We start from the raw sequence: 116,385 nt of genomic DNA on the forward strand, positions 1-116,385 counted from the left end.
ACTACAGGCGCCCGCCACCACGCCCAGCTAGGGTTTTTTTTTTTTTTTTTTTTTTTTTTTTTTTTTTTTTTTTTTTTTTTTTTGTATTTTTAGTAGAGACGGGGTTTCACCATGTTAGCCAGGATGGTCTCGATCTCCTGACCTCGTGATCTGCCCGTCTCGGCCTCCCAAAGTGCTGGGATTACAGGCCTGAGCCACCGCGCCCGGCCCTCTCCAGCAATATCCTATTTTCCTTTTCTGTTTTAGATTGAGGGGGTACATGTGGAGGTTTGTTACATGAATATATTATGTGATGCTGAAGTTTGGACTTCAATTGAACCTGTCACCCAAATAATGAACATAGTACCCAATAGGTAGGTTTTCAACCTTTCCCTCTTTCCTCCCCTTTTGGAGTCTCCAGTGTCTATTTTTCCCATCTTTATGTCCATATGTACCCAATGTTTCAGCTATATCTTATTCTGTACATACATTTAAGGGTGCAGAGTTCATGAAAATTTGCCCACATTCCTAGGAAAGCTGGTCATGTGGGATAAATATTGAACTACAGTTATCTCCTTTCAATCTTTTGGAAGCAGAAGATTTCCATTTTCACAATTCCAATTAATCACTTACAATGAATTGAAGCTCCTTTTCTTAACAGATACATCATTTTTCTTTGCTAAAGTTGGTATTTTCTTAGGCATGCCGTGGAAAGACAAATCAGTTGATCTCTTAAGGAAGCAACAGTCACAACTGGTTATTTAAGATTGAGAAGGAAACAACTGAGCAGCCCAGGACCTAAAGCCATCTGGAAAATTGGCAGAGTAAAGATCTTCAAAAATCCTTTCCTCCATAAAGGCAATAAAAATAGCAGCAAAACTGACAGAATCAAATTTTTCAGAATGCTGAAAATTAGCCAAAGACTTGCAGCAATCCAAAGAATGTTTAGTCAAGAGAAATGTCTGAAACCTGGTAAGAAGAGCAAGCTTTGTAGCATGTTAAGATGCCAATACTTTTCAAATTTATCTACACATTCAATGCAATCTTTATCAAAATCCCAGCTGGCTTTTTGTGGAAATTGACAAGCTGATCCTAAATTTCATATGTAAATACAAGGGACACTAAATAGCCAAAACAATCTTGGCAAGAACAAAAAAGAAACAAAGTCAGAGGACTCACACTTTCAGATTTCAAAACTCTCTATAAATCTACTGTAATCAAGACTGTGTTGTACTTGTATAAAGATAGACATATAAAACAATGGAATAGAATTGATGGTCTAGAAGTAAACTCATACATTTACAATTAATTTTTGACAAATATCAAGATTATTCATGCTGAAAGGGTCATCTTTTCAACAAATGGTTCTGAAACAAATGGATAAGCACATGCAAAAGAAGGATGTTGGACCCTATCACACACTACATACAAAATTAACTAAAAATTCATCAATAACTTAAGAGCTGAAACTATACAACTCTTAGGGAAAAAAGTAGGCATAAACCTTTGTGATTTTGGATTTGACAATTATTTCTTGGTTATGACACCAAAAACACAGGCAACAAAAGGAAAAATAGGACTTCAAAATAAAAAAATACATAAATTGGACTTCACCTAAATGAGTAACTTCCGTGCTTCAAAAGACACCTTCAAGAAAGTGAAAAGACAGCCCACAGAATGGGAGATAATTTTTGCAAGTCGTATATATGATAAGGAACTTGCAAAAGAGGCAAATAGCTCCATTAAAGTGGACAAATAATATGAATAGACATTTCTCCAAAGAAGATAAACAAATGTACCATAAACACATGAAAAGGTGCTGAACATTATTAGTCATCAGGCAAATACAAAGCAAAACCACAACATAATACTTTACCCCACACTCACTAGCCTGGCTATAATAGACAGACAATAAGTGTTGGTGAGGATGTGGAGAAATTGGAACCCTCATACACTGCTGGTGAGAATGTAATATGATATAATCACTTTGGAAAATAGTCTAACTATAGAATTACCATATGACCCAGAAATTTCACTCCTAGCTATATACCAAGAGAAATGAAAAGTTATATTCTTACAAAAACTTGTAAATGATTGCTCATAAAAGCATTATCTGTAATAGCCAAAAAGTGGAAACAACCCAAATGGCTGACTCATGACAACTGATGGATGGATAAACAAATTGTGGTATATCCATACAATGGAATTTTATTTAGCCATAAAAAGGAATAAAGTACTGATTCATGCTACAACATGGATGAACCTTGCAATTATGGTAAGTGAAAGAAGTCAGACACAAAAGGCTACATATTGGATGATTGCATTCATATGAAATATACAGAATGGGCAAATGCATAGAGACAGAAAGTCAATTAGTGACTTTCAGCAGCTGGTGGGAGAAGAGAACAAGGAGAGGCTACTAATTCATATGGAGTTTCTTTTTGTAGTGATGAAAATGGTATAGATGTTTAGGACCTTCCAGTTGTTAGAATACAACATTAGATACCAGAATTAGGAAATCCAGATGCCTTTCATTGTAAGTCGTTTGATTCTACACCAAGGTTGATCTGCCATATTGTAAGAATAATTGCTGTATATCTCTCATGTTTCATGGAGAATATTTACAAAGTATATTGGTCACTGATGCTTCTTTTCCCAAACTCATGCCAAAATCTCAACTGTGTCAGGCATGTAGGAGGTGGTCAATAAACATTATTTACTTTCCCGTCACTATATCAATTTATGTCTGAGCCTCTAAGCCTTTAGAAATTGCTAGTGTTCCCTAACAGTAGCCATGGAATATGTAAAAAATAAAAAGAATTTAAGGATTAATATTGGGTAATCTGAAAGGAAATGTGAATTCTAGTGAAAATCAGAAATCTTCTTAATCACTCAATAGCATTATGTAACTCTCTTGCTCACAACCTCAGTCTTGGCAAGTATTAGGACACGAACTCTCCAGAGTTGTCCCAGGAACAGTAGGTCCCAGAAAAAGAAGAATGACTTGTGACAAGAACCGTGAGGAGTGCCTCAATCTGTTTCCATGATTTATGATCTTCTTACCTCAGTAATGACTCCCACCATTTGGTTCAGACTTACAAGAGGCCATGTCTGACATTTTAGCAGAGAGACGGGTATATACCAACCTGGATCTGTCTTGGGCTCACGAATCACACTGAGCTCACAAATCACCTTTCTTTCCTGCGAAGTTATCAGCTGTTTAATTATAGATAAGTTTGCATCTGTGGCCAAGAACCCAGGCCAGGTTTTATAAAACCTGAACTGTCTCTCAGTTTCCAAGGACAATCAACATCAAGGAATATCGCTGCATGACTATAGGGTTGATGAAAAATTCCATTTTTCACAAGTAAAACATTTTCTTAGATTCGTGAATAGCTACTGACAATGTCTAATGAAACAACTGACAATACATCTGGGTTTGGGTGAGATAGGAAGAAAACCAAAGCCAAAGGCGTCCTATAAAAATCACTTCCTGGCTGGGTGCGGTGGCTCATGCCTGTAATCCTGGCACTTCGGGAGGCCAAGGTGAGCAGATCCGTTGAAACCAGGAGTCCAAGACCAGCCTGGGCAATGTGGTGAAACGCTGTCTCTACTAAAAATACAAAAAAATTAGCTGGGCCTGGTGGCACATGCCCGTAGTCCCAGCTACGTGGAAGGCTGAGGCAGGATAATTGCTTGAACTGGGAGGTGGAGGTTGCAGTGAGCCAAGACCCCACCACTGCACTCCAGCCTGGGTTGCAGAGTGAGACTTTTTTGGTATGGCCCTGTAAGAGGTAGAGAAGAGGACTGAATGACTCTCAAGATTCTTCAACTTCCCATATTGTAAAATCCAATGTTTGAGGAATTGTGTGTAATTATTATTTTTATAGCTAATATGTACAAGCTGTACAAAACATAAAAGATTCAAAGGGGTCCTATAGAAAAAAAAAATCTCTATCCATCCATTCTCTTTAATCATCAATATTTTTTTTTTTCCTGAGATGGAATTTCGCTCTTGTTGCCCAGGCTGGAGTGCAATGGTGTGATCTCAGCTCACTGCAATCTCCACCTCCCAGGTTTAAGTGATTCTTCTCCCTCGGCCTCCCAAGTAGCTGGGATTACAGGCATGCGCCACCACCACTGGCTAATTTTGAATTTTTAGTAGAGACGGGGTTTCTCCATGTTGGTTAGGCTGGTCTTGAACTCCCAACCTCAGGTGATCTACCCGTCTCGGCCTCCTAAAGTGCTGGGATTGTAGATGTGAGCCACTTGTGCCCAGCCTCGTCATCAAATTTCTTATCCCGGGGCAATGTTGCCAGGCACTGTTCTAGGTCCTGAGGATAAAGTCATGAACAAAATAGAGTCCCTGTCCTCAGTGAGCTTATATTCTAGTGTGAAGAGAAACAAAACAGCTTTGGGTATGACAAAAATAAAATAGCCTGAGGAGGAGCAGCTTTGAGGTGGGAGAAAAACCAGATGAGTATGGTTTCATAAAACTTAGAAAAGACAAGTATTTCAAGAATTAGGGAGTCGTCAGCCATGTCAAATGCTGTAGAAAGGTCAAGTAAGAGAGCAACAAAGTGTTGACTATTGGCCTTCGCCAAGTAATGGTGATTGGTGACCTTGACAATTGTTTCAGTGGACTGGTACAATCAAAAGCTCAACTGAAATGGATTGAGGAGGGGATATAAAAATTACAATGAATCTGCTAGAGGAATATTGATTTAAAAATATGTGAGAGAAGCAGCAGAGTCCAGGTAATGGGAAATGTGCATTGGGGGGAGTTTTTCTTAAAATGTATTATATTAAGGCATGTTTATATGCACATGAAATAATCTAAAATAAAAAGCAATGAATTCAGGAAAGAAAGCAGATCATTTCAAAAATAAAGTCCTCGAGAAGGTAAGAGGAGATTGGAACAGGGCACAAGAGGAGGGCTTGGCCTTAGGTAGAAGCAGGGATACTCCTTCCATTTTAACATCTTTCCAGAGGATCTACACACACACACACACACACACACACACACACACACACACACACACACACACACACACCATACACAGATATGAATGGGTATATATCTTTCCTTTTTAACTTTTTTGTTTTTTTTGAGTCAGAGTCTCACTCTGTCACCCAGGCTGGAGTGCAGTGGCGCGATCTCATCTCACTGCAATCTCCACCTCCTGGGTTCAAGCAATTCTCCTGCCTCAGCCTCCTGAGTAGCTGAGATTACAGGCGTGTGCCACAATGCCCGCTAATTTTTGTATTTTTAGTAGAGATGGGGTTTCACCGTGTTGTACAGGCTGGTCTTGAATTCCTGACCTCAAGCAATCCGTCCGCCTCAGCCTCCCAAAGTGCTAAGATTACAGGCGTGAGGCATCACATCTGGCATAGATATAGATAGATAGATAGATAGATAGATAGATAGATAGATAGATAGATAGATAGATATAGAGATAGATATATAGAGAGAGATTTTGAGATGGAATCTTGCTCTGCCACCAGACTGGCATGCAGTGGCACAATCTCAGCTCACTGCAACCTCTGCCTCCTGGGTTCAAGTGATTTCCCTGCCTCAGCCTCCCGAGTAGCTGAGACTATAGGCGTGTGCCACCACCCCTGACTAATTTTTTGTATTTTAGTAGAGATGGGGTTTCACCATGTTGGCCAGCATGGTCTCGATCTCCTGACCTCATGATCTGCCCACCTCGGCCTCTGAAAGTGCTGGGATTACAGGCATGAGCTACTGCGTCCAGCCCTATTTATACATTTTTAAACTCAAATAGCAAATAACAACATGCTTTATGTTGTATTTTGCATCTTGTTTAAAAAAACTTAACAGTATGTCTAAGTATATACTTACAGGCTTTCTCATTCATTTTGACTGTTGCATAGTGTTGTCTTTTATTGCCACACCATAATTTACTTCTAATCCTCTACTAGTAAACATTGTCTGTTTCCAGTGTTTTTCTATTGCAAACAATGCTTTAATGAACATCTTTGTACAGAGGTATTAGTGTGTCTACAGAATAAATTACTAGAAATGGACTTGTTAGCTCAAATAGTATAAACATTTTTAATTTTGAAGGCTATTATCAAATTGTGCCTAATTTATACCAATTTATAACCCCAAACACATATTAGAGTCCCTGTTTCTGCCTCATCCACTCAGTGTTAGGCAGACTTTAATATTTATCAGTCTGACAGGTGAAAAATTGTGTCTCAGGGCCTTAATTTGCATTTATCTTGTTACAAATGAGGTTTGGCATTATTTCATGTTTAAAATTCATTTGTTTCCTTTTCTGCGTACTTTCTGTACATCTGCCTATTTTTCTATTGTTATTGGTCTTTTTTCATTAATATTTAGGAACTCCATACATTAAGAATTTAGAGTTTTGTCATATATGTTGTAAATATTTTCCTAATTTATTGCATGTGTTTGTACTTTTACATGTATCAAATTTTATAAACTTATGTAGCTTATGTAGTTTTGTTGTCTATTGTGTGGTTTGTATATTTTTGGAGTCTATTATGTGAGTCCACATAGTCTATTGACCTCTTCCTGTATGGCTTCTGAGTTTGGTGTTATGCTTAAAAGTACTACTGCACTCTAAAATTATAAGAAAAAGATTATTTTTATGTCTAAATCTTTGATCTATGTGAGATTTATTCTTACTAAGAAATAAGTTAGGAATCCAACTTTTTCTTTTTTGAGATGGAGTTTCACTTTTGTTGACCAGGCTGGAGAGCAATGGCCCTATCTTGGCTCACTACAGCCTCCATCTCCCAGGTTCAAGCAGTTCTCCTGCTTTAGCCTCCCAGGTAGCTGGGATTACAGGCATGCATCACCATACCTGACTAATTTTGTATTTTTAGTAGAGACAGGATTTCACCATGTTGGCCAGGCTGCCCTCAAACTCCTGACCTCAGGTGGTCCGCCTACCTGAGCCTCCCAAAGTGCTGGAATCACAGGCGTGAGCCACTGCATGCAGCCCCAACTTAATATTTTTTGTGACTATCCAGATTCCCAATGCCATTTATATAATGCCATCTTAATCGTTGGCTAAGTTCCTGACCATGCCAAGGGAGAAGTGGTTAAAGAAAAATAGTATGCATTCAAATATTTGTTAAATGAGAATAGAAAAATTCATGAGCAATGGAACATTGGGAATGGGAAATTTGTAAAAAATTAGTTGGCAAAGACTTTGCTCCTGACTTGCAGTCTTTCTTTCTGACCCAGTTTACACTATTGTGTGGGATGACTAAACTGTTCATGTTGAAGACCCATCCGGTGACTTAGCCTTGCAGTGTCTTCACCTTGATTCCAGTGATTTTCATCTTCACTCTATCGCCTCGTGCCCCTGGCTACATTCTGGTTTTCATTGCCATCAGGAGCTATTCAATTTCTGAAATATGAAACTCAAACATCCTGCTTTCTAACGACAGCCTCCCATTCTTCTGGCTCTTTAGCTCCCTAATCACTACCACACGTCTTCACCCATCCATACGTGGGTCCTTTCACCTCTCTGACTTCTCTCAGCAGCTTTTCCTGCCTTTCCCTTCATTCTCTCTCCAGTCATTCTAACCACTCTGGTCAGCTCTGAATTCCTTATTCTTTTTGTCTTTTTCTCTACTTGTGGGTCGAAACATAATCCTGGATTGATGTGAATCTGCCTTCGCCATTCATACAGGCAATATACCACATACTATTGGGGGAAAATCATACTCTATGCAAACTGGTGCCACTACAAATTAATGATTCCATTGCTTTCAAGAGTAAGTTCAAGTTCCTCTGCAAAATATACAAGGAAGGGCCTTCACAATCCAGCTCCAAGTCCCATTTGTTCTACTTCTCTTTCCACTCACCCTCACAACCTATCCGCTGAGAACATCCCCCTTGCTCTTGAATAAGCTGCTCCCTTTGCCTAAAGTGACTTTCTTCTTCCCCTCCTCTGGTTAATTCAGCTCAGGGAATCATCTCCAGGAAACTGCTACCAGCTCTACCTCATCTGTCTGGATTGTGTGTTCTTTTTGATTCTATCAGATTCCATGCTAACCTTTTTGAAAACTGATCATGCTTTATTGGAGAAGGCTGTTTAAATGACTGCTTCTCTAGAGAGGAGTGGATCTCAAAGCTCAGGATGCATAAGCATCAGGCAGAAAGCTGATTTTTATTAGGCTTTAGGTTGAATCCAGGAATCTGAATTTCAGCAAGCACACCAAGTGGTACTGATGCTGGTGGTTCTGGGACTCCTCTGAGAAACAGCAAATATGAGCTCTTGGATGCCAGGGGAATATTCTCAAACAGATTTTTCTCTCCTGTGCTAAGCAGAGTGCCTGATAAGTGTCAATAAATGTTTTCTACAATAAATAATTGTTAAAAGGGCTATCATGTGCCAGGAACACACCCAGGATCAAGGGTACAGACACAGTATTCACTTTCATGGAGCCTACAGGGGCCAAGTTTGTTGACTGAATGAAGGAGATTCAGATTTCAAACAGATAATATCACAAACCTTAAAAGTCACTTCTGTCAAACCTTCTAAAACCCCACAAAATAAAGAAATGTGATTTTTTTTCCTCTGAAGCTGTAACTAAGTTCTAGTAGCAAGATTGCTATGGAACACTGTTACATAGTGGTTTTAAGAGTGTGGACTCTGAAAACTTGGGATTGAATCTTAGCTCAAAAACCTAGAAATGTACAATCTCTGAACCTCAACTTTCTCAGTGTAACATGGGGTTAAAGTAACATGCATTCATTTAACTCGTAATTACTGAACTCCTTCTATGTGCTAACTCACTATTAGGCACTGGAGACATGCGATAAATCTAGACAAACTCCCATGGCTATGCAGCTTACAGCCTAGTAAGGGAGACAGGCAAACAAACAGGTGGCGCAGATATTTAAAGTTAATAGGCTGGGCGCGGTGGTTCAAGCCTGTAATCCCAGCACTTTGGGAGGCCGAGACGGGCGGATCACGAGGTCAGGAGATCGAGGCCATCCTGGCTAACACGGTGAAACCCCGTCTCCACTAAAAAATATAAAAAACTAGCTGGGCGTGGTGGCAGGCGTCTGTAGTCCCAGCTACACGGGAGGCTGAGGCAGGAGAATGGCGTAAACCTGGGAGGCGGAGCTTGCAGTGAGCTGAGATCCGGCCACTGCACTCCAGCCCGGGCCACAGAGCAAGACTCCACCTCAAAAACAAAAACAAAAACAAAAAGTTAATAAGTGCTCTGAAAGAAACATGCAGGTGGAGAGTGTAACTGTAGGTAGAGGTGGTAAGGGGACACTTTGGGTGGTGTGGTCAAGAAAGGTCACTCTAAGGAAGTGACATTAACTTGAAGTCTGAAGAGTAAGAAGAACCCAATCCACGTGGGTGGCATGGAAGAAGAGCTTTCCAGGCAGTGTGAACTGCAGGTGCAAAGGTCCTGAGATTGGATTATCTGAGGAACAGAAAGGAGGCTTACATGGCCACCATGAAGTGATGAACAGAGATCAACGAGAAGGTGGTGGTAGCAGACAGAAGTTACATCACATCAGGCTTCTAGGTCACAGCAGGGAGTTAAGATATTATTCTAGAAGCACCATGAGACCACTGACATAATCTTGAACTGATCAACAGTGTGGTGTTTTGGAAGCACAGAGAAGAGAAGTTCCCAAGAAAAACATGGTGAGTGCTATCAAACACTGACAAAATATTAAGGATGGAGTGAGATGTAGGGAAGTGTCTACTATTAATAGATTTGCCAACATAAGAAAGTTGGTGATTTTGAGAATGGAGGGTAGAGATAGGAGCTTGATTATAATGGGTGGAATAATCAATGGGAAATGAGATGATGTTAGACAACTCCAGGGATTTTGCTGTAAGTGGGCAGAAAAAGGACACAGTAGCTGGAATATTATTGCACGGGTTAAATGAAATAGCACCACAGATATGCTGAGCCCAGTGCCCGTCACATAGTAAGCACATCCCTATTCTTAATATTATGTTTCCTATTCTTAGTCCCTTGTTCAAAGTTCATTTTTTCCTAAAAATGTTTTCAAACTGTGATTATCTTGAGTCTTGGGAATGTACATGGTGACTCAGAGGGTCATCCACAGTTATGAATGACTGTATCTTTGGCCACTACAGACAAAAGTTACTTTTTCAGGAATTGTAAATGGAAGGGCTTTGTGTTTTAAGTGGCCTGTCGGAGTGCATTTGGTGTTGGCAGGACGCGGTGAGATGACAGCTCATTTCAGCCTGAAAGAGTGCTTTGTGGGTGCTGCCAGGCACATGACATCAGGCAGTAAGTGATCTTTCTCCTTTTTCTCTCTGACACTTCTGTCCCAGCTTCATTTTGATCATAGCACAGATGTAAGAGCACCCAGTGAATTCGTGGTCTCCAGATGGGTTTTCTGGCACCTCCATATCTCCCTGTGATAATCTGGGAGGGTTGATGTTTGTGGGTTTGTGATTTGTTTGTTTGTAGTCTTTTGTTTGCTCAGTGTCTGCCAAATAGACACATTTTCCCAGTTTTCACTATTTAGGAGCACTTAAATGGCCAAAGATTAGCCACAGTGGCAAAATAATAAAGCTACTGGGATAATCTACAACCAAGGTAAACTAGCTACCCTAGCGGAAGGCAAAGAGGACTAAATGGTTTTTGTCCTGAAGTCACTGTAGTGCCTTTCCTCAGAGTGCCAGCTCACTCCCCAAGACATCAATACATGTTTGTGTCAAGACCTCGGCATATGTACAGCATATAAGTCCTGTGAAAGCATCAGTTAACCCCAGCTTCTCAGTACATACATCTGTTTGTAGCTGGTTGATTAGCTATTGGTCTGGAAAGACATTTCTCTCATCTTCAAGGACACAGGATCAGAATGGACCCTTTTGTTTTACTTCCTGCCAGCTGAAAGGCAGCATCCTGAGGCTTCTCTTCTTGGACTTCTTGCTTCTCAAAGTCCTCCTTTGTTGTTTCTCTAGAATAGTCTCTCTTTCCAAAGAAACTTGGTGTATATTGATAATATATCCCATGTATTTGTGACTTCAACCAGTCATTGCCTTGCATTGCCATATAGGTGTTCTATGTATGTGTTTTATTTTGCCAACTATAATTGTGAGCCCCTTAAACTTAGTTGAATTCCCTTCAGTTAGGTACATAATATAGACACTCTGTAAATATTTTTGAATTAGTTTTAATATATTGTTCTACCCTCAAGGATCTTAAGAGTTTCACTGGGGAAGCAAGGGATATCCAGGTGAAACAGTTCAATAACAGAGCAAAGCAATAATAATTCAGTGCCAAATGTGGAAATGTAGACCCAAGAGGTACAAAGCTAAGGATGTCAGAGGAAAACCACCAAGCTGGGCCATTCTGAGAAGGCTCCTAGTTGCCTGTAACAGTTGTTACTTTTTCTAAGAGAATAAGTAGCTGCTTTCAGAGTTGGTCTGGTTTTACAAATGAATCTAGCTATCAGAGTAGCATTACTGCAATTGTCATTTTGTCCTTTGCATACTGATATCTCTGCTTCCTCAAAAGGGTTTATTGTACAGACAAGCTCAGCTCCTGGCCCCTAGAAATACCACAGTAAAGTTTACTTCTGTCCTCTTTTCCCACTCTCCAAAGCCCTTTCATCATTCGTATTTTTTTAAAAAAACTTCTGTTTCTATGAAAAGATTTATCTTTATGGTTCAGCTCTCTAAAAGAAAGAGCTGATAGCATGAGAATGGGCATAGCAAGGATTCATATGCCTTCCTGCACTGCTTTCTGGGTGCTGCACTTGTGCTTTTAATCCTGCTGCTGTCAAGCTCCATTAGGAGATTTGAGCATCAGCCTCCTACCTTTGGGGCCTGGCCTTCCATCAGCCCTGACAGAAATGAGGACGGTGTTTGAGATGGGTAATCAAAAAGAAAGACAGGTTAGATCACAAAGAGCCCCACCCTAATTCACTATCCTGATGGCTGAGTCACCTTACACATCACACAGGGGCATTTATCCTCCTATTTGCAAGCACTGAGTCCCATTAGGGGAAGCCATCTGAATGCCATGTGCTGGCAATCCATACAGTGATTTCAAACAGTAGAAGATGAAGGCTAAGAAATGATTTCCTCTTTCTGGGAACGTAGACCAGTGCAGAAGGAGAACCCCCGACCCCTGTCCAAGGAAGCAAAGTCATTCAGATCAATCTTGGTGGTCATGGGGTGACAGGTGGTACAGCCTTCACACCTGGCCTCTTTCGTAGCTTTGGTGAGTCAGAAGCAACACTTAGACTCTTGCCTTAGAGGACTGGCGGTAAGTTTCTTGGAAAGAAAAGGCCCCCTAAGTGATACCCCCTTTCTCTGCATTTGATATAAAGTAGAAATCAGTGCCATGGGAAGACTCAGAAGGAGGTATTTGTGTCTCTAGCTGAAATTAGTGCCTTTGTTGTCATCTGTAGAAAATACCAAGTGCTCAGCTATGCAAGTTATTGCGCTGGATCTAAAACCAGAATCTATATATTTTTTGTGAGCTCTTAAAGCTCTTTTCTTAAAACTATTTTTTATGTGCAAAAAAGCACTCTTTTATGTACAAAATAGCTTTTTTCTTAAGGTTCTTTTTGTGGAAAAAGGCACTAATTTGCATTCAGCAAATCTTGAAAACTACATGAGCAACAACAATAAATAGATGGCACATAAAGCTCAGAATCAGTGTTGGTAGGAAAACAACTGGAACGATTATGAGTGCCCATTCTATCTGGCTCCCACAGCTAATTGTTAGAGTCAATGCTTTTTCTTTTAGGAAAGTCTGAGGTTTGCACAAAGGTTTCTTTGCTGAGCCAGGTACTTACTTTGGAATTTTTTTTTATTTTTTATTTAATAATTGTTAATTTGGAATTTAAATGAATTTGCAAAAGAGAAAGTTATATATCAGCACCTACAATTAATTTTTGGTGATACAAACCTGACACATTTTTTGAAAAGGTTAATTGTGCTTTCTTTGTTAGGTTAAAGCAAAGATTTTTCTAGGATTGTGCATACAGTCAGGGGACAAATATATTTTATATTGGAGGGTTAAAACAAATTGAGACAGGATGACCTGGGAAGAGAGAAGGTATATAGATTTATGAGGTAATATACCATGAAAAGCTACAAATGTGAGTTTGGATGTGGAGTAGCAGAGGAGGAAGTGAAATAGCTGTAAATGGCCAGATGACAGCCAACAAACCATTTCTGATGTGAGAGCCTCAGAGAGCAATACTGAATTCAGTACAAGGATTTCGGGTTCTTCTCTAGATAGCGATCATAACAGTACTGAAAGCAACTGGAATGAAATTTCCACAGGAAATAGAGCAGTTTGCTCTACAAGGCATGAAATATGAATCAACAAGTAAATTTATGTGGTAGATTTTTAACTATAACTTCTGGTATAGGAAGAAAATATTGACTTGTGATGCCCACCTTGAGCTAAATAAACAATGCTTGGGACTGAGGCCATCCTGGCAAAACTAAGGAGTGCCAAACTGCAGGGTTTGGAACAGCCGCTCATGACTCCCTTGTGTCTTCATGTAGTCTGTTTATCACTAGAATACCATTTTTCTCCCTTGTGCCCATTTACCTGTTTATAAATATACTACATAAAATCATATTTACAAAGGGCAAATGTTACATCACTATAAAAGGCAAATATTACATCATTGTAGAGGGCAAATAATACATGCTTGAAAGCAAAGTGAGACCACAGTGCCAACAACCAAGTTCTAGGTCTACTCAGACCTTTCTGCGTAATATTGAGTCAGCCACCTATACACTCCACCCCCATGTGCAAAATGGGCTAATAATCCCAGTTCTCATAAGCCCACCGAAGGTCCCAAGCATGTGATTTAATTGTCGAATATGGTATTGTGTTGAGAAAGGTAAGTATGTGAAGCTTGCCTATTTCTGGTAGCTAAAAACAGACCAAAGGCCAACAAGTTCTATTTTGTTAAATCATTCTTCTTTGATTTAAGGTTTTAACAGCAATTGCAGGAATCACTTACAGAGGTTTCAAATCTGAGTAAGAAATTGCTCCTTACTCATTTACTAAATTACCTCATAGCTATTTTGTGACTTTTTGTTCCAAAACAGATTCATCCTTAAGTATCTTCTGGTGACCCATGTCAAAACGGAAATTGGATGTGAACTTCGTTTTATATGGAAACGTAGATGGTCTAAAGCTCTATGGTGCTGGGTGAAACTCCTCAGTGTGGGTACTGTTACTATGTCCCCACAGAACCACATGTTTTTGACCCTCAGTTTGCTGTACCAATTACTTTAACTCAGTTATGACGGAGTACTTCATCATGGTTATAATACTTTTCAGCGCATTGGTTTTGTTTGTTTTTTGTTTTGTTTTATTTTGGAGATGGAGTCTCGCTCTGTCACCCAGGCTGGAGTGCACTGGCACAAATCTCGGCTCACTGCAACCTCTGCCTCCCGGGTTCAAGTGATTCTCCTGTCTCAGCCTCCCGAGTAGCTGGGACTACAGGCGCCTGCCACCACGCCTGGCTAATTTTGTATTTTTAGTAAAGATGGGGTTTTACCATGTTGGGCAGGTTGGTCTCGAACTCCTGACCTTGTGATCCTCCCACCTCGGCCTCCCAAAGTGCTGGGATTACAGGTGTGAGCCACAAGGCCCGGCCAGCACACTGCTTTTGAATGAGTAATATTCATACCCTCCCAAGATAAGGGACTGAACACGTTGGATCTTGAGAGCAGCTGTGCTGGTTATAAATGATTGTTTAGGTGGGGTGCAGTGGCTCACACCTGCAATCCCAGCGCTTTGGGATGCTGAGGTGGGTGAATCACTTGAGCTCAAGAGTCAGGACAAACCTGGGCAGCATGGCGAAACCTTGTCCTACTAAAAATACAAAAATTAGCTAGGCATAGTGGTACGTGCCTGTAATACCAGCTACACAGGAGGATTGAGGCAGGAGAATCGCTTGAACCCAAGAGGTGGAGGTTGCAGTGAGCTGAGATTGCACCACTGCACTCCAGCCTGGGCAAGAGAGTGAGACTCTGTCTCAAAAAAAAAAAAAAAAGAGATTTTTACATGATTGTTAATCTCATGCATCAGCAGTTCTGGAGATGAGGACAGGTGACAGGAGCCATAAGAGAGAATGTGGACAGAGACCTGCTCAGAAAGGCCACCTACAGAGTGAAAGTAAAAAGGGATTCTTGGCTGGTAATGTGAATATGAAGCACATACCAAGGAGGCAGGGACCAGGACAACTCTCAATATTTTTTAAAGCTATCATGTATTGCATTCTCACTATGCTTATGGCATGGGGCCTAGCATCCTCCACATGTACAACCTTAATAGGTAGGGAGTATTTATTTCCCATTTTGCAACTGAGGGACTAAGGCTTAGAAAGATTAAATAACTTTCCTGAGAAAGGATCTAAACCCAGTTTGTCTGATTATCAGGTTCAAGCTGTTAATCATTTGCCTATTGACCATATTATCTGTTTTTGCAGTATGATTATTTGAAATGCAAATTAAATAATTCCTGGTTCCCAAGAAATGACTATAAAACACAAAATCTTGTCTCAAGAGAGGATAGATGCTTCACTTGTATTAGGGAGACCAGGAAAGGGAGGAAATTGTGAAAAACATGTAAAGCTAAATAAACTTAAATATAAGATAAAATTGAGACCTTCACAGAGGTAGCATGCTCTGTTCATTATAAAATTGATGAGACCTTACCAGAATCCTAATTCCAAGGCCTTGTCAGACAGTGATGCTCCCCTTATCCCCCATAATTTACAGGAGTTCTCAGAACTCAGCCCTCAAATTTCTGTCTCTGTGCGCCTGTATCCACACGTGCTACCTCTCTTCTGACCCACTTCAAAACAAGCACAAAGACAACTCTCTTCACCTGGTCCCACACCTCCACAAATTCACTCACCACAATGCGTGCTGTTAGTAGAGAAACTCTGCTGAAGGCTTGGGGGAAGGTCACGGGAAGGGGTGACGTGATAATGCTCAAAGTCTTCTCCCCATATCCCTGTATCCACTGTCGTTTTCTCTTCCTCCTTGTTCCTCCTATCCCAGGAATAACAAAATCTTCCTCTTGCCTCACGGAGAACAATTTTTTGAAAATCAATTTACCCCTAATTTTAGAAAGGTAAATTGGTGCATTCCTGTTTATTAGCACAACACACCCCAATAGTGTCTGGAGCAGCAAACACATCAATGTTTTTGCAGCAAAATGAATAAATATTGACACCAAGTGAGATGAATAAAGGCTTAGCTAGCCTCGCTGTAGTTTCAGATTGGCCACCAAATCAGATCAACTCAGCTCAAATGTTGCACTCAACAGATCTTTTTTAAACTTTGACTGTCAGAGATTTTTGAAATTCAAGTTGTAAATACGAGATTGTAGACCTGTATAGGAGAACACCACTGAGCCAGGCTTAACAATCTGGCTCCTGACTAGAGAAAGCTGTCATCTTAATCATTGACTAAACAAAACTTGACATCTTTAAAAGAAAAACTTGAATGCCGGATGGCAGACTTGGCCAAATGGAAGAAATTTAATACTCCTTTTTTATATCTGTCTTAGTCTGTTCAGGCTGCCATAACAATACCATAAATTGGGTGGCTTATAAACAATAGAAATTCATTTCTCACCGTTCTGTAAGCTGGGAAGTCCTAAATCAAGGTAGCAGCAGGTTCCATTTCTGGTGGAGGCCCACTTCCTGATTCGTGGACGATTCCTTCTTGCTGTGTCCTCACATGCTGGATGGGACTAATGAGCTCCTCAGGGGTCTCTATTTTAAGGGCGCTAATCCCATTCACCGAATCACCTGCCAAAGGCCCCACCTCCAAATACCATCACCTTGGGGGTTAGAATTTCAACACAGAATTTAGGTAGGGGGCACATAAACATAAACATTCAGTCCATTGCAGTATTTCAGGAAGCTTCCACCAGATGAACCTGTCTTCAAGTAAAAATAATCTCACGCCAACCAATTATACTGCCAACATAAAAATACATTGGAAGAAAGCACTGGCCTCATCAGGTAAGAGAGTAAAAGCTGTTTCACTTGGCCAGTGAGACTAGGTTGACATTTGAGTTTTAGCCCATTCCTGTTATGTGATGTGGTCTCTGTCTGAATGGTCCTTTGAGTTTATATTAAAAGTTAAAAAAAGTTTACATTATAACTTACTTTGCAGAATGCACCTGACAAAGCAAGGAGTGGGTAATTATGTTTTTCCTTGATGTAACTCTGTAAATCTTTAGCAAAAAGGCAGTTTTCACTCAAAATAAGTCCCTCCAGATTAAACAACAACAATAACAACAGACAAGCAACTGATTTTGTTTCTGAAAAAGGCAGGTTAAATAATTCAAACCCATACTCCCGAAGGGCAAGCTAAAGATAACTAAAAATGTTGGATAAAATATGTTTAAAATCTTCCTAAAAGCATCAAAGAGCGAATACGTTAATAAGAAGTGACCAGCTTTAAGCCCCAAGAAAGGACAGAAACCAGAAGATATGAGCCTTGTATTCAGTGTCCGTGGGGTTATTTGGTAATCATGGTTAGAGGTCAAAAGTTGGAGTTCATGACTCACCAAAGGTATGGATGTTGCTAAACCACCTCCTGCTTTGAGTTGAAACCATAAAGGAGCTACATTCTAAGACAGGGTGGATGGGAAGCAGAGCAGCACTCGCACTTAGGTGTGGGCTGGATTTGGTGACTCGCTTTCAAAAGCAGGACACCTGCACTCCCATGTTGATTGCAGCATTATTCACAATAGTGAAAGTACCAAGTCTACACAATGGGAAAAGGAGAGTCTCTTCAATAACGGTGCTAGGGGCCGGGCGCGGTGGCTCAAGCCTGTAATCCCAGCACTTCGGGAGGCCGAGACGGGCGGATCACGAGGTCAGGAGATCGAGACCATCCTGGCTAACACGGTGAAACCCCGTCTCTACTAAAAAATACAAAAAAAAAATTAGCCGGGCGAGGTGGCGGGCGCCCGTAGTCCCAGCTACTCGGGAGGCTGAGGCAGGAGAATGGCGTGAACCCGGGAGGCGGAGCTTGCAGTGAGCTGAGATCCGGCCACTGCACTCCAGCCTGGGCGGCAGAGCGATAATGGTGCTAGGAAAACTGGATAGCCACATGGAAAAGAATGAAATTGAACCCTTATCTTACACCATACACAAAATGTTAACTCAAAATGAATTAAAGGCTGAAGTATAAGACCTGAAACTATAAAACTCCTAGAAGAAAACACAGGGAAAAATCTTCTTGATACTGGTCTTGGCAATGATTTCTTGGATGTGACACTAAAAGCAAAGGTCACAAAAGCAAAAACAGACAAGTAGGACTACATTAAACTAAAAAGCTTCTACACGGCAAAGGAAACAATCAGTGGCATGAAAAGGTAACCTTGGAAAGAGAAAATATTTACAAACCATGTATTTGATAAGGGTTAATATCTAAACTATATAAGAAATTAATACAACTCAGTGACAAAAAAAAAAAAACAATAAAAAATAGACAAAGAACCTGAATAAACATTTCTCCAAAGAAGGCATACAAATGGCCAAATGGTATATAAAAAAGTGTTCAACACACTAATCATCAGAGAAATGCAAATCAGAACTACATTGAGATATCACCTCAAACCTGTTAGGATGGCTGTACTCAAAAAGTCAAAAGGTGGGCTGGGCGTGGTGGCTCACACCTGTAATCCCAGCACTTTGGGAGGCCACGGCGGGTAGATCACGAGGTCAGGAGTTTGAGACCAGCCTGGCCAAGATGGTGAAACCCCGCCTCTACTAAAAATACAAAAAAAAATTTAGCTGGGCACAGTGGCAGGTGCCTGTAATCCCAGCTACTCAGGAGGCTGATGCAGGAAAATTGCTTGAACCCAAACCCAGGAGGCAGAGGTTGCAGTGAGCTGAGATTGTGCCACTGCACTCTAGCTTGGGTGACAGAGCAAGACTCAGTCTCAAAAAAAAAAAAAAAAAAAGTCAAAAGGTAACAAGTATCAGCAATGCTGTGGAGAAATTGGAACCCTTATACACTGTTGGTTGGAATGTAAAATGGTATAGCTGCTGTGGTAATAGTATGAAATTTGCTCATACTATTTTTTGAGGAAAAAATTTAAAATTGAAAACCATATGATCCAGTAATCCCACTTCTGATATATATCTAAAAAATCAGTATCTCAAAGAGACATCTGCACCCCCATGTTCATTGCAGCATTATTCACAATAGCCAAGGTATGGAAACAACCCAAATGTCCACTGACATGTATGGAGAAAAATGTGTGGTATATAAATACAATGAAATATTATTCACCTTTATAAAAGAAGGAAATCCTGCTATTTGTGACAACATGGATGAACCTGAAGGAGATGATGCTAAGTGAATATAAGCCTGTTAGAAGAGGAAAAATATTGCATAATTCCACTTACATAAGGTATCTAAAATAGTCATTCACAGAAGTAGAGAATAAATAGTGGTTTCCAAGTAGCTGGGAGAAAGGAGGAAATGAAGATTTGTTGTTCAACGGCTGTACAGTTTTAGTTATATAAGATGAATAAATTGCAGAGATCTGCCATACAACATAATGCCTGTAGTTAACAATGCTGGACTGTGCACTTAGAAGTTTGTTCAGAGGGTAGATCTCATGTTAAGTGTTCTTACAACAACAAACACCTCATCGAAAAAGACCAAAAAGCAAAGAGATACTAGGAAACTTTTAGAGGTGATGACTATGTGTATCACCTTGATTTGTAGTGAGGGTTTTGCAGTATGTACATATGTCCAAACTCATTAGATTGAATACTTTAAATAGGTGCAGTTTACATGGATGAGCTTGGAGGACATTAGGTTAAGTTAAATAAGCCAGGCACAGAGTGATAAATCTGCAAGTTCTCAGCACATGTGGAATCTATAAAAGTTGGTATCATAGAAGTGAAGAGGAAGGGAAGGGGAATAGGGAGAGGGGTGACCAAAGGCTGATTAACAGATACAAAAGTACAGCTAAATAGAAGGCATAAATTCCAGTGCTCTGTAGCACTGGATGAGTGCTATTTAGGGTGAGAATTAATTGTATATTTTCAAATAGCTAGAGGAGTAGATTTTGAATGTTCCCAACACAAAGAAATTTAAATGTGTGAGGTGATGTATTTGCTAATTACCCTGATTTGATCATTGCAGATTATATACTTGTATCAAAATATCACATTGTACTCCATGAATATGTACAATTATTACATGTCAATTTAAAATAATAATAAAAGCAAAAAGATCATAAACATATGTAGTTTTTATATATCAATTATACCTCAATAAAGATGTGTTTTAAAAATCTAAAAACCAAGAATTTAGCACTATGTGAAAAGATTTATACACTTTGACCAAGTAGGCTTTATTCCAGGAATGCAAGGCTGGTTCAACTTTCAAAAATCAATGCAATTCACCATATTAAAAGGCTAAAAAAAGAAAAAAAATCATATGATTATATAAACTAATGTAAAACATTTGACAAAATTCAACACCCATTTATGACAAAATTCTCAGAAAAAAACAGAAAGAGAAGGCAAACTAGACACCTATAGCTAATCTATAATTAATCATGAAAGACTGAATGCTTTCTTCCTAATTTGTATCAAAATATCAGTGAGAATTTTTGTATTAATAGATATAGAGGAGATGATTCTAATATTTAAACAGAAAGGCAAAGGAACTAGAAGAGCTGAAACAACATTGAATAGAAAGAATAAAGTGGGCAGAATCAGTCTATCTGATTTCAAGATTTATTATATGGCTTCAGTAATCAAGACTGTATGGTATTGGTGGAAAGACAGACACATAGATCAATGGAATGGAATAGAGAATCCAAAAATAGACCCACACAAATATGCCCAGCTGGTTCTTGACAAAGGTGCAAGAGCAGTTAAATGGCAGACAAATAGCCTTATTAACAAATGGTGCCAGAGCGATTGGACCTTCTTGGGCAAGAAATAAAGAAAAAGGAGAAGAAGGAGAAGAAACAGAAACAGAAGCAGAAGCAGAAGCAGAAGCAGCAGCTCAACCTAGACCTCACACCTTATACAAAAATTAACTTATGATGGATTACCAACAGAATGTGAAACAGAAAAAAAAAAAAGGAGAAAACCTTTGGAATTTAGGGCTAGCCAGAAAGTTCTTAGTCTTGACAACAACAGCATGCTCCATAATAGAAAAAATAGTAAAATTAGACCTTATCAAAATTTAAAAATTTCTCTACAAAGTACATGTAAAGAGGATGAAAAGACTGGGGGGGAAATATTTGCAAGCCACAGATCTGAAAAAGGACCAGGATCTAGACCAAGCTTGTCCAACTCATGGTGCACTGGCCATAAGCCTCCCAGGATGGTTTTGAATGCGGCCCAACACAAATTTGTAAACTTTCTTAAAACATCATAAGAACTGTTTTGTGATTTTTCAAGCTCATCAGCTATTGTTAGTGTTTTTTTATTTTATATTTTATATGTGGCCCAAGACAGTTCTTCTTCCAATGTGGCCCAGAGAAGCCAAAAGACTGGACACCCCTTATCTAGACTATAGAGAACTCTGAAAACTCAACAACCAGTAAAACAAAACAATCCAATTAGCAAATGGCCAAAAGACATAAACAGAGATTTCACCAAAGATAGCATATAGATGGAAATAAAGATGGCAAGTAAGCACAAGCACCTGAAAAGACATCTGACATCGGTAGCCATTAGAGGAATGGAATTTGAAACCACAATGACACATCAATATACATGTATAAGAATGGGTTAAAATTTTAAAATATCGACAACACCAAATCCTGCCAAGGATGTGGAGAAGCTGGATCATTCATACGTTCCTCGTTGGGATGTAAAATGGTACAACTACTCTGGGAAACAGGATGGCAGTCCCTTTAACAACTAAGCATGTGATTACCATACGATCTAGCCATAGTTGTCCTGGGCATTCACCTTACAAACTAGCAATAGTTCTCCCAGAGAGAACTATTTCATATCTCCCAGAGATATGAAAATGTATGCTCACTTGAAAACCTGTATACAAATGTTATGCCAACTTTATTTGGTTGTTGTTGTTGTTGTTGTTGAGACAAGGTCTTGCTCTGTTCTCCCAAGCTGAAGTGCAGTGGCTCAATCATAGTTTACTGCAGCCTCCAACTCCTGGGCTCAAGGGATCCTCCCCCTTTAGCCTCCTGTGTACCTGGGACTACAGGTGTGTGCAGCCACACCCAGCTAATTTTTAAAATTTTTATGTAGAGACAGGGTCTCACTATGTTGCCTAGCCAGTCTGGAACTACTGGGCTCAAGCGATCCTCCCACCTGAGCCAACTTAATTTGTGATACCCCCAAAACTGTCCTTCATTAGGTGAATGGTTAAACAAGCTGGTAATACATTCATACAACGAAATACTACTAAGAAAAGGGAACAAAATATTGCTACAAGAAAAGGGAACAAAATATTGCTACAACAACCTGCAACTTGGGTTGCTGAGTGGGAAAAAATTCAAAAGGTTACATATTGATTCAAAAGGTTACAAATGATTTCATTTATATAACATTCTTGAAATCACAAAATTTTGGAAGTGGGAAACAGATAAGTGGCTTCAAGAGGTTAGAGATGGGGAGGGGTGCACAGGGGAAGCAGGTGTGGCTACAAAAGGACAATATGAGGGATCTTGTGGTGGTGGAAATGTTCTGTATCTTGACTGTGTCAATGTCAATATCCTAATTACGATATTTCACTATAGTTTTCGCAAGACATTACCAATGAGGGAAACTGGGTAAAGGGTACTTGGAATCTCTCTGTATTATTTCTTAAAATTGCCTGCAAATCTACAATTATCTGAAAATGAAAATTCTTATTTAAAAAGTGACTCTTGATCAAAAGACACCATTAAATGAGTAGAAGATACTTGCAGTCTCTAACTGACCAAGACATGCAGCAGCTAGAATTTATAAACAGCTTTTTATGAATCAATAAGAAAAAGCCATCTCAAAAAAATAGGCAAACATTTGAACAGGCACTCAGAAAACAGAAAATTCATATAGCCTATAAACACATGGAGAAGTGCCCAATTTCACTGGTAATTAGGGATATGAAATGAAGATCACAATGAGACACCATTACATCTCCGCCAGACTGACAAAAAATAAGAAGTCTAATACTATTACATTTTGGCAAGGATGCAGAGCAGTGGGAACTACCATACATCTCTGATGGGAGTGTAAATTTTGTGGCCACTTTGGAAAACAATTTGGCACGATCTAATAAAACTAAATATATGCATACCCTATAGTCCAGTAATTCCACTCCAAGGTATACATCCTAAAGATTACACTTGCATACCAGGAGATATATACAAAAATATTATTAGCAATAAAATTTGTAATAGCCCCAACTGGAAAAATCCAAATGTCTAAAGTGCCAGAATGGACAAAGAAATTGTGATATGTTCATACAAGGGAATATTAAGTAGCAATGAAAATGAATGAACTACAACTACATGCCACAAAAGTAGATAACTCTTACAACCAAATAGAAGAAGAGGCCAGAAACACACTAAAATATGCATGCAATATTATTCAATTTATAGAAAGTTCAAAACCAAGCAAAACTAAACTGTAGTGGTTAGGGATACATTATAAATTGGTAGAAACTATAAGATATATAAGCAAGTAATTACCATAAAGTCAGGATAGTTGCTTTAGGGGAAGGGAAGGACTTGTGGAAGGGAATTGGTGGGGCAGGAGAACCTCCCGGGTGATAGCAATGACCTGGGTGGTGTTTGGTTTATGATTCATTAGGCTATGAAGGTACGTTGTCTTCACTTTTCTGTGTTACAGTTTATAGCAAAATCACACGCCCTATTCATATTTCATTGTTTTGCCTTTGAGATGACAAATGAATGTGGCATGAGCCTTAACTGTGTGAGAAAAGAGGGCACATGAAAATCTGAGCTCAAAATGTAAAACCTGTGAGAAGAGTTAAGAGTACAAAGTGGAGTGTGCTGCAACAACAGCAGACTTGCTGGAATGATGAGGTGGTGGCTTGCCTTGGGATTTTTGTTTTTTAATAGTGCATTAGGAAAAATAACGTTGCTCCAGGGGCTAAATTTCTTACTCCCCTTCTTTAGAAGTTGGACCTAGGCTGACGGTCCCCAGTTTTTAAATGTTTTGGAGTTTTCTGTTTTTGTTTTTCAAATTGATTCCCTGATCAGCTTTGCCTTGAATTCCCCTGCCTAAGAAGAGAGGAAAACTGTTGATGTCGTGGGAACGCTCCCTCCTCGAACATTAACCGGGTTGACCCCACCCCTCTCTCGTCGCTGTCTTCAGTCCAATCAAGATCGGAAAGCAGGATCAAGAGAAAGATGATCAGACCGGAACAGGTAAACGTTCCATATAGAGATGCTTCGGAAGTGCGGAGAAGTGAACAGCTTATCCCCTCCCAGGCATCATGTTGTCTCAGCAGACCCTCTGAATTACTGATGTCAGAACTTATTGACTGGGGTACCGCACACAAGCAACTCGTAGAGTTTTAAGACATTAAAAGAAGGTGATTTCAGACAAGAAATCTAGCGCATTATTCAGGTTTCTCCTCGTGTCGAATTGCTTCTATCCCTTCCTGCCTCTTCCTGCCAGACCTCACCGTCACAGCTCTAATCACACCCTGACTGATCTGATCCCGCCCTGCCACGAGGCCCGGGTACCCCTCAGCGGCGGGGACATCCAGGTGTCCCTGGATTTCCAGGACACAGTGCGGGCCGGAAATAGGAACACAGAGGAGCCCTTCGGGAGGCTCGAGGCAGTCTCTTTCCAGTGGATAGCGACACACCCTGGTCCCTAAGATTCTCCCGTTCTCCGAATTTTCCGTGCTGAACCCGATCTGTAGCGCGCAAAGTCTCCTGTACTGAGGCGTTCCCAGGGCGCCCGCCTCCCGAGTTTACATTTCTTAGGCAAAAAGGCGGCGGAGCTGAGGAGGGGTGTTTGGAAGGCGTCGGTTGCGCTGTTCCACTGCGTGGCTTCACTTGGCCCGCGTGCATCAGCCTCTCTGGCGGGGATTCTCCGCGGACTCCGGCCAGCGCCAATCAGGTCGCGCGGTACCTGCCCCCAGCCCTGGCCACCTGGAAGGGCGATGAGGCTCCACGCCCGGAGCAGGGCAGTCCTCGGAGCGCCGGGGAGACCGCGGAGCCTCACGTGTGCCGCCCCAGCCGCAGGCGCCCGGAAGGACGCGCGCCGACCCCGTGGGAGCCAACGCGGGAGTCGCAGCCGGAGCGGAGCTGCTCAGCCGCGGTAACGGATCGGGGCCTCCATCGCGCAGGGGAGCGAGCGGAGGGGCGGGGCGCGGGAGGGTGGAGGAGCCGCGGGGCTTGGGCTCCGCGCGGGGATGTGTCGACCACCGCGTACTTCCGAGGGCGCCGCAACACCCGGGTAAGCGCGCCCCGGCTGCCTCCCTCTGCCCACCCCGCCGCCTTCAGCATAGCAGTTCCCGACTGGGTCTGGGTCTGCGCCTGGCTCTCCCTCTCCGAGGGGCGCGGCGGCTCGGGGGCATCTCCGGCCTCGTAGCCAGACCGCGGGTGGCGGTGCCGCGCCTCCGGGCCAGACTCGCCGGGTCCCTGCCCCCGGGCCGTGCCGAAGGCGCTCTACTCAGCGTTTCTGCATCGACTGGCTTCTCTGCGCCTTCAGCCCGGCCGGACCTCAACGCGGACCCCGCCGCTGCTGCTGCGCCTCGCGCCCGCTGCCACCCGGGGAGCATGAGGCCGGGGCAGAGGACCCGGGGAGGGTGGGGGCCGGGCCGGCGGGGTCTGCCGGGCCAATGCGCCGCAGTCGGTCTGTGCGTCCGGATTCGTGCGGGCAACTCTGGGCAGCCTTGCGACCGCTGCTCGGTTTGCTGGTGATTTTTCCGAAGTTTTACAAAATAAAGACGGTGAAGTGCTTCGCGGCGCGGCGTGGGCATGCAGGCGGCAGGGCCTGTGGGAGCCGGCGTCTCGGCCAGCGAGTCTGGGGCCAGGACGGCGGGGGTGAGACGTAGAAGCCTAACTTGCCCGTGGGGCCGCGGTGCGCTTGCTCCCGAGGCCCCAGAGCGGGCGACCGCACCCCGATCCCGGAGAGTCCTGCGCGCTCGAGGCGCCGGCCACGCCGAAGCCTCTGCTCAGCGGCCCAGAGGAGGGCCTGGCCAAGCCGAGAGCAGAGCGGGCAAGCTGAAGGCAGTGTGGGGACGAGGCCCGCATTGGGCTGCTGGGGCCCTGCCGTCCTGCCTGGCCGGGGTGGGGCGGGTAGAGGCCGAGAGCCGGCGCGCCGCGGCCCTGAGTGGGTGGCATCCTGGTTCTCTGCGGCTCCAAAAGGCCGCCAGGGACGGCAGGGGTACAGATCTGTTCCCTCGGTCAGCGCCCTTGGCCGACACACACCAGCCGTGTTTTCCTGTCACACTGGGGGTTCCTTTCCTCTGAGTGGAACTGTGGGGCCCTGGAAGTTTGCTCGTCCTGGCAAGTTTGACGTGACGGGGATGCAGTCATCCAACTTGCAGGCGGAGGCCCGCAGGCACTTCCTCCTGTCCTTTCGCCCACCTGGACCCTCCCCCAGGGGGCCCCATCCTGAGATTCTGAGGGGGCCCGCAGCGTGGCTGGCAGGGCCGACGTCTGCGCAGTTGCATCTGTGCCCTGCTTGGTCCTCCAGCAGCCGAGCCAGACACATGTTTTATGTCGTGTGGGAGACAAACAATGACTGCGGACTTCAATCCCGCATGTTCGCTTTGCCTAAGATTCGCTGGGGTCTGTGTCCTGAGGGGAAAGGCAGCTTTCCTTCTGTCCTAATGAAACACTTGCATGTAACGGACGTTCAGACCCTGAAAGAGGTGGACCCAGGGGAAGGAACAGTTAAGGTACATGCTCTGAAAACCGATTTTTTCCGCCTTCTCTAGGGAGGTTCCAGCTCCCGTGCCTAAGAGCATCTAAACCAGCAGGTACAGACAGGGTCATCTTGGCGTCCAGAGGGGAAGTAATGCGTGGTTCTAGGAGGGTCCTGCTGGGGCATCAGGCAGATCGGCAGCGGCCCCTCCTCACAGTCCCCCGCTCTCCGGAGGAGCACGGCTGTCATTTCCACTATCCCGGGGATGCATGTGATAGGGCCGTGCCTGATTGGGAAAAGCCTGTGAAGTTCTTTTGAGGTGGGAGTGGGAGGGCCACAGGCCTGGTTAGAAACTTGAGTTGGTATCGCTAGTATTCCTGCCAGGGCTAGTGATCTGCATTCAGTAACCTCATCAGGCATACTGTTCTGTAAAGGCAAGGCGAGATGGGCTTGTGTAGATGAGAGCAGGTCCCTCTGTTTGGCCCAAGAATCTCTGTTTTTTTTCTCTAGCTTGCCGTCTGTAACTGGAAATGACCCTAGCTTAGTTCAGGGAGTACCTCAGTCTGAGTGCAAACACCAGCTGGTTACAGGGGAGCCTGGCCCCAGCACAGTCCAGTCCTCACCCAGAGGCCCACGCTGGGATTTTCCTGGTCTGCAAATTTTAGAAGGCTGAGGTGGGTGAGAGGAGGAGCTGGGAATCTTCTGGATGGCCACTTAACAAAAAAGTCATTTGGCTCTGGTAGGGCCATTCCAGGGTCTGTCCATTGTGAAAAGTGCCCTGGGGTTTAGAATCTGGCCTGGTGATTATTAACATTAATGAAAGTTGCTGCCATTTATTAGGTACCTGCTATGTGCCAGACACGAGGTTTTGCAAAATTACTATTATTTCCCCATTTTTCATTTGAGGAAACTGAGTTTGGGGGTAGGGTAAATGATTTGCCAAGATCATAAAGCTAGTTAATGGCAGAGCAGAGCTTGAAGCCCAGGTCTCTCTGGTTCCAAAGTCACTACTTCTTCCTCAGGGCCACTTTCTTCCAATTAAGAACAGACACACATGTGGTAGCTGGAAATCCAGAACTGTCGTGAATAAAGACTCTTACTTGTAGATCCAAGAGATATTTATAACCCCTTTAGACTCTAGACTTCAGAAAATGCTGGTCTGGCAAACAGGATATTCTTCCTTCTCTCTGGCACTCAAGGGTTTAACTCCTACACAAAGGACTAATTTCTTATTAAGTACAAATCTTTCAACTAGCAAACATCAAAGAGAGAAACCATTGATGAGGTTGTAGAAAAACAGGTACTGCTGTTATGTTGCTGCTGGGAGAGTAAACTGCTACAACTTTGGAGGGCATTTTTGGAAACACTTGTCAAAATTATAAATGCCCGTGCCATCTGACCTAGTGATTCCATTTTTAGGGAATTGAACTTGCTGTTATACTTGCTGTTATACTTGCATATGGGCACAAAGATATACGTACATTATAGCACTGTTCAACTGTTCAACCATTGAAGAACAACTTAGTTCGAACTGTGAAAGAACAACTTACATGCTTATCAGAGGGGACTTGTTAAGTGTCTTATGGTACTTCCAGAGAGTCAAATAGTGGCCTATTCATTCATAGAAAAAGAATTAGTAAGTTTACGATATAACTGATATGGAATGATTTCCAAGATATATGGCTAAGTGGAAAAAAAGCATGCCTAGAGTGTTTATAATACGCTGCTGCTCATGTTATACAAGAGGAAGAAGGAGAGTTGTAGGGTATTTGCTTTTCTATGTATAACTATAGACACAAAACCTAATCATACCTGTTGCCTCCAGGAAAAGTGGCCTGTAAACCCTTTTGTACCTTTTGAATTCTGAACCATGGGAATACATTAACTATTTCAAAATTCTCTTTATCTGTCCTGTGCCTGATATGTTCCCTCAAACACTTCTCCAGCTTAACAGTGTGGGGTGACATACCCCACCCCCTTCAGGTTGCTTGAGAGGTTCCCTTTGGATTAAAAGCCAAAGGGCTGTGAGACTGCACAGTGCCCATAGTATCTGGGCCATCCAGTATTCCTTTGAAATATGCAGAGTTGTACTGGAAAGCTGGGGAGAGTTGTCTTTGGACAGCAGGCTCTCTGAGCTGGGTAGGCAACTTATCATCATACAACCTTGAAAACAATCTGCAGAAATAGAAACCACCCCTCTCTCTATTGCCCTAATGTTCTCTTGTACAGGATAAAGTGTCAGCGACTGTATAGCATTGGGTAAAGGAGGAAGAGGAACACTGTGACTGGACATCAGAGAGGGCAAAAGATATGTAGGAGGGCTATTTCTGGTGTTGCATTTGGACCTCAAAAAGGAGAAGAGAGAGATGCTTGAAAAAAAAAAAGGTTTGACATTATTCTAGGGTCTAGGGCTGTATTGCCCCAGAGAAAGAAGGAAGATTTTATTGGCGCAGTTGGCACTGCATCAATCAGTGTGTTCTACATGCCCCTTTGAGCAATTCGTATCAGCATAGATGCCAGGCTCAGTTCCTCCTACTTCCAAGCGCCCATTTCTGCTGATCCCTCAGCCTGGAAGCCAATGGATACACAAAGGGGATGGGGGAGGTGTTAGATACTGCCTTTCTTTTGGGGATGGGTGATGGGACAGGCTGTTGAATAGCAGAAGCAATGGAAGAAGGACTTGCTTCCAGCCACAAAAGATGGGTCCTCCAATGCCATTAGGTGGAAAGCCTTCATTGAGAGCTTTCTATGTTTCAGTCACTCTGCTAAGCCTACACTATTTCACTGAATCTCTTTATCTCAGGTATATGTGAGAGCCCAGGCTGTTTGGTATCAAGCAGCATGTCTTTCTGCTCTCCCTTCACTGACTTTTCCATTCTCTACACAGTAAGCTGCAACACAGGCACAACTGCATCACATGGGTGCTTACAGACCTGGTTTCGGGTTATAACAGCATGTGGCTGAGCATTGCATGCTTTGATGGAAGTTTAAATTTCTGCAGTATGGATAGATTTGTGCAAGGCACAGTTCAGAAACAAAGCAGCCAGTGTTCTGGGTTTGGATTTCCATTTCTCTTATTTCTGTTTCTGTGTGTGCATTAGGGCTGGGGCTGAGTAGACTGTGCATGTGATGTTCCTAGGGAAAGGAGGAGGAGGAGGAGGAGGAGGAAGGGGAGGAGGATCAAGGAGAGGGGGAGGGGTAAGGGGAGGGGGAGGAGGAGGGGGAGGAAGGGGAGGGGATAAAGGAGACGGGGAGGGGTAAGGGGAGGGGGAGGAGGAGGAGTTGAGGGGGCGGGGCTTGTCATTGCTTTGGTCCAGACACCAGTGGTGTGGAAGGCTGTGAAGATGAGCTTGTGAGGCCCTGTGTCTGTACCCAAGGAGAAAGGTCAGCAAGGTGGCCACTAAGCCCTAAGTCTGTGCTGCGAGTCTGTCTGTTGTTTGGAAAAAAAACAGCCTGAGAACTGAGAGTCTCTCTCATTGCAAACCTCCTCCCTCTCATTAGCTAGGGCTCACCTCTGACTCCGTTTCCACTTCAATAGGAAACAGCTCTAATTTTCCCCAAATACATTCTGGAACTCTAAAGGCAGCTGCTTTTTCTTGTGCTGTGGTTGCCCACAGTGGTGGGAGCAAGAAGCTGGGTTGGGCTCTCAGGTAGGGCTGCCAGAACCCAGCAAGGAGAGGTAAAGTCAGGGAGTCCTACTAGTTAAAAAAAAAAAAAAAATTCACCTTAGGCCAAAAAAAAAAAAGATGTTTAGATAGTATACGAGTAGCTGAGGACCAGTTTAACCACATCAGATTCAGAAAATGTCTGTTGTCAAAGCCCTGAGAACACAGAAGGATGAGCAAGGCATGGCCCCCAGGCTCAGGTTGCCCATGGGCAGTGCGGGAGAGCAACGTTCACATCACCAGCAGGACTCTGCAGACTAAAGAAGCAGACACTAAATAGAGGAGCAAGTGACATGCTGTCAGGTGCACAGGGCTAAAGTGAAGCAGCACTGGCCCAAGGAACTCTGATAAATTAAGTCAGTCTTGGAGAAGGTGATTTTTGAACTAGGCCTTAAAGATAAAGTAGTGATTTTGGTATATAAGCAGGGTGGAACTCAGACAACAGGTTGGGCAAAGACACGGGGTTACAGTAGAATACAGAGTGTTTTAAAAAGCCTTAGTAATTCATCATTTACCCAATTTCTGCCACAGACATAATACATGTCATTTTTAATTACTTGTAGCATTAAACGTTTACATCCCCATAAAATAGTCAACTATGATTTTTCATGTGTGTGGTAAAATCAACAGGTATTGACAACAGACATGTGAAATCAACATTTCTGTTGTATTTCAATATCCAGCTACTGTGTCACTATGACTATTTCAGTGGGAAAGTAGCAGAGCACTGGAGTAAGAGTGCTGGTGATAAGGATTTGAGTTCTGCCTCAGCATTTTATTTGTTTATTCACTCATTCATCTACTCCTGCATTCCACAAATATGATCTTTGTGCCTGGACCAAGTGGAGGGCTGGATTACGGAGAGAGAGAGAAAAGGAAAAGCATGGTCTCTATACCCTCCCGGGACTTACAATACATGGAAGAGATCACAGAAGAAGGTGGTAACCATCATAAAAGCAGGGATAAGGGGCTGTGGGAAAACCTAGTATGTGCTCAATAAATAGTGGTGGCTAAAATGAATAAACAGCGTAATAAGCAGTAGCACATACCACCAAGAAAATGAAGCAGAAGACAAAAAAAAAATTCTCTGGATTTGGCCAGTGGGTCTCAAAAACTTGTTTATGTCATAAAACCCATGGAAACCATGGACTCTTTGGAGAATACCATGAATTATTCATATATTAAAATAACTAAAAATAGGCCAAGCACGGTGGCCTATGCCTGTAATCCCAGCACTTTGGGAGGCCGAGGCAGGCGGATTGCCTGAGGTCAGGAGTTCGAGACCAGTTTGGCCAACATGGTGAAACCCCATCTCTACTAAAACTACAAAAAAATTAGCTGGGCGTGGTGGCAGGCATCTGTAATCCCAGCTACTCGGGAGGCTGAGGCAGGAGAATGGCGTGAACCCGGGAGGTGGAGCTTGCAGTGAGTAGAGATCATGCCACCGCACTCCAGCCTGGGCAACAGAGTGAGACACCATCAAAAATAAATAAATAAATAAATAAATAAATAAATAAATAAATAAATATAACTGAAAATAAAATTTTGAGTTAAATCGAAGAACGCAGGTACCAAGTGTTAAGAAAACTTTATGAAACAAAAGCTTTACATTGAGAATATTCTATCAGCTTATTTATTGTCTATGAATTGGGGAAAGACTACCAGGATTCTATTTTAATGCAAGAAACCCTCAGTCCAGCTGGTAGAACACCAGGGCTCCACAGAAGCACAGTTTGGGCAGTCAGAAGGTTGTTGATGACTTATCAAGGACAATGTCAGTGGAGTAGTGAGGCCAGAAGCTAGAGAGAGCTGGGGCTGAAAAGTGAGGATTTCATTGTTAAGATGTCAGCAAGTGTTTACTGAATGTCACTGGAGATACAATGTTGGAGGCAGGGGGATAGGAGGAGAGACAGTCAAAATCCCTACCCTCATAAAGCTTAAAGTCATTCAGGGGAAACAAATTCGTCACAAAACAAATATAAAGTAACACTGTGATAAAAGCTATAAAGTAGGGGTGCATGGTATTATAAGAGTGTTTATTAGAAGGCCTGGGGCCATTCAGGAAGGAGCTGAAAGTCATCCTGAGAAAGTGATGATTGAGCTAAAACCTGAAGAATAAGTAGGAGCTAAGGAGGTGAGGTGAGTTTGGGAGATGGGAGAGGATATTCCTGGAATGGGCAGAGAACATGGCTAGAGAGAATATGGCATTTTGAGGCCAGTAGAATTAGGGTTCAGAGAATGAGAGGGGAAATCATAAAACATGAGTGGAAGAGGTAGGAAAGGGTTAAACATACCTCATCTCATCAGCCACATTAAGGATTTTGAAGTTGATTCTAAAACAAGGGGTAGTCACTGAAGTACCTGAGCAGTAGGATGACAGTCAGATTTTCTAGTTCAAAAAGGCCACTTTGGCTGTATAATTGAACAGTTTATCTGAGGTGGCCACAAGAAGATCCAGGGAAACCTGTTCGGAGACTCCTGATGTAGTCCAGGCAAAAAGTGACAGTTGTTTAGACTGGAAAGTTTGTAGTGGAGATGGAGAGACATAGATGTGAGAAGTTTGAGATGGTAAAATGGAGAGGAAGTGAGGGTTTGGATGTGAGAGTTGGGAGAGAGAAGGGTGTGGAGGATGAGTACCGGACTTCCAGCTTTGTACCAGTGGATGGTGATGCCATTTCCTAAGACAGGAAACAGTGGTAAAGAACCAGGCTTTGGGGCAAACATCGTGAGTGAGTCTCGGTCAGGAGACTTTGAACCATCTGAGTGGATGGGTCAGGGGGACAGGTGGATATACAGGCAGGAGTTTAGAGGAGAGGTCCAGGCAGGAGTTATGCCTCTGTTAGTCATCAACATCTAGGGGTAATTGAAACCATGGCATGGATGAGACTGCCTAGGGAGAGAGGGTAGGCTTAGAAGAGAAGGCTTGGAATTAAACCTCAAGTAGAAGAGGATGGTCCTGAAAAGGAGACAGAGAAGGATGAGCCAGAGAGATCAAAGAAAAACCAAGAGGGAGAAATGTCATGAAAGCCAAGGGCAGAGCATTTCCTGAAGAAGAGAAGAGAAAGCATAGGTGCTGCTGAGGAGCCAATTAAGATGAGGACCTAAAAAGGTCCACTGGCTGTAGGAAAAGAGATCGTAGGTGGTTTAAGCAAGAGGTCAGTGATGTGGAGATCAAAAGCCAGATGTAATTGGTGGAGGAGAAAATGGAAGGTGAGAAATGGAGACTGCACATATAAATAAGTCTTTCCAGAGGTTTGCTGTGAAAGTCAGAGAGAAAGAGGGTGATTTTGTTCTGTTTTAATGACAGAATTGAGGACCTTTAAAAGCCAGTGTATTCTCTAGCAAGCAGACTCAAAAAAGAAGGGGGGAAAAAAAGCCAGTGTAGAGACCATAGCTAACATCATACTCAATGATGAAAAACTGAAAGCTTTTCCTCTAAGATCAATAACAAGACCTGGAAGAAATTAAAGAAGACATAAACAAATGGAAAAACATCCTGTGTTTATAGATTGGAAGATTTAGTATTCTTATAATGTCCATACTATCCAAAGTAATCTACAGATACAATGCCATCCCTATCAAAATCCCAATGGCATTTTTAATAGAAATAAAAAGCCCTCAAATTCATATGGAACCACAAAAGACCCCAAACAGTCAAAATCTTGAAAAAGAAGGAAAAGCTAGAGGCATCACACTGCCTGATTTCAAAATATATTATAAAACTACAGTAATTAAAATAGTATGGTACTGGTATAAAGACAGACATATAGATTAATGGAACAGAATAAAGAGTTCACAAATAAATCCACATATAATACAGTCAACTGATCTTTGACAAGAGTGCCAAGAGTACACAAAGTGGAAAGGATAGTCTCTTCAACAAATAGTGTTAGCAAAAGTGGATATCCCCATACAAAAGAATAAAATTGGACCCCTATCTTACATCATACACAAAAAATCAATTCAAAATGGATTAAAAACTTAAACATAAGAACTGAAATTGTAAAACTTCCAGAAGAAAACATGGGGGAAAGCTTCATGACATTAGCCTTGGTAATGATTTCATGGCTGTGAAAAGCACAGGCCACAAAAGCAAAAATGGACATGTGGGATTACATCAACTATAAAAGCTTTTGTACAGAAAAAAAAAAAATCAATAGAGTGAAAAGGCAACCTATGGAATGGGAGAAAATATTTGCAAAGTGTACATCTGATGAGGGGTTAATTTCCAAAATATATAAGGAACTCATAAAATGTAATAGCAAAACACAAGCCATTTTTTAAATGGGCTGAAGACTTTGATAGATATTTCTTCAAAGAAGACATACAAATGGCCAACAGCATATGAAAAGATTCCCCAAATCACTAATTTTCAGAGAAAGGTAAATCAAAACCACAGTGAGATATTATCTTACACCTGTTGGGATGGCAATTATCAAAGTATAAAACAATAAGAATTGGTGAGGATGTGGAGAAACTGAAACTCTTGTGCACTGTTGGTAGGGGGCAGGGGTGTAAAATGGTGCAGCCACTATGGACAGCAATATGGAGGTTCCTCAAAAAATTAAATAATATTATACTAAGTGAAATAAGCCAGTCACAGAAAGACAAATACTGTATCATTCCGCTTACATGAGGTAGCTAAAATAGTCACTCACAGAAACAGAGAGTAGACTGGTGATTGCCCAGGGCTAGGGAGAAGGGGGAGTTGGTAATCAATGGGTATAAAATTCCAGTTATGTGAGGGATCTGCTGTACAACATTGTGCTTATGGATAATACTGTATTGTGCACTTCAAAATCTGTTAAGAGGGTAGATCTCATGTTAAGTATTCTTACCATAACTTTTTGAAAAGCCAATGGAAAGGGCACAGTATAATGGAAAAGTTATTATAGATGAAAGGAAGGTTAATTCATAGTGTAAGGTTCCTGAGAAACTGGGTGGACAGCATCAAACTGCAGTGGAGGGACTGATTTTAGGAGGAAGAGGGACCACTCTCCTGGGGTAACTGGAGAGAAGGATAGGATAACGGCAGGTGTCAATAGGTGTGTATATGGTGGGGGGGAAGGCAAGAGTGTTACCATCTGATGTAAAGAAGGAAGTTGAAAGGTGAATATAAGGGAAGGCAGGATGGAGGAAGAAGTTTATTTTAGAGTGCATATGATGAGCACTAGGAGAAAGATTTGGTGAAGAGAGAAAGGGTGAGGACAGCAGACAAAGATGATAATATTGGAGCACTTATTAATTGTGTGATGTTGAGCCCATTTTCTTACCTGAAAAACAGGAATAAGCATGATACCTAACCCACAAAGTTGTAGATGGTACATAGAAAGTGATTAACAAAGGTATGCTGTTGTTTTAACTTTTATCTTCACTGTCAGTGACTAGCACAGTGCTGACCACATGATTGATGTTAATATAAAATATTCACCAATTCTCCCAGGTGGGTGATCCCTCAGAAGCGGAAGGACATCTCTGTATCTACCACCTGTCTTACTTCCCATCTCTGAAGCACCAGTCTCTTTTTTCTCTAAGCACCTGGGAGCCTTTCCACAACTCAGTGCTGAAGGATTTGTATGTGGTGCTAAGCCAGGGTAGATTCTATTAGGGGATTTAATCATATAGGCAGGGCACTAAGCCAGGGCAAAAGGAGAAGAGGTTTAGGTAATTTAAGAGCTCAGTCTCTTCTGACCTTGCTTATATACAGAAGACTTTGGAACTCATTCCTCCAATCCTTTCATAATGTCTACAGAAGCCAGCTTTGCACCAGGCCTGCACCCGGAACCGAGACACACAGATGAAGAGGAATGGTTCCAGCCCTCATGATATTAATCTGATAAGATAAATGTTGCCATGACTGTATTAGAAAGTGCTGGGAGTACAGGAGAAAGCACGTAGCTGTGCCCAGACCAAGCAGGGAAGGCTCCTCAGAGAAGGTAGTGTTTGAGCTGGAACATGAAATAAACATCTTTACAGAGAAGCAGGAAAATGACCTTTCCGGGCAGAGGGAGAGCCAAGAGGCTTCAAGAGATGGCAAGGGGAACTGGGAGCTGTCCATGTTCAGTGATGTCAGAACATGAAATGGCAGGTTATGGTGATGAGAGGCTAAACAGCAGCCTGGTGTACTGCCTGCTGGGCTAAGGACCCTGACTTGACCTTGTAGATATGGAACCACTGTAGACTTTGTAACAGGCATAACACCTGGTTTACATGTTAGAAAGATCACTCTAGGCTGGGCGCCGTGGCTCATGCCTGTAATCCGAATTCTTTGGAAGGCCAAGGCAGGCAGATCACTTGAGCCCAGGAGTTTGAGACTGGCCTGGCCAACATGGTAAAACCCCATCTCTACTAAAAATACAAAAATTAGCTGGGTGTGGTGGTGGGCGCCTATAATCCCAGCTGCTCGGGAGGCTGAGGCAAAAGAATTGCTTGAAATCAGGAGACGGAGGTTGCAATGAGTGGAGATCGTGCCACTGCACTCCAGCCTGGGCTACAGAGCAAGACTCTGTCTCAAAAAAAAAAAAAAAAAAAAAAAAGAAAGTCACTCTAAAGAATTCTTCCACTCGAGTGGTCAGTGAAGAATAGTTTGAGTGTAGAAGTGGGGTAGAATGGGGATAGAGGATGGGTTTATAACCAAGATTCACTATAATTGGGGGCAGAATGATGGTCAGGAGACTGTGAGGGTGGTCCAGGTGAGGGTTGACCAGAAACAGTTTCAGTGATAAGGGTCCAAGGTGGGGCCACGGTAGTGGGTGAGTGAAATGAAAGGAAACACCACTGGCATTAAGGAGATTTTTAAAAATTCTCAGTGAGTGGAGAAGAGTCAGCAGTGGGATCGGAGTTAGAGTGAACAATAATCACATGGTACGGGCCTCAAAGGAATGAGGATTTTTGCAAGATAATGGAAATAGAATACTCTAATTCAGGAAATCAGAATTGATTCATGAAAACTTTGAACTGTTGCTTCTTTTTTTTTTTTTTTTTTTTTTTTTTTGAGGCGAAGTCTCGCTCTGTCGCCCGGACTGGAGTGCAGTGGCCGGATCTCAGCTCACTGCAAGCTCCGCCTCCCGGGTTTGCGCCATTCTCCCGCCTCAGCCTCCCGAGTAGCTGGGACTACAGGCGCCCGCCACCTCGCCCGGCTAGTTTTTTTTTGTATTTTTAGTAGAGACGGGGTTTCACTGTGTTAGTCAGGATGGTCTCGATCTCCTGACCTCGTGATCCGCCCGTCTCGGCCTCCCAAAGTGCTGGGATTACAGGCTTGAGCCACCGCGCCCGGCCTGAACTGTTGCTTCTTATTTCCCAGGTGAAGCAACCACCACAAAACAGGTAGGGCATATTTCCAAGATGCCAGGCCACTGAGAACTGCTCGAGGACCACATACAACCTTACAGAGGGGTGCCCATGGATTCAAGGTCTCCGAACTTAGCTGAGTCCTCATGGTGACTCCACAATCCATGATGATGTCTTTGGTGGGGTCCCTTTCCCAGGCCCCTCAGAGGACCATTCCCCACTGCTTTGCTGAAGTCTTGCTGACACTGAGGATAGGCTCTCACTGTAGCAAAGGAATTAGGCGAGCAGCACCCTTTATCCCAGGTACTGATGGTTCACCACCAACGCAGCACCCTTTATCCCAGGTGCTGATGGTTCACCACCAGCGCAGCACCCTTTATCCCAGGTGCTGATGGTTCACCACCAGCGCAGCACCCTTTATCCCAGGTGCTGATGGTTCACCACCAGCGCAGCACCCTTTATCCCAGGTGCTGATGGTTCACCACCAGCGCAGCACCCTTTATCCCAGGTGCTGATGGTTCACCACCAGCGCAGCACCCTTTATCCCAGGTGCTGATAGTTCACCACCAGCCTTCTCTTAGCAGATGTGTCTCATTGTTGCCTCATTTTCCTTTTGGGCATCTACTCTAGGCCCAATACTGTGCTGAGCACACTGGAGGATTCAGCAAAATACTAGACGTGATCCATGCCCTCAAAGATCTCAGTGTTACCAGAAAAGCCAGACTGTCCATCTGGAACAGCAGAATGCAGTAATGCCTTGTGTAGTTTAAGGGTTAGGATTGAGTACAGTCAGGAAAGAAGGTAAATGTATCGTAACTATCTAGTCAAGAGGTAATGAGGAGCCAAATTGAGACGATGGTATTTTTGTCTAAACATAGAAAATGTCTATAGAAGAAAACACAAGCTCTAGAAACACTTAAGAGAGAAAATGTGTAGGACCTGGAGATTGGTTGGATGTGAGGGGAGAGAAAGAGGGGCTAGTCTAGGACTTGTAACTCACAAGTTACGGGGCTTGAGGACGGGATGGATGGTGGTGCCATTAATTAAACAGTAGAAATACAGGAGGAAAAGCCCTCTGGGGGAAAGAGCAGATAAATGCTAGGATCTGTTTTAGACCATTTGAATTGGAGGTTCCTTTGGGATATCTTAAGAATACAACGTCTAGGAGTCGATTGGCAGTGCAGTTCTGAAATTCAAGGAAGGTTGAACCCAGATATCTAGCTTTGGGAATCATCCATAAGCAGGTGAGTGCCTAAGGCAGGAATGATGAGGCAAGGACAGAAATCTGGGGAAGCTAATGGTTATGGGGGAAGTGTGGAGTCAGGAGTCAGGGAGGGAACAGGCAGTAACGCATAAATTAAACTAGGAGAAGTAGTGTCATGAATGGTTGAAGAGGAGAAAAGTTAGGGATAACAAGTTTCCAATAGGAGTGTCTAGTCAGCAGAAGAGTATTTGGGAGGTCACTGAAGACCTTTTTCAGAAGCAGTTTCAGAATAGTGAGTAGGAGGAGTTGGAAGCCAGATTTTTGTGAGTTTAGAATAAACAAATTGCAAGGAAGTAGAGACAGCAAGTTTACGCAAACATTAGAGAAATTTTGCTGTGATTAGGACAGAGAACTGCAGCAAAAGCTGTATAATTGCTGTGAAGGTGTGGACACAGCAAGTATAGACTTTTATTCCTAGTAGCTTTTTGGGAAGGAAGAGAGAGATAGTTGGGATAGTAGCTATGGGTGGGATGTGAGGAGAAGCAATGGGTTGTTTTTTAAGAGTAGAAGAAGCGTGACCATGTCCTTGGAATGAAAGGTAGAGTGGAGACGGGGAGAGGGGAGAACACAGACAGAGGGAGCACTAAGTGGAGCATGGCCTGAAAGGAGGAGGAGAAGCAGGATTAGATCACAAATGGGAGGCTGCACTGAGCAGCAGGAGGAATCTTTCGGCCTTTAGACATGGAGTGGAGAGAATGAGTTGGGGTAATCCTGGATATTTCAGATTAGGCTGGAGATGGGGGTAGGAAGCTTAAATCATTTACCCCTGATGGCATCAGTGCCCTCCATGATGTAGACAAGGTTGTTTGCTAAGAGTGAAGAGGATTGGCTGGGTTCGGTGACTCAAGCCTAAAACCCCAGCACTTTAGGAGGCCCAGGTGGGTGGATCTCTTGAGCCCAGGAGTTCGAGACCAGCCTGGCCAACATGGTGAAACCCTGTCTCTACTAAAAATACAAAAATTAGCCAGGCGTGATGGCACATGCCTGTAATTCCAGCTACTTGGGAGGCTGAGGCAGGAGAATTACTTGAGCCAAGGAGGTGGAGGTTGCATTGAGCCGAGATTGTGCAACTGCACTCCAGTCTGAGTGACAAAGCGAGACTCTGTCTCAAAACAAAACAAAAAAACAGTGAAGAGGATGGGGATCAGGTAGAGGTGCGAAAAGAACAAAGGTTTAGAATAGTCCCTAAGGGAAATGGAAGTATTGTGAACTAAAGGATTCAAGTGTTTGAGCGTAGGCAACTGAACAATGATGATTGCATTGACAGAAATGGGAATTGTTTGGGGGAAGATGCTAAGGATGTTTTTGAAGCTGTTAAGTTCAGGCAATGGCAGAAAATCCATAGGAACAAGTCCTACACATGTTGAGAATATCTCAAGGGTATATTAAAAGCCAGCATCCTCTCCAGCTTCCAGATTCTGCTAACAGAACTGCGTAGCTGGCTGCTAGGCAGAATCTGGTGGTGACTTCCTCATACAGAGGAGGCGGTAAAACCAATGAGATGTTTAGGAACATGCTGTGGGAGAGTCTCTAAGCACAAAGTCATATAGGCTTATCAATGTTGATATTATTATTGGATTCCTGATGCCTTGTTAGTTGAAAAGGTCATATGGGGTAAAGTAGGCTGGACAAGAACTCTTCTGGTACCTTTTATTTTTCTTTCTGTCTCTTAGCAAAGCCCTGCTCAGAGAACATGCTGAGAAAAACAACAGAAAGAAGAAAAGAGCGAGTGCCCCACCCCTCCTCCATCACCCTTTCTCTCTGCCCCAGCTTTATGTCTGCTCATACTTCTAGCATACTTCATACCTTCTCTTAGTTGGCAAATTTGAGTAGAGGTGAAGGGCACAGAGCTTCCTTGTCCACACATACACAAAAAGCAGGTCCTTCCTAGACCATTTCCTTCCTCCACTCACTAGCTGCTTCATTAGTGTTCCTATCCTTCTGTTCCTCCGTCCAGGACTGACTTTTAGCAGGTATGCACTGGTAGGGTCGTGCAGATTGTTAAAATTTTTATGGGCTGTCTCATCAGATGGTAAATAACTACTTCCTGGAGTTCCTTGAATCCTCCACCCCTAGGGCTGCCTCAGTCCCTTCCTTAGGACCCCCAGACTTCCCCACAGTCCAGCAACCAAAGAGAGAATGGCTAGCACAGCACGGCATCCTCGCCCCAGCTCCAGGACTATGTTGGCATTTCTGATTGATCATGATATGCCCTACTAGTTGTTAAATAGTTTTAATAGCACCCCTGCATCCATCCATCGATTTTTCCATTCAGCTACATATCAAGCACTTACTGTGTCTCAGATGCTGGGCCAGGTGCTAGAGATACACTGGTGAACAAGTGTTCTCCTGCCTTTGCAGAATGTAGCGTGTAGAATAGGGTTTCTCAATCTTGTCGATGTTGACATTTTGGGCCAACAGTTCTTTGTCATGAGGAGTTTTCTCGTGGACTGTAGAATGTTCAGGAGCATCCCTGGCCTCTGCCCCTAGAGGCAAATAGTTTACCTCCCAGTTTTAACAACCAAAAATGTATTCAGATGTTGCCAATTGTGCCCTTGTGGGAGCAAAATCACCCCCCCCACCCCCACCGCATTGAGAGGATAAACAGTATTATCAAACAAATGATCACAAAAATAAAAATACTGTTAAACAATATAAAGATGCTCTGGAGAAAACAAGCAGGCTACCATGAGCGAGAATGAAGGGAGACTGACTTTGGGTTCAACTATGAAGCAAGGCCACATGGATGAAGTGACACTTAAGCCAAGACCTAAGGGACAAGAAGGAGCCAGTGACATGAGGGACAAGGGACCAAGCATTCCTGGCAAGAGACCATCCCAAGACCAGGAAGAGCTTTGACTGCTTGAAGAACAGAGACAGGTGAGAGAGGAGACTGGAGCGGGTGACAAGGGCCAGATCATGACAGCAAATACAACCCAGCAAAGATCCAGAGGATCCCAACAGCATGGCAGGGCAGAAGCATCAAACCCAGAGACAGGTGAGAAAGGAGACTGGAGCGGGTGACAAGGGCCAGATCATGACAGTAAATACAGCCGGAGGCTCCAGGAACAGCTGATGAGGTGGCGAAGGCAGGAGCAGAGGGGAAGTGTGGGGCCTCCAGCACTGTCTGGTCTTCTCTGACACATCCACCCTTGCTACAAGGGGGCACTTTCTAAAGTCTGCAACCGCTCAAGACCTCTCAAGGTCCGTCTCTTCTTGTATGTCCCACAAGGCCCCCCACAATCTGGCTCTGGAATGTCCTCTTCCCACCCCACTCCTGGCACACCAAGCGACTTTTACTTTTGCAAACCCACCACTCTCTTCTACACCATGTGCCCACACTCATGCTGCTCCCTAACTCCTAAAAGGAGAAAGCACAAGATTATTCATGCAATTAAAATAATTCATATCAACTGAAATGTTGCATAATAGGGGATTTGTTTAGCAAACCAGCAGCCATTTAAATGATATAGAAACATATTTTGCATGAAAAAATAGTCATGATCTATTAATTATAAAACAGTACATACACGGTATAATCCTGGTAAGGGTATGTGCATTTTGTGTGTATGAGGGTATAACAAAATGTTAGCTATGGTTATCTCCAAGTGGACAGAGTTATAGCAAATTTTAGTTTTTATCTTTTATGTAATTTAACATTTTTCTAATACACAAGTATTACTTTTAAGATAAGAAGCAAACAACAAACAGAGCTGCTCTAGGGATCCGGTTGGCAATGTTCACAGAGCGATTGACCTCTGGCTGGTGACCGTGACTGCACATTGTAGACACAGCAGTGTTTCTCCAGGAGGACTGCAAGCAAGACTAATTCATTAAGTGCTTTCAGTCCCGAAGATGACAGGAGCCAGGAAAGCATAAAGTCTTGTTACTACGACAGCCGGTAGCCTTGATGTCTGTGTGTTTATTTATTAACTGGACTTTATGTATCCATCCTCCCAGAAGCTCCAGGAGCTTCCCAGCTGACTTTGATACAGATCACATTCTCAAAATAGTACAGTCCATCAGTCAGAATAAAGACAGGGCTGGCTCAACGCAGGATTGAAACTCCAAGAACACTGTCCTAAGAGGCAGAATGAATGTGGGAGAGAATATTGACTGGGGTTTGTGAGGTGTTAGGATAATCGAGTGTTGAGCAGCAAACTGGATTTTTGGGTCACTTCCTTTAAGCGAATAATGATTGAATGCCTTTTTTATCATCAGCTATTGAGTATAGCTCTAAACACATTCTTCCCTTTTACCTCACAGCAGTTTTGGGAGGAATTATTCCCATTTTAGAGCTGTTGAAACGGAGACTCAGAGAGAAGGAATTGCTGGTGAATCACAGAGCTTGTGTTTTAACATCGTTTCTGCACTGAACATCCCCCACTCCTCCACTTCCCTACTGAAAGGGTGCTGCTTAACGGCCAGGAATTTTAAAGCTTAGAAAATGTCCTATTGATTTTGGCAGGAAGCAGATACCACGTGCTCTTGTTGAATGGATGGATGGATGAATGAACAAAAGAAAGAATGGTTTTAAAAGGTCATATAATCCTATCAAGGCAGGGAGAGAGAATCACGTTAGAAACCTATCTCACAGATAGTTGCTACAAATGAATGTGACAAGGATTCAGTGGTTCTTTCTGTTTCCTACCCAAGATTTATAAGTAGATGCCTGTGATGGGAGTAAACATCAGGAGAGTCTTTTTTTCCAGGGCTGCAGAGAATTGGGATCATGCTGGGTATGCGGGTCAGTCAGTCCTGTCAACGGTCTGGGGGAGGAGAGGTGCTCACCTGGTTGAGCTGCCATGCACAAGGCTGGATGTGTGCTGTTTTCATTTGCAGATTGCTTACAAGGTCCTTCCCTGTCCTGGCGGTTTGCCGGCCTCACCCATGGTCTAGGGACACAGAGGAGGAGGAGGCCCAAACGGCACAGCTTCTTGGGGCACGTGTGAGGGAAATGCTTTCTTTTTTTATTCAAGATTGTATCAAGTGAAGAGCTGGTTTTCACCAACTTCAGGAATGCTCGGGATTGGTTATTGGGTCAGCAAGTAGACAGTGAGGGAGGCTTTGGTTCACATCTCTTAGCTCCTTAGTCATCCTCCTTGCTGTGCAAGAAAAGGCTTGAATATAACTTCTTCCAGTTCTGCATTAGCCAGCAAGGGGAATGAGGCCATTGTGAACACACACTGTGGCGGCCTAGGAGAGAAATACTTCAGGCGACATGATGATGGTCCTTATCTTGCAGGAGTTCCCAGGGTAGGGGAGGAAAAAATACTTTTCCTTCTGCCTTTCAGAGTTCATAGCTGGGACTGTCTGTAACAAAAGACAGATCAACAGGAGAAAAACAAACAGAAATTTGTTAATGTGTATACTTCATCTCTACATGGGAGATACTTAGGGAAAAAATAAGTAAATCTCAAAGAGATGGCTTAGAATTCAGGCTTAAACATCATCTTCAGCTAAAGGCAAAAGAGAGAAGGGTGTGGGGGAGGCCAGTTATGGGGAGATGACCAGGCAGATTATCAGAATAAAGTCTGTTATGCAGATGTAAGCCTGCTCCAGTTAATAAGACTTTCTCGTGATTTAGTCGTGCTTCTCTTCCTGCTACAGACACCCTTACAAATGGTGATTTCCTTTATAGATGTAAATTTCCCTTACAAAAGAGTCACTTCTACTCTGTTTTCAGAACTTCTCCTGTATCTGTTGTTTCTCAAAATAATCAGCTCAAAATCATCCTTATGCCAAAGAGGCATGTTTTGGCATGGCACATTCTGGTCTCCTACAACAGCTTCCTTGGACAGAGAATATGCACTGACTTGAGCATTACAGAGCAGTGCCATTGAAATAATTGTAAAAAACTTGTGAGCGAGGGGGATGCAAAACACCAGACTGGCTAGTTTCTTCTTTTGAAAAATGAAGGCAGCTGGGATGCACTCTACTTTTTCCTACTTTCCTGCTCTAAGAATTTGTAATTCTTTGATCACAAGTCTAATAAGGTTAATCAGAAAAGACCTGAAGATTTAGCTGATTTCTGAGAAAGGGCATGGGAGACTTTGGAGGACTATAAGCTCATCCTGAGAGGAAAGGGTTTCTGGTGGTAGGTTGTAGCAAGTCCCATTTTACAGATGCAGAAAATGAAGACCAGACCTCCTCCCCAAAATGGCAGAGAAATCCTAATGCTTGGACTTGTGCAATGGGTACAAGACAGCTGCCTTCCCTTGGCTGAAGGAGAGTTTCTCTCCTGGAGGACTTAGCTGGGTGTATGGAGGGGTCTGAATTCCTCCCCTTGAATTCCTCCCACTGCTTCTTTGCCAGTTCCATCCAACTCAGATGGGGAACTGCTTTTAAACATTATTTCTGAAAGACTACACACACACAAAGAGGAGAGAGACAGCACACGCTCTTTGTATTTTATTTGGGGAATCATAACGACTCTCAGGTGAAACAGAGAGCTGAACCAATCAAGCACTCTTCCCAGGGCTCAAAAGAAACAAGTGTCACAAAACTGGCTGGCAGTACTGCAGAAAATAGATGATGGGAACACCCGTGTGGGTGTGGGTGACCTTGACGAGGGAAACACTAGCCAGTATTTTTATATGCCCACTTTGTCTCAGGACATTGGTGATGTTGCATCCTCTAACAACAAGCTCTGGTTTATTCTCATGACATCTGGGCAGAAGAGGTGGGGACGACGAGGCAGATAAGAATATACCTATTTTGAGGAGCAGAGAAACTGAGCCATAACTGGGGAGTGAAGCTTGTTTAAAGTCTTGTGGATAGGCTTTGGGGTTCTTCAAATGGAAACAGGTTGCTCAACCTCTCATTCCATGCTCCAGCAGCTCAAATTCTGTACTCTCAAAGATTTCCTATTAAATTTGATTTATTTTCCTTCTGTTACCCTTTCATGGTAGACGAGGTATTGATAGAGTAACCAACTTGTCAAGGACTCTCCCAGTTTTAGGACTAAAGGTTTGAAATCCAGAGAATCCCCTCAGTCCTTGGCAAACCAGGATGGTTGTTCACCCTCGAGGTGTGTAACTGCTTCAGAGAAACAGCTGTCGGGGGAGAGCGTTTCTGGAGGTGGTCTTACATGGTCGTTAAGAGCGTGGGCTCTGGGCACATGCTAGGGTACAAGTCCCAGCTCTGGCACACATCCCTGTGACCTGGGGCAAATCACTTGACCTCTCTGTGCCTCAGTTGCCTCATCTGTAAAATGGGGATAGTGACAATCTGTACCTCAAGAGGTTGCTGTGTGAATTATATAAATCCATACGTGAAATGCTCTTTTATTTAAAATAGTGCCTGTCTCATAAGAAGAGCTCAGTAATTGTTAGCCGTGATTGCTTTGTCAGCATCTGCCTGTTGAGGAATCACAAAGATCAAAGGATCTCAGAACTGATGGGCTGCCTCCTTAATTTCATCTCAGTGCCCCCAAATTTAAATGCACTCCACACGTCGTAGCAACCCCCTTCCTTGTCCACCTCTTCCCTTTCTTCCTCACCCTATGGCTGCCGCTGGTGGAGGCTGGTTTGCTCTGTGTCAAAGTGGATGTCATCCCACTTCACTTGTTGGCAGGATTGGGGGATGGCAGGCGTGTGGGATGTGATCTCCGAGTGCAGTACTCTCAGACTTGAACATGCACGCACAGCACCTGGGCATCTTGTTAAATTTTGTTAGATGTGGATTCTGATTCGGCAGGTCTGGGGTGGGGCCCACAATTTTGCATTTCTAATAAGCTCCCAAAGATACTGCTGGTTTGGGCCCACTCTGTGCGTGCCAGGCCACATCATGTGTCAGCCTGTGGAAGTCTAAGTAAAAGACGGTAATATTCTTGCCCAGCTGAGGACCCTAAAATAGAATGAGTGATGGGGACGGGGATGGGAGTTGCTTAAATATGCTTAGAGTGTTTGAGGGGAGCAGCTCAGAGAGTGGTGAAGCCATCAGGGCATGAAAGGTCTGTGGGGCCAATGCTGAGATCTGTGGTGAGTATTGTAGGTAAAGTTAATAACAGTGGTTAAGGACTTGAGCTTTGGGAATTTTTTTGCTGATTTTAAATATCAGAGCTGGTTCAAGACTATTGCTTAAATAGTCTCTCTCTCTGTCTCTCTCTCTCACATCCATGGATTTGCTACCTTGAATGGTGGACAAAGGGTGTAGTGCCCCCCAGTGCCTGGGAATGACACATGGTGAGTGTGACTACAGGAGGTTCAGAATGGCTGGCCTGACATGAGAGAAGTCTCCAAAGCTGGACGTCCAGGCTCCCTACCCAAAAACTCCCTCACAGAGAGTGACCTTGCCTAGGATGGGATCTGATACTTTCTCAGCCATCTTGGAAGGGCTCTATAGCTCCATGATGGAAGAATGGACAGAACTGTCCCAAACAATCTGGGTTCCAGAAATAAGCCTTGTTCGGGCTCAGAAAACAATACCCCAAGATGAAGGCCTCAGAAGCAAAAGTTTTTCTCTGACTTTCCTGTGCCCTCCTGTCTCTCAGTCCCATTTTGCCCCAAGTTCAGCCGTAGGAACTAGAATCTCTCTTCCCCAAGGCAGGTCATAGAAATCAGAACCCCTTTTCCCCAAAGCCAGCTATGAAACCTAAAAATATTACCCTAGCTTGCACTCCGCTTTCTCATAAAGAAATTATCTGACCCACCTTGTTTCCCAGGGCTCAAAAGAAACAAGTGTCACAAAACTGGCTGGCAGTACTGCAGAAAATAGATGATGGGAACACCCGTGTGGGTGTGGGTGACCTTGACGAGGGAAACACTAGCCAGTATTTTTATATGCCCCACTTTGTGGGTCATGAGACCCCCCATTCCAGAGAGGGCCCTGCCCCACACCCAGAGGAAGGACTTCATGCTCAGAGGGGCCAAGAAGAATCCAGACCCACAGGCCTGGCTGGGTTTCCCCACTCAGTCTATTAACGTTAGATCAGACCCTTTTTGTCCAATCATATTTCTACACAGCTGCCCATACTTTGTTGAACCTAAGCATAAAAATGAACAATTTCCCCTTGTATCTTTGGGTCCTCATTCTGAAGGCTCCCAGGTACACACATTAAATAAATGTGTATGCCTTTTCTCTAATTAATCTGCCTTTTTCGAGTTGATTTTTCAGTGAACCTTCAGAGAACCAAGGGGAACTTTCTCCTTACACCCCACAGCATAGACAGAACTTTCTCTTTACACACCATGGCACCTCACATTTGAGGTGCACTTTACTCCTTTTTCTTTTTTTTTTTTGATTTGGAGACATACTTTCATTCTTGTCGCCCAGGCTGGAGTGCAATGGCACAATCTTGGCTCACTGCAACCTCCACCTCCCAGGTTGAAGCGATTCTCCTGCCTCAGCCTCCCGAGTAGCTGTGATTACAGGCGCCTGCCACCACACCCGGCTAACTTTTGTACTTTTGGTAGAGACAGGGTTTCACATGTTGGTCAGGCTGGTCTCGAACTCCTGACCTCAGGTGATCTGCCCATCTCGGCCTCCCAAATTGCTGAGATTACAGGCATGAACCACCGTGCTCGGCCTTTACTCCTTTTTCAAAGCTACAAACAGGAGTTCTCCCTGCCATCCTTCTCCCAGTGTCTTCCCTCAGAGATGATATCAGGCGCCAAGACAATATGACCGTCTGGTACAGTGAATCTGCCCTCCACTCTCTGGTATGCTCAGATTCCAGAGAAACCTTCCCAGAAGAGGTCACAGAGAAGGGGTTGGACTTGTTCGAGTCCAATCCTGCTCACTGTTGCCTGGCTTCCCTTAGGCCAGGCTTGTGCTAGTTTGAAAAATGGCCTTATGATAATGAGCACTAAAAGCACTCTACAGACCGGGTGCCCTGGGAAGACGTTCAGGGACTCAGCCTTCCCCAGCTCCCTTCCCTCCACTGCCAGCTCTCAGCATTGTGCACTTTTAATCTCCCACACGGCTGCCAGTGTACTACACATTTGTATCTGTCACTTCAGATCCCCCCGCATGGCTGCTCTCAGCCAACTGGGAGCCTTCTCCTTTTTTCCCAGAATGTTCCCCGAGGACAACTCAGCCCTTGATAAAGGCTTCCACTTTCTTTTGTTTCTCTTGGTGAGAAAACCCCTCCTCCTACCTTACAGAGCCTGCCCAGGCCCAGGCACCCCCTACCTGCAGCCTACTGCTCCAGGTACAGCTTCCTTCCCATCCCTCTCCCCGCAGGAGAATCCTGGTGCTCCAATGCCCTCCTGACACAGGTCAATGTAACAGTATCCCAGAATTTTATGATGGCCCTCTAATTCCTATAGCTAGAAGGGACCTCAGAAGTTTTTATAAAAAATTTATTGTGGTTAAGAAAACCACACAACAATTAATTTTCCGTTTTAACCATTTGTAAGTGTTCAGTAGTGTTAAGTATAATATATATTGTTGGGCAACAGATCTCTAGACAATTTTCATCTTGAAAAATTGAAACTCTGTAACCATTAAACACTAATCTCCCCTCTCCCCTTCCCTCAGTCCTTGGCCACCACCTTTTCTACTTTCTGTTTGTATGATTTTAAATACTTTAGATACGTCATATGAGTGGAATCATATGGTATTTCTTCTTTTGTGAATGTCTTATTTCATCTAGCATAATGTCCATCTATGCTGTAGCATATGACAAGATTTACTTCTTTTTTAAGGCTGCATAATATTCCATTGTATGGATATACCACATCTCTTTACCTGTTCATCTATTGATAGACATTCGGGTCACTTCCTCAGAAGTTTTTTTTAACCCTTTATTTTGCAACTCATCACCCACATAAACAAAGACTGCACAGTCAATAAGACCAAGACCACACAGCCAGTAAGTGTGCAATAACTGCCCAAGACCACACAGCCAATATGATGTCTGTTTGTACAGGTTTTTATTGTTGTCTCCTGGATTCTGGCAACAGCATTTAGGGGCTCTGGTCTAACATGGAGTTAGTCAAAATAGACTTTCCAAGACTACTAGAGGCTCCAGGGGCAGGTAATGGTGGCCGGGTTAGTCCTGATGGTGGCTGTGTGCCCATAAGAACATCCAGCTTTGGCTTTGGTGTGGTCAAGTGTCTTATGTGTATGGACACTGGATTTTTTTTTTTTTTCTTTTCTTTTCTTTTCTTTTTTTTGAGACGGAGTCTCGCTCTTGTCGCCCAGGCTGGAGTGCAGTGGTGCGGTTTCGGCTCACTGCAACCTCTGCCTCGTGGGTTCAAGTGATTCTTCTGCCTCAGCTTCCAAAGTGCTGGAATTACAAGCGTGTGCCACCACACTTGGCTAATTTTTGTATTTTTAGTAGAGACGGGGTTTCACCATGTTGGCCAGGATGGTCTCGATCTCCTGACCTCGTGATCTGCCCGTCTCTGCCTCCCAAAGTGCTGGGATTACAGGCATGAGCCACCACATCTGGCCTGGACACTGGATTTTTAAAGATACTAAGGAATTATTGTTCATTTGTTTTAGTGCATTAGTGGTGTTGTGTTATATGTTTTTTTAAAAGACTTTTAGAGATGCATACTGAAATGATTATACATTAAACATGATGTCTAGGTTATGTTTCAAAATCATTGTTGGAAGGTATGGATGAAACAAGGCTGGGGGCTCATTATAGCATTCTCTCTACTTTTGTATATGTGTGAAATTTTATATATATTTATTTATTTACTTACTTTGAGACAGGGTCTTGCTCTCTCACCCAGGCTGGAGTGCAGTGGCGTGATCATGACTCACTGCAGCCTCAAACTCCTGGGCTTAAACTATTCTCCCATCATAGCCTCCTGAGCAGCTGGGCCCGCAGGTGTGTGCCACCATGCCTGGCTAACTTTAAATTTTTTTTTTTGGTAGAGATGGGATCTCACTACACTGTCCAGGTTGGTCTTGAAGTCCTGGGCTCAAATGGTCCTCCTGCCTTGGCCTCCCAAAGTTCTGGGATTACAGAAATTTTCTAAAATAAAAATGTTTGAATCTTAAAAACTCTTTTCATCTTACATTTGGATAGGTCACACCTGCCTCCCACTCTCTAAGAACTCAGCAGATTATTGCTGAAATAGGAGGAGTTTTGACTATTATCAATTGTAAGCTCTGGAAAATAAAGTACCACCACCATTGGGCAGGCAATGTAAAAACAAACAAAAATCCGTGCAGGCTGTGGGAACGGCACTAGCAGATTTGTGTAGCCCCGTGGCAGAGGTGGCAGTGGCGTGAGGGGCTGAGCTTTGTCCATGGGGCAGGCTGTACTCTGGGATCAGGCCTTCCATCCTGAACCTGGACCTGGGGCGCTTCTCCACCAGAAGCAGTTGGCAGTCACCAGCTTCCTTACTTATAAACAGTTTGGCCACATCATGAAGTAAATACGTTCTTTTGTTCATTTGTTTAAGTATTCATTTACTCTTTCGTCCCTAATGCTTTTTTTTTTTTTTTTTGAGATGGAGTCTTGCTCTGTTGCCCAGGTTGGAGTGCAGTGGCGCGATCTCGGCTGAGTGCAAGCTCTGCCTCCCGGGTTCACGCCATTCTCCTGCCTCCCGAGTAGCTGGGACTATAGGCGCCCACCACTATGCCGGGCTAATTTTTTTTTTTTTTTTTTTTTTTTTTTTTTTGTATTTTTAGTAGAGACAGGGTTTCACCACGTTAGCCAGGATGGTTTCAATTTCTTGACCCCATGATCCGCCCGCCTCCGCCTCCCAAAGTGCTGGGATTACAGGTGTCAGCCACCACGCTTGGCCTCTTTCATCCCTCATTCTTCCCTTTTTCTAACCACCTATATCCAACCAACGCTGTGATTGAATTTGCCTCCTAAATACCTCATATTTGCTCATTCATGGCCATGGCCACTACCCTAGTTCAAGCTGCTGTCATCTCTTACCTGGGTTATTGCAATGCTTCCTAACTAGTCTCCCACTCAGCACTCTTACCCTGGCTTCCTGAACTTCTCATCCGTTCTTCTGATCATGTCACTCATCCCTGTGTACTTAAAACAAGAAAGCCTCCCTATTGCTCTTGGAATGAAGGCTGAACTTTAGCAGTGCCAGAGCCTTGGGGGCACCGGGCCTCTCTTTGCCTCTCCAGTCTCATTTTTCATCTCCAGCCTTCTCTATCCCTGTGCCCCAGCCACCCTGAAATTATTTCAGTTTCTCAAAAACACCATGCTTTCTCATTTCCAGGCCTTTGAACGTGCTGCCCCCTCTGCCTGGAATGCTCTCCCTTCTGCCTTGGTCTGGATGACTTACGCACCCCACAGTCCTCAGCTGAAACTCGCTTCCTCCGAGAAGCATCCCTTGACCTTCTCTCTCCCAGTCAGGTTGGTGTTCCTTCTCTGTGCTCACCTGGAAATGCCCCCATCATAGGACTTAGCCCCACTTATTACAGGGGTTCAGTAAATTTTATTTTGAACTGACCGAATATATTTGATTTGCAAGAAAGGAAAAAGTACAGAAATATATATTGCAACAAGCAGGTCACAGTATCCTCAAGTCACCAGATATCCCCATGCCTTCAAAGTCATCCCACAAATGTTCCCTGGTCTGATTATCACTGAAGGAAGTTTTCCAGTTGCTGCAGAATCTATCCTGCTGCCCTCTGCTGACAGGGCCTGCTCTTTTCTTCGGTATGATCTCAAGCACACTCTGCTGTTAGATCTTCTCACCCTCCCACTATCACCCACCCCATGCGGGACCGGGACAGTGCCCTCTGATCAATTCCCCATTGTCAAGGTTGCTGCCCAGCCGTCCATAGCTTCAGCCCCCTGTGGAGGTTCCAATCAGAGCGCTGGCTCCCCCTATGCATAGGGGCAGCCCCATCAGCTCTGCACCCACAGAGCCCCACCCAGCACTGGGATCTGTCCTACCCACAAATGCTCCAGGTCCATCAGCTTTACCTGTCTGATCTCTGGGCCTCACTTAGGCGCCCTGTGAGAGCTACTGTCACTTTTGTTCTCTTCTTTGCAGAGTTTCCATCCTACCCTCGTTTTCCTGTTTTCTCTCTGAAGTGCTCCTCTGGCCTGTGCATCCACCTCACAGTCTCCTTCCTTGTTCAGGCCCTTGCGCCAGCACTGCCCCCTTTTTTCTTGTATCTTTGGTCTGTCCCCTCGTCGTGGGCTCTTTGCTTCTGTCTACACCTGTGCTTGGATATCTGTCTCTTCTAAAGCTCCTTCCTGCCCCATGAGCCTCGTAGCTCACATCCTGGCTCTGTGCTCCCTTTCCTCCTCAGAGGCAGTTCACCGCCTCCGCATCATCACGGCTCCACATCCCCCAGCTCCACTGCTGTTACTGACATCAGTCTTGCCAAAGCCCCCCATGCCTATCTAATCACAAATCCTCAGTCGTCTGGTTGGCCTCTCTGCTGCCTTGGATGCTGATGGCCATCCTCTGCTCTCAGATGCTCTCCTTGGGCTCCCTGGCACCCCTCAGCCTGCCTGGGCTTCTGCTCATCTACTCTTTGACTCATCTGATGGCATCTCTCCATCTTCCTAACCTCTCTGCAGTTCTTTTGAGATTCTGTTCTCTGGCCACACCATCTATTCAGCTGCTCCAAATGACCCCTCCAGGTGGCTGCTCCCAGGTCACAGTCTCCAACCTGAACATCTCTCCTGCTCTTATTTTGCATTTCAACTTCACTGAATATCAAGGTCAAAGTCAAGCTGCTTCTGTCTAAATAGCAACTTCTCCAGACTTTCTGTTAACAGTCCTGGCATTCTCTGATCCCCAGGCTTAAAAACCCACAGCCACCTCTGCCACCTTCCTTTCCTCTGCTGACACATCTGGTCAGCCCAGTGGTCCTGTCGTTGCTATCCCAGAGGCTCTCACATCCATCTCCTTTGAGTTCCTCCAACCCTCACCCTTGGTTTAGGTCTCACTGTGCTGGCATTTCATCACCTCCCCACTCCTCCAGATCATCTTTTACAGTCTTTATGCCTCTAGACCATTGTCTGCTCTGCTGCCAAGTCCATCTAAAGTTCTTAAAGTAGACCAACAGCGTCAGTATCACCTGGAGACTTGTCAGAAATGCACATTCTCAGGCCCCACTCTAGATCTGCTGATTCAGAAACTCTGTGGGTGGGACCCAGCAGGGTGTTGGGTAATTCAATGCATACTAAAGTTTGAGAACCACTGCCCTGAGACATCGCTCTGAGCAAATTTCTTCTCTGCTTAAAGACCTGAGACACTTTGTTGTAGTTAGGATAGGGTCTAATTGGCTATAACAACTAACAATAAAAATCTACTTCTCTCTCACTTAAAAGGAGTTTGGCCATGGACAGTGCAGGGCTGATCTATCAGCTCCATGGTGTCGTTAGGAAACCAGGGCCCTAGCTTTCTGTTTCAGCTCCTAGAACATGGCTTGCTCTATCACTAAGGTTAGTTACCTCTTGGCTCAAGATGGCTGCTAGAACTCCAGCCATCATATCTTAATACAGACCAAAAGAAAAAGCACAAGAGCCAAAAGGGGGACTCTTCCAGCTGAGTCAGCTCCCTCCATTTAAGCAACCTTCCCAACAGACCCAAATAACACTTCTACTTAAATCCAGTTAGTCAGAATTTGGTCACATGGTCATACAAGGGAAGCTGAGAAATAGTTTTTTGTTCTGGGTGGTAATATACTCAGCTAAAAATTGAAGTTCTTTCAAAATTTTACATATAGCATTATATGATCCAATTTATATACCGTTCGTGAAATGACAAAATTATAGAAATGGAAAATAGATTGATAGTTGTCAGGGGGTGGGGAGAGAAGGAAGTGACTGTGGCTACCAAAGGGTAGCACCAGGGATCCTTATGATAGAACTGTTCTGTATCTTGACTGTGGTGGTGGTCACGAATCTACACAAGTGATAGAACTGCATAGAGTTAAATATACACATGCACACATACGTGTGCACACATGCATATGTTCATGTAAAACTGGAGAAATCCAAATGTCACTAGATTGTATCAGTGTCAATTTCCTGGTGTGATATTGCACTACAGTTTTGCAAGATGTTACCACTGGGGGAAACTGGGTGAGGAGTATATTGCGTCTGTATTATTTCTTACAAATGCACATAAATCTACAGCTGTCTCAAAATAAAACATTGAAGAAGCAAAAATGAGAAACGGGAGGTGGCATAAGCAGCTAGTGTCTCTACCGTAAACCTAACCTGTTCCCCGCTATAAGAAGTCCAAGGTTCTTAGCATAATCGAGGCCTTCGTGACCTGGCAGTAAGGTGCTTCCTAAGCAGTCCATACCTTGCCGGGTTAGTGCTGTCTGCATTAAAGCATCAACCTCTAGAGAGCAGGCCCCAAAGCTGCGGCTGGTATTTATGAAGTACTTGCCTCTTCACCTATACGGCCCTGAAGAAAGCCAGTGAAGTGGACATCTCTTACCTTCAGAAGCCTCTGTTCTGAGAAAGCACCGGTATTTGCAGGCATGTTGCCCACTGAACAGAGAATGAAAATGGCTTTGTCTAATTGAAAGGGGCAGTGAGCAAAGAGGGACTTTTGAGACCTGCAGGTTGCTGTAGTGACTGCAGTGACAGCAGGAAGTACTGAAGCATATTTCCAAGTGGTTTTTAAAGAACTCCATCCTGTCATCTTTGTCCATGTTCTGGAGCTCTCTTCCTTAAGGCATCAGCCAGCACCAGCTGCTTTCTCACCCCGGGCAGACTTGCTGAACCTCACTGTGCCCCTTTGGGGAAGGAATTAAACCACTTGTCAGGAGCTTCTGCTCAGCCAGAACGCTGCCCGAGGCTTTTCCACAACAGCTCTCTGAGACTCTCGGTTGCCCCGAGGAGGGACACACACGTTGCAGGGCAGGTGCTACCAGCTGAGGGGTGCTGCGGGCAGCCAGGCCTGATGGAGTGTGAGAGGCTTCTTGGGCTACCAGTCTGGCCTTCCCAGTCCTGAACCCATGGACTCCCAGGGAGGTGGGCCGGGGGTGGGGGCTCCAAGGATGGGCTTTAGGGGTTTCATGAATTTTCTAAACTTGTAGGCAGAATTCCCTATGTGCTTTTTTCTCCAGGAAGAATATCCATAGGCTTCATCAGATTCTCAAAGGCAGCCACAAGCTCCTAGCAGCTGAGAATGATCCCCAGTGATACGGGGGGGGGGGGGGGGGTGCTGGAGGAGGAGTGCTGAGGGAAGTTGAAGGTAAGGGCTGGGTACCGCATGGAAGCAGCTAGAGCAGAAGAGCAGATGAGAATGCACTGAGCTTTGACTGGTGGGCTGAGCTGATGGAAGCGACACTGATCCTCCCGGTTCCCTGTGGGGTGAGATGTCCTGAGCATCTTTCAGTCCAAGCAGAAGTCATGGCCAGGACAACCTGTTTCCACCCGCAGACCCTGGACGAACTCGTCTCCATGCTGTCCCCATTGGCCTCATTCTTAGTCCTGGCTGAGTGAATCCCTCAAGCTAGGGAGAGTTTCCCTGAGCCCCCAAGCCCATCTGTTCCACTGAAAAACATTCCAAAAGTGTTACTGGTAGAGGATCTTGACTGTAAGTTGTCCAGGTTCTTGGCGTTTTGAACAAAGAATTGTACGAAACGCACAGCACAGCAAGGAAAGAATGAAGCAACAAAAGAATGAAAGCAGGGATTTATTGAAAATGAAAATACACTCCACATTGTGGGAGTTAGCCCAAACAGCCAGCAGCAAGCTCAAGGGCCTGGATGCAGAATCTTCTTGGGTCCAAATACCCTCTAGAGGCTCCCCATTGGCCACTTGGCTCTCACCTCATACAAATGAAGTGGTGGCCCACAATGGGTCTGATTGGTTGCCGAAAGCAACCAATCAGAGGCTGAAGTGAAGTTACAAAGGTCACACTCCTGTGCAAACATCCGATTGGTTGCAAAAAGCAACCAGTCAGAGGCTAAGGTGAAGTTACAAAGTTGCACTTCTATGCAAACGAAGACTCGGCCTGCAATCACTCTGACTGGTTGCAGACAGCCAGTTTCCCATCTGCCACGCAGAAAAGGTGGGGATTTGCAAAGTGAGTAGCCTCTGGTCCTTTTGTTACTTAGGCGTGGAAAGTTAGGGTTTTCCTTTCAATTTAGTTCTAAGAAGTCAGCGTGAAATGGCCTTAGGTTCCTTTCCTGAAGACCCTATTCTCTTGCCTCAATCGCAGTTCTCCCTGTCAAAGCCCAGCACACTTATAATTGTGGCTAGTGTCTGTAGTTTCCTATTGAGGGGAGCCTTGCTTGTTTTGTCTAATTTTGGCCCCAGTTATAGGCTGGTACAGTGCCTAGCATATGATCGACACTCACACTCAGTATTCAATAAATATCAGTAGGATAGATGGATGAAAACATAAAAGAATGTGTTGTCTTATGAGTGTGGACAGATGCCCGGAGAATACTTTGAGGACCCTCAGGAAAAAAGCTGGGGCCCACCTTTAATCTAGCAGTAAAGAACAGGACAAAGATAAGTGTGAGCGTGTGAAGTAACTCTATTGAGGTGAGGCTGAATTTTACTACCCTCAGAATACCCCCCGGGGTCCTTGACAGAGAAGATTTATTCACATTAATTCTTTGCTGTAAATTCAAAAGCAGACAAGCCTGAATGAATTGATCAGATGGGGTGGAGGTTGGGTGGCATTAGGGAAATAGTTACATATGAGGGTTTGGGAAATAGGTGCATCATAGATTCAAAATAAGAGGCCTACACTTGGTGCTGGTCTAGTCAACGAGTCAGTATTTCTTGGACAGCTTATTCTGTGCCAGGTGCTGAAGAGATAAGAGCAGTGTAAATCGTGGCCAGGAATCACATGAAAGAGAAACCACCTACTGGCCAGGTGCAGTGGCTCACATCTGTAATCCCAGCACTTTGTTGGGTGGCCGAGGTGAATTGATCATTTGAGGCCAGGAGTTCGAGACCTGGCCAACATGGCAAAAACCCATCTCTACTAAAAATAGAAAAATTAGCTGGGCATGGTGGTGCACACCTGTAATCCCAGCTACTCGGGAGGCTGAGGCACAAGAATCACTTAAACCTGGAAGTTGGAGGTTGCAGTGAGCTGAGATCACACCATTGCACTCCAGCCAGGGCGACAGAACAAGACTCCATTTCAAAAAAAAAAAAAAAAAAAAAAGAGAAACCACCTACAACTTTACTGCTGTAGCATTCACTTATGGCCACTTATCCCCTCAGCCCTGCCTGATAAAGAGGTAAGTGTGTGTGTGTATCGGCCCTGACAAAGCCTCTTCATTTCCATGAGGATGCCAGGCCTACCCTCTGCCTGGTCAACTGTCAAAATGTGAAATGGTCTTTAATTGGCAATATTGATGATTTTCCCTGTTTAATCTATCTGTTTAATTTAAATCTGTTTAATGTATTCAAGTGAAATTCATATATCATACAAGCACCATTTCAAAGTGTACAGTTCAGTGGCAGTTAGCACATTCACAGTGTTGTACAACCACTACCTCTATTTAGTGTCACATTGCTATCATTCCAAAATAAAACCCTATTGTATTTACCCATTAAGCAGTTCTCCCCAAGCTGTACCCTGTCTATGCATTTGACTATTCTGGAAATTTTACACAAATGGAATTATGCAATAGGTGAACTTTTGTGAATGGCTCTTTTCACTTAACCTGTCTTGGAGGTTCGTCCATGTTGTAGCATGCATCAGTATGCCATTCCTTTCCATGACTGAGTAGCGTTGCATTGTATGAATCTCCCACAATTTTTGATCCATTCCTCCATCCATGAACACATGGCCTGTTTCCACCTTTTTGCTCTTGTGAATAGTGCTGCTCTGAACATGCAGGTACCTGTATTTGTTTGAATACCCATCTTCTGGGTACACACCTAAGAATGGAAATCCACTTAAGTTTTTGCCCCAAAACTTTAAACATGAATTTAAATTATGTCAGCAAATGCTTGTCAAAAGCTCAGTGAAGAGAAATATTACTCAAGACAGGTTTTTAAACTTCAGTTTTTGATGCAAAACTCTTTTGTCAAACAGCTGACCCTAAACTCTAACATGTAAAAACATAAAAAGGCAGAAATGCTGTGGGTGAGTTGGATAAGGAGGCCAGGAGCTCAGTGAGATGAGCCTCCGTGAGCCACCCCCCACAGACCCAAAGAGCTTCTCAGACCTCCTGGGCTCTGGGCAGCGGTTCTGATGTGCTGCTGCAGATGCCCCAAGCTCCAGATCAAGGTCACCTGCCAGAAAACTGAAGGTTTGAACACTGCTGCTTCCTGGTACACTCCCTTCAAAGAGCTGTACCTGGGTCTCAGGTCCTCAGACTCCCCTGGGAGATACAGTAAGAAGCTGCTTTTTAAATATCTAATGGTGTAGTAACAACTTTCACCTATAGCTCTCAGCCTCCTTTAAGAGGATCCTCAGGAGAAATTCCTCTCAAACTTAGTGGAAAGAAAAACTAAGCTCCTCCACACTGTGATTTGGTTTAATTGACTGTATTTCTCTTTTCACGTTGGTTGCTAAGAAGCTCAGAGTTAAATCTGCAGCTCACGTCCTGCAGTTCTGTAGAACAACCTTATGACTGGCTGCATGTTGCTATGCTACCCTTGCTACGATCTTCATTCCATTTTTATCCTACTGAGTGTACAGATGCTCCTGGACTATGATGGGATTATGTTCCCATAAGCCCATCATCAGTTGAAAATGCATGTCATACCTTGACAAATCCATTATAAAGTCAAAAAATTGGCCAGGCGTGGTGGCTGACGCTTGTAATCCCGGCACTTTGGGAGGCCGAGGCGGGCAGATCATGAGGTCAGGAGATCGAGACCATCCTGGCTAACACAGTGAAACGCCGTCTCTACTAAAAATACAAAAAATTAGCCGGGCGTGGTGTCATGCATTTGTAGTCCCAGCTACTTGGGAGGCTGAGGCAGGAGAATGGCATGAACCTGGGAGGCGGAGCTTGTAGTGAGCGGAGATCGCACTACTGCACTCTAGCCTGGGGCGACAGAGCGATACTCTGTCTCAAAAAAAAAAAAAAAAAAAAAATTAAAAGTTGGGAACCATCTGTATTTCTGAAGCACCTAAAATCCTCTTTAGGTTGGATAGTTGTGAATACAAATGTCTTCCTGCCATGAACTCTGAGCGCAGAATCCAGGGCTGACCCAGGTAAGATCATGAGGAGGCCAGAGCAGCCTCCTCACACCCCACTATCCCTGACTCCAAGGAAGAGACAGCACCCTAGGACCATCAGGTGAAAATGGATGAGCCCAAGGCCTTACACGGCTGTGATCAGTTTCAGTTCCGCTGACCCCAAGCACCTACTTGTGAACAGCATTTTATGGAATAAAAGGCCAAATGGGATGATCCCAGGTCACTAGGAATTCCAGAGGGTGAGGGAACATGTGCTTATGTGAGTCTGCAGTTCATGCAAAGAAGTGGAGTAGAGCATTGCGTGCTCCAGGAGCAGAGGGAAGGAAGACGTTTTACAGACCATGGGATCTGAAAAAAATGAGAATTGGATTTGGATTTCCTTACAAGCAGTGGTAGGAAGGATAGTAGCATTCCAGGCAAGGGCAATCTCTTGAGCAAAGGCAGGTGTGCGGAAAGGTACATGGATCCGTATAGCTAGACACTCAGGCCACAAACTCAAAGGCCTGCAGGAGTGTGCAGTTAACATACACGTATAAGGCGTGAGGGGTGGGGGAAGGGTGTAAGGAAATAGGTGCCAAGGGGCTTGTAATGGGGCTGGGTACAACCCACCTGGTAACAGTGTTTCTTCAAACACTGGGGCATAACCAGCCAGCCAGACAGAGGCCTGATACAGGCTCCGAGCTAGAGTCAGTCACAGGGTTTGGGAGGGAGGTTCATAAGGAGAGACAAGGCTGACGCGGGAAGGCAGGGAATATTTAGGTTTCATCTCAGGCTGGAGGAGCCTTCAAAAGGTTTAGGCAGGACAGCAACCTAGTTATATTTTAGAAAGTTACTTATAAAATTAAATGCTCTCAGTGCACACTCATATCGAAAAATGATGGAAAATATTAATGGTGATTAATTTGGGTATAAGAATCTGGGTCGTTTTTATTTTCCTTACACTTTTATCTTTACCAATATTTGTATTATTAGAACGGGATCAACAAAAGTCATATCAAAATAAAATATTTTATCCTGGCAGTAGTCTGTGAGGGGTGACCAGACCCTGAACCAGGGTGTTTGGTAGCAGGAGTGGAAGGAACACTGTTACCAGGTGGGTTGTACCCAGCCCCATTACAAGCCCCTTGGCACCTATTTCCTTACACCCTTCCCCCACCCCTCACGCCTTATACATGTATGTTAACTGCACAATCCTGCAGGCCTTTGAGTTTGTGGCCTGAGTGTCAGGGCCTGGATGGGAGAGGAGGATGGAGCATGACTGCCTACTAGGAACAGAGTTTCTTTTTAGGGTGACGAAAATATTCTGGAATCTGATAGTGATGATGGTTGAACAATATGGTGGTTATCCTAAAAACTACTGAATTGTACACTTTCAGATGGTGACAATGTGAATCTTACATAAATTTTACCTCAAAAAATATTTTTAAAACCCGCTGGTTTATGTGGTGGCATGATTTCACTTCTCTCTGATCTCCCCTCCTCCCACATCTAGCTGCAGTATAGCAGAGTTCTCACAGAGTTCTCAGTTGGTTGACTGCTCTGACCCCCGAGAAAGGGGTTCAAATGAGCAGGCACCTGGGAATTAGTACATGCTTGGACTATGCTGTCTTGGGATGGCTCCCTGGGGCAAGTGTGCCTTTTCTTGGAGTAAATCCTTGCCTCCAGTGTGAGAGATTCTGCCGGGATTGCAGGGATGAGGGTGGTGAATGCAGCTTAGTTAAAAATGAGGTCTTGGCTGGGTGCAGTGGCTCACGCCTGTAATCCCAGCACTTTGGGAGGCCCAGGTGGGAGGATCACTAGGCCAGGAGTTCAAGACCAGCCTGGTCAACATGGTGAAACCCTGTCTCTACTAAAAGTACAAAAATTAGCCAGGCATGGTGGCGGGTGCCTGTAATCCCAGCTACTTGGGAGGCTGAGGCAGGAGAATCGCTTAGAACCCAGGAGGTGGAGGTTGCAGTGAGCCAAGATGGTGCTGCTGCACTCTAGCCTGGGCAACAGAGTCCAAAAAAAAAAAGACGTCTTGCTTCAAACACAAGTTGTTTTCCAGTTCCCTGTGATGAGCACAAACTTGTTTATGCTATCAGATCTGGCTTGGGAGGCCAGCTGCTGCTCCTTGATGTGGAGAAGGCGCCTCTACCAGGCTGACTCCTTTGCACCTGGCAGACAGCCCTGGGGAACAGGCGAGATGATCTCACGGGCCGGGTGGAGTGAGCATCCCGGACAAGGACCAGGCCTCTGTGCACATGGATATAATCAGCTTTGATAGGCAGAGGCTGAGGCTGTTTTTTCCAATTAGAGCTGTTAGAGGATTCTGGCAGGGGCAGCAGTGGGCTTAATTTAACAGACCTGCGACTCATTGAATTAACCAATGTAGAGGGGATGAGGCGGACATTAATGTAAGGTTGTGGGGGCAGAAACAGGGAAGGGGTGAAGAGGGCCAGAAGGGCCTGTCGGCAGGGACACAGTGAGGCCTAGTGATGTGGTCCAGGCTGCACAGGAGCATCTTCTCATTTGGTAGGAAAGCTTGTGCAAGCAGGATGGGGTGGAGACTCCTCTGGTGCTGGTAAGGCTGGCCTGGTGGGCTTTGCTTGCAGGATCTGGATTCTCAGAGGCCATTGACCAGGGTTCTGGACGGTTTCTTGTGCCCATCATCCTTCCCAGGCACCCTGAAGCTGCTGCCATCTCCTCCCCTTTCTAGAAGCCAAAGTTCTAAGCCACTCTGTCAGGCACCTTCTTGGTTTGAGAATAAAGAACATTTGGGCCAGAGCAATCATTAAACGTCCTGAGTCCACGCCTTCATGTTACAGAGGAGGCAACTGTTTCCTAGAGAAGTTGAGAAAACTTGTCTGAGAATATCCAACCCTTAGAGGCAATGTAATCCAGACCTCCCACCCCTAGCTGGTGCTGTTTCTTCAAACTGTGCTAACAGTTGGCCCCTCTGTCCTGGGCCTGTGTGCATTTCCAGCAACTTGTATCCCAAACCACCTGCGTGGTTTGAAAGTCATTCATTCATTCATATACAAAATTAGCCCGGCATGGTGGTACATGCCTGTAATCCCAGCTACTTGGGAGGCTGAGGCAGAAGAATTGCTTGAATCCAGAGGTGGAGGTTGCAGGGAGCCGAGATCATGCCATTGCACTCCAGCCTGGGCAGCAAGAGTGAAACTCTGTCTCAAAAACAAAAAGAAAAGGAAAAGAAAGCCATTCATTCGTTCAAAAAGCAGAATGCCAAACTGTACAGACAGCATAGTCCCAACTATCTGAAGAATAAAATACGTGGAAAAGACTGAGTAGAAACGTGGGGTAAGACTTAACTGTTGCTGCTTCTGGAAAGTGAGTTGATTACTGTTAATAACTAATGTTTATTGGGTTTAATGACCCATCCTAACAATGACCTTATGTTGATAAGATTGTGGTACAACTCCTATGTTGCTAGGTGGTAGTGAAATTTTGTAAAACCCTTTGGGAAAATAGTATGGCAATGTTTATTGTTTAAAAGTGCATTAAAAAGTATTCTAATTTAAAATAGCTGATCAACACCTTTTTTAATTTTTCCTACCCTATGACATCCTGTTGAAATAATAGAATAGGAAAAGATAATCTTACCTAGTATATAAGAAAAGTGAGGTATGGAAAGGTTTAAAAGTTGACCCATGGCTGCATAGATATTAACTAGCAAATCCAGAATCTGATCCTGTCTATGAACCATCAGCCACTATGTAGGACTGCCACACACTTTGCACTTTTTTTATACTTCCCAAATTTTATACAATAGTAAAAAAAAAAAAGAAAGAAAGAAAGAAACTAAAATAAATTGTATTTCCTGATGGGATATGCTAGTTGGCTATAAGGAACATTTTCCCGATTATACCTATCTGGCTCAGGAATTTGCTTAAGTCCCGAGGAAGAGAGATACAGGTGAGATTCCTGCCGCCTCTGAGGCCATCAAAAGTCTGATCCTTCTGCATAGGCTGGCTGTGGTCTGTTGTGACCAGACCAGGTGGAGGCTTCCTGGAAGGCTAGGGTGCAATTCAGAGTTGGGTATAATTGGTAACAAGCCTACCCTCTACCCACTATCATCTTGGGCCTTCCAGAACTTCGTGCCTTCACCAGGAATAACCTGGCCACAGCTCAACTTGCCCATGCCCCGACTTTGAGCCAAACCTGCCTCCTCTTTGAGATCACTGGTGGAGGAGGTAAGAGTATAAGATGCAGAGCCATGCTGCATAAGTTCACATACCAGCTCTGTCACTTACTGGATGTTGGAGACAAGTCACTTACTAAACAAGTTAATCTCTCTGAACCTGTTGTATCCTCTGAAAATAAAGACAGTTCTGCATTACAGAATCTGTTGTGAGGGTGAACTAAATTCACAGTTAACGCAGTGCCTGGCACGTGGCAGGCATGTCTCCAGTGTAACCTTCAATAGTCCCTTCCTGCTTGGTCCAGCATTGCCCTATATACCTACATAACAGACCCAGAGAAAACAGTATAGCATCTTCCCGTGAAGGGCTTATCTTGAGAAAGCACAAAACCTGCACACGTGAAACACAAAATTAGAAGGAAAAATAGACTAACATTTGCTGAATTCCTATTATATGCCCCAAAAAGACAAAACATACTCATCTCATTTCTTTCAGGTAGAGGATGGCCTAGAATTGTGACATGTCGCAGTGTATAAAATCTAGATGCTGGGGTTGTGGGGTATTCCTTCCAGTTGCTTTCCTTGTGATGACTTTATTTCACTGACTTAACAAGTGACTTTAATCCTCCTCATCTCTGTCCCTTCAATTCTCTTGGGTAAACTGGACTCTTCTGTTGCCTGGATACCCGGCAGGTAGTCCCAAATGTCAAAGAAAAGCTGCCCAACCTTAGAATTTGGCCATGGACGTCACTGTGGGAGGACAAATAAATATAGAACATCAAGAGATTATTCATTTAGAGCCCAGCTTCTCCAGCATCTCACTGTGATTCACCAGCTCAATTAAAGGCACAGTAATTCAGTGTGTCAGGAAGGCTGTTGTGAAGAGAACACATCCAGCCTCCCCTGGTCCACAACTCCCACCCCCCACTCCATCCCCCACCCAACCCTCACCCTGGCAACTGATTAGATTTGCTCCTCCCTTGCCTAGTATATAAGTTACCACTGCTTGTTTCCAGAAAACCAATTAAGAAACCATAAATTGTGGTCGACTAGAAAGGTCACTGCACAAGCTATAAATACAGGCATTTCTAAACTGTGAGTGGAAGTCTCTGAAGCACATTCTTTCCTGAAGACCCACGTCTTCCAGCTGAGGTTTTCTTTGATAAAATGAGAGAACATGAAGATGGAGATCAAAAAGGCATTCCCTGGGTTTTCGTTCTGCAGCCTGCTCTCTTGGGTGTAGCTGGGGATTCTGAGCCTCCGGCAGCCCAGCCCACACTCCGGGTTTGGTTTTGGTTTGTTGTTTTTGTTTTGGGGGAGTGGAGAGGGGTCATGAAAATGATCTCTTCACATTGTATAAATGGTGTATGAGTTCAGGTAAAACCTTTAAAACACTGAAAAACAATGGAGAAATAACCCCTAATTCCACCCCTTAAAAAAATGGTTAGCACTTTAGGATATATTATTCTAGGCTTTTTAATAGGCTATATGTACACATATTTGTTTTGCTTTACAGAAACATATTTAAAGAGTGTCATTTACTAATACTGTTTTGTAGCCTGCTTGCTCAGCAATATTTGATAATATATTTTTCCATAGTATTCTACATGTGCCATAGTTTATTTAACTTCCCCCGTTGTTAAGGAGTTTGATTGCTTACAGATTTCTCTTCGTATATAATGCTGCAGTGAACATCATCGAATTGACGTCTTCACGTAACCATAATTATTTCCTTCGGGGAAATGCTTGAGGTGCAATTGCTGAGCTCTTGATCTTTAAGACTGGTGTATGTTGCCAAATCGCCTTCTAGGGAGGTTCTACTAGTGTATGCTGGTGACCATTTCCCCACTCCCTTGCCAAAAATGGGCTAGTAATTGATACTTTTTAATCTTGACCAAGTTGTTAAAACGACGTTATGTTGTTTTAATCCAAATAGCCACTTAGTATCTACTGACACATCACAAAAGGTTCCCAGAGCCTCACAGGCCCTAACCTGGAGTGGACGGACGCGCCTTCCCCCAGCCTTGGCTAGGCTCTTCGGAGCTCCCTCACCCTCAGGACAGCAGCTGTGTCGCACCAGGGTCTCAGGTCTCCCCAGGGTAGATTCAGAGCCAGGCATAAGTTGTATGTCCTATTCAACCCGAAAGAAAGACTCTTAGGGCCAGCCACCAATCTAGGCTGCAGGCCTGAGTGCCACGCACAAAGTAAAACGAACCCAGGTTATGGACCGAGGAGCAGAGTGGGCTCTTCTACTTCCCCACCAAAGCCCTCTGCCCAGCTGCGAAGAGGGTTCCCTAGGGCTCAGCCTCAAGGGGTAATAACCAGCCACACGTGTGTGTGTGTGTGTGTGTGTGTGTGTGTGTGTGTGTGTGTAGCACTTAGCCACCTGCTAAGCCCTCTGACATAATTGTGCCGTTTAATCCTCAAGACAACCCAGTAAGGAAGACCCAAGTATTACACCCATTAACAAATGAAAGTATCAAGGTTCAGAGACGCTGAATAACTTTCTCAAAGTCTCAAGGAAAACCAGGATTTAAATTCAGACCTCAGGCCTCAAATCCTGAGCATTTCCAAAGTGACCTATAACCTGTCTAGCCCCTGGCATGTCTCAGCCCAAGGCCTTTGTCCTCATCCTTAAGTATTTGAGTTTCAGGACCAGAAGCCAAGGCCCTTTCCTGAGGGTCTGGCAGTGGAATGAGTGGCTGACAAAGCAGGGTGCCAGAGTTCTCCGCTGGCACCTTGCCACCAGCTCTGCCTGCACCCTGGCTGCATCAGGCCTGCTGCCAGGAAAAGGGAGGGAGACCTTTCTACCCATCAGAGATGTGGAGGATGAATTAAAGTCCATTAGCAAACCGTGACATCCTTTAACATACAAAGCAGTATTAGTTAATAATGTTTGAAATGAGATTATTTCAAAAACATTAAGTGGTCATGGAACAAGTGATATCAAACCCAAAGCAGAGTCTTCTAGTTCCTAAGCAATCTCTTTAGCCCGAGGCTCCTCTTAATATGTAGTAAATAGAGTAAGCTATTTAGCTGGGCTATTAGGCCTTTGAGCAAGGAGAGCTCACCCTAAACACATCTATTCCTGAGACCTTCTTGATCTAAAATGCACATCAATGATAGCTCAAGGTGCCAGCATGCATGTGTTCATTCAGCCGGTGTTTATAGAGCTCCTACCATGTGCTCCAGGGATACAGAAATGAACAAGGCATAGCCCCTGCCCCGAAGATTCCCTCACCTACAGTTTTGTGCAGATAAATTGTTCTGTAATCAAATAATGACATGACCCCCAGAGCACTGCTATAATAATAGAAGATCCACAGCACCTGCTCCACAGGCAGGGGTGAAATCAGGAAGCACTTCACAGAGGAGGAGCCTTGCATGAGGAGTAGCCGGGGTCCAAGCATGAGGTCTAGACACACCGCTCTACAGCTCCCCCAGAGTGCCAGGCTTTCTCCTGTCTGGGAGCAGGGGTGGGACCTGACTCCATGTGTTTTAGGGAACTTCTGTATGGTGGCAGAATGGAGAAGGGCCTGGATATGGGAGGACTGGAGCTCAGTGAAGAGCCCACTGCAGGGTCCAGGTCAGAGGCGGTGGCAGTTGTCCTGAGGGAGATTGGCAATGCCCAAATCCAGATCACCATGGGAAGCCCCAGGGGCACATTTAACCCCCCAGTCCTGCCATAGAATGAATAGACATAGACAGAATCATAGAGACTCTGATTCCCTGGGTCTGGTGATATCTGGGGATCGTTACAAAGCTCCCCAGATGACCCAGATGTCAACCAGGCTTGGAAACTGCTGGTCCAGGTACCCTCCAGCTCAGAGATTCTGGGAAACAACAAGTTAATATATGGGCTTTGTAAGGTGTGAAATGCTATGCAAATATGAGTGATGTGTTTTTCAGGATTTTCTCTATGAAGGTCATTTTGTCAACCACCACCTAATCACTTCTCACAATGTGTAATCAGTGGCAGGTTTGACTTCAGTTTCCTTCTGCATCTATTTCCCTGCTCCTCTAGTCTCCAATCAAGCCAAGAGAATTCTTCTCCAGCCAAGGAAAATCATTTTGAAACTGAATAATCCTCTCTCTTTCCCACCACCCACTCACCTGTTCATAGCTTTGGTAAATCCAAACGATATTCCTCTGGTTTGAAATAAAACTGTTACTCCAAGACTGCATTTGTTAACCATCTGGAGCCCATTTACTTCCTCCCAGGGAAGATTCCTTGCCCTGAAGCTCACAGGGAAAGCCTGCTCTGAACAAGACCTGCTCTTCCACTGGCCCTGCTGCTTTCTTTTACATGCCAAAGCCTGTGAGAACCAGTGTAGATCACTCATGGGCTGAGTCCAGATAAACTCAATGTGGAGTGGAGCTTTCGGGTTTGCAGATCCTGGACCTGCCTCTTACCAGTGGCATGGGTTTGGACAAGTAATTTAAATTTCTGAGCCTCAGTTTTACTGTCTCCAAAAGAGAGAAAATAATATCTATATCCCAGGGAACTTGCAACATTGAATGATGTGATGCATGTTATATATCTGGTATGGCATTATGCAGGAATATAGAAATGCAGGGTTGCAGCTTTGCGGAGGAGAGATGTCACAAAAAGGGGCTCAAGAAGTCTGCAAACAAGGCACCCTGGCTGTGACTACCTTGCAGTGCAAGGCCCAACCCTCCAGCCTGCCTCACTCACCAGGTGGGGTGTTTACCTGGCGCAGAGAATTGCTGCTGTCTACGTCCACTGTGGTGCTGTGCCCGGGGCTGAGCCCTTGCTTACCCTCCAATGTTCCCTTAAACAGCCTCTTCATTTAGCACATGTCAGCCTCCACCCTCCAGGCCTATGCTGATACAGAGCAGGCCTCCTAGTGGGCATGTCTGCCACCAGACTCTCTTCTGTGACCCGAAGATCACTCTGGTCAGTCGTTAAAAACACAATTTGAAATAAGTAAAATTTGTGGTTACTTAATCTCAAAATCTTCAGTGTATTCCCAGGAGAATAGAAAGGAGACTAGTTTTTGTTTTTTTTGTTTTTTTTTTTTTTTTATTGAGATGGGGTCTCACTCTGTCACCCAGGCTGCAGTGCAGTGGTGCTATCTCAGCTCCTGCCTCAGCCTCCAAAGTAGCTGGGATTACAGGCACCCACCACCACACCCAGCTAATTTTTGTATTTTTAGTAGAGATGGGGTTTCACCTTGTTGACCAGGCTGGTCTTGAACTCCTGACCTCAGGTGATCCACCCACCTTGGCCTCCCAAAGTGCTGTGATTACAGGTGTGAGCCACCGCGCCCGGCAGGGATCAGATTCTTATTTTTCCTCCTCTCCTACCACTCTTCCTTCCCCTTGTTTTCCTTATTTCAGAACATCATTGAATCTTGGCTCCTATCATCCAACCAGGAGGATGCAGACCTTGAGACATCGCTTAGAAGGGCGAAGAATGTCCTGGGCATGAGCTGCGATGGTGAAAGATTAAACATTGTTAGGGTGCTATCACATGGAAACTGGTCTGGGAGGAAGGCAAAGTCATTAACTAATTGAGAAATACTACTACCCCCAGGATGAGAATACAGGCACTCAAAGGCAGTTAAAGCCCTGTCCAGGGTTACACAACTAAAAGAATGGCACAAACTGAATTTGGAACCCGAGATATCTACCAAAATCCACAAATAAAGCAACCATATTTTGGGTCCTGGGAAATAATGGCAGAAGAGTAGGACTAGGGCTACATTTAGGAGGGCTGAACAGGTGAGGCTGTTTTATGTAGTGGCCAATAGCAACCCCCAGAATGTTTTAGAAAAGGGAAAGGACATGACCAAAGAATGATTTAGGAAAGTGAATATAGCAACATACAGAAAAAATGGAAAGGAGAAGAGATTGGTAGGAAAGGGACTGTTTGAAATATGACCCTCAACCCAGGTGGTAGCAGTAGGTACAGAAAGCAGTGTCAGAGATAATGCCATGGCTCCAAGCCTAGAGACTGGAGGGATACTATCAACAGGAGTGGGAAGTATTAATAACAGTTGATTTTTTTTTTTTTTTTTTGAGCCGCTGTATGTGCTTGCCACTGCAAAACTAAGAGGTTTTTTTGTCAACTTTCTCATTAAGTCTCCTAATGGCCCTAGGATGTATTTACTAGTCTCCCCATATTATAGATTTTGGAGTTGGGAAACTGAGGCCCAAAGTGGTGACGTGATTTACCCAGTTTACACAGCTCATAAGGTGAGCCAGTATTCCAACCCAGGTCTGGCTGATGGTCTCTAGAATTCACACTTTTAACTCAGCACTGAGCAGCCCCTCCAACCCACCTGCAGATACAAGCTGGGTAAAGGGTGAGTTGGTTGGTTTGGCAAGTGAGGCGGACCTAGCCTCTAGAGCTTTTGTCTCCCCTAAGAGACCAAACTCACCCTTCCACTGATCTGGATGGATGGCAGTCAGCACTCACTGAGATTAGGATTTTCTGTTGAAGATACTCGCACCACGAAAGGTCCACTGTCAGGGTGGGAGAAGGCAGCTCCAACTCAGGCTCTGGACAGACCTGGGAATATAGTGGCCTTGAGAACATTAGAGAATGAGGACGCAGAAGAGACTAAGTAGAAGGAAGTTGTGGGATAAAAGAGGGAAATTCCTCCAAAACCCAGAATATTCCTAAGTAAAGGATGATGGATAGGCAGTCAACCAGGGAGAAAAGAATAGAACACGAAAGGAAACGAACTAGAGCTCCCATCACTTATTTTGCCTGCGTTTCTCCAGCAATAGTCCCTTTTAGGCCCACTGTACCCAAAGTCTAACAGCCCAGCAAAGCTCCCCTAAAGCCCAGCTCAGAATCATCCAGCCTGGATGTCTTTGTCCCAGACAGAGGCTGTTAGTCTTAATCTCAGATAATATATTATCTCAAGATAATATAAACATCCAAGAGAAAGGAAAGGCCCAAGGAACCTAACGTTATGAGACTTCATTGTCAGCAGTAACACTGCCCTCAGACCCAGGCATGAGACATCGCTATGCTGGCCCTCCTCAGGCCACACCACCTTCTCCATGGAGAGTAAGCCTGTTCCCTCCCTTCTAGACCGTATCCTTGCACTGTCCCAACAACCTGAAGCTACTTCCCGGGCCCATGCAGGCCTCTTCCCCCTGCCCTCTCCTTCCAAGGGTATGCATACCCTGTGCCTGCAGCATGGCTAGGAGGCAGTTCTTTGGGGATAGGGGATGGAACCTGGACATTAGGGCTGGGGTGTTCATACTCCATGTACATGGGGCTCCCTAAGGGGTACAGTCTAGGGTGGAAAGAGAAGGGGAACAGGCTGCAGGCTAGCAACTAAGCCCGCTCTTCCCATGCCACCACATTTCAGCATGGAACTGATTTTCCAGGTGTTTGAGGATGGAACATTTTTTCATTTAACAGTTGCTAGCTGGATTTTTAACTTTTAAATATTTGGATGTATCATCTGTAGCCTCCATTTATCTTTTTGCCCTCACCCCTACAAATGTTAGAATAGCAAGATCTTGAGTTGAAGGAACTGTAAAAGTCATTCATTCCAACCACCTGGCCAAGCTTGCAGTCCCACCAAATGCTTAATCACTTCCAATTATAATTGTATGCTGGTCGGACTGCCTCCTGAAGTACTAGCTCATTCGTCTCTGCAGTTTTCTCACTGCTAGCAGCAGACCTTTATTCCGATGTCTTCCTGTTCCAGAAACAGCATTTAGTAGTAATAAGTTGAAGACCCACTCTGCCAGGCAATGGAGTGTAGAGATGAATGAACTTTGACTAATGGAGACCAGGCTCCAAATCCTGACTCTGCCACTAATTAGATGTGTGACCTTGAGCAAGTTTCTCAGTCTCTCTGATCTTCAGTTTCTTCATCTATAAAATGGAAGCAATGATTCCCCACCTGTGTTGCCTCAGCTAGAGTGCAGTGGCAAGATCATGGATCACTGCAGCCTCAGACTTCTGGGCTCAAGCAATCTCTTGCCTCAGCCTCCTGAATAGCTGGGACTACAGACACCTGCCACCATATCTGACGTGTGTGTGTGTGTGTGTGTGTGTGTGTGTGTGTGTGTGTGTGTGGAGACTGAGTCTTGTTAGATTGACCAGGCTGATCTCAAACTCCTGTGCTCAAGAAATCCACCCCCGCTTAGCCTCCCAAAGTGATGGGATTATAGGCGTGAACTACTGCTCCTGGACTTTGATCTCGATATCTTAAACAGAAGGTCTAGTCTCTGTGACGAGGGATGTAATTAGTGCCAATAAGTAGTGACTTGATTATTAATGTTACCTAGTTACGTTCACACTTGTTCTCATGGCAGAAAGGCTGGAGTTTTACATAGGAAGACCTGAGAACTAGTCTCTGTGCCTCCACTTACTAGTTGTGTTACCTTAGACAAGTCACCTCGTCTCTGTGTGCCTCCGTTAGTTACCTATCAATAAAATGGAGCTGATGATCTCCATCACCTCACAGGGCTCATGGTAAAACGCCCCTACCAAAAAGTCATTTCTTCATTCATTCATTCTGGAAACATGCATGAAAGGGCTCCCTTGTATTTGGTGCTGAGATAGAAAAGTGTGCCCAGCTCCTGCGCTCAAGGGATCCATACTGTAGTGGATGAGACACATAATAATAAATAAATATATATATAATACAGTGTGACCGGTGCTGGCATCCTGAAGGAGGGGACAGCTGGCTCTGCCCCAGAAAGGGTGCATAAGAAAGTAGCATTTGAGAGGGATTAGTGGGGAAGAGAGTATCATGGAAAAAAAAAAAGCCTGGAATCATGTAGTTTTATGGAACAGAGATACAAAATAAAATGAATCTTTCCTTCCAGTGACAGGTCTTTAGATATCTGACAAAGATATCATTGCATATCCCCCATCCTTTCTCTGACAACTTCTCTTAGGCAGGCTCAGCATCCCCAGTTTCTTCAACCGTTGCTCACCTGCGTAGCTGTGAGTGTCCCCAGGCAGGGCATACCATGTCTCTGGACATGGTCCCTTCTCTGTGTGTCCCGGCGGCAGGGCATACTCGTATGTCTACATATGTCACACGTGTCACCACAACCAGTTCTTTAGCCAGAGCATAATTAAAACCTTATTTGAAAGCAGGTTATACTTTCCAAAATTCCAAGAGTCTATGAGTTTTACTGCAAATCAGAAGGTTCATCATCTATCTACCTAGTGACATATGGGCTTGTCTCATGGGAAAATATGTGTGTGGTGAAAGCGTGAAGCACAGAAATGAGAAAAGCGTACATGCTCATGCAGGCATTCCATGGACCATTGGCTTAATGCTATTAGGGGACAATGAAACCCCATCTCTAGAGGGTGTCTTATTAAAGCTCAAGGGATCCTGGTGAGATAGGTCTAGAACTCACATTTCAGGTGAATGTCATAGCTCGCTTTGGTTCAAAAGTCTTAGAATTGGCTTTGATAGAACTGGGTGCTTTTCCATGGTTGTGAATTAAAAGGAAAAGCAAAATGAACAGAAGGCAAGTTCTCTTGAAAGGAAACAACAGCCCTGCCACAGGATCTGGAGGCCCTGTTGCTGTCTTGAGCAATGCAGTGGGCATTTGGCCCGGGTGCACAGTGCCCCCACATGCTGGGTGGGTATTGTCGGCCCAGGGCTCTCTCACTTACAGGTATTCTCCCTCACTGTTGAGGACGGGGCATTATTTTTGTTATTGCTGTCCCCTTAAAGTCTCATCTCTGAGTGAAGAGGGCCTGGCCCTTGAAGGACAGCTGGAGAAGACATGAGCACCAGTCCCTTACAGCTTCGTTCACAGTGGCCACAGCCAGCATCTTCCAAGGTAGCGGGAGGACACCGCAGGCCAGGACTTGCACAGGGAAACGGCTGCCCTTACTCATACTCCTGGACACCCTGTGCTCCTGCTCAGCCTAATGGCAGCACTGTAGCTGCCTGCCTAGCCCATCAATTCAGGGGCCTGTCTTTGCTGCACAGTTTAAGAGTTAAAGGGGAGAAGACAACTGGTTCTTACCACCAAAAGATTAGAGCACTGGGCAGCAGTTCTCACACTTGAGTGTCCAAAGAAATACTTGAAATGAGTGTGACTGTCCTGGTTTATGCCAGTTGTCCCAGCATAACTATTAATAGTACCCCCATTCACTCAAGTGTCCCAGTTAGGCAATAAATGGAGTAATCACCCTACTTAAAATGCACATTACCAGGATGCACCCACAGGTATTCCCTGGAATCTGGATTTTAAACTAGCATCCTGGCATTTCTGTGGCACACGGTGGATAGACACACTTTGAGAAATTCTGATGATAACATGAAACTAGGCAAACCAAAAACCATTATAACAACAATAATTTTAAAAAGACAGTAATCCTCTGCTTTTGTGAGGGCTTATGTTGTTCTTTTTAATGTCTTGCTTTGGTTTAACAAATGTGAGTATCCACTATGTTTGTAGTACTTTGCTAGATGCTCTAGGAGATACAGAGATAAAGAAGCTGGGTCCCTGCATCAGAGGAGTTTACATCTGTCGAGGCACTCAGACAGATATTACATGGGAGTGAACCCTGGGTCATGAGGAAATGCTGAAGGGGAGGCATTTATGCAATAGTGTAACAGTGCAAGGGAGGAAGGACATGAAGATAAGGAAATGGGAATTCGAAGAGGCTGAGTGACTTATCCAAAGTCCCACTGAGCCATGATTTGGCCTCCCAACTCCAAGGCCTGGGCTTCTTCCTATGTACTCGCCACCGAACTCTAACCACCACCACCTGCCAGCAGCAACCCCAGAAATATGCATGTGACAAACTCTTGACAAGGTGGTAAGAAGGGGGATGGGAGAGGGCCATCAGAGTGACTAGAATTACTGAAAAGCAAGGATTAATCGAAAGAGGATTCCTAAAGAGGACAAAAAGGAACTTAAGAAACATCATTATAAAACAGCTGGGCATGGTGGCTCATGCCTGTAATCCCAGCTACTCAGGAGGCTGAGGCAAAGTGGAGGTATCTTTCTGATTCTGATACATACTATCAAATTGACCTCAAATCACCTCTGCCAGTTTACACTCAGCTATGGCTTGACTGTGTCCCCCAAAATTCATGTGTTGGAAATTTAATTGCCGTTGTATCAGTTTTAAGAGGTAGGGTCTTTAAGAGGCCATTAGGCTATAAGGGCTCTGCCTTTGTAAAGGGATTCATATTGTTATAGTGGGAATGGGCTCTTGATAAAAGGATAAATTGGCCTGCATTTTCACTTGGTCTCCCACACTCCCTTGCTCACTCACCTTCTACCATCGGATAACCCCCACCAGATGCTGGTGCCATGTTCTTGGATTCCCTGATCTTCAGAACCATGAGCCAAATAAGCTTCTGTTCTACATAAATGACGTCTTCTGTTATATGCTGTAATAGCAGCAGAAAATAGGCTAAGACGCAGTCCCAGCAACAGTGCTAGTGCTATGGCCTTGACCATAGGCTGAATCAGGCTTAACAGCAGCTGGTTCCAGAGAGGCCACCAAATAGGAACATTCTGAAGAGTGTTTATCATTCATGTTTCCCACCAAATCGCCATCTCCTTTTGTCTTTTTCTAACCCCTCTCCCCAAGTTTGGCTTGGTTTTATGGAAGTGACTTCCTGCATTGGCCATTCATAAGTGATTTAAATTTAATTATTCTTCCTTTCTCTGCCTATAGATCCTATGACAGGAGTCTTTCTCTATTATTATTATTATTATTATTATTATTATTATTATTTTACAACTGTTGTCTCCTTAGCCACCCCCTTCCTCTGTTACTTCCCTTCTATTCATCCTCTTACTCTGTTGCCCTTGACTTTTCTGCAGTCACAGAACTCTCTGATATCTGACAAAAGCTATGCACCCGTTCTCCAGAGAGACATTCAATAGCGTGTGCATGCACGCACACACACACACACACTTAAGATTTGTGTATGTGTGTGTGTGTGCTAATCTATCGATTTCTTCTCAACTTTACCTAAATTGGCATCTTTCTATCTCTGAGAGTTACTGATAATTCCAACTGAATTTCTACTTTCTTTGGACAAGTCATTCTCATTTATAATTACAACCCACAAAAGAAAAAAAATGTTGCCCTGTCTCTTCAAGGTGTCACATTCAAAGAGACTCAAATCCGCTATCCAAAACATATTTTGAAAGCAATTAAAATGTTTATTGAATATTTGAGGAAAATTCCAAAGGGAGAAATTTCATTCATAACATATTTGTAAAACTTTAAAAATTCTCTTTCCCCATCTCCATCTCTCCCTCTATCTTGCACAGATGGCCGCTGCCCCTGAAGTCTCCTCCTCCCTGCAGGCTCTTCAGCATGTTTCTCACACACCTCTCATGCTGGCTCTTTGATCTCTCCCCCTCTTCTCTCATTGTCTAAGTACACCAGGTTGGCTACTCTGACCTTTGTAACATATAAACCCAAACAGCATGGTACCTCCCAACTTACCTTTTACCCCAAGTCTGCACAGCCCACAAGATGAGATGGTAGACAGCGTTTAGCAGAAAGCAGAAGAGGGGAAAGGCTGTAGACACTGTATCTTAACCTACTATGTTTTTCTGTTACATAAAAGACTTGTGAAGTTGCCCTCTTGCTGACCTTCCTAACCTGTTCTCTAGGACAGCAGGCTTACCTGGACCATCCGTTCTGAGTCTTCTCCCATGGGTTAGCTACCACATGCAGTTCTCACCCCTTTAGCTCACAGGCCTGTGTATGACACGAGGGCTCCTGCCCACTTTCACCTCCACTTCTGGGAAAGAGTGAGAAGCTGCAGTTTAGAATCAGCACATCCTGCCTCACCCCAGCTACAGGGTGCAAAGTGATAATGATTTCAGCTCTCAGAGCCATCACAGGACTGCCCCCTGCAGAGAAGTCAGAGTATGTTTCTCAGATAGAAATAGGATTTGTCAGCCGGGTGTGATGGCCCACACCTGTGATCCCAGCACTTTGGGAGGCTGAGGCGGGCAGATCCCTTGAAGTCAGGAGTTCAAGACCAGCCTGGCCAACATGGTGAAACCCCGTTTCTACTAAAAATACAAAAAATTAGCCAGGCGTGGTGGCACATGCTTGTAATCCCAGCTACTTGGGAGGCTGAGGCAGGAGAATCGCTTGAACCTGGGAGGCAGAGGTTGCAGTGAGCCAAGATTGCACCACTGCACTCCAGCCTGGGCAACAAGAGCGAAACTTCGTCTCAAAAAAAAGGAAATAAGATTTGTCAAGAGGTATAAGTTCAAGAGATCTATTCTGCAGCGTGGAGACTTTTTTCCCAGCAATATATTATATACTGGAAAATTGCCAACAGAGTACATTTTAAGTGTTCTTACCTTAAAAAGACAAAGTATGTGAGGTCATGCATATAACTAGCTTGATTTAGCCATTCCACAATGTGTACATATATTAAAACATCATGTTGTACATCATCTTTATATATAATTTTTGTCTGCCAATTAAAAAATAAAATCTAAACAGAGGTTTGTTGGGATACAGATGCTGTTTCCTTAGTTTTGCTGTCTCACAATACTGATTCTAATAGTCAACTAGGCCAATTTCTAGTAGGTTTACTTGGACCTTGACAAAGATATCCAAAGAATGAGTTGAGAATTACTAAACCCCTATGTGGAATAGGAACTGTATGTGTTGATGTGCAGTTGACCTAAGCATGTGTGTGTCTAACTATTAAGAATAAAAGGCATGGCTGGGCACAGTGACTCACACCTGTAATCTCAGCACTTTGGGAGGCCAAGGTGTGCGGATTGCCTGAGCTCAGGAGTTTGAAACCAGCCTGGCCAACATGGCGAAACCCTGTCTCTACTAAAAATACAAAAATTAGCCAGGCGTGGTGGCAGGTGCCTGTAATCTCAGCTACTCAGATGATTGATACACGAGAATCGCTTGAGCCCGGGAAGTGAAGGTTGCAGTGAGCTGAGATCACGCCACTGCACTCCAGGCTAGGCCAGACTCTGTCTCCAAAAAAAAAGAATACAAGGCATATGTTTAGATGTGAATGTCCCATTCCAGCTCTCTAAGTGAGGGTGGAAGTTCCCGTCCGTGTGGCTGAGGGCATCGTTTTGTTCTGATCCAGTGGGACCTTCCTTTGCAGGCTCCGCTGTGTCTCACGTGGGGCTTACGCCATGGGGTTCCCCTGGTGTCTCGCTCTTGTTTCAGGAGCTACCTCTGGACGGCCCCTCCGGTGGCTTCAGTGCAGCCCTGCCACCACGTACACACTCAGCAGGCCTGCTGCCGCTTTCACCTTATCACCTGCCCCTGGGCTTTTCACAGTCCTCCTCGGGGCACTTTTGCCCATCTTAGAATATTTCTCATGTGGTTGAGGATTTTGGATTAATCCTGACACGTTTTTTAAGGCCTCCTAACCCAGAAGCTGCCTTGTCCCACTCTGGACAAGCCTTAGCCTGGCCCAGTCAGATCCGACTGGCGGGATAAATAGGCCAGGCCCTCTGGGATGGAGGAAAGGAGAGGAGAGCGGCTCAAAAATGTTCCCCAAGCCTCCCAGCACGATGTGGATTCCAAATTTCCCTGTTGCACTTGTGTATATCCTTCCGTGAGATTCATCTTGGACTTGGTCTAAAGTTTCTTTGGTATAATTTAATCAACCTAGTTCCATCCTGTCCCTTTTGGAAACTCCTTTGCAAGCCTCCCGCTTCCTGCCACCGAGTGTGAGGACTCTGGGCTTCGTGGCCAGTCTTTACAGCTAGCTCTCTCTGGCCCTCTTGTCAGCCTAACACAGTGCCCCTCTCCTTATCTCCTTCTGCCTCAGAAATCAAGCTCTCTGTCCCTTCAGTGGCCTGTGTTCTTACTGGATTTCTTCCAGTCTACTGACCTCTCGCTGAAGAAGTGAAACAAGCCCTCTAGATGTTTCTGCCTTTCCTAGCGAGTCTGTTTAGCCGTCACTGAGCTGCAGGCCTGCTGTGTAGGGAATCTCAGAACACCCTCTAAACAATCAAGGACAGATAGGGAGAAATCCAAGTCATAAAGTGCAACACAACAGACTTGTGAAATGTGAAGCCCTATCCCATGGCCCTAGGCTAGGCCATGGTGTCCCCATGCCTCCTGCAAATGGCTAGCAATTCAGGCTGCTTTGGTAGGCCAGGAAAGAGCACTGACTCTGGAGTTAGAAGAGTGAGGGTGGCATGGAGATAGGCCACTCGGCATGTTCCATGCATAGCAAGAACTACTCTGGTCATGGAAGAAGAGTGGCAGCAGGGTGTCCCAGAAATAGTCATGTGACCGTGGCCAAATCACTTGGTCCTCCTAAACTTAATATTTTCTGTAAAGTAAGAGAAATCAAAATCTGCCATGCCTAGGAGACAAACAAGATGAACAAGATGAAGCATAGGAAAACTCTGTAAACTGTCAGTGAACATTGTTATGAAAGGCAGAAACTGAAACAAAACCAAGTCCAACGTGAACCAAACCCTTAACAGGTTTACTGGCCTCAGCACCAGCCTCTCTGAAGCAGAGCAGACAGACCTGTGATCAGAACCTCAAGAGCTCCAGAGACTAGCGTTATCTGCATAAAATTGCCCACACTCATGTAAAATGACACATAACTAAGTCCCAATTATGTCACATGGACTATAGGCAAAACTGGGGTTCTCAGGAAGAGAGGCCTGGAAGGATCAGAAAAGGCTGGGAGCTGGGGCAGGTGGAGCTTGAGGTGCTGTGTGACACTCTGCAGCAGAGACACGCGGGCAGTGTGGCGGATGGTGACAAGGAAGACTTCCAGTAAACATGGCATGCTCTGGACGCTAGTTCCTGCATTAGACAGATACGTATTGAGCATCTCCTATGTTCTAGGGCTAAGGATTCACTGGTGAGTAAGGCAGACATGAAACAGTGTGCTGTGGGGCTTCAGACCACAGTCACAGTCACAGCCCCTGCCCAGCCCAAGAGGCCCACAGCCAGGTTCTCAGGCTCTGCCAGTGCAGGGGTCCCACATACCTGTGCCCACTCTTCCGTGATCAGCACAGTTTTTGCTGAAGAAACATGCAGAGCAGCCTGTTTTGTGTTACCCCAATCAGGGAAGGGGTATGCTCAGCCTTGCCCTTGACAGGCATCCAGGATGCAGGCAGCACCTCTGAGGCAGCCCTTGGCTGGGAGGAGCAGGGCACCTCTGTTTATCTGCAGCAAATATTTATTTGTAACCCCAAGCACTGAACAAGCCTGATGAGTGTGCCTACTCCAGGGCGTCTGTGCGCTCCAAGCCATGTCAGACCGTGGTGGTCTGGCAGAGATTGCAGAGTCACCCCCAGGCCTTCCACAGGTGGACTGGACACTGGAGCTCCTGAAACCAGAGGACAGGCCATGTTTTCTGTCGTCCCCTCCTGTGAGCTCCTCGAGGGCACTCTGCCTCTCGTCTTGTGTCCCTGGGGCCAGGCTCCATTCCAGGCACTTTCCTTAGTGCTCAGTAAGTAATAGATGAAGGATAAATGAGGGGAATGACAGAGTTTCCACAAGGATGCTGAGACACAAAGGCCCAGCCAGACGAGGTCCAGTCAAGGTCATGATCAGGAGCCTGCGGGTCATGTTCTGTTCTGAGCAGCCCATCAAGGATGGAATGGAAGAGAAGAGGAATAACAAACTCATTTGCACATGCATTACCTCAGGCATAACTCAAATATGAGCTGGGGTCACATGTTCCGCAGGATCTAGATAGGACTTGCTCAAACCCCCATAATAGGGCTCAGCAGAAACCTAAACTCTGTTCTGAGAGCTGTTGTTCTCATGGTCACCTCTAGCTCCAAACTCCTCCCTCCACTGAATTTTTCTTGCTGTGACTGTCTTCTGTGTGCTTTGTATATGCATCCAGATGGGCACTCAGCCCCTTCATTGGATTGCCACAGAGAAGAAAAATAGCACTCACACTGAGGAGACACCACCACAAAAACCTGGAATTAAATAAGACACCTCCCAATTCCTGGAAGCCTTTTGCAGTGCCTGACTGCTGGGATTTTTAACTGGCCAGGAGACCCAGCGGAATCCCCCAGCCTCAGCTGTTTTTTAGGGCTCATCTCTCTTCCTCACCCCACCCTCCCTGATCTGCCTGCCACCCAACACCCACACGCTCTCCCAGGGCCACTCCCAAACCTCAGCACAGCCAGACTCACCCAGGGACGAGTGAGCATGGAGACGCCTCTCCCGTGAGCAGCTCGGAGGGCTAACTGCAGGGACCCCGAGGCTCTTGGGACAATGTCAGCCCTTTTTAGAAGGCAGTGTGATTTTAAAGATCACCGTCCCCCCGTCATTTTCCCAAGTAATCCTCACCCCGTAGAGAAAGGTGTATTATTTATCTCCGTTTTACAGATGAGCCTCAAGGAGATCATTAATTGTCCAAAGTCACCCGGGTAATGAATGCAGAAAATAGGGTTTAAACCCAAAATCTTGGAACTCTTGGCCTAGTGCTCTTTCCACTGTGCACAGCAGAGCACAGCAGGATGGAAGGCTCTGTGTGGGGACAGCACTCTGTGCAAAGCAACTTCCCCCTTAGACCTGATCATTCCAGCCTTCAGAATGTGCAGATACCAGGCAGGCGGCTGGAGTGGAGCTTAACAAAGACACGTGATTCCAAGTCTGTGCCCCCAAATGGTCTAAACTGTAAAGAAGAAAACAAAATACACCCACAGGATACCCGTGTATCAATAAACGCCAATACTGGAGGACAAATAGGCCTCAGGAAGATCAAACAAAAATGTGCAGCATTTAGTCAATCCTGAAAGGCTCCCTGGGGGAAGTGAAAGCCTCCTTTCTTTTCTCTTTTTGTTTGAGTTGGACTTCAGATGCCGAAGACTAAGTTAACTGTATTCTTCAGATCATAGCACAGTATCATGATCATTGGTCTGTGCAAGATCTGTCACGTCTTATTTGTTTATTCTCACTCTCACTTTCATTTACCTTCTTCCATAGGCAGCCACAATGTGTATTCATTTTTTGGTATGTGTTCTCGAACATGTGGATTGTGGATCTGTATGCTTGTAGTTAAAATCCATGTGAGCAGAATTCTTATGCCTCTCATGCTTGGTGGTTTGGTTTTGTTTCGTTGTTTCTCTTACCACTGTGCTAAGCTTTCTCCTCGGCTGCTGTGTGTTGCAGTGCCACATCTGGTCCTCTGCTTTCAGCAGGTGCATATCCTCTGTGATAGCATCTACCTGAGTTTTCGGGTCCGTTCCTCAGTGATGATCACTGAGGTTGCCTCTAAGTCCCCACCATCATAAACAGCCCAGCATGGTAACAAACATCTTCACATATGACCCCTTATGGCCGTGTTAAGAAATTTCAGGGACATCGAACCAGGAGCAGAATTGCTATTTCATGGGCCATATGTGTACTTGCTGTGACTAAGTGGTACCAGGTCACTCCCTCAGTGGCTGCCCCAGCCATGCCCACCACCAGTGTTCCTGTATACCTACGTCTGCACCAATGCTCGGCATTATCCTGCTCCTGACTTTTGCCAATCCATAGCTCATTGTGGCTTCAGCTTGTATTGCTTGAATTACTAATGAGTTTGTGCATCTCTTCATTTCCTTGGGAGCCTTTAGGGTAAACCACTTGTCCATTGCCTACTGTTACACTGGGGTTCTTGGAGGTCTTTTCTTGATGATTTGCAAGAGTCCTGTGTCTCCCAGAGAGACCCCTTCTCAAAGAGTGCACATCTCTTTGCTGCTGTAGTTACCCATCTAGGGTAAGAGAACCCATGTGGTCACTAGTTCTTCAAACCCTCATCCTGGGGGTCAAGACTCTGTAATGGGCATACATACAATCCAAGTAAAGGGAACCCCTTCCCCATTTCCTTCTTCCAGCCTTGCCTGAGGATTGCAGGACAGGAAGACAGGTAACCAGGAAAAGAAACTTCCTCTTCTCTGGGGCTGCTAACCTGCTGTGTCATTTTCATGAGTTAATAAATGAGTGGAGAAGGCTTAATTGCATCAGAGAAATTGAGATCAGCCAGTGCTTAGGCCCCACTCAATTAACCTGTGCTCCTCAGGGGGCTGAGCAAGGAGCAGGGGGCAGTCGATGGTTAATTACATGTGCTGGTGCCAGCCGCAGCTGGCATTTCCTGCCAGCATTCATCCAGGCAGTGAGGCGAGGTGACCCTGCTTCAGTGAGGCTGAGGTCACTGAGAACAGGGGGCCCTTCAGATAAAGCAGAGACCCCTGGTCTCCTGGGGAGTGAGAGACCCATTTCCCAGCACATTCTATCAGGGTGGCTTTTAGTGCCCAACTCCAGCCTCTACTAGACAAATGGCTTTAAAGCCCCCATTCTTTTATTTATATTTTTTTTCTTAAGACAGAGTTTTGCTCTTGTTGCCCAGGCTGGAGTGCAATGGTGCAATCTCAGCTCACTGCAACCTCCGCCTCCCGGGTTCAAGCAATTCTCCTGCCTCAACCTCCCAAGTAGCTGGGATTACAGGCACGTGTCACCACACCCAGCTAATTTTTGTATTTTTAATAGAGAAGGGGTTTCACCATGTTGTCCAGGTTGGTCTCGAACTCCTGACCTCGTGATCCACCTGCCTCAGCCTCCCAAAGTGCTAGGATTACAGGCGTGAGCCACCGCGCCCGGCCAGGCCCCCCATCTGACCACTTTATTGGCTCCATCCCCACCCAGGCTAATGCCACATGCCTTTGGTTCTTCTTAGGCTTCCCCCTCCTCCTGCCCCCTGTCCTGCTTGCCTTCAGGGCACAGAACCCAGAGCCACTCTTGTCATGGGCACCAGATGATGCCACGGGCTCTGCAAGATCACTCCCCTCCCCTACTGCCTCCAGACTGAAATCCTCCCAGAGAACTTTCTTCTTGCATCATTTTCCAAAAGGCCAGATGGTAAGGTTCAAACCTGCTAAGAATATAGATTCCCGGGCCCCATCCTGTAGATGCTGCTTCAGTAACTCTGGAGTCTCCATTTTTTAGTACGTGGCTCAGGTAATTGTTACTGTCAAGCCAGAGTTACCATCAACTCCACTTCAGGGGACACCCTAGCTCCTGATGAAATAAGTGCAGATCTTCTGGAAGGAGAGACAACATCAAATGGAAGAGCCCTGGCCTGGGACCTCTACAGTGCCATCTCTGCCTTGCTGTGTGTGTTAAACAAGTCAGTTGTCCTGTCTGAACTTGGTTTCATCATCTAGAAAATAAAGATATTGTAAATCATTCTATTGTAAAGACACATGCACACAAATGTTCATTGCAGCACTGTTCACAATAGCAAAGCCATGGAATCAACCTAAATGCTCATCAGTGACAGACTAAAGAAAATGTGGTACATATACACCATGGAATACTATGCAGCCATAAAGAAGAACAAGATCATGTCTTTTGCGGGAACATGGATGAAGCTGGAGGCCATTATTCTTAGCAAACTAACACAGGAACAGAAAGCCAAAGACCACATGTTCTCACGTATAAGTGGGAGCTAAATGATGAGAACCCAGAACACAAAGAGGGAACAATACATACTGGGGCCTACTTAAGGGTGAAGGGTAAGATGAGGGAGGGAGCAGAAAAAATAACTATTGGGCACTAGACTTAATACCTGGGTGATGAAATAATCTGCACGACAAACCCCCATGACATGAGTTTACCTGTGTGACAAACCTGCACTTGTGCCTCCAAACCTAAAATAAAAGTGTTTTAAAAAGACACTGGAGTCCTTACATTTCCATGGATCATTTTTCTATAAGTAACAAGCACGTTGCATGATTTATGCTCAAAAAGCAACTTTAATTTTTTTCTTCAAATGTCCCTGTAAAATGTGTTCAGTGGGAGAAATCTTCCCCTGCCCCTAGAAAAAAAACTTGGTCCAATCCCATTTCTTTTTCATCCAGTCTTCGGTGATAGCCTTGTAGTTAACTGTAAGTTATAGATAGTCCACTCAGACATTAGAATGCATCAGAGGCCGGGCGTGGTGGCTCATGCCTATAATCCCAGCACTTTGGGAGGCCGAGGCAGGTGGATCACCTGAGGTCAGGAGTTTGAGACCAGCCTGGACAACATGGTGAAACCCCCTTTCTACTACAAATACAAAAATTAGCCGGGGGTGGTGGCGGGCACCTGTAATCCCAGCTACTTGAGAGGCTGAGGCAGGAGAATCGCTTTAACCCAGGGGGCGGAAGTTGCAGTGAGCTGAGATTGCACCACTTCACTCCAGCCTGGATGACAGAGCGAAACTCCATCTCAAAAAAAAAAAAAAAAATGCATAATAATCATGAGTAATGAAACACTCTTATTCTGACTGCATTGTTTTTCTCCTTTCTTCCAGTTTCGCTCTGCTCAAGCTGGAAGCACCTGAGGTGGGCCCCACACGTCCCTCTGCTGTCTACATCGCCCTGTTCTCTCTTCCCTACCACCACCCAGGAGCTGCTGTTTTACCACTTGCCAGGATTGAAATTCGGGGTTCTTACTGGTTAGAGAGCTTGGAGAAACTTAAAACTGGTTCTTGCTTTTGAAAATGTTCTTGTGGGCTCTCCTGGGGTTCCCTGCTGGACTGGACCCCTCTCTCCTGAAGTTCCCTTCACCCATTCAAGCACTGCATCTCTATCCCGGGAGTCTCTTGCAACCCCTTGCTCAGCCTCTGGGCATCTGGAGGCCGCCCGCAGCCTCTTCAGTAGAGGTCTTTTCCCTGTTGACACTTACACAATATTGACTCAAGACAGCCAGCCCCAGAGCTCTCCTCCCTTGGGATACATAGCTCAGCAACGCCTCTCACCATGGAAATCCCCTCACCAAACCTTCACCAAGTTACAGTCCTATCCATGTTTTATAAAGTGGGTGAAAGCATCCATGGATCCTGAGACAGATGTTCTTACATTCCCATTGTATAGTCTGTGCACAGCCAGGGGAAGAGGGCCCTGCCCTAGACTCACTTTCGCCTTCTGATTTCTATGCTTTGCCGTGTCAGAACTCGTGCAGGAAGAGCCCCTCTGTGATACCCAGTGACGTTAAACTCTACGTCACAGGTTAATCTGAGTGAGAAAATGTTGGAGAAAAGAAAGCCTAAGTGCCCAGAATGTCCAAGGCAGGAGCTGGGAGAGTGTAGGAAGGTCTAGATCTAGGAGGGAGGTGATAATGGGGACAGGGCTGCTCTGTCATACAGTCACTCTGCCTCCTTCTCAGCTTTCCCCAGGGCTCTTCCCCTGAGAGCTGCTGGGCTCAGATAGGCCTAGTCCCTGAGGCATCATGCTAATGTCTGTCCTTTGAGCTCCAGTTCTGGCCAAGGGTGAGAACCTGGAGGTGGTTAGCCCTGTCCCCTTGGAAGGTGGCTCTGTGGATATGGTTAATGGCTGGGTTTCCTCCCCAATACAAACATCCCTCACCCAGGGAGGCCTCTCCTCCTGGGGACCTCTGAGCCAGGGCTGAGCATCACCCCCACAGGGCATCCCTCCTCTCCCTCCTTCTCTCAGTGTAGGATTCAGACTCTTCCGAATAATGTTGAGTGATTATTTAAAGATCAACACCGTCCTGGCCGGGCACGGTGGCTCAAGCCTGTAATCCCAGCACTTTGGGATGCCAAAGCGGGAGGATCACTTAAGGTCAAGAGTTTGAGACCAGCCTGGCCAACGTGGTGAAACCCCATCTCTACTAAAAACACAAAATAGCCGGGCACAGTGGTGTGTGCCTGTAGTCCCAGCTACTTGGGAGGCTGAGGCAGGAGAACCACTTGAACCCGGGAGGCCGAGGCTGCAGTGGCACTCCACCCTGGGTGACAGAGTAAGACTGCGTCTCACAAAAAAAAAAAAAAAAAAAAAAAAAAATCAGCACTGTCCTGGGTTAGATTGATTGGTTAAATGAATAAACAAATAAAAGAATGTAAAGAGACCCCCAAAAATTAGCCTACCCTGGATTCCTGGATGTCTCGAGAGGACCCTGCCTCCCCTCCCCCAACAGCACAGCAGCCTGAACTTGCTCCTCTGGCTGTCCAGTCGCCATCTTTGGCCTGATAGAAGTCAGGATATTGGAGTAGGGGAAGGAAGTGTGCAGCCCAGGCACTGGGAAAAAATAGGACCAGGAAACGGTGGGGAAGGGGCTGGGAAAGATGTATGTTAAGAGCAGGGTCAGTCATGCAGGCAACAAGGATGCATCCACTGGGCACAGATCCAAATCCTCCAGTGGAGCAGGAGAAAACCAGCCGAGCGCCCTGCCCCGCTCAGCATCACCTCCCAGACACGTGCCCAGCATTCTGCTGCTGCCCTGGGCACAGGGTTCCAGAAGCACCACAGAGGGAAGGAGACACAGCTGGGGTAGACGTAACCTTACAGGTCTGTCCTCAGGTTCTCAGGCTGGGGCCTCGGAAACCAAGGCAGCTGCAGAGCTTTACCCTCAAGAAGCAAACCCCTGGAGAGACTTCCACTCTAGAGCCATGGGGTCACACCTGGGGGCCAGCAGGAGCCTGTCTGTTCTCAGCCTTCCTGTCTGGCTTTCATGGGTCTTCCTCTCTCTTCTCTGGCAGGGACTGATGCCCTTGGCCATGACGCACCCCCACCTACTGTCTGCTCAGGCGTAGCCTGCGTGACTGAGCCACCACTGCTCCAGCTGTTTCACGTAAGTGTAAGGCACGGGCCACTCCCTTTTCCCCTGGGAGAGGGTGTCTGGGCCACCAGTGGGGAAGGAGCTTGAGAAAGTCCTGGTCACAGAGGGAAGGCCCTTAGGATTCTTTAGTGGGCAGCAGGTTTGTCCTCTGGCTACCCCCATTCCCTAACTTGGCCACCACTGAGTCATTCTGCCCCAGACCTGCTGAGACCTGGGTGGGAACATACGGACCTCTTTCTCCTGTCCTCAGGACACCTCAGGAGGCAGCTGGTGTGTTAGAAACTCCACAGCACTGGCCCGTGGGCCCTGACGCAGACAGTTGTTATCCTATGACTTTAGACAAATGACTTAATGGTCTCGCTTCTCCTCCAGCATTGCTGGGGCTTTTGTAAGATTCAAGAATGTGTATTCGCTATCTTTTGCTGCATCACAAACGACCACAAACTCAACAGCTTAAAACAATACACAGTGATTCTGTTTCTGTGGGTCAGAGGTCCAGACGTGGCTGGTTGACCCTCTGCCTCAAGGTCTCAGCTGGGGTTGTCAATTCATCCCCAAGGTCAACTGGAGAAGGATCCACTTCCACTCTCATGTATGTGGCTGTTCAGTTCCTTTTGGGGGGCTGGATTGAGGGCCTCAGTCCTCAGCCAGGAATTGGCCAGAGGCCACCCTAGGTTTCTTCACACATGGGCTTCCCCAACATGGCAACTTTCAGTATCAAAACCATCAGAGTCAATGGCTAGCAAGAGAATAGTATGAATCTTATATAATCTATTCACAGAGGTGACATCCCATTACCCATTCTGTTAGTTAGAAGCAAGTCACAGGCCACACCCATACTTGGGGTGGGGGAGTACACAAGGGCATAACTGCCAGGAGGCAGTGACCACTTGGGCCATCTCAGAGCCCGCCCGCCATAAGAGAGCATAAATGGAGCACTTTGTAAACTGTAAGCTGCTGTTTGGGTGTAAGAAGTTACTGCCAGCATTTGCATCTAATTGCAAAGAGACAATGAGCCCTCCTGAAATCATAGAGAGCCACTGAATGTGGGAATTTAAATGCTAAACTGTACCATTAGTACAGAAGTTAGCCGGGTGTGGTAGCACGCGCCTTTGGTCCCAGCTACTTGGGAGGCTGAGGTGGGAAGATCGCTTGGGCCCTGGAGGTTGAAGCAGCAGTGAGCCGAGATCACAGCATTACATTCCAGCCTGGGCGACAGAGCAAGACCCTGTCTCAAAAAAAAAATTTTTTTTTTTTCCATTAGTACTGAGCCTTCAGGGAAACTGTTGAGAGCTGATTAGTTCATCTCACACCCTTTACATGTCCCTTCCTGGCTGATGATTTTAAGGCCAGACCTAAACAGCCACAACAGGTCTAGGCCTTCCTTCTCCCCACAAACATGGTTGTTTGTGGGGTCTTTTCTAGTTTACAAAGAGCTCTCACGCCCATCCCCCTCGTTCCTCACAGTCACACTTGAGAACTCAGAGGAAGAGAGGCGATCCTTGATTACAATTCCTTACGGTCCTACTGGCGAGGGAGACAGAGGAATGTGAAAACTGAGTGTTTTGTTCATCTTTGCTTTAGAAGTGAAAAAGAAGGTCATTTTCCAATATGGGGTAGCTGCTCAGTGGCACAGGTGATCCTCGAACCTGGGCCTTGAGAACCCCAGCTCTGCCCACACTGCCATGCCCTCAGTGTCCAGTCCATTGCTGTGCGCAACCTGTGTGGTCCCGAAAGAGGGGTGTCCCAGGACAGGGGCAGGGAGGAGGGAGGGCACTGTTCTTATACGGCTTCTCCATAATTCCCTGTCTCCTAAAACAGGCTGGGCACATCCTGGAACACTAGTCCAAGCCTGTCTGTGGGGTGGATCACTGCTGCTTCCCCAGCTTCAGGTCACTCCTAGACCTCTGTCCATAAGCAGCCCTCAGCGATTAATATGCAGGGAAGTGTTGGGGGGATGAAGTGGTGCTGTAGTGAAAGTGCCTACGCCTTCCCCAAGCTGAGATTCATCTGGCCCCACCTCCAGATGCCCCAAGAAACCTCTGAAGCATGGCCCACCATGCACCTGGGCAAAATCAAAGTGGTCTCAAACAGGGACGCTCAAGTCTGCCGATGGGATTGAGCTGAGAGATACAGCTTGCTGCCCCCTGGTGGTCTGTCAGAGTCATAACTGCCAGGGCTGTGACAAGCTAAACAGTGAGCTTTTATTAAGTCTGACACCATGTGTCAGACATGGTGCATAAGGCTGCAGGGGATAGGAGACCATGTAAGACACAACCCCTGATCCCAGAGGACTTATAATATAGTGGAGGAGTCAACATGTTCCCACATGAAAAGTTGACTCTTATCCCACCAAGTGGGATTTGAAGAGCGAACCGTGAAGGGCATTGCAGTAGGAGCCCAGAAGTGAGACAGCATCAGGGCTGGGGCACTCAGGGGAGGCTTCTCAGAACCTTGAAGGAAGGGCAGGATTTAAACAGACAGAAAAAGAAAGACCACACACTCCCCTGTCGAAAGCCCCCTCAGGAACCCCCACGGCCTCCAGGAGAGTTCATCCAGATTCCTTGCCCAGGTTGCTGCCTCTCCAGACACATGCCTGCCCTGGCCTGTCCCAGCCTTGCCAGATCCCTCGCAGTTCCTGGAACTGTTCTCGTCACACCCCTGGACTGTTCATTTCCCTCCCCACCTTGTCTACCTAAAAGGCTGTCACTCACCTTTTAGGATTCAGCTCAATACAACACCTGCAGTGGAGCATCTCCCCCCGAGTCATTAGCTGCCCCACTCTGTGTTCCACAGTTCTGGTCTGCGATTCTGTGGCTACGAGTCTCACACTGTGTCGTAAGGGTTGCCCCGTGTATTTTCATCACTAGGCAATAAGCTGCTTAAGAACTGTAGGACTGTGGCTCACACTTGTAATCCCAGCATTTTGGGAGGCCAAGGCGGGTGGATCACCCAACTTGGTGGGTGGCCAGGAATTCGAGACCAGCCTGGCCAACATGGTGAAATGCTGTTTCTACTGAAAATAGAAAAATTAGCCCAGTGTGGGGTTGCACATCTGTAATCCCAGCTACTCGGGAGGCTGAGGCACGAGAATCACTTGAACCCGGTAGGTAGAGGTTGCAGTGAGCCGAGACTGTGCCATTGCACTCCACACTGGGGGACAGAGTGAGACTCCATCTCCAAAAAAAGGAACAGAGGGACTGCATGATGGGGCAGCAGATCACGTAGGCGGAAGAAAGGGAGGTGAGGAGGGAAAGATAAATAGGGTGAGCATGCAGGAACTTGGGGGGTGGCTATGCCTTTGAAGCTGTCTCTAAAAGTTTATGGGCAGATAAATGTATCCTGCAGGCAAGGTGGTGCATGAGAGTCACAGAAACGCCCAGGGGTGTGAAGAAAGGCTTAACAGCTGGTGGCAGGAAGGGTACTCAGAGACAAAACTGGGAAGGTTCATTAGGAAACCATTGTGCCACTGCAGCTTGAGAGGTGACGAGTCTTCACTGGAGTGGGCGACAGAAGACTGGGGAAGCCAGAGAAGAATTTGAGGAGTTTCAATTCTGGGCAGCTGGGGGAACATCCCATGGCCTTGTCAAACTCTAATGTGCAACTTATTCAGTTGAGACCTTGTGAAAATGCAAACTCTCATTAGTCCTGTGGAGGGCCTGACATGCCATCTTTCTAGTGGCGCTCCCAGGTTATGCCCACGCTGCTAGTCCACAGAGCAGGAGTGGATTTGGAGCTGCGCTGCTGGGCAGGTGCAGCTCTCTAGGATGACAGTGGTGGGCAGGTGGTATATTTGGGTGAAGAGATAAAGGTACCCCTTTTACCCGGTGAACACACCAGGGTGCACAGCTTTGTGAGCAGAGTGCGGTTGGGTTCTAGCCCCACTTACCCTTTGAGTAATAAACAACTTGCAAAGCCCTTTGGGGCAGCTATGGTGGAGTCACCAACAGAGACAGACAGGTCAGAGGCGGGGAGTCCATTTGGAGAGCAGGGTGATGACTTTAACCTGTCATAATTGAGTTTGAGATGACCACTGGGACATCCACTGAAATGTCCATCTGCTAGCAGTTGGAGACCCAGACTTGGGGTCTGTGGGCTCACTGATGATATGCCACACAGTGAAGAAAGCAAAGTGAGGGTTGGCTGGGAATCATCTAACCCTTCCGGCCTTTTTCAGCAGGTAACTCTCTTATTCCAACATCTCTGTCCTTTCTGTTGTCTTGCAGGTCACCGTTCCCTTTACTGAACGTAAGTGATCTAGCCATTTTTCCATCTCCAAGATGCCAAGTCCCTAGTCCCCACTCTCCTGCCCCCTTGGTCCCAGTGCACCTGGCAGGCTCAGAAATCCTCATTTACTGACCTAAAAGGATAATCTGCCTGAAGCCAGGACAGCCTCATGCCCAGAGCTTGCCTCTGTCCTGTTCATTCAGCCTCAGAAGCCACAACCAGTCTCCCCAGTCTGGCCACAGCCTTCCAGGGCCCAGGATGCCACACACCACTCCCTCTGGGCTTGCCTTGCCCTTGCTTTTCAGGAGGGTTTGAAGAACAGAGATACCGCTAAAAGAAGTGCGGGTTTGAGCCAGAGAAAAGCCACCTGATGTTTTTGAGAGTTGGCCCTTTCCCCGCCAGCCTGGGACAAAGGCTCAGGGACCAATGGGGTGTGTGCCAGGATGGCGGGGATCAAGAGCACAGCCTTGGGGATGAACGGGCTGGGTGGAATCGCAGCCAAATTATTCTCAGCCCCCGTTTAGCATGCGTGCAGTAGGGATAGCTAATAACTGCCCCGAAGGGTTATCGCGAGGATGTGGTAAGATGCGTGGGGGTGCTTAGTGTGATGCCACACAGGGAGGAGCCCCGCAATCAGCAGCAGCTGTTCCTCTGTGTCTGGAGCCACGCAGAAGCCGGGGCTAAGAAGGATATGAGGGGAGAGGAAAGGCGAGAAGAGCACCAAAGGGGAAAGATCGTGAGAACTTTTTGAAATTGGATAGAAGCAAGGGGCAGAATTAGCACTCAGCTTTCTCTCTTCCCTCCCGCAGCTGTTATCTGCCCTGTGCCAAACACCTCCAACTTCCCCCACTTAGGCTGGCCCGGTCTGGAGCCAGAGCCAGTCCTCAGCCTTCAGGAAGCCCCTGGGGCCTGGCCCTCCCTGCACCTGCTGCTCTCAGGCCCGCTGCCCCAGCCTCGGGGCAGTTCCAGAAAGACTCCCCCCGGGCCCAGCCCAGGGCTGCAGCCACAGCTGGTCCTCAGCCCTCCGCACATCTTTGCAGAGTTTGATGGGGCGCCGGGCGGATGACAGCGGGAACGGTTGTGATCACTGGCGGAATCCTAGCTACGGTGATCCTCCTCTGCATCATTGCTGTCCTGTGCTACTGCAGGCTCCAGGTCAGTCCCCGGGACCCGTAGCTAGAGGCTGCCAGGCCACCAGCAAACCTTTTTCATTATGGGGGCAGAAACTGGAGGCTGACTTCAGGGCCCACAGAGCCCAAAGCCATGGAATGTGGCAGGCGTAAGTCAAGGAGGCTGGGAGTTGGGGCTGGTCAAAAGGAAGCTAAGCACCCCCCAGCCTGCCCGCTCAGAGCACACAGAAAGTGTGCTGGGGAGATACGGGGTCATTGGGCTGTGTGTCCTGCACCTCTGAGATTTCAGGGGTGTGGGAAGAGTACCATTCTGGGGAGGCTCTGAAAGCTGCCGCTAGCAGCCCCAGCCGTGTCCTCAATACGTGTGTGTCCCTGCCCAACTCAACCACAGCCCGGAGTTACTGCGAGGAGCGGTGGGAGGGGAAAGGGAAAGCAGCACTGGCCTTGCAAAGCTGGGAATAGAAACTTGTGGAGCAGGCCCCTGGGGTTCAGTGCTTGGCACTAGGTTCTCCAAGGAGCAGGGGCAGGGGCACCTGTGCACACTCAAAAATGCGTGGGGTCGGGGAAGCATTCATCCTCTCAGGCATCCCTCTCCCCTTCCGCACAGTATTACTGCTGCAAGAAGAGCGGAACCGAGGATGCAGACGAGGAGGAGGAGCGGGAGCACGACCTTCCCACACATCCCAGAGGCCCCAGCTGCAATGCCTGCAGCTCCCAAGCCCTGGACGGCAGAGGCAACCTGGCACCTCTCACCAGCGAGCCCTGCAGCCAGCCCTGCGGGGTGGCCGCGAGCCACTGCACTACCTGCTCCCCATACAGCTCCCCCTTTTACATACGGACGGCTGACATGGTGCCCAATGGGGGTGGAGGCGAGAGGCTCTCCTTTGCTCCCACATACTACAAAGAGGGGGGACCCTCATCCCTCAAATTGGCAGCACCCCAGAGTTATCCGGTGACCTGGCCAGGCTCTGGGCGTGAGGCCTTCACCAATCCAAGGGCTATTAGTACAGACGTGTAAACCCTTCCACCCCTGACCTCCACACACACCCACACTGCTGCCCTGGCGGGGGCCATGGGGGCGATGGATGACCCTCCAGCAGCCCCACAGGGGCTGTCTCTGTTTCTTTGGCTTTTCTTGCTCCACAGTGGAGGGTTTACTAGGATTTAAGCTTTTGAGTGCGTTGAGAACCAGGACAGGGCCTGGCTCCTACTCTGTGGCCCAGAGGTGGGGGACTGCTAGGTCAAGTCTGCAGCTTCGCCAGTTTCTTGGTTGGGACACTCCTCTGGCAGCCCTAGCACCACGACAACCCCTCGCAGTGTGCCCCAGTCCCCTGAATTTGCTGCACTGCAAAAAGGAGCACCGGGGAAAGCTCAGCAAAGGCTCTGGAGCCCTCCAGGGTCCACGGGAGATGAAGCATCCCTGCCTAGGAGAAGCGGACAGAGGGCAAGGGGAGAAGTGAGAGCTGCAATTCCAACATTGGAGAAGCGAGGGGCGGGGGGGTCAACGGCACTGCTTCAGGAGGAGCTTGCTGAGATGAATTCAACAGCTAGTTCACAACCAAGTTTTGTACGTTGGTTACCATAGCTACTGCTGTCACTGTAGCTGCTCCCGTAGGGACGTTGATTCCTGAACGTATCACATCTCACCTGCCCCCTTCCTCGTGGAACACGTCAAGTTGACTTTAAAGCCTAAGTTGCCTGTGGGGACTGCACCAGAAAGTGACTGTCTAACCTTGTGTTCTCCGAAATCCTTTCTCTGCCTTAGGAACCAGCGCCCCCTGCTGGAGAAGCTTTTTCACTTTTGTTAGCCGACTTCTAGTAGCTTAGCAAAGAGACCAGCTGACTGTCTCTCGGCCCAGCCCACCACGCCGAGCAGCTTGCGTGGATGCAGTCCTGTGAGGGTGTGTGCATGCCCGTTCCCAGGTGTACACACACACACTAGTCACCACGGGTAGGCACCAGGGGCTTTGTACCTTCAGGAGCTGCAGGAAGGAAAGGTCTCCCATGTACCATCGAGAAGGAAAAGTCTGATACCCAAACAGCTTGAACGAAAGCTGGTTAACGTGGCCAATCCCCATGGCAGCCAGCGGGCTAATGAACAGGAAGAGCACGGAGTCTCTGTGAGGCGATGCTGTAGCGGCTGAAACCACGTGGACTCCGCCAGAGCCCGCAGTCTACGTGAGCGTCCACCCGTGACGCCGCTGAGCAGGATCTTCAACCCACCAGAGCGACAGCCCAGTCCTGAGGATGGGAGGGACGTGACTTAGGGAGTCCACGCTCGCCGCCCTCCCTTGGCCGCCCTACTGCCCAGTCTCCTGGCAATGAGCCTTTTATTGTGTCTCACACCAGCCTCATTTCCAACTCCGACTTCCCACTTAGAATGTGGCAGTGGCTTTATGCTTTGTGAGTATCTTGATGAGTTTTCCAGTGGCCTCTGCGGAAGCTGGCCCCCTTCTAAGGGCATAGCTAACCCCCCTCCCACTCCTGAGTCACTGAATTCAAGGAGGGTGGGGTAGGGAAAGGGCTAGCCCCCCTGCTGAAATCTTGATTCTGCATTTGACAAAGGTCAGGGTGCCGCTGAGGGAGCAGGGAGCGGGCAGGGAAGAGGAGGGGAATGCACATCTTTTGCGCCACTATTAAGGCACCTGTCACCTCACATCTCAATCTAGAATCAAAGTGCCCTGGGTTGAGAAACAGACCTGGGCTCTGGTCACACTTTGGTCACTCATTAGCTCTAGGACTAGTCACTAATCTCTGAGATTCCATTTATTCCAGGGAAACGAGGCTTGCCCACATAGACTAAGAACCCTTTAGTGCTCCAAAAAGTGAGAATTTCCGAAAAAGATCTGCCGGCCCAGACCACTCCCTCTTGCCCTAATCCTGGCAGGGCCTGGATGTATTTACCCAACTCTCTGATCTTGTGTGCAGGGATGCTTGCTGATGGATGAAAGACCACCATAAAACAAGATTAGCAGCAAAACAATTTTAATTGTCAGTGAAAAGCAAGCATGTTTGTCAGACTCTCCTATGGAGTCACTTCAAATGGTAACTTCTCTTGTACCAGGAAGCAGCTGTAGGTGGGGTAGTGGAATCTGTCTCCTGGCGCAGAGGGGCAGCTTTCAGCAGCAGTTTCAGCACGCGCGTCCCACAGCCAGCCCTAACTGGGCCAAGTGCAAGCTCCTGACGAGCTGCTGGGCCTGGCAGCGTTCCCCACTTCCTAGTGCCTTGCTCCCCTGGAATTCCACAGCCAATCAACCACAGCAGCCACGTCCTCCTCGCCAGAAATGACATCATTCCTACATCCAGCCTTTGTAAAAATCAAGACCCAATTAACCATCACCCGCTTCTTGCCCCTGATCAATGGGGTCCCTGAGTGCAAGCGTCCTGTGCAATCCCCTCCCTCCTACCGCTTTCCTAGCTAAGCCCTGCCAGCCCCACAAATCACAATCTGGGTTTGGGGCATTGGAGAGACGGTGGGCCCCAGCTCTTCCCCACATAGCCCACGCTGCTCAGGGCACGGTCTCCAACCAGGCTGGAGGGCACGGTCTCCAACCAGGCTGGAGATTGCCTGCCTGCCCGCTGCAGCTGCAGGGCCCCACCCTGTGGAAAAGGGAGCTCCCCCACTCAACTGCACTGTCCTTTTCTGCTGTCTGGTTTGTGCTAAGGGACACTATTTGTACTCTTTTCAAACTGGTGCCCTAAATTGGAAGAGAAGGAGGGGCCAGGAACATAGCCCTCTCCGCAGTCTTTCTCCACCTCCACTTCACCACTCCTGCTATAGACTTCTTGTCTTGCATCTTTGATAACTTGGAGTCGCAACCGAGTGAATGTCGGAATAAATGAGAGATTCGAAGTAGAAATCCCACAGGGTCCTTCGTTCTTCACCGGGGGAAGTGAAGGGAGCAGTTGGTGTGGATTTAAGGGTGAAGCCTCCTCGTCAATACCCAGAGCGTCTATGTTCAACGCTCTCCCTGCTCCCACGCTAGCAAACCTCCACCTTGTTGCCTGGCGTGCCCCTATTGCCTCGGTCAGAGTTCAATTGGCGGAGATTTGCTGCTTGTTGGGAAAGTGGCTGAAAGGACCTGCTGAGGATAGTGAGTTTCCCTGGGGGGCAACCCAGGCCTCAGCCCCTGCTCCTGCCCTTCCCCTCTTCCCAACCCACCACACACCTTCCAGGCTGGTGGTCTTCCCGCCTGTGTAGCTCGGGGTAAAATCACTTCTCTGAAGCCTCAGGAGATCATGTCATATGGCCAGCCCTTTGTTACAGGGGCAGCAAGGGAAGTGGGGAATTGGGACCAGATCCCCAGTGCAGTCCAGCAGAGACTACAAAAGCGGAGAGGGATGGAGGGGGACTGGAGAACTGGAAACCAGCTTTGTGTGTGGAAGGGAGAATTCGGGGATGAAGTGAGAATGTGTGTGTGTGTGTGTGTGTGTGTGTGTGTGTGTGTGTGTGTGTGTGTGCGCGCACGCGCGCGCGCATGTGCACATGGCTGTGTACGAGAGAGCTGCTCTCTCCCCACCTCAGGGCCTCAGGGCGAGCCCTGACTGCAGCTTGGGGGTGCAGCAGGCAGCCTTCCCCAGCAGTCCAGCACCCAGGCCTCCAGCCCCGCAGCAGCCTTCCCTAGCACCAGTGGGAGCACAGCTTCCTTCACCCTCAGCCCAGGGAGCAGTTGGCCACAGCTCTGTCACCACAGCTGTCCTATGGGAACAGAAATCGGACCCTGAGGCACACTCATCATTGCACCCATCCCAACCTCCAGCCATCTCCTTTGCTGCCGCAGGGCAGCCAGCTCCCACCTGGCCTCCAGCCTCTCACCTGGCACATCTGCTTGGCCTCATACTTGCTGGTGGGTCACAGCCCTGACCCAGCTCTTCTCCCTGGTGGCCCTCAATTGCCCTCAGCCTCAGCTCCAGCTGGGGAGGAGGGTGGAGGAGCAGCTTGAGTCAGACTGAGGAATGCAAGGGAGGTGCTGGCCGTCCTTGTCACTATTCTTTGGAAAATGCCTCCGTCAGTGCCTGAAGTTCAAGGAGTGTGGGCTGTTTTCTTTCTGAGCTATGAGCAAATCGAGCTGGGGGACTCCGGGGCGTGCTGTGCTATCCCAGGAGTCTCGGCCTTGGGTGGTTTGGTGGTCTTGCCCTGGAAATAATCAGTGGTCCCCGAGCAGCACTTGGAAACTTGAACGTAGAAAGCTGGGTGAGAAGTTTTCATCTTCTGCACTGTTCAGGCCCAAAAAAGTGCGAGGCAGAGGCCCTCATCAAAGTGGCACATTGCCCTCATACCCGGGGGCTTTCCAACCAACAGCTCTGGCACCCCAGATTCCAGCGGCCCCATGATGGCATTATCCAGCCCACATCCCCAAAACCTGTCCCTGGCACTCTGCCCCTGAGGCTTCTGGGGGGACTTGAAGGAGAAGCTTCTTTCACCATAAAAACATCTCACCCAGTTTTCTACGCTCAAGTTTACAAGTGCTATTCAGGGTCTATTGATTATTTATAGGAGAAGATTGCCAAACTACCTAAGGCTGAGACTCCTGGGATAGGGCAGCATACCCCAGAATGCCCCAGCTTGATTTGCTCAGAACTCAGAAAGAAAACGGCCCACACTCCTTGAACCCCAGGCACTGACAGAGGCATTTCCTAAAGAAGAGTGACAAGGACAGCCAGCACCTCCCCTGCGCTCCTCAGTCTGACTCAAGCTACTCCTCCGCCCTCCTCCCCAGCTGGCCCCTCTCTCCACCAGCTCCCCCTCCCAACGGCCATCCTTCCTTCGTTGCCCATCAGCTCACTGGGTGGAGAACCACGTAGTGCACAACCTCTCAGAACACAACACTTGCACCTTCACAGCGTGCCTCAGGAGGAGTTGCACATGGCTCCATCCTCCAGCCCAGCACACAGCACCCCTCACCGCAGCTGGCTCGTGCTGAGGATGGCAGGAGGAGGTGAAGGAGGAGCTCCTGGGTCACAAAGCCGTTATCTCTTTTCTCCTGTGACCTAACACCCCAGCAGACACAGCAGTCTAGTGGCGGCAGTTAGAAGGTGGGATATGGAAGCAGACTTCAGCTGGAATCCTGGCTCTACCACTTACTGTGTGACTTTAGGCAACTTTGGGGACCTCTTTGTGTCTCAGTTTTCTCACTTGTAAAGTTGGGGTCATAATGCCCACTGTATTCCATTAAAATTAAGTGAGCTGGCTGGGTGTGGTGGCTCACTTCTGTAATCCCAGCACTTTGGGAGGCAGAGGCGGGCAGATCGCCTGAGCTCAGAAGTTTGAGACCACCCTGGGCAACATGGTCAAATCCTGTCTCTACTAAAATACAAAAAATTAGCCAGACGAAGTGGAGGCAGCTGTAGTCCCTGCTACTTGGGAAGCTAAGGCACTGAGAATCACTTGAGTTCCAGAGGCGGAGGTTGCAGTGAGCCGAGATTGCACCACTGCACTCCAGCTTGGGCTACATAGTAAGACACCATCTCAAAAAATAAAAAAATTAGGTGAGCTGACACCTCACTTAATTTTAATGGATACAGGGGGCATTCTGGTCCCAATGTGATTCTTCACATTAATGATAATGGCACATGTGGTAGCCACTATCATTAGCAGTACAGCCAAGTCCAAACTCTACCACTCACAACATGACAGCCAATAAGTTGAGAGAAGGTGTTGGGGTAAGGAAGGTGACTTTATTTCTGGAAGCTTCCAACTGAGAAGATGGAGGACCAATGTCCTAAAGAACCTTTTCTTTTTTTTCTTTTTTCTTTTCTTTTCTTTTTTTTCTTTTTTTTTTTGAGTTGGAGTCTCGTTCTGTTGCCCAGGCTGAAGTGGCACAATCTTCAGCTCACTGCAACCTCCACCTCCTGGGTTCAAGCAATTCTCCTGCCTAGGCCTCCCAAGTAGCTGGGATCATAGGTGCCCACCACCACACCCAGCTAATTTTTGTATTTTTAGTAGAGACGGGGTTTCACCGTACTGGCCAGGCTGGTCTCTTGGCCAGGCTGGTCTTGAACTCCTGACCTCGTGATCCTCCTGCCTCAGTCTCCGAAAGAGCCCTGAGGGATGCCTTGTTAGTGGAGAGCGGCCTCCAGCACATCCTGCATGTCTTAGGACAGGACACGCCATGCCTTCCTGCTCTGGAACAGGGACTTGGCTCCCTTTGAGCCTCTCTAGGGGCTTTCAACAGGCAAAGGGCCTGTTATCCTCCAACTGCTGAACAATTTTCTCCCCACAAAGTCAAGGGCAGAAGGCTAGAGTGAAAAACAGTGTCAGCTGGCACAGGTTCATTCACATTGTATGAATTTATTTTATTTTTTTGTTGTTTATTTTTTTGAGATGGAATCTCACTCTGTCACCCAGACTGGAGTGCAGTAGCACGATCTCGGCTCACAGCAACCTCTGCCTCCCAGGTTCAAGCAATTCTCCTGCCTCAGCCTCCTGAGGAGCTGGGATTACAGGTGCGCACCACCACACCCAGCCAATTTTTGTATTTTTAGTAGAGACAATTTTTGTATTTTAGTATTTTTAGTTTCACCATGTTGGCCAGGCTGGTCTAGAACTCCTGACTTCATGATCTGCCCTCCTTGGCCTCTCAAAGTGCTGGGATTACAGGCGTGAGCCACTGTGCCTGGCCCATGAATTTTTTAAAAATATTTTTGTTGGCCAGAAGCGGTGGCTCACACCTGCCCAGCACTTTGGGAGGCCAAGGCAGGTGGATCAGCTGAAGTCAGGAGTCCAAGACCAGCCTGACCAACATGGTGAAACCCCGTCTCTACTAAAAATACAAAAATTAGCTGAGTGTGATAGTGCATGACTGTAATCCCAGCTACTTGGGAGGCTGAGACAGGAGAATTGCTTGAACCCGGGAGGCGGAGGTTGCAGTGAGCCGAGATGGTGTCATTACACTCCAGTCTGGGCAATGAGAAAAACTCCATCAAAAAATATATGTATCTGTTTTCATTGCAGTAAAAACAAATATATACTATATAATATAAAATTTGTGATTTTAACCTTTTTAAATTTAGTATACAATTCAGTGGTATTAATAAATATTCACAGTGCTGGTCCAGTGTGGTGGTTCATGCTTGTAATGCCAGCACTTTGGGAGGCCAAGATGGGAGGATCACTTGAGCCCAGGAGCTCTAGACCAGCCTGGGCAAAATAGCAAGACCCTGTCTCTATGAAAAATAGGAAAAAGTAGCCAGGTGTAGTGGCACATGCCTGTGGTACCAGCTCCTTGAAAGGCTGAGGTGGGAGGATCACTCGAGCCCAGGAGTTTGAGGCTGCAGTGAGCTGTGACTGTACCACTACAGTCCAGACTGGGTGCCAGAGGGAGACTCTGTCTCTCAAAAATAAAAATAAAAGGCCGGGTGTGTTGGCTCATGCCTGTAATCTCAGTACTTTGGGAGGCAGAGGTGGGCTGATCACGAGGTCAGTAGGTAGAGACCAACCTAACCAATATGGTGAAACCCTGTCTCTACTAAAAATACAAAAATTAGCTGCGTGTGGTGGCGTGCGCCTGTAATCCCAGCCACCCGGGAGGCTGAGGCAGAAGAATCACTTGAAGCCAGGAGGCAGAGGTTTCAGTGAGCCGAGATTGCACCACTGTACTCCAGCCTGGGCGACAGAGTGAGACTCCATCTCAAAATAAATAAATTTAATTAATTAATATTCACAGTATTGTGCAACCATTACCATTATGTTTCCAAAGATTTTTCTTTTTCTTCTTTGTCTTATTTGAGACAGCATATAGGGTCTGGCTTTGTCACTAAGGCTGGAGTGCAGTGGTGCAATCTCAGCTCATTGTAACCTCTGCCTCCCAGGCTCAAGTGATCCTCCCACCTCAGCCTCCCAAGTAGCTGGGACTATAGGCACGCACCACTACGCCTGGCTAATTTTTGTATTTTTTTATATAGTTGGGGTTTTACCATATTGCCCAGGGTGGTCTCGAACTTCTGAGCTCAAACAATCTCCCTGCCTTGGCCTCCTAAAGTCCTGGGATTACAAGCATGAGCCACTGAAACTGGCCTCCAAAGATTTTTCATCACTCTTAGCAGAAACTCTGGAACCATTCATGTTTGATTTATTTTTTAACAGATATGTTCGATTTTTGTATGTAAGCAAGGCTTGGAGGTAGGTTCATCCTGTTGGAAGGATGGGGCTCAGTAAATCTGTAGGTAGGCAGGATGATGAGGGGTCATCACTCCTGTTCCCCCAGGATGAAATCTCCCAAGCAAACACTGACTTCAAGGAACTCCAAATATAAAGGGATTGGAATGCAGCTTCACAGCCTGTCCTGGGGGACATGCTGGGGAGGCTTGCGTAAGTAGTAGATTTTAGACAGTGGAGACTTGAGCGAAGCAGGGCTAGAGGAGACTGAAGTGGAGAGAAGGCAGTGAGACACCTTGGGGCGGGAGGGCGCAGGGCTCGGGCAGAGACAGTGGTGAGGTGGGCGGCTCAGCCTCATGCAGCCTGGCCTGGCCTGGCCTCCTTCCTCCCAGGCTGTGAGCACACTGAGCTCCTGGGCTGTGCCAGCCAAGGAGACAGATGGCAGAAGCCTCGGGGCAGACCACTCACAGGTCCCCGGGCAGAAGCTGTCCACTGGGGTAGACCCCACAGCCTTCTCCTCTCCAGACCTTGCTGCACTGGGCCATCTCATGGTCCCAGAATGTCCCAGCAAGTGGAGCCCTGACCACAGGGAGTAGGGGTGAGGGAACAAACCAGGCACACACTCCTGGCATCGCCAGACCTCCGCTCCGAACCCCACCCAAACGGATCCATTTAAATGATCCTGAGATCTAGGAACCCGCTGGGATTCAATAGAAATGTGAGCATATCAGGTATTCAAAAAGGGTCTGTGCCCCTCCCCCAAACAGTTCAAAACCAACAACTTTAGAAAGTTTCTCCATCTACCTGGAATGAGTTTCAGTTACAATTCTGACCCCATGCACCCTTCTCCACCCACCCAAATCCTACCTGTCCTTCAAATCTTGTCCAGGATTCTATGATTCATTCCCCTGAGGCTCCTGGAAGCCATCACTCCCTTTTCTGGATAAGCAAAACATCCTCTCTCCACCTCACTGCGTGTGGCTGGATTGCTGGTATCTGGCGCGCCCTTTATTTTCCCTTGCAGACGGATTGTTCTTCCAGGCTGCATTCCCCACTGCACTGGCCACAACACCCAGCACAGGGCCTTGCACACGCTTTGCAGCCAGCCAAAGCTGACTAAAGGAACCAGATGCACTCCTGTCTTTCATAGGCTGGAGGGTTTTTTTCTTTCAAAGTCTTTTATTGTGGTAAAATGCACATATAAAGCTTATCACCTCCACCATTAAGTGGGCAGCAGTTCAGTGGTATCAAGCACGTTCATAATGTGCCACCGTCACCACCAACCACTGCCATGACTCTTCATCTTGCAAAATTGAAACTCTGTACCCATAAAACAAAAGCTCCCCATTCCCTCGACCACCAGCCCCAGGCAACCACCATTCTAACTTTCTGCCTTTATAATTTTGCCATCCTCTAAGTACCTCACATAAGTGGAACCATACAGTATTTGTCTTTTTGTGAATGGCTTGTTTCACTCAGCATAATGTCCTCATCTCATGTGGCAGGTCAGAATTTCCTTCCTTTTAAGACTGAATAATATGCCACTGTATTATGCTATATTTTACTTATCCATTCATCTGTGGATGGATAAATGGGTTGTTTCCACGTTTTAGTTACTGTGAATAGCACTGCTATGAACATGGGTGTAAAAACACATCATTGAGAGCCAGGCACAGGGGCTCATGCCTGTAATCTCAGCACTTTGGGAGGCTGAGGCGGGCAGATCACCTGAAGTCAGGAGTTCAAGACCAGTCTGGCCAACATGGTAAAACCCCATCTCTACTAAAAATACAAAACTAGCCGGGCGTGGTGGTGGGCACCTATAATCCCAGCTGCTCAGGAGGCTGAAGCAGGAGAATCATTTGAACCCAGGAGGCAGAGGTCGCAGTGAGCCGAGATCACACCATTGCACTCCAGCAATGAGTTTCCAAAAGGGAAACTCCATCTCAAAAAAAAAAGAAAAAAGAAAAGAAATACATTGTTGAGACCATGCTTTCCATTCTTTTGGGAATTCTACTTCTGTCCCTGGAAGTAGAGTTGCTGGATCATGTGGTAATACTATTTGCAATTTTTTGAGGCACCACCATCCTGTTTGCCACAGCAGCTGCACCATTTTGCAATCCCACCAACAGTGTCCCAGAGTTCAATTTCTCCACATCCTGTTAGGTTACAAGGTTTAAGAGGATAAAATACTGGGGCTTCATTTACACCGAAGCACATGATGACCGTAGAGGTTTAGTAAGATTGCAGTTTGAACTCCTGGGGATAATGATTCCACAGTCCGACCATTTGCAACAAATGGGGTAATTCTGAGGACTTGGAGCAGGGGCGTCTGCTCGGAGCTGTACCTCAGAGCACTCGGAGACCTGCCAGGGCTTTCCTCATCAGCTTCATGATCTGGAGCACAAAGTATTGAACAACCAAAGCCACACTCCTTTGGTAGCATCTGAGTTTTCAGTTTCTTTCTCCCTGCTTCTCTGAGCTTCTTCCCTTCTGGGATTTACACAGCAATCAGGACCAACCTAACAAAATTAGCTGGTCATTTATAGATTCTTCCAGACTGGAGCTCCCTAAAGCCAGCTTACCCAATATGGTTCCATCACCCTTCTTGCTTCCGTGTCCAGCTGTGAAAGGTAGGATTCTAGAGCCATTGGCAGCAGTCTGGAGGTCAGGACTTGGACTTTTTCAGGTGCAGGTTTTTCAGGAGCTGCTGACTGACCTGGGTATCCAGGTCCAGAGAGTATCCACAGACACTGCTGTCTCCCAAAGGCAGTGGCATGAAACCAAGAGCACTGCTGCAACGTAAAGCGCCCTGAGTGGCCGGGCAGGGCTGCAAGACCTAAGGCCATGGTTCTCTCCTGGAGTGGGCACACTGAGGACAGTCAGCCTCTTGGTACATCAGTAGCAACTGTAGCTCTGCCCCTTGCACAGGAGCATGGGGAACCAACACGCATCGTCCAGCCTGGGACCAGTGTCTAGAACCATTCCCAGCCTAGCCAGTGGAGACTCCAGGGCCAATCCCTCTTCTTCCAGCTGCGCATCAGGCCCTGCTCCTGAGCTGTGCCTGCCCAGCGGCTCTGCTCGCCCTGCCTCCTCTGCTACTGACTCCACAAAGCCCCTCAGGCCCAACTGGAAACCTGGAAATGGCCTTTCCCTGCTGCTGACATATCTGATAGTACTTGGACTGGCGGGGGCACAGGGCACAGTTTGAATCCTGGGACACCGGGAAGCTGCAGGCAGAGAAGGATTGAGCCAGGGAGGTCCATTGAGAGTACAACGGACCTCTGTATCATGTAGGTGGGAGGTACAAGGAAGCGCCAGAGTGAGGGCTTCCGCCAGCCCCCGCCAAGGCCCTTCCAGGCTGCCAGTCCTGCAGTTATGGGTGCCGTAGACAATATGCGCCTCCAAGGAGGGAGATGGGGAGATGTACCCTGTAAAACAAGAATGCTGAGAAAGCCTCAAATGGAGCCAAACAGCCATTTTCCACACCCCCAGATAGTTCAATGGTAGGTTCTTGTAAATACTATACTTCCCCGGCTCACTAAGATTTCCCCACAGTGGAAAGACCAGTGGCCTCGGGCCCTGGATCTAGGTTCTGGGCTCAGGTCTGCACTATAACCTATAGCCTTAGGCAGTCACTTAGCCCCTTGGTTTCCCCATCTGCAAAATGACCCTTTCAGTCATTCCATGTTAATATTTCATGCCCTCCCCCCTTTTTTCCTAGACTTTCTTGACTTACAGGCCTCTAGGCAAAGAAACTCAAAGCCAAAGTGTAAGAAACCTATTGGTAATCCAAGTCCAGTCAAATGAAGCTAGGACATTTCAATAAAGACAAAACAACTTGATTTTCAGAAATCCAACTCATCTGCAACTTTCAGGAGTCTACATGTTGCATGAAGTTAGGTAGAAAGGGGCCAGAAACAATCATTCTCTTGGTGAGCCCAGTGGTTTCCTCTACAATTGTGTCCACAACTTTGACCCCTGAGATCCATTACTCTAATGGTGAACCGACGGGCTCCTACTCTGAAATGTGCAGTAAGGCCAATCCGTGCCTGGATTTTGAAAAAATTGCCATTACAGAGGAGAGTTAACAGAGAGAAAACTGTTTATTCAACTAACATTTGTTGAGGACCTAAACTAGGCACCAAACGTTTGTGCTAGGTGTTAGAGAAATAAAAATGAAAATACCACCCCAGCCCTCAAGGAGCTTATTAAACTCCAGGGTGGGAAATTAACACGTATTTTCACAGGTGAGGTATAAACCTTCCCAGGTATTGACTTGCTTGAGACTAAAATTAACACAGTGGAGATTGCAGGTAGGAAGTGGAGTCAAGTGTTCAAAGATTGGCCATAATCAGAGACTGAGTGGGTCCCTCTGTCTGCCAAATGTGGAATCATTACTTTAGGAAGCTGATGCTAGCCTCAGTGTTTCTTTTCCACCAGACTTTGTCCTCAGGAAAAGAGTGAAATTATCACAGATGGGTCTAGATCACTAGAGGAGGGGCAGGGAGCTATCAATCAAAGCATTTTGTAGACAGTGAAGACAGACTTGCTACCAAGCAATGGACTTGCTGCCCAACACACAAAGAAGCCAATACTATGGCACTGGGCTTTGAGAAAAGAAAGGCTGGCCGGGCGCGGTGGCTCACGCCTGTAATCCCAGCACTTTGGGAGGCCGAGGTGGGCGGATCACGAAGTCAGGAGTTCGAGACCAGACTGGCCAACATAGTGAAACTCTGTCTCTACTAAAAATACAAAAAAAATTAGCTGGGCGTGGTGGCGGGCGCCTGTCATCCCAGCTACTCAGGAGGCTAAGGCAGGAGAATCACTTGAACCCAGGAAGTGGAGGTTGCAGTGAGCCGAGATCATGCCTCTGCACTCTAGGGTGGGTGACAGAGTGAGACTCCATCTCAGAAAAAAAAGAAGAAAAGAAAGACTTTGTTCTGAGGTCAACTGCTAAGGAGGCAGCAGTCAAAACTCAAATCTGTCTCCCAGATCTGGGTTTTGGGACAAGTTTTATGGGTTAGGAAGGACAGGTTGGTATGTGAAAGTGCTGGCAGGGCAGGATTTGATTGGAAGGACTTCAAATGAGACGACTTTCGGTAAGGCGTGGGGAGGGGTCTTATCACCAGAAATTCCTAGACAATTGACCCACCCACTTTTGAAAATGTTCCAGTGTTCAGGTTCCACCTATGTCCCAAACTTTTAGTTCCATGGTTGGGGAGAGACTTTGGTTCCAGGTGTCATTTGAGGTCTAAGTTTTCTTTTCTGTGCATGCCCTGGCTGCATAAGTTGCAACTTCTCTGCTCTGTGTCTGCAAGATAACTGGACATTCTGCTACCCACAGAGTAAGGCCAGATAAGACTGGTCTGCTGGTTACAGACTGAAATTCAACCAGAGATGGATGCAGATATGCAGAGGATGTGCTAGGTGAAAGGCTACAGTCTTGAGAAGGTAGACAGAAATAATGTGGTAAATGAAAGCAATAAGGGGAGAAAGAAGACAGATGCTAAGACATGCGCCTGACCATTAGAATTACAGAGTTCTAGAGCTAGAAGGATCGTCAGAGGTCATCACATCCACCCCCACCGCAATGCATGACCACAGAAACCGTCTGACAGGAAAGAGTGTGTCCAGTTTTGAAGGATAATCAAACAATCCTGGAGTACAAGGTGTTCATTACAGAGCAAAGCCAGCCCTGGCAGAGCCTGACCTATGGGTGCTCGGCAACTATTATTGAGTCAACCAGCTGCAAAGGCTCAAGGGAAAGGGCTTGCATTTGTCCTTCTCATTCCTCTCAGAGAACTCAAGCGCCTGCTACCTTGCTGTAAAAGGGAAGAAAAGGACTGAGCTACAGAAGATACGTAGGCAGAAGAAACTTAAAAAGGGGTTATAACTCTCATGTGTTCATTTTTTAGACACTGGAACCACACAGGGACTAAAACAGGAGACTCAGGAGTGGGTATAGGACGGGAAAGAAGCAGATGGAAGATGCCGGACTTCCTACATCTTTGTGATTCTACAGGAAAGTGTGTTTACAGGAGCTGGATAAATGTAGCAGGCCTTGGCCACAGGGTCACTTTTGTCTGTACCCCACATTGGCTAATAGAGCCAAAGCCCCGTCACAGCATCGTCTCGGTTGCGGCCATGAGGCCAGGTCACAGCCAGCCTAAGGCAGTGTTGAAGATGAGGAGATGGTGGAATCTGGTACCCCTTGGCGGGGCAGCTACAGGTGAATCCAACCCAGCAGGCACCACTCAACGAAACTACCTTCACCTCCCAGATAGCCACAGCTCAGTGGGCCGCCGCCATTTTACAGCATCACCTCACAGCAAAAAAGCCAGTTCTCACTCCAGTTTTTAACATGTTAAGAATGTGAAACTAGAGCAAATTTCACATAACAATGCATAGTTGTGGTTTTTCTCACAGGGATGTTTCTGCTCCTCCCATTGGCATCTGCTTTAAACATTAAGTGGAATATGTGATCCCAAAACCACTGAATGACTTTGATGTTCGGGATGAAAAAGAAAAGAGTGAAGATGGTAAGCAAGGGGCCGTTTGCTAATTTTTCCCAAATGCATCTGTGAACTCCTCCCCCCCATAAAACTTGTTTGCTTTTTAATATGGGGTGTTTTCTCCAGATGACTGTGAAAATTCCTGCTCATTGATGCTACCAGCTGGGACTGGTGGATGGAGAGTTAATCAAAACAATATAAATCTACAGGTTCTCATCTTTCCTCTGCAAAACGTTGCCTATGCACCAGAACAAGCCATCTCTCTAGTCTTTATTGTTTTATGTGACAAAAACTTACATGCAATGCTGCCCACCAGGAAGTAAGGTAAGGCAAAATGATGGGGACTAAATGCTGCCTGAAAAATACCTGCTCCAGCCTGGGCAACGTAGTGAAATCGCGTCTCTAAAAAAAAATTTTTTTTTTTTTTTTTTTTTGAGACAGAGTTTCACTCTTGTTGCCCAGGCTGGAATGCAATGGTGCGATCTCGGCTCACTGCAACCTCCACCTCCTGAGTTCAAGTGATTCTCCTGCCTCAGCCTCCTGAGTAGCTGGGATTACAGGCGCCCACCACCACCCCCAGCTAATTTTTTGTATTTTTAGTAGCGACAGGGTTTCACTATGTTGTCCAGGCTGGTCTCAAACTCCTGACCTCAGGCGATCCACCTGACCTGGCCTCCTAAAGTGCTGGGATTACAGGCAAAAAATTAATATTAGCCAGGCACAGTGGTGCGTGCCTATGGTTCCAGCTATTCCAGAGATTGTGGTGGAAGGATCACTTGAGCATGGGAGGTCAAAGCTGCAGTGAGCTGTGTCCGTGCCAGTACCCTCCAGCCCAGGTGATAGAGCTAGACTCTGCTAAAAAAAGAAAGAAAGAAAAAAGAAAAACCCTGCTCATGGTCTTCACCTAGTTTATACTCCCCATCAGACTACAGCTCTTCATCTCTTCAAGACCTTTCTGCAAGGTTGCTGCTGCATCCCCATTGGGCCCGAAAGGGTCACCCCTCACATGAGAGGCGTGTTTGCATTTTCTTTCTACCTGGGTTTTGACCTGGGTTCTGTGCATGAAAACTTGTCAGGGGACAACCAGCCCAAATCACAGCTGGGAATATCATTATCTGCTGCAACGAGTAGCAGATAATGACCCATAGGGGCTAGTGGACTAATTATTTCTAATGCAGGGCTGGCTTCTCCTCCTGTATCCTCTTCGAAGCATGCTGCTACTAAGTCTCAAAATGTTGACCCACTTTGAGACTTTGGACAGCATATTGCTTATGGATACCCTATTGTCAGCAAAAAAGGACATCCTGCCAAACTACATCTTCTTAGTCCTATTTCCCATAGATAGAAGGGGGAGGATCCTATTCAAAGGTTACAGAACTTGGGGTGGAAGGAAATATTCACCCAAACCATACAAGGGTTTTTTTCTCCGTCATTAAGATATTTGTTGTTCAACTCAGTTGTTAGCACAGGTGGGTATTTGGTAAATATTTGTGAATTGAATGTGTAGCCTCATACCCAAGATTACAGAAAGCAAAAGAGTCAGGAGACAAAAGGATTACAGAATTAGGATTACTTGGAGAAGAACTAAGGACTACCAGTGGCTTTGGTATAAGGATGTTTATATTCTTATTCTAGGAATGAATATTTTCACAGAGCTTCTATTATTCAACATCATTTTAAAGATAATCCAGTAGAGAGGGGTTTCCTGTCACAGAAAACCGTGGCAGTTAGGAAGCAACTCAGGCACTGTTTATCTCTGTGAGGATCCTCAGTGAATTGAGTCATTCCAAAGATGAATAAAGATTCCTTGTTTCCAGAAAATGGAAGGAAATCTCCCAGTGCTGGAGGGAGTAGGGGGAGCAGAGATAATCCATTCTCATCTTTCATATTTGAGTATGAAAAAGAATTGGTGTTTTAAACAAACTTAGAACTTCACCAGATGTGGGTTTTTAGATTTCAGACACAACACTTTCTAGCTGCTTCTAGCCATAGTAAAATCATACCCAGAATAGAGTTTGCTTGCTTCTTGGATATGCAGACTTATTGTCATAAAGATGCCAATTTCCAACCAGATCACTAGAAAAAGTAATGTAATCCTATGAAAAATACTTACTTTTTAGACAAGGTGATTTTAAAGTTCATTTGAAAGAATAAGTAATAACGCTAGAAAAATTCTGAAAAAAAAATAAATGAGCCACCACCAGATATTAAAGCCACAATAATTAAAACTGTGTGGTACTTATGTCTAACAGCCAGGTCAATGGATCAGCATAGAAAATTCAGAAATAAGCACAAATACATATGAGAATCCAGTATGTGACAAAGTGGTATTTCAAATCAGTGAGGAAAAGATGGATTCTCAATAAACTATGTTTGAACAGTTATAGCAATTCAAATGAAGCATGTCATTGATTTCTTAAATTTGAATATTCAGTTATAGCAATTCAAATGAAGCATGTCATTGATTTGTTAAATTTGAATATTCACTTTCAAATATATAAATGCAGTCTATAATGTAACTTGAAGTGGAAATCACCTTGTGTTCATTAGATAAAAATCTACCATTCAATTTAATAAACAGTTATTACTGCAAGAATAAAATGCTGCAATAATGTATGATCAAGAAGTTTATATACAAAAATTATTATGAACCTGAAAATAGGGAAATAAATTGACAGTCGTTAACATTGAGATATCTTTAGAAAAACATTAGATTCTTTTTCAAACAAATGTCATTTTAATATGTTAAAATGTAAATAATACAAAGCAGATAAAAAATTAGACATAATTCTCATCTTCAGATGATTATTAGGGTACTCAACAGAATAGTCTTTAAAAACTATATTTAACTTTGTTTAGGCTATGAGTCTTAAAAAAAATTTTAAACAAAAAGTCCTATTGGGAATTCTCCACATTTTGTAAAGATGTATTAAAAATGTCAACTTTGTCCAGGTGCAGAGCCCCAGGCCTGTAATCCCAGCACTTTGGGAGGCCGAGACGGGTGGATCACAAGGTCAGGAAATCGAGACCATTCTGGCTAACACAGTGAAACCCCATCTCTACTAAAAATACAAAAAATTAGCCGGGCGTGGTGTCATGCATTTGTAGTCCCAGCTACTCGGGAGGCTGAGGCAGGAGAATCGCTTGAACCCAGGAGACGGAGGTTGCAGTGAGCAGAGATGGCACCACTGCACTCTAGTTGGGCAACAGAGCGAGACTCCGTCTCAAAAAAAAAAAAAAAAAAAAAAAAAACTTAGGCAGAGGGCTCTGCTCCTGTAGTCCCAGCTATTCGGGACGCTGAGGCAGGAGGATCACTTGAGCACAGGAATTCAAGTCCAGCCTGAACAATACAGAGCTCATCTCTTAAAAAAAAAAAAAAAAATGAAACTGACTTGTAGCATACTTTATATAAGACATTCAAACAAGATTTCTTTTTAAAGGCTGTGTGAAATAAACTAATTACTGAATATTTGCAGATAACAATACCAATATTGCAGGGCTTCTAACAAGCAATCTGTTTACATAACCTGGTGAGCCTCACGTGAGAACTCCAAGACCCCAGCAGCCTGCCTGACTTCAAATGCAAGGCCAGCAGGCCTGCGACTTCAGCCCTGCTCACCACTTGGAGTTTTTATTCTGTTTCTGACCCTCAAAGATGCATCTTGTTTTTGAGCCTGCCTCTGTCTTCTAAAATTTTCCTTGAAATATTTTACCTATTATTATGTTTGAAGTCATAGAGGTGTGCCAACTCCAGGTGAGAGCTTCAAATGGCATCTCAGGTAACAAGATAATAAAACATGTTACTGAATTCATGGTTTATCTTAAATATTGATTTGTATACTTAAGAATTAGTGATCCTAGAAAGTGTCAGACATAGGTCAAAAGGACAAAGTCTTTTATTTTATTTTATTTTATTTATTTATTTATTTATTTATTTATTTTTGAGACGGAGTCTTGCCCTGTCGCCCAGGCTGGAGTGCAGTGGCCGGATCTCAGCTCACTGCAAGCTCCGCCTCCCAGGTTCACACCATTCTCCTGCCTCAGCCTCCCGAGTAGCTGGGACTACAGGCGCCCGCCACCTCGCCCGGCTAGTTTTTTGTATTTTTTTAGTAGAGACGGGGTTTCACAGTGTTCACCAGGATGGTCTCGATCTGCTGACCTCATGATCCGCCCATCTCGGCCTCCCAAAGTGCTGGGATTACAGGCTTGAGCCACCGCGCCCAGCCTTTATTTTTTATTTTTTTCCTGAGACAGAGTCTTGCTCTGTTGCCCAGGCTGGGGTGCAGTGGTACGATCTCGGCTCACTGCAACCTCCACCTCCTGGGTTGAAGCAATTCTGCCTCAGCCTCCAGAGTAGCTGGGATTACAGGCACCCGCCACCATGCCTGGCTAATTTTTGTATTTTTAGTAGAGACGGGGGTTTCACCATGTTGGCCAGGCTGGTCTTGAACTCCTGACCTCGTGATCAGCCCGCATCGGCCTCTCAAAGTGCTGGGATTATAGGCGTGAGCCACCGTGCCTGGCCTTTTTTTTTTTTTAAGACAGGGTCTCACTTGGTCACCCAGGCTGGAGTGCAGTGGTGCAATCATGGCTCACTGCAGCCTCCATCTCCCCAGGGTCAGGTGATCCTCCCTCCTCAGCCTCCTGAGTAGCTGGGACTTACAGGCATGTGCCACCACATCCAGCGAATTTTTTGCATTTGTTGTAGAGACAGGGTTTTATCATGTTGGCCAGGCTGGTGTCAAACTCCTGGACTCAAAGGATCCACAAACCTCAGCCTCCCAAAGTGCTGGATTACTGGCGTGAGCCACCACACCCGGCTAGTGTCTCATTTTTAGTGTGTGTATGGGGGCCTTCTGTGAGCCCTAAAGCCATGTGGGCAGATTCCACAGTAATGAGTGCCCTGAACATATACATAATAGGATCTGCCTACTCATTTCCTTTTCTTAAAGTAGATAATACCTTGGACCAACAGCAAGATCTTTTCTCAGTTTAGCCTGATGGAGCTGCTTCTGCACCAAACATTCTATGACTCGAACTCGAACTGCAACTTCAGACTTGAAATCATTTTTATTGTGTCCTGTTTAAAATCACAATTCCTACAGCAACTAAATAATTCATAGCCACTCACTCCCTTGTTAGTATTGAGGTCTGTCTGTTCTAGTGTAGAGCAGAACACTAGTATGTAATATCCTCTAGTGGTGAGTTTATGCATTAAGAAAATCTCGTTGCTGCTGATCTACTGTTGATGTTTGTGGAATGGTATTAGGAAATCCTGTGCTCTTCGCCTTCAGGCTCATCTTATCGCTTGACTTTAGCTCCTTTCACTGAAAGCTCGCATGTTAAGATATGCTAACTCCCAAAGTTCCTATTTTCCTAAACTGCAAAAACAAGTCTTTCAGATTTTCAAAATTCAATTCAGATTTGTTAGAAAACGATTCTACAAAATGTGTTAATAAGATCTTTGGTTTTAGTTTGGTATGGATGGGGGGGGCAGGAAGCTGGGAGAAGGTGGGTGAGGGGCTGAGATGGGTACTCAGGTGCTTCTACTCTGTAATTCTGGTTTGGCAACATCTTAAGGGAGAAATTCTGAACACACCCCGACCTCCCCCATTCCCAACACACAAGGTAAGGGATGTCCACACTTAAAAAACACATTCACAGGCTGGGCGCAGTGGTTCACCCCTGTAATCCCAGCACTTTGGGAGGCCGAGGCAGGCAGATCCACTTGAGCTCAGGGGTTTGAGACTAGGGTGGACAACATGGTGAAACCCTTTCTCTACTAAAAATACAAAAATTTAGCGCAGCATGGTGGTGTGCGTCTGTAGTCCCAGCTACTTGGGAGGCTGAGACAGGAGAACTGCCTGAGCCTGGGAGGCAGAGGTTGCAGTGAGGGGAGATGGCACCTCTGTACTCTAGCCTGGGCAACAGAGCAAGACCTTGTCTCAAAACACACACACACTCACAACAGCACATGCTGGGGTAGCAGCAATTCCCAGGGATCTACTTCCAACCCCAATGTTTCTCAAATACTCAGGAAAGCCTCGTTAAGTAGGAATAGCACTCGAAGAATGCTACCAAGAGCTGCAACAGATTCTAGGCAGGGTCTGCCCTGTACCATTTCACTGATGGCCACAAATGCCACCCGACAACCCTCACAGGATTCTCTAGCTTCTCAGCTTACTGCCATATGAGGTCAGTTTCCTTTCCCACCATTAATCACCACATGCCCATTTCTATAAACCTATTTTGGGAAGTTTAATCAAGAATCAGTCAACTGAAAAAAATTAAGGAGATTTATTCTTTATTCTGGTAATGACCAGACAACTAATCTGAATAAGGCACATTCATCAGCACCTGTAAGAAACAAATACAAAAGCAATCCCTGTTATAAAGAAAGGGAGTGCTGAGAAGTGGGACATTAATACTGACAAAGCCCAAATTTGTTAAGTACAAATAAGCAATATGCAATTGGGTTTGAAAGTCAATGTGCTGTTTCTTTTATGACAGGAAAGGCCAATGGGTTTAAATTTCCCGTGCTCTCTGACGAACCAGGAGGAACTGCCTGGAGCTTTGTGTTGATGGTCCTTAGGCCTAGAAGGAACACATGGAGTAGGGCTGTGACTGCCTGGGGGCCTGGCCAACTCTGCCCCTTGCAAGGTGACTCAGCCTGTTGCTTCCCAAGTCTAAAATGTTCTTTTTGGTTCATGTAACTGCCCTTAGCCAAAGGCAAATTTAGTTTATAAGCCTCAGGGAGGAAAAGCAGGAGACCATTTGCCAAATAAGCACCAATTTATGGGCTTTTCAAGACATCAAAGCAAGAGGACACAGATAATGCAGATAATACTGGAAGGAAAGGTACTGAAGACTAAGGTCTTTACCTCTTTGCAGATTAGGGGATACTGATTGTGTTCTCAGGCCATTCGGATTGGCCTATAGAGATACAGAGGCTATAGCACAGTTTACCAACATGGCATGTTCTCACTCGTAGGTGGGAACTGAACAAAGAAAACACTTGGACACAGGGCAGGGAACATCACACACCGGGGCCTCCTGGGGGAGGGACAGCATTAGGAGAAATACCTAATGTAGATGACGGGTTGATGGGTGCAGCAAACCAACATGGCACATGTATACCTATGTAACAAACCTGCACGTTGTGCACATGTACCCTAGAACTTAAAGTATAATAATAATAATGCAAAGAAGTTATAGCACAGTTTATTAGCTCGAAATGAATTTTAACAGCCGCGTCTTGGTCTGAATGAGGCAAATTTAGGCCCATATCATTAGGTATTTCACAACTTAATACCTAAAATTTAACATAAATTTACAAAAATAAGGCTTAAAGTCATCTGGAGAAACTGTTTTACAGATATCTCAACTTTATTTTGCTCTCTCTAGAATTAACATCTTTGCAAATATATTATTCAACCAAGCATTTGCCACAAAAATAAGCATCAGCTTTCCCATTGGATGAGTGTTCCAGCTACTTGAATTGTGAAAAACAAAAAACCACCATCACTTCTCAACAAATACATTTCAAGATGAAATATGCTCAGATTGACAAACGAGATATTAAAATGGAGACTGACATAGAACTACATAGTCAACTTGAAAAACACAAGAAGAGAATGCTCCTATAAAATGAT

The 116,385-nt window shown here is 45.9% G+C and overlaps 1 protein-coding gene across 1 annotated transcript; it reads left to right on the plus strand.

Moving 5' to 3' along the window:
- The first annotated feature begins 24,656 nt into the window (after nucleotides 1–24,656).
- FAM163A (family with sequence similarity 163 member A) lies at nucleotides 24,657–95,048 on the plus strand. Its single transcript, XM_010375668.2, has 8 exons — nucleotides 24,657–25,282; nucleotides 41,424–41,426; nucleotides 85,498–85,528; nucleotides 87,685–87,776; nucleotides 89,232–89,313; nucleotides 91,991–92,012; nucleotides 93,032–93,146; nucleotides 93,729–95,048. The coding sequence occupies exons 7-8, from the start codon at nucleotides 93,054–93,056 to the stop codon at nucleotides 94,137–94,139; spliced, it is 504 nt and encodes a 167-aa protein (XP_010373970.1). The 5' UTR covers nucleotides 24,657–25,282; nucleotides 41,424–41,426; nucleotides 85,498–85,528; nucleotides 87,685–87,776; nucleotides 89,232–89,313; nucleotides 91,991–92,012; nucleotides 93,032–93,053; the 3' UTR covers nucleotides 94,140–95,048.
- Nucleotides 95,049–116,385: the final 21,337 nt, after the last annotated feature.

This window comes from Rhinopithecus roxellana, chromosome 8 (genome assembly GCF_007565055.1).
Source record: "Rhinopithecus roxellana isolate Shanxi Qingling chromosome 8, ASM756505v1, whole genome shotgun sequence".
In the NCBI taxonomy this organism is placed as follows: domain Eukaryota; kingdom Metazoa; phylum Chordata; class Mammalia; order Primates; family Cercopithecidae; genus Rhinopithecus; species Rhinopithecus roxellana.

Bases quoted from the DNA above. Each gene is read 5' to 3' on its own strand.
- FAM163A (XM_010375668.2), top strand. From the start codon at position 93,054: ATGACAGCGGGAACGGTTGTGATCACTGGCGGAATCCTAGCTACGGTG. The intron at 93,147-93,728 runs GTCAGTCCCCGG...CCTTCCGCACAG, and splicing joins TGTGCTACTGCAGGCTCCAG to TATTACTGCTGCAAGAAGAG.